This window comes from Dryobates pubescens, chromosome 37 (genome assembly GCF_014839835.1).
Source record: "Dryobates pubescens isolate bDryPub1 chromosome 37, bDryPub1.pri, whole genome shotgun sequence".
NCBI classification, from domain to species: Eukaryota; Metazoa; Chordata; class Aves; order Piciformes; family Picidae; genus Dryobates; species Dryobates pubescens.
The window spans coordinates 496395-615180 of NC_071648.1; the positions used below are offsets into that span (position 1 = coordinate 496395).

General features: G+C 45.8%; 5 protein-coding genes across 5 annotated transcripts; 2 read left to right on the forward strand and 3 right to left on the reverse strand.

Moving 5' to 3' along the window:
• Positions 1–34708: 34708 nt before the first annotated feature.
• PMS1 (PMS1 homolog 1, mismatch repair system component) lies at positions 34709–85054 on the reverse strand. The gene is made up of 12 exons (XM_009911208.2): positions 84873–85054; positions 82083–82265; positions 78637–78739; positions 76634–76797; positions 64020–64136; positions 60203–60325; positions 57515–57658; positions 55915–56810; positions 47764–48219; positions 47054–47184; positions 39639–39799; positions 34709–35013 (listed from the first exon to the last, which is right to left on the reverse strand). Exons 1-12 carry the CDS (start codon positions 85002–85004, stop codon positions 34822–34824), a joined length of 2802 nt encoding a protein of 933 aa, XP_009909510.2. The 5' UTR covers positions 85005–85054; the 3' UTR covers positions 34709–34821.
• A 3305-nt stretch (positions 85055–88359) lies between these two features.
• On the forward strand, positions 88360–95069 carry ORMDL1 (ORMDL sphingolipid biosynthesis regulator 1). The gene is made up of 4 exons (XM_009911207.2): positions 88360–88403; positions 89427–89607; positions 91851–92002; positions 93693–95069. The coding sequence occupies exons 2-4, from the start codon at positions 89434–89436 to the stop codon at positions 93826–93828; spliced, it is 462 nt and encodes a 153-aa protein (XP_009909509.1). The 5' UTR covers positions 88360–88403; positions 89427–89433; the 3' UTR covers positions 93829–95069.
• Positions 95070–96615: 1546 nt separating this feature from the next.
• OSGEPL1 (O-sialoglycoprotein endopeptidase like 1) lies at positions 96616–104215 on the forward strand. The gene is made up of 7 exons (XM_009911206.2): positions 96616–96977; positions 97704–98091; positions 99872–100076; positions 100172–100320; positions 101229–101359; positions 101499–101570; positions 103375–104215. Exons 1-7 carry the CDS (start codon positions 96763–96765, stop codon positions 103466–103468), a joined length of 1254 nt encoding a protein of 417 aa, XP_009909508.2. The 5' UTR covers positions 96616–96762; the 3' UTR covers positions 103469–104215.
• A 444-nt stretch (positions 104216–104659) lies between these two features.
• ASNSD1 (asparagine synthetase domain containing 1) lies at positions 104660–108857 on the reverse strand. The gene is made up of 3 exons (XM_009911205.2): positions 107382–108857; positions 106184–106365; positions 104660–104961 (listed from the first exon to the last, which is right to left on the reverse strand). Exons 1-3 carry the CDS (start codon positions 108855–108857, stop codon positions 104700–104702), a joined length of 1920 nt encoding a protein of 639 aa, XP_009909507.2. The 3' UTR covers positions 104660–104699.
• On the reverse strand, positions 108849–112323 carry ASDURF (ASNSD1 upstream open reading frame). The gene is made up of 4 exons (XM_054177003.1): positions 112198–112323; positions 110872–110925; positions 110290–110365; positions 108849–108950 (listed from the first exon to the last, which is right to left on the reverse strand). The coding sequence occupies exons 1-4, from the start codon at positions 112288–112290 to the stop codon at positions 108880–108882; spliced, it is 294 nt and encodes a 97-aa protein (XP_054032978.1). The 5' UTR covers positions 112291–112323; the 3' UTR covers positions 108849–108879.
• Positions 112324–118786: the final 6463 nt, after the last annotated feature.

Consider the following 118786-nt stretch of genomic DNA (forward strand, 5'->3'; position numbering starts at 1 on the left):
ACAGCATCCAGTGTTCAAAGGTGCATGTGCATGCCTGCAAATGGGGCAGTCCCTCATCAAGACTTTGCTTCAGCTCTTCCTCCTGGTTCTGCCACCCAGCCCCACCCCTCCCACTGTGAACCAGACTGTTGCCAGAGGTATTCCATCCCTACCCCCTACCCAGTTCCAGTTACACTGTGGTTCAATAAGTGCTTCCACACAACATCTGCCACCCCACCCCGGCACATGTTTACCCCCAGCTCACGGCGCACTCCCCACTGCCCCACGGCCCTGCTGCAGCATTGCCCTCCTGCCTGTTAGCCAGATCCAACCCATCCTGCTTCTGCTGAACGCTGCGGTCTGGGGGGAAACCTTCCAATATGCTCCAAACAGAGCCTTGGGGGAATTTAACAGCTGACACAGAAGTCAGCAGCACTAAACATATGTGAACAGCAATTCTTCACAGATGTACTGCTTTGCTATGTATCAGCAGATTTCAGAGGAACAAGTCAAGGTCAACTCCATTCACAGATTTAGGAAGCTTCTGCTCAGTTCTGCAGAGCCTAGATGTGGAGGTTTATGGTTGCTCATTGGTGTTTGGGATTTTTTGGTAGGGGTTTTTTTGGGTGTTTTCTTTTTTAATAAGTGAGATTGTTGAATTGACTCATTCTTGGATGTGAACGAGCGCTTTTGGCTAAATGTGTTAAAAAGAAATCAGCCTGAGACCAGGCTTGAGCAGTTCAGTCCAGGCAGTTGCATGTTGTTAAAGTCACAGCAAAAATAAACAGGATATTAGAATATAAAGTACTGGGTGCACAAACAGTCATCAAATGATCTCACCTGCAGTCCTAAATCAATTAATAATGAAGTCAAGCAATAATAGGGTCTGGAAGGCACTAACTAAAAGCTTGACATAGGCTGATTTCAAAACAGCACTGTGCCAGGGGAGGTTTAGGCTGGATGTTAGGAAGAAGTTCTTTGTAGAAAGAGAGATTGGCCATTGGGATGTGCTGCCCAGGGAGGTGGTGGAGTCACCATCACTGGAGGTGTTTAGGAAGAGACTGGATGGGGCACTTGGTGCCATGGGCTAGTTGATTAGATAGTGTTGGATGATAGGTTGGACTTGATGGTTTCAAAAGTCTCTTCCAACCTGGTTAATTCTGTTCTATTCTATTCTATGTAACAGCAACAATATCATGAAGAGCCTTAGTTACCTGTGTTAGCTGCAATACTATGTCCAGCTTTAGGGTTCACAACACAAGAGAGACATGGACCTGATGGAATGGCTCCAGAGGATGCCCACAAAGATGATCAGAGGGCTGGAGCACCTCTCCTATGAAGACAGGCTGAAAGAATTAGGGCTGCTCAGCCTGGAGAAGAGAAGGCTCTGGGGAGACCTTAGAGCTGCATTTCAGTATCTGAAGGGGACCTACAGGAAGGTTGGGAAGGGACTGCATTAGAAAGGGCTTGTAGCAATAGGATGAGAGGCAATGGTTTGAAGCTGAAGCATGGCAGATTTAGGTGGAACATGAGGAAGAAGTTCTTTAACATGAGGGTGGTGAAATACTGGAACAGGCTGCCCAGGGATGCAGTTGAGACTGCTGTCCAGCAGCAGAGCAAGGGGCAAGAGGCACAAACTAGAACACAGGAAGTTCCACCTAAACATGAAGAAAAACTCCTTTGCTGTGAGAGTGCCAGAACCCTGGAGCAGACTGCCCAGAGAGGCTGTGGAGTCTGCTCCTCTAAGAAGATATTCCAAACCCTCCTGGGCAACCTGCTATTGGTGACCCTGATTTAGCAGGGAGGTTGGACTGGATGACTCTAATCCAACCCCCACCATTCTGTGATTCCCTTTGTGAACTTGAGTTATGTGGAACTATTACTATGGGCATTCTTCTCTCTATTTTTCAGTACTCTCAGAAGTATAGATGACAACAAGCCCTGATCCATGCCATGGTCAGGAATGAGCTTTGCAGCATTTTGAGTGCCTTCACCACTTTCTGAGGCTACAGGAAAGGCTCTTCTTCAGAAGTGGACATCATTCACATTACACATGCTTCCAAAATAATAGTTTCCAGAGAAAATAAAATATTTAGTGTCCACAAGTCAACCTGTGGTGCATTAGTTCTTGACCTAGAGGCTATATGCACTCTAAATCCAATTATGCATCCAACTAACCACTGACCCTAAAAGCTGCTCCTTTTGTCCTTACAGAAATGTCTTTCACTTGCAAGTCACTAACCAAACTTCATTTCAAACCTGTTGCTTTTCCATTACATTTATCATAGTACCTTGAGGCTGTGTAAGTAGAGCAAATCTTTCCTCAAGAGCTGAAAGGATCAAGCTTGAATGAATCCTACAGAGGGACCAGCCCTGGCTCAGCTCTTTTCTGTTACTCCTAGTAAATGCTGTATGACCTTTGGGTGAGACCTGGGAAACAAATTAATGCTTGATTTCACAAGACACCAAGGAATCATAGAATTGTTTCAGTTGGAAAACACCTCCAAGACGATTGAGTCCAACCACCAATCTAACCACCATGGCCATTAAAACACATCCTCAAGTGCCACATCCACGTGTTTCTTGAACATCTCCAGGGATGGTGACTCCACCACCCCCATGAGCAGCCTGTTCCAATGCCTCACACCACTCTTACAGTAAAGATTTTTTTCCTCCCTAATCTCCAACCTAAACCTCCCCTGGCACAATTTCAGGCCATTTCCTCTTGTCCTGTCACCTAATAATACAGAGCCCCCACCTCACTCCAACCTCCTTTCAGGTAGATGCAGAGAGCAAGGAGGCCTCCCTTCAGCCTTTCCTTCTCCAAGCTAAACAGCCCCAGGTCTCTCAGCCTCTCCTCCTCACAGAGATGCCCCAGCCTCCTCAGTACCTTTGTAGCCTCCAGTGAATACTCTCCAGTAGTTCACTGTCTCGAACTGGAGATCCCAGAACTGGACACAGCACTCCAGATGTGGCCTCACTAGGGCAGAGTAAAGAGGGAGAAGAACCTCCTTTGACCTGCTGGTCAGACTCTTCATAACATGCCCCAGAATCCGACTGATAACACTAGGGAGACAGCACTACAGATTCTGTGCCATAAAGTACTCCGATGCCATGCTCTTCCTTAAGCAACATAACAGCAGAGCAAAGACTTCCTTTATGCTTTAGCATCTGCACCTGTGAATTAGACATTTATTCTGATCTTATCCCTCATTAAAATCCTCTGAAGGGATTAATTGATAGTTAAGCCCAGCAACCTTAGGAAGACTTTAAAAGGATTTAACAGAGGTTTTTTCAAGCAGCAATCTGCTCTACTGTTAAGGTTTTTGTCATCATTTTTCACGTTGTTCTTCATCAGGCTTGCTGAGGCTGACATATGAAACAGCAGAGCTGAACACCTGGCTGTCACACATTGTAGCAGGTGGTCAGAGGAGCAGAAGACACGTCAAACACATGCCTTCAGCCTGAGCTCAGCTGCCTACCCTACGCTGCTGTCACGTGGGGAGGTTCAGTCTAGGTGCTAGTTCAGGGCAAAACCCAGCCTGCTGCTCATGGCTGTAGGTGACACCTACCACAGTATGCTGAAGCTTCACCTGACTGGTTGGGCAGAGGTTTCTCTTCAGTTATCCTGCTCTCCCATCACAGTGTGGAGCAGCAAATCCCCCAGGATTTCTCCTGCAATCAGTGTACACCCAGAAGTACCAAAGAGCAAGGGTTACTCCAACTACCAGCATTCAGCATTTCCTCCTAGGTAGCAATTGTTCCAATGGAGGGCTAAGAGGATGCACAGAATGGTCACGGTTGGAAGGGACCTCTAAAGTTCTTCTGGTCCAACCCCCTCTGCAGTGAGCAGGGGCATCCTCCAATAGATCAGGTTGCCCAGAGCCCCGTTGAGCCTCGCCTTGCATATCTGCAGGGATGGGGCCTCAACCACCTCCCTGGGCAACCTGTTCCACTGTTCCAGCACCCTCATGGTAAAGAACTTGTTCCTAGCATCCAGTCTGTACTGGAACATCTGTCTTCAGACAAGAAAGGCTGACAGACCTGGAGAAAATTGGGAGGGACCTTACTAATGTTTATAAATGTCTGAAGGATGGGGGTCAAGAAGAAGGGGCCAGTCTCTTTGCAGGGGTGAAGGGCAGCAGATACAAACTGTAACAGAGGAAATTCCACTTCAACATCAGGAAAAACTTTTCTGTGAGTGTGACAGAGCCCCAGACCAGGCTGCCCAGAGAGGTTGTGGTGTCTCCTTCTGTAAAGGCTTTCAGAACACACCTGGACATACTTCCTGTGTGGCCTGCCCTAGGTGATTCTGCTTTGGCAGGGGGATTGGACTAGATGATCTCCTGAGGTCCCTTCTAACCCCAACCATTCTTTGATTCTCTGAGCACATTAAAATTGGGCTTTTCTCTAATGCAGATGCATGCACTAGAGCACAACATGCAGCCACAGCTCATACAGTGAGAATAGTGAGACACTGGAACCCAGGGAGGTCAAGTTGGATGAGGCCTTGAGCAACCTGTTCTGGCAGAAAGCATCCCTGCCTGTAGCAGGGGTGTTGGCACTAGATGATCTTTAAGGTCCCTTGCAACCTACACCAATCTCTGAATCCTCACAGAATTTTTTTTTCCTTCTTTCTATGAGCATCTTGGTCTTCTTGTTCCCAAGTAACTGTCTCAGCTTCCCTTATCAGCCAGCTCTAGACTCTAGTTGCCACAAAATGATCATCCCAAAGGTGACTATCACCTTAGATTTCTTACCAGAATTTTTATCTATCCCCTCCCCCCTTTTCTTTTTCTTGTAAAGTTCCTTCTTTGTTTTCCAGTGCATTTGTAAGAGATCTTATTTGTCTAGATTCAAGGGCATCATCACATAAAGCTGTCCTTTTCTTCCTGTTTTCCCTTTGAGTGGATCTCAAAACAAAAATATGCCTACAGAACATGCAACACAATCCTTGGTATCTGTTGTTTGGATTAGCTATGACTAAACTTCAGATCTTTAGCTGGAAAAGGACCAAAAATTGGTTCCACAAGGTTCTTTCAACTGTGATGAAGAAGGAGCTCAGTTAGAACAAAATGCAATTACTTGGTTTTGGCCATGCAGCCACCACGAGGCTTTCCCAGCTCCGCTCCCACGGACCCTAAATCTCCCTTGGAAGCCAATTTTTTCTTGGCGCCTTTGCCGTGGATCTCACTCAGAGATTTAGCAACACCTTCTCCACCAGCTTACAGCAAACACTAACATCTCCAATACATGCACAGCTTCCCTGTGTTACAACTTGTAAGTTACCCATATTAGATCCTGCCCTGTAGCAGTGGCAGAAAGGGGTGGGATGCTGTGCCAGAGGAGACTGAGCTCTTCTAACCGTACCTGATGTCGTACGCTCACAATAAATAGCTAAAGCTTCTTGTAAGTTGCATGTGCAGTTACACACTAGACAGACATAGCACAGAATATGTCTGGTTGGAAGAGACCTTGAAGATCATCCAGTCCAACCTTTGACCCAATACTGAAGGGTCAACACTAAACCATGTCCCTAAGCACTAGGTCTGCACACTCCAGGGATGGTGACTCCACCACTGCCTTGGGCAGACCATTCCAATGTTTGAGAACCCTCTCTGTGAAGAAGTAGTTCCTGGCATCCAGTCTGAAGCTCCTGTGGCACAGCTTGAAACCATCTCCTCTAGTCCTTTTGCTTGCCACCAAGGAGAAGAGGCTGCCCTCTCCTCAGGTAGTTCTAAAGAGCAATGAGGTCCCCTCTCAGCCTCCTTTTCTCCAAACTGAACTAGCCCAGCTCCCTCAGAAGCTCCTCATAGGCCACCTGTTCCAGGCCCTTCACCAACCTTGTAGCCCGCTCTAGACATGCTCCAGCACCTCAATGTCCTTCCTGTGTGAGGGGCCCAGAAATAAACACAACACTCAAGGTGTGGCCTCATCAGTGCTGAGTACAGGGGGATGATCACCTCCCTGTTCCTGCTGGCCAGTTTCGAGTACAAGCTAGGATGCCATATCTGAGCTACTTGATACAAGAAGACAGTCAAGATGCAGCACTTGAGTTGGATACATGCCTACAAGTCAGCAGCCCAGGACTGAGCACTTCAGCTTCTCTTGCTAGAGTTGGTGAGGTTGAATCAGCCTGGGCTGATCTAACACCTCTCAGTTTGTTGTTTCTACTCATCCACAGAGAGACAGAATTATCCCTGTTGTAGAAAGCACATATCAAAGGCAAGACAACATGTGTAGTGCTTCAGCAGCAAGGAAGGCAGGTTTCAAAAGCTGGCTTCACACTAGAAGTGCCACCACCCGCAAACAAGGACCCAACTCCTCCATACTTACCTAACCTACCTAGTTTCTGCACGGCTCTAGAAGTGACATAAATTCGTACATTTATTTTTAAAACCAAATACAGAAAGGTTAATTTATACAGCTAAAGGCAATTACATTTGCCTGAGGCTCACATAGGTAGAAAGCAGCTCTCTTCTGACAGGGAGAATTATCAGAAGTGCTGTGAACACCTCCCCTGCCCTTACTGGAGCACAGCACACGGCCACATGACTGGTTGCAGTCAGGGCTTTGATTTCTGTCATGACAGAACTCTCTTGGAGGATGAGCATTGCTGGGGAAAGGTAAGATCTGTCTGATCACAGAATGTTAGGGGTTAGAAGGGATCTCAAAAGATTGTCAAGCCCAGAGAAGGATCACCTAGAGCAAGTCACACAGAAACACGTCCAGGCAGGTTTGGAACGTCTTCAGAGAAGGAGACTCAACAACCTCTCTGGGCAGCTTCTTCCAAGGCACCCTGACAGTGAAGAAGTTTTTGCTTATGCTCACATGAAACCTCCTGTGCTCCAGCTTGAAACCCGTTGCCACTTGTCCCATCATCGAACATCGCTGAGCTGAGCCTGGCTCTGCCCTCCTGACACTGCCCTTCACAGCTTTATAAACAGGAATGAGGTCACCCCTCAGTCTCCTCTTCTCCAAGCTAAAGATATTGCTTGGGGCAAGAAGAGGATGGGAGAGACTTGTTGGTCAGGTAGGAGGAGGACTAATATTTTCATCCTTTGTTCCAGTCAATTGTTAAATCTTCTCCCTTGGCAGGCCATGCCCTCCACTCCACGATCTGCACGGGCTTTAGACAGGAAAGAATGTTGTGTCATTTTGTAATTAAAAAATAATCTGAAACTCTTCCAGTGACATTTTCAAAGCCTAACTACATTCTTTGGTCCTTATTTTTTACAAATCTTTGAATTTTTCCAGTAAAGCTTGGCCAGCATGAGTAACTGAAAGAGGAGTTGGCATTTTTATTTAAGGGGGGGGGGGGGGGGGGGGGAAAAGTCACAGACAAATTTTCTTTTGTCTGGCCAGATGGTCATATTTAAGCAAGCAGTAAAACAATGAATAAAACCCCCTTGGACTGACTAAATGACAAAAATCAGAGAGTGGAATCTGAATTTCATGACCATTATTCCACAAGTGAGATGAAGCTCTTCAGTTCCAGATTTCAGTTGTGCTAAAACACTCAAAGAATCTTTTTTTTCTATTCACGTGGAAAGAATGTAAGAGAATCCTGCCATTGTGGTGGCTTCCCTTAGCACACTGCAGACACCACTATGAATAGATGTGTTTTGGAACACAAGGCCTATGAGGAGAGGCTGAGGGAGCTGGGGTTGCTTAGCCTGGAGAAGAGGAGGCTCAGAGGAGATCTTATTGCTCTCTACAGCTACCTGAAGGGAGGTTGTAGCCAGGTGGGGGCTGGTCTCTTCTCCCAGGCAACCAGCCCCAGAACAAGAGGACACAGTCTCAAGCTGCACCAGGGGAGATTCAGACTGAATGTTAGGAAGAAATTCTACAGAGAGAGAGTGATTGCTCATTGGAATGGGCTGCCTGGGGAGGTGGTGGAGTCACCATCATTGGAGGTGTTCAGGAGGAGTCTTGATAAGGTGCTTGGTTTAGGTGATTTGATTAAGGGGACACCCTGTTGTCTTCTGTGCCACTGTTCAAAACCTGCAGACTACTGCCAGGGACTAAAACTAGACTCTGTTATTTGTACTGCTGATAGTAGATCCATGTGAAGCCCTGTACAAAAAGAGTAAGTGGAAATCATTCACAGAATGTTAGGGGCTGGAAGGGACCTCAAAAGATCATCCAGTGCAACCCCCCTGCCAGAGCAGGATCACCTAGAGCAGATCACACAGGAATGCATCCAGGCAGGTCTTGAATACCTCCAGAGAGGGACACTCCACAACCCCCCTGGGCAGCCTGTTGCAGGGCTCTGTCATGCTCACAGTGAAAAAACCTTTTTCCTCATGTTTCCATGGAACTTCCTGTGCCTCAGCTTCCGCCCATTGCCCCTTGTCCTGTCATTGGGCATCACCCAGCAGAGCCTCACTCCATCCTCTTGGGACTCACCCTTTACATCTTTATAAACATGAATGAGGTCACCTCTCAGTCTCCTCCAAGCTGAAGAGCCCCAGCTCCCTCAGGCTCTCCTTGTAAGGAAGGTGTTCCACTGCCTTCAGCATTTTTGTGGCTCTGCAACAGACTCTTTCAAGCAGTTCTCTGTCATTCACAGGTGACTGAACAGCATTATTCTCTTGACTAACAATTCATCTACTAATTTCTCCATGTTGAGAACTAGATACCTAGATTTTGATTCACATACAGTTGGGGGTGGCCCTGCTTACTCCAGACCAGATGACCTTCAGAGGTCCCTTCCAATGCAGTGCACTCTATGATTGGTAAATTACTCACTTAGAAAGCTCATCCTTTCTAAATGTGTCATGTAGATATGTCATCATCAAGAGATGGCCCTGATGGAAATAACCTTAATGAAAAAGTGTGAAAGGGCTTCTTTCCATCTGGAGATTGTGCAGCGAAATGATCACAATCCCATAGCAACCATACAGTCAGTGAGACAGTCTTTTGGAAGATTTTCCAGTCCTTCTTCAAGAAGATCTCTCACAAGATGCTGAACTCTGGCTGCAGTAGCTGTTTGTCTAACACTGAGAAGTAAAAACCAGAATCCTTTCTGTTACTCTATTTCACACTTGGATTCCTAGATAGCTTTCAAAACAAAACCATGCCCAGAAGTTTACCTTCAAGATTAAATCATATAAACCTGTGAAACTATCACAGCATCAGAGAATCCCAGCATGGTGGGGGTTGGAGGGACCCCTGGGGAATCATCTAGTCCAAAGGCCCTGCTAGAGAGGGTCACCCACAGCAGGTTGCCTAGGATCACAAAGGCTAGGTGGCTTGGGAATCTCTCCAGAAAAAGAGACTTTACAACTTCTTTTGGGCAGCCTGCTCAAGGGCTCTGGCAATACCCACCTCACTACAACCTTCTTTCAGGTAGTTGTAGAGAGTGAGCAGCTCTCCCCTCACCCTCCTTTCCTCCAGACTAAGCAACCGCAGCTCCCTCAGCTGCTCCTCACCAGACCTGTTCTCCAGACCCTTCACCAGCTTTGTTGCCTTTCTCCAGATGTGCTCTGACACCTCAACATCTTTCTTGTAGTAAGGGCCCCCAAACTGCACACACTTCCCTCACCCTGTTGGCCACACTATTGCTGATCCAGGCCAGGATGCTATTGGTCTTTTTGGCCATCTGGGCACACTGCTGTCTCATCTTCAGTCAGCTGTTGATCAATATCCCCAGGTTTTTTTCTACTGGGCAGTTTCAAGTCACTCTTCCCCAGGCCTGGAGCATCTCATGGGGATTGCTGTGACTCAAGTGCAGGACCTGCCACTTGCTCTTGTTGAATCTCAAACACCTGGCTTCAGCCCACCAATCCAGCTTGTCCAGTAGCCTCTAGACCTGGACATCTCTAGAGCAAAAATATCTAATCAGGGGATAAAAAAAATTCACCACATTGTTTCAAGGACACTCTTGCAAGTGAGCTGCTAATAGCAGAGACTTGGTGCTACTCATCAAGAAGACAGACTGCAAATAAATGCTCCTTCAGAACAAAACATGACCAAAGAGTTATTCCAGAGCAGCCTCTGCAGGTGGATACCTGTGTTTAGGTCCAGATGCACTTTAATTCTGGAAGAATTCCTCCTCTCAAATGTAACAGAAAGGGGGAAATAGAAAAAATGGATGTAAACTACAGAACAGGAGGTTCCACCTCAACATGAGGAGGAACTTCACTGTGAGGGGCACAGATCACTGGAGCAGGCTGCCCAGAGAGGTTGTGGAGTCTCCTTCTCTGGAGACTTTCAAAACCCATCTGGATGTGTTCCTGTGCAACCTGTGCTAGATTCTGTGGTCCTGCTCTGGTAGGGAGGTTGGATTTGAAGATCTCTGAGCTTCCTTCCAACCCCTAACATCCTGTTATCTGCATGGGTTTGTCACTACACTTTGCACAGCTTTTGCAAGTACAGGCCTCACATAAACACAATTTTTCCTCATCTTGACAAAAGGTTGTTGAAAAAGGTTGTGAAGTAGCAGGAAGCAGAGACTTTTAGAATCCTGCAGGCATCCATGTGTTACTCTGAATCCTGCTCCTGTAATGCAAAGCCTTGCTAGTGAAAGGAGACACCTGCTTCTCTGCAGCACACAGCTCCTCTCTGGGCCGTGAATAATCTGATACACTTCTGCAAGGGTTTTCATCCTTCTGAATCCAGCAGTAATCCCAGTTAAGATACAGAATGGATTTTCCAAGGTAATAAATTATATCTATTATTAACATGAGATATCTGGACAAATTTGTCTTTACAAAATTAAGCAGAGTTTTCTAAATACCTGGATCATTGGTCAGTACTATTTTGGCATCCTGCCTCCTCAGGATTGACTTTAGACTATTCAAGCTGAAATGCAAAGCAACACATACAGCATGAAAAAGACTGCATTTAGGCTTGCTGTGTTCATATTGTTCTACAGGGAGCCAAACATTTAGAAAGAGCTGGGGAAATAAAACCATTGATAGAAAGCTAAGTCACATTATGTGTCTAGTACTGGCACCTTGATATATTTTCTATATCCAAAAGTGCAAGGCCAGAAGAAATATTTATTATCACAAACCTCTCTCTGGTGAGTTTTAAACCAGTTGGCTGTGTTCAAGTTTGTTTCTGCATGCTATACTGGGTTAAAAATAATCACAAACTAACAGCATGGTGGGGGTTGGAAGGCACCTCTGGGGATCATCTAGTCCAACCCCCCCTGCTAAAGCAGGGGAGCAGGTTGCCCAGGATCACAATGTCCGGGCAGGTTTGGAATCTCTCCAGAGAAGGAGACTCCACAACCTCTCTGGGCAGCCTGCTCCGGGACACAAAGACATGGAGGTTATGAAAAAGGTCTAGGAAATAGTGAGGACAATTCATTTTCCTCTACATTGAACCACAAGAAACTTTTCACACAGCATGAAATTTAACGTGGTTCAGAATGAAACATGGGCTTTCCGAGGCAAAACAGAGGCTAAATCACTTGGGTGCATCAGAAGTCCAAAACCACCTTTGTACGAAACTTGAGAACATACCTAAACCTTCTTGCAACACAGGATGTGAGTGATTTCCACCAGACCTTTTCTGTATCTTCTCTTCCAGCTGAGCAACAGCCATACAGAAGGCTATGTTAGCTTGAAATCCCCAGTACTGGGCAGGTGCTTTCTCAGCACACACGCGAGGCTCCTTACGAGTTCCCAGCCTCTGATGGAGCTGTGGCTTCCCAGAGGGAAGCCGTTGGGAGCACAGGATGGGGTGCTGCTGCCAATGTGTCTGGATGGGATATAGACAGCAGGGATTCTGTCCTACATCTACACTGAAAAACCACAAAATCTGGAGGCTAAATGGAAGAAGATCAACTGCTCAGGGAGTATTTCCTTTAGATAATCTATGGGACAGAGCCAAGAGAGACAGCAGCACTAAAAAGGAATCTGGTATAAGAACAGGCCATGAAGGCAAGAACAAGACCATTAAGGAGATGGTCAGACTTGAGGGCAGCCCATAATATTCTTCCCAATCCATAACAGGAAATACTGCAAAAGGAGGCTCGAGAAGGTGGTGATGTGGTTGAAGGTGTTTATCTTTAGCTCTTCAGATACAGAGGCAAAGAGGGCACCCACATGGCAGCCTTGTCTGAACCTATCAAACCCTGCCTCTCTAGAACTCACACAGGTGGAACGCTATAGACCCTACCAGAACTATTGTCTGTCCAGCATGAAGTCTTCAGTGCTATACATTCAGACAGTTTCTCTGCATCTTTATTGTGTTTCAGGAACCAAACAAGAGAATATTGCAGTAACCAGGTGATGTCCCCCACATCTGCAACCCAAGCTGAGGCAAAACAGGCAATGGAAGCCTCTGAGAGAAGCAAGTAGAGGATACATTGCATTTTACTGATTCCTTTAAAAAGCAGTAATTTAATCAAGGCTAAATTTAGATCATTAGGTCATCAGTTAAAGACAGACAAATACTCCCAAGGAGATAAAGTGCTAGAATAACATTTGAACAAGATGATGAAACAGTATGCAAACTTGATACCACACAATGGTGGAGGCTGGAAGGGACCTCAGGAGATCATCCAATCCAACCCCCCTGCTAAAGCAGGGCCACCCAAAGCAGGTTGCATAGGATCCCAATGTTCAGATGAGTTTGGAATCTCTCCAAGAAGGAGCCTCCAAAAATCCTCTGGGCAGCCTGCTCCAGAGCTCCAGCATCATCATAGGAAAGAATTTTTTCCCTATGGAACTTCCTCTGCTTTGTTTTGTACCCATTGCACCATTTCCTATCACTGGGCACCACTGAAGGGAGTCTGGGCCCATCCTCTTTAGGTGTTGGTCAGCACTGAGAAGATCCCCTCTCAGTTTGCTCTTCTCCAGGCTGAACAGCCTCAGGTTTCTCAGTCACTAAGTTTCCAATAAGTTCTGAAGATCACAGCTTCTCTCCAAGACAATGCAAATGACCAAGTTTCTAAGAGAACCAACAGAAGTCCCTGAAATGTGAGAATAATTTGAGGAAGCTCATCATCTCTATAAATGATTAAAGGAAGCAGAGAGAGGGAAAGCCAAATCTGACAGTGGGAGAGGTTAACATAAGAACAGCAGAAAACCCTCACTGGTAACTTCTCCCCAGTTCAAGAGAGACAGGGATCTGCTGGAGGGAGTCCAAAAAAGAGCTATGAGGATGATTAAGGGACTTGAACATCTGTCCTAGAGAGAGTGAGAGAACTGGGGCTGGTTAGTCAGGAGAAGAGAAGGCTGGGAGGGGATCTGATCAATGTCTATAAATATCTGAGGGGTGGGTGTGAAGATGCAGGTGCCAGGCACTCTTTGGTGGTGCCCAGTGACAGGACAAGGAACAATAGGTTCAAGCTAGGACATAGGAGGTTCCACCTCAACATGAGGAGGAACTTCTTTACTGGGAGGCTCTGGAGCCCTGGAACAGGCTGCCCAAAGGGGTTGTGGAGTCTCCTCTGGAGGTATGCAAGCCCTCTCTGGGTGCATTCCTGTGCACCCCACCCTAGGTGATTCTGCTCTGACTGGGTGGCTGGACTTGATGATCTCTACAGGTCTCTTCCAACCCCCAACATTCTATGATTCTATGACCTCCCTATCAGCAATGCTCTTCAGGTTATTTCCTTGGCCCAGTAACTCTGCCAAGGCAAACAGGGAAGGTGGGACAACATAAACCAGTTACAAGTGTCTAGTTTTGCACCTGGGCACATGCAGGCCACCGGGCTGCAGCTGCCGCCCCTTCACCAATCATATGCTCCATTTGATGTCACAGATCGACCCCAGGCTGGCAAAGGGAGTGAAAAAAACAACTCCCCAAACTCATGCTCTGCCACACATCGATCAGCACAAGAGCCAGAAGGGCCTCGGCGAGGAGAGGCAGGCAGTGGACTTTGCCGCATGAGAAGCCCTGGCCAAGCTGCTGCTCCCATTTCTGCTATGGAGGGCTGGGGCTGTGGCCGCTGCTTGCCCTTGGTGGGAAGTGCAAACGACAGAGTGGGAAGAAGCAGGAAGGGTTTGCATTATGCTGTTATTCGCAGTGCCAGCAGCAGCCAAAACAGATTAGTCGGTGTCCAAATTCACGAGCCCGTGCTCCAGAGCCAGCTTCCCAGTTGTTCACCATTTATCTACCCCTCATCTCCTCCCAAGAGAGCATTTAACTGTTTCAAAACTCAACTAAGTCACCCTCTAATCATTTATCTCCATTTCAGCTGAAGGAAGTATTCCTTGTGGGGCTGGTTTGTCACAGAGCACAACAAAATTTGTGTGTCGTTATCCACCTGTTTCCACAACCAACTTAACAAAATAGCTGCAAAAAACCCCAAACAAAACAAACAAACAAACAGGAGAAAGAAAAGAAGAAGAAAAAAAGAGAGAGAAAAAAAAACAACAGGGAAAATTAAATAATAATAATTGAAAAAAAAAAAAGAAACAAAGAAAGCCCAAAACAAAGAGGGGGGGGAAAAGGGAAGCCCCCCACCAAGAGGGGGGGAAAAGGGAAAGCCCAGAACAAAGAGAAAAAGGAAAAGAAACTTAAGGAAAAAAGGAAAAGTGTCAAAGAGGAAAGTAATTTAGAGCAGTCATTAAAGAGTACATCCCATAATGAGGATGAATTTTGGAGGACACACAGCTGCTGCTGCAGTTTCACTCCAAGTGAATGGCAATAATAATCTGCTCCTCCAAGCAGGCTGCGCAACGCTGAGCAGGTCTGGGCCCCGAGCAGAGGTGCCTTTAATGCTCTATTTTGCAGTTTTGAAGTGGTGTTTCCCACACTGAGCAGCACACCAGCCCTGAAAATGATTTTCCACTCCAAAGCTTGATGCAAATCCACTGAGCTGAATTTCGTACATATTTTAGAGTATTTAATTACCAGAGCGTGTCTTTAATGACGCGCAGCCACAGAGGGGAATTTTGGAGTGTGGAGTGCTCCACAGGCAGGTTGGGAAAGAAGGAAAATGCTATCAGGTGGGGGAGTGGGGAAGAAGGAAAGATATGTAGGAAACTCCTTTGAACAGAATTTAAGGAACTTTTTTCTTTCAACCTTCAGATACGAAAGCTTCTGCTGAGTTCTAGGCAACTGAATCTCTCTTGCCACGAAGAAGGCACTTGTAATTACAATTGTTCATGACAGCAGTGGAAAAAGTGTTAGATGAATCACAGGATGTTAGGGGTCAGAAGGGAGCTCTGGAGATCCAACTCCCCTGCCAGAATAGGACCATAGAATCCAGCACAGGACACACAGGGCTTGGATGTCTCCAGAGAAGGAGACTCCACAGCCTCTCTGGGGAGCCTGTTCTAGTACTCTGTGACCCTAACAGTGAAGAAGTTCTTCCTCATGTTGAGCTGGAACTTCCTGTGCTGTAATTTACATCCATTGCCCCTTGTCCTATCAGAGGGTGCAAGTGAGAAGAGTCTGTCCCTTCCTTCCTGACACCCAGCCCTCAGATATTTATAGACGTTTATTAAATCCCCTCTCAGACATCTCCTCTGCAGACAAAGCAGCCCCAGGTTTCTCAGCCTTTCCTCACAAGGCAGTGCTCCAGTCCCTTCATCATCCCCACAGCCCTCTTTCCCTGGAGGGTTTCAAAAGCCTCACGCAGTTGTAGGTAACATGGAAGAGAAAAAGTGAGAAAGTCAAGCATGAGTAGAAGACAAGGGCACATTCCTCTTTTCCAGAGGGAGAGGGTGCAAGAAGCAGCAAAACAAAACAGAATTTTAAAGGAGAGAATTTGCTGTAGAACAATAGAGCCTGATAGTCAGGGTGGGGGTGAAAGGACAAGCACCAGAAAGTGTTTGGTGAAAAAAGAGGAAAAATCAGAATGAAAGAGTTCAAAATGCAATTTAATACACTGCTCTTTGATATTTATTCCTGGCAAAATTCATTTGGCAATTACATTGAAGGAAAGGAGAGGTGTTAAACACTGCACCAGTGTCAGGTAATTCGAAAGACATGAAAAAGCCACCCTAGAAACATCACAGAGGCACAGAATTCTGGGGCATAATATCTAGCTACAAATCTTCTTCCAGGTAAACAAACCCTTTGCTGCCTTATTCTTTCAGATTACCTTGATCTAAAAATATAATTCCATAAAAGACATATTCATTCATAGAATGATTTGTGTTGAAAGGGACCACAAAGATCATCCAGTTCCAGCCCTGCTGCCATGGGCAGGGACACCTTCCACTAAGGCAGGTGGCTCAAAGGGCCTCATCCAATCTGGACCCAAACACCTCCAGGGAGAGGGTATCCACCACCTCCCTGGGCAACCTGTTCCAGTGTTCCACCAACCACCCTGTAAAGAATTTCCTCCTAATCTCCAGTCTAAATCTCCCCTCCTCAACCTTCAATCCATTCCCTCTCATACTGTCTCTGCAAGCCCTTGGAAAAAGTCCCTTTCCAGCTTTCCTGTAGCCCCCTCCAGGTAGTGGAAGGCTGCTCTAAGGTCTCCCCAGAGCCTTCTCTTCTCCAGGCTGAACAGCCCCAAGTCTCACAGCCTGTCCCTGCTGGGGAGGTGCTCCAGCCCTCTGATCATCTTTGCAGCCAAATACATGATTTTTTTCTGCATCAAAGTTTCCATCTGTGTCTCATGTTGGAGACAGAAATTACCACAGAATGATGCTGATCTGCCCAGACTTAAACAAATAACACCATATAAACACCTTAAGATGCCTTGAATAGACAAGGGGACGTGAGAGTTGATGGTGAGAGAGAGTGCATTGCTCTTGTGCCTCTTAGCAGACCATCAGTATGCATAAAGCTGTTTAGATGCGCTTGTAAACTAATTAAAAAGAACTGAATTACAACCTAAGTGTATCTTAAAACTGTGTTAATGATCACAAGAGAAAAGCTTTGGTACCACTGCCATATTTTAGGCAAATATTTACTGCTATTAAGCAAATCAGCACACTCTTAATGGTTACAGCACCAAACCTATACAAATAGCTCATTTTCATTCCAAATGGCAAACTGTTTTGAAGTAAGAACCGATCTGAACTGCTCCTAGGCAAGGAGAATTAAGTTTCCTATTCCAGGTTAAAAGCCACACAAAGTGGCTTTATCTAGGTAAGAACTCATGTTAACATCTGGCTCTGTAGGTCAGGTAAGCTCTTTCCTAAGCAACAACCACAGATTCAGCTTTCATCATAGACCAAAGAGAAAGGTGTCTTACGTTCCCAGCAGTGGAGTTTTTCACTGAAACACAATTAAAGACCTTGCAAGGACACGTTGAGCTTTGGGCTTTCAAATTCATTTTATCTTGGCAGATAATTTTTGTTGTTGTTGTTCTAACCCCAGGAAGAGTCATGTCAGTTTGTCAGTTGGTTGACTTTGGTTTTTAACCTGTCCTCAGAAGCACCAGAGGGTGAGCGGCTGGTGCAGGGGTGTGTGGAGATCTGCACTGTAACACAAAGAATCCCCTCGGGAGCTCACGGTCACTCGTGCAGGGTCATACATTGAGTTTTGCCATCTGTAACTGGAAACGTGTTTCCTGTGCTATTCACCTGCAAAACCTTCCACTTGAGTGATCTTACTGAAGTAGTGAGGACATTATGGCACAGATGCTTTGTTTCTACCTGCAGCCTGTGTGCTGATGTTGTAGGACAGAAATATCTGACCTAAACTAAATATTTAAGCTTGATGCTGATACCACATGAAATGCAATGGCCTGCTGGGACACAACAGACCAGACTAAGTGAGCTTACAAAATAGAAGTTTAGTTCATTCAGGTTATTGTGTGTACAAAGGTTTCCCATGTAGGACAGATTGTGAGTGAAGAGAGAAACTAAACTCAGCAATGGCCCCCAGCATGGTTTGATCCTATTTGTATTGCAGATGTAGGAGAAGCAAATCCTACAACTACAGAACACTGTATCTGGAAGTCTCTGCATGTTTGGCACATTCAGGTATTCTTTTACTGCCTTGCTAAACATTCAGTACAACCTCTGTCTGCTTACAGGCAGAAGAGAAAGAAGACTCCACAGAGACCTTAGAGCTGCCTTGCAATACCTGAAGAAAAGGCTGGAGAGAAAATGTTCATAAGGGAAGGAAGAATGGTTTTAAGCTGAGGAAGAATAGGTTTAGACTGGATCTTAGGAAGAAATTCTTCAGCACAAGGGTGGAGAGACTCTGGAATTGGTTGCCCAGAGAGGCTGTGGATGTCTCCTCCCTGGAGGTGTTTAAGAGCAGATTAGAGGAGTCCTTGAGCAATGAAGTCTGGTTGAGAGGCATCCCTGCCCATGGCAGTGGGGTTGCAGAAGATGATCTCTGAGGTGTCTTCCAACCTAAGCCATTCTACTATCCTGTGTTTTATATATAGTGTACTTCCAACTAGTAGGCAATCTCTTGAATAAAAGTTCTAGCTTGTTTTTTTGTGTATAATGAAAGGCATTTCTAGTACAGTATGTGGTAGAAAACAAGACATTTTTTAGAAAGTGGGTGCTTAGATGCTGCTTTAAGGTTGCAACAGAATTCCTAAGCAGAGGAAACACTATATAGATGTGTATATATATACACACACACTCTCAATATAGACTTCAGTTGAGGCAAAAATCTCACCAGCCTTTCTGCATAGTTCAAATTCTTCCTATTCTATAACAAACCCTTTAGGGAAGCCTTCCTCTTTCCCCCCCCACTTTGATCTGTTTTTTCTCCTACCTAAAAACCTCCTGGGAAGAAGCTCAACAGGGAAGGAGAACAGTTTCTGAGACTGCCTCGTTCCAGGTCTGTTGCACAAGGTTCACAGGGCTGAGATTAAACCGAGGCCATTCTAACCAGCAGATAATTAAACCGAAATGAAGCATCGTAAATCACATTTCATCCAAGAAGGCTCTATAAATGCTTTGCAGACTTGAGGCACAGATCACTCCATCAGTCACCGAGAGCAAGTACCTCTGGGATGAAATGTAACAACTGTTCCACGGGGCACGGCAGAGGAGAGGAAGTGAGGAATACCAGCACATCGAATTGCAATTGCAGGGGGAATTTAGGTAGGAAGAATGTAATTACCCCTTTTGGAGCCTGGCCAGACCACGGGGGTTAACATCTTATAAAGAGCCCTATGAGAATGTTAACAACCCCTCGTGCTCAGGACCTTTAATTTATGTTAGCCCTGAGGAGCAAGGCCAACAGCTCTGCTCAGCTGGATCCCTATGCTGCTACAGGAGAAAAAATACCAACTTGGAGTTGTTCCCTGTGGTTTCCTCCCACCTACTAAGTTAGTGCTACTTGGCCTTCAGTAGCTGATGAAAATGCAACAGAAGGCAACATGACTGAAAGCTGCATCAAATCAGAGCAATGATTTCAAACTGGAGCAGGTTGGAAATCAGGAAGAAGTTTTTCACAATGAGAGTGGTGAAATACTGGAAGAGGCTGCCCAGGGATGTGGTGGAGGCCCTGTCCCTGGAGACATTCAAGATCAGACTGGATGTGGCCCCGAGCAGCCTGATCTGGTTGGAGGTGTCCCTGCTGACTGCAGGGGTTTTGGACAAGATGACCTTTGAGGGTCCCTACCAACTCAATGCAATCTGTGAATTCCTGTTGATCTGTCAAAACCTACACAGGAAGAAAATATTTCCTACTCCAGTGAGACCTAAGTCCTCATAGAGCAAGTGTTCAAACTCAGCAGGTCTAACAAGAGGAGAATACTCTAAAATTACACAGAGTGATAGCATCAGCAATACCTATTTGCTCTCCAAAAGCTCTCTGAGAAAGAGCAGGAATCTAAAGCACTTGGACACATGGATGTTGGAAAGCACGAGGGTAGTGGAACACTGCAACAGGTTGCTCAGGGAAGTAGTTGAGGCCCCATCCCTGCAGATATTTGAGATGAAGCTCCACAGGGCTCTGGGCAACCTGATCTAGTTGAAGATGCCCCTGCTTACTGCAGAAGGGGTTGGACTAGATGACCCTTGTAGGTCATCCCTTCCAACCCAGACCATTCTATGGTTCTATGATTTTACATCAGGTTCTTTTGTATATGAAGTAAGGAGTTGTCTCCAGGTCCAATCACTAATATGCCTAATGTTAGTAGAGATCCACGTGCATCAGCCTTTTTTTTTCCTTCAGGAAGACTGAACCTTAAATGCAGGAATGAAAATAAGAAAGATGAGCAGATATGAAGAAATACATGCATGCTGCTTGTCTTTTTAATGTATTTTTTTTGCCACTGTCAACTTTAAGTCTAATGGTAAAGCCACTTTGGAACTACTTTAGGTAAAACCAGGTATTTCTTACTTAGTGCAGTAAGTTTCCCACTCCTTTAGTAGTGAACAGCTTAAGTAGGAATGAGAATAATCTCCCCAGCCAGCAGCAAACTGGGAGGAGTGCCTGACACCCCATCAGGCTGGGCTGCCATTCAGTGAGACCTGGACAGGCTTGAGGGCTGGATGAGGAGAAATCTAATTCAACAAGGGCAAGGCTAGAGTCCTGCATGTGGGGGAGAACGACCCCGTGGATCAGTACAGGTTGGGGACTGATCTGTTGGAGAGCAGCTCCAGGGAAAAGGACCTGGGAGTCCTGCTGAACAACAGGCTGTCCATGAGCCAGCAATGTGCCCTTGTGGCCAAGAAGGCCAATGGCATCCTGGGGTGCATCAAGAAGAGTGCAACCAGCAGGTCAAGGGAGGTTCTCCTCTCCCTCTACTCTGCCCTGGCAAGGCCACATCTGGAGTCCTATGTCTAGTTCTCGGCTCCCAGGCTGAAGAAGGAACTTACTGGAGAGGGTAGAGAAAAGAGCTGCAAAGATGATTGGGCACCTAGAATCTCTCTCTTATGAAGAAAGGCTCAGAGAATTGGGCCATCTCATTCTGAAAGAGAGAAAACTGAGAGAGGATCTCGTAAATGCTGATTGATATTTCAAGGGTGGGTGCCAGGAGGACAGGAACAGGCTTTTTGCAGCGGCACCCAGTGACAGGAACAGGGGTAATGGGCACAAACTTGAACGTAAGAAGTTCCACCTAAACATAAGGAGGAACTTCTTTAATTTAAGGGTGCTGGAGCACTGGAGAAGGCTGCCCAGAGAGGTGGTGGAGCTTCCATCTCTGGAGACACTCAAAACACACCTGGACATGTTCCTGTGTGACCTTCTCTAGGTGAACCTGCCTCAATGATTTCCAGAGGTCCCTTCCAACCCCCACCCTTCTGTGATTCTGCAATGCACTGCAGAGATTTTCATTGCCTTGGTTTGAAACTGATGAATGTCCACAGGGATGCATTTTATTTGCCTTTGTCTAATTAATTTTGCTCACATCTGACAGGCATAATAAAAGTACTATGGCATTCTATACGATTTTCTCTTAAAAGACCCTGATTTGATCCATCTCACATCTGATTTGATCCAGAATTCCTCATCAGGATGCAAGGAACTGTGAAAGAAGAAACAGTGAAAGGCTTCTCCAACTCCAAGCGGAGCATTTTGGGTTGTAAATATTCCTTGGCCACAGCAGAGCCGCTGTATATCATAGGGCCAAGGCTACTGCTGCAGGAGCTTTGTGATTTATACTAATGAGAAAAGCCACCTTGACTAACAGAAAACAAAGGACAGAATAGTTGAGTGCTGGTGCAGATTTGGAACATTAGGTTTAAGTTTCACAGGAAATACCGAAGACCAGTGGCTACAGGAATCCCAACGCTGGTACATAGCCCTGGAGAGATGTCAGTCAGGGGCACAAATCGCTGCTGATTTCTACCATTCAGTTTTATCCCAGCTCTTATCAGCTCTTGGGGTGAAGAGTGGACAGTCCCTGCTTTTTGAAGAGGGTTCACACAGCAGTACTTTAACTACAAAACCACCCTTGAAAGCAAACCATTCAGTGTTCCATGCAAGGGCATCATGCAACGCTCCATATCATTGCAGCTAAAAGTGAGAACTTGTCCAGCTACAACCTCATGTCCAAGAAGTTCTCAGCATTAGACTGGTGTGACCCTCTCTCTCCTCCCCAAGCAGTTCTGATACACTTTTCAAGGGCTAAGAAAGCGTTTGGGAGCTCAGTTTTTCACTTTCAAGACTGGGTGACCTTTCCCAAGTCCCCAAGACCTAGATTTCAAAAAGCATTTAAGCACATGTCAAGTTTTCATGTGTGCTCATCCCTCCTTGACTTCTGAGTGTTTAGGCAAACCCCAGTGCTGGCTTAGAAGCTGCTGCATCCTTACTCCACTCAAAGCTAACCAAAACCTCTTTGAAAGGCCCCCAAAAGCACATTTTCATACTTTGTGAACTCAGAACTCATTACAAAAGGTGCAGAAGCTGCTCTGCTTGGTGGACTGAGTTCATCCCATGACAAGTGATCAGAGTAGGAAGGTTACTTCTAGGGATAACGTGTGTCTAAGTCACAGCCTAAGCCACAAACTCATTTCTTGTCTGTATCTACCAGATGGAGACCATATCAACTTTGTGACAAATGGAAGACAACAGCAGTGACTTCAGAGGAGGATTTATTCCCTTCTGACAATCACACTATGCAAATTGTCATGTCTATAAGTCCACCTCATCCTTTTACTTGACTAAATGTCACAGGTCATGGAACAAATTTGATCCTTTTGATCACTAGAAGTGCTCTCCCCCTCCAACACCTGCATGGAGGAAACCTGTGCTCATAGGCATTGCTTTCAAGTTATTTGTGCCTCCTCCTTGAATACAGAGAATTGTAGAATGGCTTAGGTTGGAAGGGACCTCAGAGATCATCTACTCCAACCTCCCTGTCATGTGCAATGACACCTCTCAACTAGATTTGGTTGTTCTAGGCCTTTTCCCCTTCTCCAATATGGCTTTAAACACCTTCAGGGAGGGGGCATCCACAACCTCTCTGGGCAATTTATTATTCCAGAGTGTCACCACCATCTTACTGAAGGACTTCTTCCTAAGATCCAGTCTAAACCTACTCTCCCTCAGCTTAAAACCATTCCCCCTTGTCCTGTCACTAGACACCTTTATGAAGAGTCCCTCTCCAGCCTTCCTGTAGGCTCCCCTCAGGCAGCTCTAAGATCCCCATGGAGTCTTCTCTTCTCCAGGCTGAACAACCCCAGCTCCCTCAGTCTATCCTCACAGCAGAGGTGCCTTGGACCATCTTTGTGGCCCTCCACTGCACCCACTCCAACAGCAGTGTGCTTCTTACGGTGGGGACACCAGAAATGGATGCAGTATTTGAGGTGGGGTCTCACAAGGGGCAGAATTGCCTCTCCTCACCTGCTGGCCATACTCCTCGTGCTGCAGCCCAGGACACAACTGCCTTCTGGGCTGCATGAGCTCACTGCTGGCTCATGGTGAGCTTTTCATCCATCAGCATCCCCAAGTCTTTTTCTTCACAGAAATGCTACTCAGGTAAAGACAAAAACACCTATGCAGACAGTGCTGGGTTGGATTTGGTGAGAGCTTCAGTTAGACTCCCATGCAGAATACAGCAAGAAAGCATTCCAGTGGTCATGAAATGGATCATTAAAATACAGCCAATTACCCAAACTCGCCCTGGCTGAAGAGGCTTAAACGGCAGAAACATCTATGCCATTAAAACACAATTAAAACCTTTTCCAGACAACACCAAGATCATTTGTGTGATTTGTAGGGTCAGCACTGTTAATTTCTAGCAGGACTATGGCAGGCTGAGGACCCTTTCTGTGTTTCTCTGAACACATAGTGTCATACAGATGGCAAAGCCCTGGGTCATGTCCACAGGAGAATTAAACAACACCGGACAACTTGACCTACTTGTTTGCTTTGACATATTAAAAAAACAATAAAACCCAGCAGTTTTAGGTTTAATACAAGGTGGGGAAAAAACCCACAAGGAGTGTATTTTGCCCCATTGGTTAAGGCAAACAAAAGTGGCCATGTATCTTAACACCTGGGAAAAGTCAGGGCATGCACAGCTGGCCGCGAGCTGGTCACACATTCCTGAGGTTACAATTACAAGCAGTGTTCTCAACCCAGGCTCATTGACAAGCAGTTGCAGATGGCCAAAACCCTTATGTATGGAAATAGCTTTACTCAGCAAAATCTTAGAAAAATAAGGTATCAATAGGAGCACTTGTATATGTAGATATAGCCCTCTCTTGGTGATGCCTGCTTCAGCTAGCCCACAGGTCATGTCCTACAAACTGAAAACAGGAAATCTTTTGTGTGGCACATCATATATATCATTTGGTACCAGCAGATCATTTTACCCAACAAGGAGACCTTCCAGTGTAGTTAAAGCGAGGGGAAACACTACAAGCATGTTAGGTTCTGCTTCCCAGCCAGCAAAGTGGCCAGTCCTCAATACAGCAGTTTAATGAGGGGACAAATGGGCACCAGGAGATTCTCCTTTTCATGTACAACTTCACCTTTCTGCTGCTTGGATGGACAGCAACACAAATGGTAAAGTATCATTTTATAGCCGCTGCAAGTATCAGGAGAGAACAAAGCTAAATAATACCTGTCCTCACGTTGTCCCTCTTCAGTACTGATGTGAAAACTTCTCTGATTCTCACTGAAGCAATCAAAATTCAAGCATGGCAACAAGTGTCCCATTCAGAGGTGAGGACAGAGTTTAGTTCTCTGCAAAGGAATCCCTGCGAGATAATTCTTTAATGGCAGGGTGACCACAGAAGTGAGTGACTTTTGGTGTTCAGTGTTACAAGCACGGGTGCTCAATGTGGAAGAAAGGACAACAGTTGTGTTAAAACACAGGAGGAAAAAGAGTGGAGTGCAGTATATAATATGCTTTTAAACTTCTGAGTGTTTGGCAAAATCTCCACCAGAACTGATAGAGAGTAGAAACTACCAGACTTCCTACCAGAGCAGACGCAGCCACAGCCAGCAACCAGGGCAGAAACAGCAACTTCAGTCTGAAGTAGGGCACTGATGGCTAAGTGAACCCCTTTGTCATGAGAAAAGAGCTGCTATCTTTTCCCAAACCACCACGTGCAATAATTGCATCAAGGTGTGCTTGTAAACTTTTTAATTGCATGTTTCATCAGCCAAGGCCAGAGCAAGAGCTTGCCCCTGAGCAAGAGCCTGTTAGTGCCATTAGCACAGACCGACAGATGAACACCTTTGTGCATGATTAGCAAGACCAAAAGGTCACTGTGGTTTTAATTTACTGTTTGCTCTAAAACTCATATCTTAAACTTCTCCTGCTCGTTTCAGCTATTATGCATACCTCCAGGTCAACACATTACACTGAGTGATCTATCACCTAAACTGTAAACTCCTGTTAATATTTTTGACCTGCCAGGGCAAGTGTTAAGAGAACAGGGCTGGGTTCTTTTCAGTGGTGCACAGTGATAAGAGAAGGGGCAATGGGCACAGGCTGGAACATAGCAGGTCCCACCGAAGCAGAAGGCAAAACTTCTTTGCTGTGAGGGTGCCAAACCCAGGAGCAGGCTGCCCAGAGAGGTTGTAGAATCTCCTTCTCTGAAGAGACTCCAAACTTGCCTGGACATTGTGATCCTGTGCAACCTGCTGTGGGTGACCTTGCATTAGCAAGGACGCTGGACTAGATGATCTCTAGGAGTCTCTTCCAACCCCCACCAGGCTAGGATTCTGTGAACCAGACCAAAGCAGACAGGACCTTTCCAGAGCTTCCAGCTGTCCATTCTACTGGGCCTTACACTGCTCTCCTTGAGACAGGGAAACCTTCCCTTATGAAGATGAGGGAACTTTGCTATGGTCGAGTGCAGAAGCAGATCTCTTGCACAGCAGTAGCCATAAACCTCTCTTAAAACTATTCATGTTTGCACACAACCTTCACCTCACCACTAAAAAGGTTTGTAAACCAAACCACAAGCGCGATTCTCCGTGTTGTTGGTCAGGACTGTGAACTTGCCCAAGTCTCTTGAAAGAATTAGTTGCAAGGTGAGTCAGAGCTTGCAGATTCCCTTCTCTATATTGAGCTTTTCAAAGATTATTTGATTCAGCTTCTAACTACCAGCACAAATGCTGATTCTAAATATATCTGCTGAACTCTAAATGACTTCTGTTTATAGAAATAGGACATAACGAGCCATTAAATCTTCCTTACAACAAACTCTGCTGTGTCAAAAGACTTGCTCCAGTTTTTTTTCAGCTACAGTTAAAAGGCTTCAGACTGGCAAATCAGAAAAGTGAGTGTCAAGACAGTGATTAGTGCAACAGATTTTACTATTTAAGCCCTTCCTTAGGTGGACTGGGTTCTAGTTTTATTAATTCTGCACTACACAGGGTTTAAGAAAAACACCCTAAAAACTAAGAGAGAAAACAACAACTACTTGACATGATCAAAGAATTCAGCACAATGCTTGGTTGCTAGAGAGCACCAGAAGAAATTCAGGAGAAAGAGGACACAATAAGAATGAAAAACTGCACAAGTTTTGATGGCTCACAGTAGTGTAGGCTCAGACATTGCACAGCCCTCAGGACTCCACAAGGAGTTCAGAGCTGGGCTAGAAGGTACTGAGCCCATGACTAACCAGCAGGTTCGTGCTCACCGTAGCGAAAGTGCAGCTAAGCTGAACTGCAGAGTTTGAGGTCTCTCCCCTGTAAATTCCACATCCAGCCCAAGGCTGATCAAGCTGCTGCCTCAGCTTCCATCATCTACAGGCAGCTGGTGCCCCATGAAGTGTTTGCAGGTTCCACAGTGAAACCCACTACTGCAATAATATTCTAAAAGGCCAGCAGCAATATTCTGGCAAATTTCCTTATTTGCAGACTTAGCCCAAACCTGGAACTGCAAATCCATGCTTCCTACAGCAGTTGGCAGCACATCCCCAGCTCAAAGGTCATCATAAATAAAGCATGGCAGGTACAGCTCTCCTAAATGGCAATGGGATCTCAGGCAAGCAGGTTTGAGACTGGGGGGCTTGGAGTTGAATGCTGAAGACTGAAGTCCAACAATGCAATTGCATGAATTCCTCTGAAGAAGGAATTTGCTTCCAGAACTACTCCTCTATAATTCTGCATGTCTTAGTAGCTATTCATGGATTCTAAACTGAATACACCTAAGCTGTCAGGGAACATTAGGAATGGCCACGACTGACCAAATAATAACCCAACTGTGCCTGTTTAAGTGAAGAAGAAGAGAAACAGTATCACAGTAACTAAGGTTGGAAGAGACCCCAAGGATCATCAAGTCCAAACCCACCAGAATCATACCTAGGTCAGGTCCTTACAGCTGTAAGGATTTGCCTTTCAACAGCTTTACAGGAGATGAACTCAGGTTATTTCCAAAAGAATTTTCCTTTCCATTCTCTTGGAGTGAGGTGATAGGACTCCTTTAAAGCTGCTTAATGAACAGGAGAGGCTTTCTCCCTCCTCCTTTTTGTAATTCACAGATTCAGTTTGGATTGGAAGGGACTTTAAAGATCATCTAGTTCCAACCCCCAGGGACACACCTTCCACTAGACCAGGTTGCTCAAGGCCTCATGCAACCTGGCATTGAACATCTCCATGGAGGGAGCATCCACAACCTTCCTGAGCAACCTGTTCCAGTGTCTCACCACTCTCACTGTAAAGAATTTCTTCCTCATCTCCAGTCTAAATCTGCCCTCTTCAAGCTTCAATCCATTGCCCCTCATACTATCACTATGAGCCCTCCCAGCTCTCTTGCAGGTCCCCTCCAGGTATTGGAAGGCTGCTCTAAGATCTCCCCAGAGTCTTCTCTTCTCCAGGCTGAGCAGCCCCAACTCTTGCAGCCTGTCCACGCTCTTATCTTTGTCAGGAATATTCACATTTACCGAACAGAAACAGTACCAGCCTACCCAGAGCAAGGAAAATTGTAACCTCTCTGTTATTTTACATCAACTTAGATCATTTTACTTGACTAAGCATCTTTGAAATCCTCCCAAACCAGGCTGTCCTGACATTATAAATGAAGCAGAATCTCACTTCTGCTAGCAGAGCTTCATCACTGCAGTGACCTGTCTCACACATGAGTGCTTCGTACAGCACTCCTGTCAGAACCCTCGCTCCGTGTGAACGCTGCCATTTAAGCAGGCATTGTAAGTGCTGGAGCACAAAACATCAGTGATCTAAAATATCTGAAAAATGTAATGATTCAATTAATGCTGAGTTACTCCATGCATGAATGAACAATTTGACCTGGGCTTGAGTACAGGATTTTAATAATGCAGCTGCCATCTTCACTGGTCTCTGCGTTTCCTGAAAACTAATCTGCCAGGCGAGTTTGACAGCATTAATGCTCTGTGCTTCCGCTCTTGGAGTGCTGAGTTGGTAATGCTCCACAACTGCACCTTGAGGCATCGAAATGCTCCGTTGTTTAGAACACTCTCAGATACTACAACTCTAAACTTTAAAGATGTGGCATTGCATCTGTAGTTTTGAGGTAATTTCCCCCTCCCCCTCCCCCCCAGAGGCTGGCAGAACCATAGCTGCTCTGTATTTCAAAGCTTCAGTAGCACAATACATTTGTCAGAAGACAGCCATACAAAAATACTGAACTGACCTTAAAACTGTTTTCACATAAACCAAAACATTCCAATGCACTGCAGGAGATCCTCTCCTGTAACATCCAGCTGATACTATCCCAGCATGCAGTGCTGGGCCTAACTGTGCAAAGGCTTTACCTAGAATACCAACCAACCTCATATGGCACATATGGTGTTGAGAGCAAAAGCTCTGGCCCAGCTTCACCTAGAATACCAACCAACTTCACAAGGTGCTCAGAGCAAAAGCTCTGGCCCAGCTTCACCTGGAATACCAACCAACTTCACACGGAGCTCAGAGCAAAAGCTCTGGCCCAGCTTCACCAAGAATACCAACCAACTTCACAAGGTGCTCAGAGCAAAAGCTCTGGCCCAGCTTCACCTAGAATACCAACCAACTTCACACGGAGCTCAGAGCAAAAGCTCTGGCCCAGCTTCACCTAGAATACCAACCAACTTCACAAGGTGCTCAGAGCAAAAGCTCTGGCCCAGCTTCACCTAGAATACCAACCAACTTCACAAGGTGCTCAGAGCAAAAGCTCTGGCCCAGCTTCACCTAGAATACCAACCAACTTCACACGGAGCTCAGAGCAAAAGCTCTGGCCCAGCTTCACCTAGAATACCAACCAACTTCATATGGAGTTCTTACAAAACAAAGCCTGGATCCTCAAGAAGAATTCCCTCCCCTCCCCAGTCTTATAACTTGTTTGATTTCAGAGTGAAATTAAAAACACAGAAATAATGCTCAAGCAAAACCAGATCAAGGTCACTTTGGCCGAGTCATTCAGCCTGATGAAATCATCAGTTAAACAAAATCATTAAAGGAAAAGGTGCAAAAAGGACTTATACTGGGAGGACACTTCCCCACTGGGGGAAAGATCTGGGGCCCCACTGGGAGAAGATCTGGAGGTTACTGGGAGCACTGGGAGACTTGGAAAGGCACTGGGAGCACTAGAAAAGGATTTTGGAGTTACTGGGAGGAACAGGGAAAACACAGGGGCCATGCTGGGAAAGCAGAATAGAATACAGATTTAACCAGGCTGGAAAAGACCTTCAAGATCACAGAGTCCAACCTATCACCCACCACCATCTACTCAACCAAACCATGGTAACAAGTGCCTCAGTCACTCTTAGTTTAAATACTTGCAGTGATGGCAACTCCATCACCTCCCTGGGCAGCCCATTCCTCATGAGTGTAACACAAAGCAGACTTACACTTAACACTTAGCAGACTTATCATGGGGTGGACGAAAGACCACGATAACTTTGGGTGGAAATGTACAGCTTCAGCCACAAAACTGATTTTAAAAAAATAAAATAAAGAAAGGGAATCAAAAAAAGCCAACCTCTGTAAGTGCAGATGACAGCAGCACTACAGTTAATGTTTAATCACGACGTTGTGAGAATGTTCAATAGTGGAAGCCAGGATTAACATCTTGCTTTAAAACATTCCACTGCTTTCTGCATCTGTTTACTGATAATAAAAGGCACAGCTGTTCGAGCTGTACCATTAACAGGTGTAAACCATTCATGTGAGATTTAAAAACAATAAATTCTCCTCCGTTTCCTCCTTGGCTGTTTTGAAGCAACATTCTGAACATCCCCCTCCGATTCGCTTGCACAATTATCTCCTAATTGTTTGACCTCTCTGCATGTCCACAAAATGTATACATGTGGGGTTAGCTTCCTTCTGGTGCTGTGCAGGAGGCTCTGTTCTTCTGCAGTGCACATCCTGAACGAATGCACCAGATGTGTCCCATAAAATGGTTGGTCACACTACTCAGCAGCTTTCCTTTAGCAACTGTTCTATATCAAATTTACTGTAAAAAAAGCATTGTAATTATGAAGTGACACTGTATCAAATTCACAGACCTAATACCTCGCTATGTTGGGTTCAGCTATGAATGATAATTGAGCTTGAAATTGTATATTTACTTTAAATAAGTCCTCCAAATCATCTGCAACAATGTGTGCTTAATTCGAAGCCATTAACAAAAGATTTAACATTTCCACATTCATAGTCTCCATAATTTCAGATGTGATACTCCATACTCAGAGAGAGAGACCAGGGTTGGGGAGAGGGGGGGTGGAGGTGGAAAGAAAAGCTGCTTTTGGGTAGCTTTCCATTCCCCAAATTAAATAGATGCACCTTCAGGTTCTTACACTTGCTAAGCCAGCCTCTTAAAATCCGGGTACAAGAGAAAAAACCTTCAGTGTCTCTTCCACAGACAAAAAAAGGTTGAGAATTAAGTTGAACTGAACCAACTCCTCCTACCCAACCAAACTCAGGCCTGCTTCATAGAAAACAAACTTGGATGCCCAAGAATCACCCCTGAGCAAGGCCAAGCCTCACCCCCGAGCAAGGCCAAGCACTACCACTGAAGGCCAAGCATCACCACTGAAGGCAGCCAAGCATCGCCCCCGAGCAAGGCCAAGCATTACCACAGAAGGTGGCCAAGCATTACCACAGAAGGTGGCCAAGCATTACCACAGAAGGTGGCCAAGCATCACCCCCCCAAAGATGGGCCAAGCATTATCACCCTTTCCAACAACTAAAAAGTTGATCTTTGTTGCTGGCTTGAAGTATGTAGGTGGAAAAAACCTTGTAGCCACTAGAAGAAATGAAACCACTGGGGTTGGACCTGTTGATCTCTGGAGGTCCCTTCCAACCCCTGACATTCTGATTCCAAGTGCTCCTGAAATAAGTTAGCAAAACCAAAGGGATATTTATTACTCCCTGAACTGCTGCTGTTCATCCTAAAGCCCCAGAACTACTCAAATCCCTCCACACACGCACTTCACCCAAACACAAACTTTGTTACTGAAATTGCCAACACGGTCACAAATTAAACACACAGAAGGTGCCATGTCCCTCTCAGGTTTCTACCCATATTTATGTAACATGCTGGTGACTAAAAGTGAGGAATGAACGATGCTGGTTCATGGTCAGCCTCAGATCTGCCTACCCATCAATCTAAGGGGTCCAAAATGTACAACAACAAAATGCCAGCAGGGGGCAGAGAAAATATTGGATGTCCCCTGAAAGCAGAGGATCATTAAGGCTGGAAAAGACCATTAAGATCAAGTCCAACCTTAACTCAGCTACCATGACCACTAAGCTATGTCTGTAAGTGCCACACCTACATGTTTTCTGAACACCTCCAGGGATGGTGACTCCACCACCTCCCTGGCAGCCAGTTTCAATCCCTTGCCACTCTTTCAGGAAAGAAATTTTTACTAATACCCAACCTAAACCTCCCCTGGCACCATTCCAGGCTATTTCCTCTTGTTCTATCACCTGATACTAGGCAGAAGAGACCAATCCCCAGCTCACTCCAACCTCCTTTCAGGTGGCTGTAGAGAGCAGTAAGATGTCCCCTTAGCCTTCTCCACACTAAACAACCCCAGCTGCCTCAGACACTCCTCCTGTGCCATGCCCTCCAACCCCCTCACCAGCCTTGCTGCTCTTTGGACATTCCCCATGTCTTCCATGTACCATGGAGCCCAGAACTGAACACAGTTCTCAAGCTGTGGCCTCACCAGAGAAAGTACAGGGACATGACCACTTCCCTACTGGCCACACTGCTCTGATACCGGCCAGGAAGCTGCTGGCCTTCTTGGCCACCTGGCTGCTCATGCTGGGAACAGGTGTGTGTGGGTTCCATGACACCGGGGTATAACGATGGGGCAGCCTTGTCTGCTTGCTGCTGGGACACATGCCTGCCCTGCCACTTCTTCCTCTAAGGGAAGAGGTAAGCACAACAATAACCAATTCTGCTCATCATGACATGGTTTAGGTTTTCTGCCCTCTCTCAGACCACACAGGTGAGGACTGACCAGCCAGACAGGCAGCCTTTGCATGCTCTCCCAAGAGCCTGGTGGGTTTTGTCACTTAATGATATCGAAGCGGCATAAGGTGCTGATGCAATAGCAGCGAGTTAAGGAGCCTTCCTTGTTGAGAAGCACTGCACAGCAAGGGCACCCTTTGACTTTTTCATATTGCCTGTCTAGAAGGGGGGCACTTCCATCCTGTAAATACAGAACATAAAATGGATGCAGCACCAGAGCACCTCTAGAACAAGAAAGTGCACTCTAGAAACAGAAAGCAGGCAGCATTTCCCTGTCCACGCTGGACAAAAGCAAGGAGAGGCTCACCCTACCTAAAGCCATTTCCCAACAGCACAACTCAGTTGCAACTTGCACCCCCTACTACAAGTACCACAGTGGGGAGACCCCCAGACTCACCACTCCGAAGCCACACCACTGCCCTCGCCGCCGGCACCCAGCTGCACCACAATGCCCAAAACTCCACGGAGGCAGAAAGCAAACTGAGCTAAGGGACAGCAGGAAAGGAGGAAATGCCCAGCTCCCAATTGCTTAACTTGATGCACCTGTGCCCACAGCAGTGCCTGATGAGCACAGCAACTACACCCACCTGTGAGCACCAAGTTACCAAGGTTTTACCATCAGCCTAGGGCTTGAACACCAGTTACAGGACTTCTCTTTTCCAACATCACTGCTATCTGAAAGCAGGTGATGTTGCCTCTAGCCTTATTGAAGGCACTGGTATAATTAGGCATGGGTCTAATTAGGGTACAGCTATTTTGCCTCTTGGAGAAAAGGTAGCAATTATTAATCTCATTAAATGCTATGCATTGCAGGCCTACTTGGCTACAACTGGTGCACATACTCATTTTAGTTACAACACACTTTGCTAGGAGATAAATGTCAAGTCTCCAGCTTACCTTTGGCTTTTGTCACTGTAATGGCTACACTCTAAACTCTCACAGTTTGCATCCGAAGGAGAATAAAAATAAACAAACTATAACCTTCTGCATCCACTGCAGGGCTGGGATCCTGTTTCCCCCTCAGAGCCAAGAGTCACGTCCCCTTCCTGTGTCTCCATCCACCTTCTCACTTCCATTCTAAAAATTCACATCTTCTGCACTGAGTGACATTTGCAAGTAACAAGTGTCCAGTTTTGCAGTGACATTCTCACCTTGTGCCTTGCTCACTGCTTGAGCCTGGAAAAATATCCTGCTTGTGCCATCTGATCATCCCTGCTCTTTATGAGCAGGATAAACTTACTTCAATGGCATAAAACATAACCATAGAATGGTTTGAGCTTTACACCTCCAGGTTTGTTTCTTTATTTTCCTCATTACTATAATTTTCTCTAGTATCTGTGCCTGTTAAAGGGATCCCTGCCAGCTAGAGGGAAATGTGAGGTTCTTTATTTGATCATTATCCTAGAATCACAGAATAGTTTGGGTTGAAAGGGACCTCCAAAGGTCATCTAGTCCAAAACCCCAGCAGTGAACAGGGACATCCTCCTCTAGATCAGGTTGCTCAGACTTGTTGAGCCTGACCTTGAATATCTCCAGGGATGGGGCCTCAACTTCCCCCCGGGCAACCTGTTGCAGTATTCCATCAGCCTCATGCTAAAGGACTTCTTTCCAACCTTCAGTCTAAATCTCCTCTGCTCTGATTTCAAACAATTGCCCCTTGCCCTATCACTGCAGGCCTTCTGCTGCCTTCTTGTAAGCCCCCTTCAGGTACTAGAAGGCTGCTATTAGGTCTCCCCAGAGCCTCCTCTTCTCCAAGATGAACAATCCCATCTCCCTCTGTCCTCACAGCAAAGGTGTTCCAGCTCCTCATCATTTTTGTGGCCCTTCTCTGCAACTGGTCCAGCAGGTCCCCATCCTCTGGTAAGGTCTCATCAGAGCAGAGTGGCAGAATCACCTCTCAACCTGTTGGCCGTGCTTCTTTTGATGCAGTCCAGGCTGCATTGGCCTTCTGGGCTGCAGGGGCACATGGCTGGCTCACGTGCAGCTTCTCATCCACCAATACCCCCAAGTCTTTTTCTGCAGGGCTGCTCTCAATCTCATAACTTCCCCACCTGTTTTGATAATGAGGAATGTTCCAGCTCATGTGCCGGACCCTGCACCTGGGTCTCATTGAACCTCATGAGCTTCACCTGGGCCCACCTCCCCAGCTTGTACAGGTTCCTCCAGCTGCTGTCCCACCCCTCTAGTGTATTGACAGCACCCCTGAGCTTGGGCTAATTGTAACAACTGCATAGGACCAAGACCAAATTTTAGTACCTACGTCTATCTGCCCTTCTTTTAGCACCTAACATCTCATGTCCTTAGTAAGAGAAACTCTTCTAGGCTCTGCTGAAAGCACCTTGCAGCTAAAAAATTCTGACATACTAATATTTTGTAAACCTGCAGCTGCAAGAAAAGCATCAAACCAGGTGAAGACATTCCTGTAATGAATTCTTCAGAGAAAGAAGAACACAACCCCACACCAAACACTGAGCTGTTGTTCCTCTCCAGTATTTATTGTCAGTTTTCAAGTGGCACTTGAATTTAAATTAAAGAAGCCTCTAGGTGAACACAGGATAGGGAAAAGTTTTTATACAAAAGCTGTGCACAAAACATACTGAGATTACAGAGCAATAATCCAAATTAAGCAGGAGAAAGGTAATCCCAAAGTGTTCCATTCATTGACTAATTTCCATGGAGTTGTGCTTGTAAACTTCTGGAATATCTGTTAAGTGATGAAAGAAAGGACGGCCATGGACACAGCCTTTGTGTTCCTTCCCAAGCTGCTGCTTCATCCTGTGAATGGTGCTTTGTACATCCTCCTTGGACAAGCGCAAGGGCAGCTGCCGAGCTAACCGCACTGCTTCTCCCTGTGAGAAGAACAACAGAAACAAAACCCCAGCAGTTTGAAAGTACCATTTCTTAGCACATTAACCTGGGGCTGCCAGTAAGCAGCAATTAAACACAGCCTGGATAAAGGTCACCCTTCCATTCTCTGCTGATTGTGAATCCCAGCAACCCCAATGTCTCTGAACATATCTTAGCGGTAACTTCGTGGCACTTCTACCACGGAGGTGCACGCAGAGTCAGTCTCCTGCTCCTGTCTGCACTCTTCTGCAAAATGCTTTGGGTTTTGAATATCTTACTACTGTTGGCACCAGCAAGGGACATTTGACAAGGGTTTGTAATGGTAGAATTCAGAGGAATGGATTGAAGCCTGAGGAGGGCAGATTTAGACTGGAGACTAGGAAGACACTTCCAGTGAGGGTGGTGAGACACTGGAACAGGTTGTCCAGGGAGGTTGTGGATGCCCCTCCATGGAGGTGTTCAAAGCCAGGCTGGGTGAGGCCTTGAGCAACCAGGTCTAGAGGAGGGTGTCCCTGGCTGTGTCAGGGAGGTTGGAACTAGATGGTCTTTAAGGTTCCTTCCAGTCCAACCCATTCTATGAATCTGTGAAGATGTTTACTGGTTTACAAGACACATTCTACGCCACCAACTTTACAACAGAAATGAAGTCAAACATTCAGTTACACATGTCCTCAGAACAGCACAGGGAGACCTTAACTTTGTTCTGTCAGACAAGGTCTGCTGCATCCAGTTGTCTCACAAGGCTAGAAGCAGAACTGACTGCTAAATGGCTTCCTGGCATTGCCTTCTCTTCTCTACTTTAGCAATGCTGCCTAGGCAGAAGCGGATGCAGTACACAACCTCCCTTCACATTGGACAAACCTGAGGCAGCTTTCACAACATTTTAATAGAAATCCTAAAGTAGATTTTTTTTTTCCTTTGGGATTTTCTCCAACTCCTTCAACTGGAAATAAAATAAAAATCAATCCCTGTGAGCTGTTCTCTACCCAGAAAGGCTGCTTCCCTAACCATCACGTTATCGTTTCTTCTAAGCCTGCCAAAAGACAGCAAAAGCTGCTGCTCCAACATGAAACTTGAGCCTGTCTAATGCTGACCCACAAGAATAACCAAAAAAGCCTCAGGGCTTATTTTTACAGTTCTAGATTTTTTCATGACAGCAATCCATCTACTTCACAGATTCAAGGAATGCTTTGGGCTGGAAGGAACCTTAAAGATCAGCTACTTCCAGACGCCCTGCCCTGGGCAGGGACACCTTCCCCTGTTTCCTACTTCCCATGTCATTTCCTGCCAGTGTGACTGATGCACAGCCATCTTTTTAAGTTCCTCACAGGATCAACACTGCTCTTCAGAAGCCTTCCATGATAATCTCTGGATATACAAACCTTTGGGGGGGTGTGTAGCTCTCTCTGTATATAAACCAATTCCTTCCTACTCAGTCTGATCCTATGGCATTTGTAAGTAGAGGAAATAAAGCTTCTGAGAGGACAGATTTAGACTGGAGATTATGAAGAAGTTTTTTACAGTGAGGGTGGTGAGACACTGGAACAGGTTGCCTGGGAAAGCTTTGGATGGTTCCTGCTTGGAGGTGTTCAAGGCCAGGCTGGATGAGGACTTGAGCAACCTGATCTAGTGGAAGGTGTCCCTTGGAGAGGGGTTAGAACCAGATGATCTTTAAGGTCCTTCCAACTCAAGTCATTCTGTGACTCTATGAATATGAACCTATGAAAACTAAGCTGCAAACCACTTGTCCCTCAACAGGGCCCTGCTTTAAGCTTCTTTGGTGAGTGCATGGGAACGGTTCAGTAGCACACAACAGAATCACTCGCTCCAAAGGAGGCAGCTGTAAACTTACTGCCCCCAAAGAGACAGGGAGAGATTAGGGTCATAATTGTTTAAAAGCTAACAGACATCTGTGCAAGTGCCTAGGGTCTCATTCTGAGGTAGCTCTGTTCAGGGAAGCATGCTAACAAATAACTGAAGAAAGAAGAGTTTTGACACACATTTTAGTCATGTTTTTGAACAGAGATCCTTAGAGTTAGGATTAAACATAGAATCAGTGAAACACCTAGACAGGTAAAACTATTATTGGTAGTCACTCCAGCTTTAATTAGTACCACATCTATTAGTTGGGTTTGAAATTTCAGTGACATTGTTCTTTCTGGGTGATTTTTACCTATTTACATATCAAATATTAACAAGAGCCATCCCACTTCCAACTGTTGCATAATAACTTCTGTACGAAAGCAGCTGAAAGATTCTTTTGCTCAAGCACTGTGTTTCTGGCAAATAATAATCACAATAATGCTGGCTGCCTGTGAACAACACATGGGTTTCTTCTTTGCCACTGCACTGCAGAGCTTAGTCACTACTGCACTGACTTAGGGGATTTACAAGACACTGTTGGCTGCCAGTAAGTGCCTCCTTTAGCTGCAGAAGTTCTTGCTGGTAACTAATGCAAGCAATTGCAGGGGCATGTGGGGGTCGCTCTGTGTGGTACTTCATTTTTATACTTTAATGTCTCAATTCCAATGTTTTTCTGGCAACAACAACAACAAAATCCATGTATCTAACTCTGCTCTTTCTTTGAATGAATGACAGGATTTTTTCTGCCTTAAGTGGAACTGGTGCAGCGATGTCCATGATTTAGAACTCCTTGAGCTACTTTTCATAAACTGTTACCTTAAGTCATTTTATGTCTTCTTCACAGATTTATTCAGAATGGCTCAGCTTGGAAGGGACCTCAGAGAAATCTACTCCAAGCCCCCTGCTATGGGCAGGAACACCTCTTAACTAGACTTGGTTGCTCAAAGCCCCATCCAATCTGGCCTCAATCATCTCCAAGAAGGGGGCATCCACAAGCACTCCAGCCAACCTATTCCGGTGTCTCACCACCCTTGTACTGACTAACTTCCTACTAAGATCCAGTCTAAAACTTACAGCTACACACCATTCCCTGCTGTCCTGAGGTGAGACAACCTTATGAAAAGTTCCTCTCCAGACTTCCTGGCAGCTGTAAGGTCCTCCTAAGTCTTCAGTTCTCCAACACCCAACCTAAATCTGCTCTTCTCTAATTTCAGATCATTGCCCCTTGTTCCTGTCACCACAGACCCGTGTAAACAGTCCCTCTGCAGCCCTCGCACAGGCCCCCTTCAGGCACTGGAAGGCTGCTATTAGATCTCCCTGCAGCCTTCTCTTCTCCAGGCTGAACAACCCCAGCTCCCTCCACCTGCTCTCGTTGCAGAGGTACTCCAGCCCTTGAATCATCTTTGTGGCTCCTCTGGACAAGCCCAAACAACTGTCCTTCTTACAACAGGGACACCAGAACTGGAAGCAGTATTAGAGAGGGCATCTTGCCAGATCAGAGTAAAGGTGCAGAATCCCTTCTCTTGCCCTGCTGGCCACACTCCTCTTGATGAAGCCCAGGACATGGCTGCCTTCTGTGCTGCAGAGTGCAGTGCTGGCTCCTGTCGATCCTCTCATCAATCAACACCCTCAAGTATTTATTTATAAAGGAATGAAATTTTGATTGTTCTGCACTCAACTGCCTTCCAGACTTGGTAAAGTAACTTCCTGGCAGTTCTGTATTGTAACAGAGAAATGCCTTTCTAGTCTGAGAACTGCCTCCACAGAAACCCTCTGTGAACATCAGCTCTCACCAGGTGTTGTATCACACTGAGGACTGGTTTTTGAGATGTCTGATGCATGTGTTCTGGCAAGCAAGGCAGAGCTCATGCACCTCACACAGAACATGCCATTCTCCTTTTCAAATGTGACTTCTCCTGGAATAGAACTATTTTAATAGAGATGTCAGTACAGAATGATGAAATGGAGAGCAACCCTGCAGAAAAGGACTTGGGGGTGCTGATGGATGAGAAGCTGGACATGAGGCAGTAATGTGTACTAGCAGGCCAGAAGGCCAAACACATCCTGGACTGCATCAAAAGAAGTGTGACCAGCAGGGTGTGAGAGGTGATTCTGCCACTTTGCTCTGGTGAGACCTCACCTGGAATACTGTGTCCAGCTCTGGAACCCTCAACACAGGAAGGACATGGACATGATGGAGCTGGTCCAGAGGAGGCCCATGGAAATGATCAGAGGGCTGGAGCACCTCTGCTGTGATGACAGGCTGAGGGAGTTGGAGTTGTTCAGCCTGGAGAAGAGAAGGCTGCAGGGAGATCTAATAGCAGCCTTCCAGTGCCTGAAGAGGGCCTGTGTGAGGGCTGCAGAGGGACTGTTGACAACAGTTCCTGTGGTAACAGGAACAAGGGGCAATGACTTGAAATTAGAGAAGAGCAGATTTAGGTTGGGTGTTAGGAACAAATTCTTTACCATGAGGGAGGTGGAACACTGCAATAGGTTCCTCAGGGAGGTAGTTGAGACCCCATCCCTGGAGATATTCAAGATGAGGCTTGATGGGGCTCTGAGAAACCTGATCTAGCAGAAAATGTCCCTACTCACAGCAGGGGGGTTGGACTAGAGGACCTTTGGAGGTCCCTTCCAACCAAAACCATTCTAGTATTCTGTTATTCTATAATTAAAACAGAAAGATAAAGAAAAATTTCCAAGCTACTTAAGGCATTATTACAAGCTTACATAGGCCAAACCTAAAAGCAAACTTCTGTCTTACCTCCAAGTAATTTACCACTTTGAGGGGTCTACATTCATAAACCTCCTTTGCATTTCCATTAACTACTGCATTCAGAATTTCTTTCAAATCAGAAACACCATAATATGGCAGACAGTTTGCCAGCCCTTCTATTTCCAGATGACTTTCTGCAGCTGAAGCACCTGAAAACACAAAACCCACAGAGTAACTTAACACATTGCTGTCATTCCTATTCCAGAGTAAATGAGAGAAAATTAAACCTATGTAAAAGTCACTCAGTAAATGAGTCCCTTAGTAAATGCAATACACTTAGGAAACTTTGTGTTGCTCTTCACTTGGAGTGTGCAGTGTTCATTTGTCCATTGTTTCACAACGGTGCTGTGTGCCTGTTCACATCACAAATGTCTCAGCTGATTTGAATTCAAATCCTAGCTGGCACTGTTCAAATGCTTGAAACGTTCTGCAGCACTCCTAGTCCTCAGCATCACTGTAACTAAAGCTTCCAGGACTTAAACTAAGCATATATAGAAGGTAGCAATAAAATACAATTTAACTTGGGACCTCCCCCCCCCAAAACCAAACCCACTGTTGGCCTTTTTTCCTATGTAATTGGTTTAAACATCCACAGAGCTCAAACTCAGCCTCTATTGAAACAAAAATCAGTTTTTTCCCCTTCTACCACAGCAGAGGAAGAACTAAACCCCATGGAAATAAAGGCTCTGTGACACACTTCATGGTGCCACTCACATGGCATCACTGCTGCAGCGGGGACCACTCTGAATAGCAATGATGAATAAAACCTTCAAAGGGCCGTCCCAACAAAACCTCCCTCTAATCTTTGAGCAGTAAGAGATTTTGCTTCTTATTCACATTACTTGCAAAAAATCTGAACAAAGCTGCTGCTGTACAGCTAAATTTCCTCCCACTCCCAGTCAGAAGCAGGGGTCAGACTCAGATCTTCTCACACAATCTTTCAGAGCTCCTCCTCTCATTCATTTCAAGCGTACAGAAATCTCAATCCAACCTGCCTGGCTACCTTCCCTTTCCCTCTGCTACAGGTGTAAGAAGTAAAGAGCTTCACAAGGAGAGGCTGGAAGAATACAACTCATAATGACAACAAATTCACTCTTGTGAAGTGGCCCCAAGTAGGATAAATAAGTAGTCTGCTGAGTCACCAGTGGCTTTTGCCAAGTCAGGAAAGCTGGAGAGAAAAAGGTTGCTTGAAGTGGATTAAACTGACAAACTGTGCTAAAGGATCATTCATGTTCCCAACCCCATGTGAAAGGTTTCAGAAGTGAGAGGAAATCCAGGTCTGCCATGGAAGTCACTGCAATGTACTTTGATCAGCTAGTAGAAAGAGGTTGCTATCCATGACCAGGCACTGTCTGTTTAACAGCCACTAAGACATAGATGACTGAAAAGACTGAAGGACAGGATGGCATCCAAAGGCACCTAAACAGGTTGGACAGGTAGGCTGAGGAGAATCCATAAGGTTCAATAAAGGAAACTGCATCCTGGGCTGCATCAAAAGAAGTGCAGCCAGCAGGTTGAGAGAAGTGATTCTGACACTCCGCTCTGCTGAGACCTCACCTGGAGTACTGTGTCCACCTCCAGAGCTCTCAACACAGGAAGGACATGGACCTGATGGACTGGATCTAAAGGAGGGCCATGAACATTATCAGAGGTCTGGAACACTTCTCCTATGTGGACAAGCTGAGGCAGTTGGGTTGTTCAGCCTGGAGAAGAGAAGGCTCCAGGGAGACCTAATAGCAGCCTTGCAGTACCTGAAGGAGACCTGCAAGAGGCATTCACGACCTCCCTGGGCCACCTGTTCCAGTGTCTCACCACCCTCGCTGTAAAGAATTTCTTCCCAATCTCCAGTCTAAATCTGCCCTCCTCAAGCTTCAATCCATTCCCTCCCATCCTATCACTCCAAGCCCCTGTAAAAAGCCCCTTCCCAGCTTTCTTGTAGGCCCCCTTCAGGTACTGGAAGGATGCCAGAACACTTTCCTTGTCACATCCAGCAAAGCAGCGATGTGTTTGGTAGGCAGACCAGACGACCAACGCTCAATATTCATCAGTTTTACCAACAGCAATTGTCCAGCTGGCAAACTTTGACAGATTTGACAGAACAAGAGGTGATGGTTTGAAAGGAGACTTAGACTAGATAGAAGGAAGACATTTTTTATGCTGAGGGTGGTGAGATACTGGCCCAGGTTGCCCAGAGAGGTGGTAGAAGCACCACCCCAGGTCAGGTTGTTTGGGGCTCTGAGCAACCTGCTCCAGTTGAAGATGCCTCTGCTGACTTCAAGGCACTTGGACTGGATGACCTTTAATGGCCCACTCCAACCTGAAGCACTTCATGATTCTGTGACTTCACCATACTGCTCAGTAATAGGAAAGCCAAAGGGGGCTTCAAAGACTGTATCATAAAAGAAATCATACAAGTCCTGGCCAAGAGAGTATTTCCTCTTTGGTATTTATTTGTGTGTCATTCCCCCTTTCTGCTTACCTTCTTCCCACCTCAAAGCAGCCAACTGCCTGCTGATTAACATCTACTGTGCAGGAATTCCACTCTTGGCAGCTTTTGATGACAGAAGCAGACATCCAAGCCTCAGTGCACTTGCAAATTTTGGACAAAACACACGTGAAGATTTTTGAGTGTTCAAGCAGCAGGCTTCAGGCACTTTCCATGGTGGTTTCTATGAACTGCTTTGCAACTTCCAAGGAAAATATTCTCATGAACAGATAAACTAGCTTTCAATTGGCTCAAAATGTGGATTTCTCATTGCTACAAATTTCCCCTTTCTCCTTCCAATCATCTTTGGATAATTCCCTCTTGATGGCCAAGAAAAACTGTTCTCTTCCAGCTGTCACCTAGATCAGGTAACATTCTAAGACTATGGATCTTTCAGTCTATGGTCAAAATCAGACTGAAATGAAGCAGCAGCCTAAGTTTCCATAGTAAAACATGTATAAGAATTGAGGCAGCTGACATTACCAAGGAGGAAGGGTTATTTACCTACTATTGCTCCTGGAGGCCCTGTAAGCAATCTGTCCATGTTTGGTACACACATTCTATCAGACAGATGATTCTACCCTAAAAGCCTGCCTTGAAGCACAGCCCAGCATCCACCATTGTTACAAACCCAGGTAAGATGTGATGCTTGCTCTCAGTTCCCTTCCAGCCAAGAATTCACATCACTTTAGGTCTTTCCCAAAGGCATGTGGGCAGATGTGCAGTGAAGATACACGTAACAAAGACATCTCAAGAAGAACCAGGAGGAAAGCAATCAATCTTACTTCTTTAAATGCTCTTCTGCATGTAGGGGTCACTGCAAGCTATACCCAGCAAGCAACTGCTTGGCAGATCCCAGAAAACTGAGTTAAGTAAAAGCAAACAGACTGCATCACTTGAAGCCTCAGCAAGGCCAGAACATGAGGGGGCGGGAGGGCAGTGGAAGACAGACCGGAGCTCAGCGTCACAGCTTTGCAGATCACAATAACTGGCACGTTCCACAAAGAAACCATTGACTTTCTCTGACATACTTAGAGCAAGAAGCTTTTTCTGAGCTATTTCACAACATGTTTTTCGCTGTCAGCTATCCAGAGAAAGATCTAGCTGAAAGCTCCTTAGGCTGCTGTGCAATCAATACAAAGACAAACAAGATGTTACATGAGATCCTAGCCTGCAGAGGATCCCAAAATCACAGAATGGTCTGGGTAGGAAGGGACCTCCAAAGATCATCTAGTCCACCCCCCTCTGCAGTAAGCAGGGACATCCTCAACTAGATCAGGTTTCCCAGAGCCCTGTGGATCTGAATATTTCCAGGGATCAGGCCTCAACTACCTCCCTGGGCAACCTGCTGCAGTGTTCCACTACTTTCATGGTGCAAAACTTGTTCCTAACATCCAATCTAAATCACCCCTTCTCTGGACTGAAGTCATTGCCCCTTGAATAGAAGATAGAGCATATCAAAGACCTAGGATCTTGGAACAGTTTTGACTGCAGTCATACAGAGTCTTTAAACACTGTTGAGACATTGCTGTCTCACAACAAGAGAGCATTCAAAGGACAGGATTGTCCTCCAGTGAAACAACAGGCAAGCAAGGCCTGGACTCCTGCACTCTTGTAAAAACAACAATCCAAGGGCTGCATCAGTGAAAAAGGAAATGGCAGACCAAGAACAAACCTTCCTGTGGAACACAGTCCTCATTAGGAAGAAATGGCCTAATTCCAGGGTGACATCTAATGTGACATGGTGCCCTGGGGTTCAGAGTGAGGTATGTGTGCTATGCCTGTGAGAAAAGCTACTGCTAGGTTGTTAGAGTAACTAAAGCTCAGAATCATCCCATGACCTAAAAAGTCTTGGCCATCAGAGAAACCATTCTGCTCCAGGCTTTGCTCAGTGATGTTCAGTGACAGGACAAGGGGCGGTGGGTCCAAACTGGAGCACAGGAGCTTCCACATGAACATAAGGAAAACTTTTTCACTGTGAGGCTGCACAGAGATGTTGTGGAGTCTCTTTGGGAGACATTCAAAACCCTTCTGGATGCATTGCTGTGCGGCCTGCCCTGGGTGATCCTGCTCTGGCAGGGGGGTTGGACTCAATGATTTTTCGAGGTCCTTTCCAACCCCTAGCATTCTGTGATTCTACAAATCCCAAGCACTGTGAGGGAGTAAGATTCAATTTCTTATCATTAATTCCAAGACCTTCTAAAGTTAGTGCAAGACTAATGAATTATTATTGTTGGGTTTTTTTATCCTAGGAGAGAAGTTGTCCCTTACAGACAAGGCATCCAAATAAGGAAACCCCACAACTAAGCAGTGGGCTTTTTTAGGCAGGAAACTATCAGAATCAGAGAATTAAAAGTTCCTCTGTGCTGTAGGTCGACAAAAGGTAGACATTGAAATTGTGAGGAAGCATCTTTGACAAAAACCAGTGGGGATGCAAGCCTAAAGCAACAAAGGAATTAATCACTCAAGTTACCCTCCAAACAAAGGCAACTGTTCAGATTTCCTTGGTATTTAAATAAAGCAAGTCCTGTAAAACACAGCCCACCCCAAGGGGAAAGAAAGAGTGAATCTCTGGTCCTACTGAGGTGCACATCGTGTAGGAAACAGCCCTGGTGGGATGGTCAAAACCAAGGCAAGAGGTTTGGAGTTCCAAATTACTACCTGAGAATTATGAGTTAGTTATATTAATGGGCAGCAACACTTAGGATCCTTCTCATCACCTCTGGTAGAAAGTGTGTGGAGATTTAAACAACTAATCAATGCAACCTACTAGACTGGCAGTCCTCTTCAGAGTGCATCCCAGGTCAAGGAATCACAGACACATTCAGGTTGGAAAAGACCCTCAGGATCACCAAGTCCAGTCAATAACCCTACTCTACAAGGTTCACCCCTAAACCATATCCTCAAGCACCACATCCAAATGACCTTTAAACACATCCAGACACATCCATGAAAGCCTCATCTGCTGCTGCCAAAACTGACAATCATCCAGTGGTGCCAGCTACGTTCCCTTTGTCTTTGTTATGTAAAGTATCTTAGAGAGGGACATGGAGACTGCTGGAGCAGGTCCAGAGGAGGCCACAAAGATGATAAAAGGGCTGGAGAACCTCCCCTGTGGGGATAGGCTGAGACAGTAGGGGCTGTTCAGCCTGGAAAAGTGAGTGCTCCAGGGAGACGTTAAAGCAGCCTTCCAGTACTTGAAGGGGACCTTCAAGAAAGCTGGGAAGGAACTTTTTACAAAGGCTTAGAGTGATAGGATTAGAGGGAATGGAGTGAAACTTACAGAGGGCAGACTTAGACTGGAGATTAGGAAGAAATTCTTTACAATGATGGTGTTGAGACACTGAAACAGGTTGCCCAGGGAGGTGGAGATGTTCAAGGCCAGGCTGAATGAGGCCTTGAGCAAGCTGGTCTAGGGGAAGGTGTCCCTGCCCACGGCAGGAGGGTTGGAACTAGATGATCTTCAAGGTCCTTTCCAACCCAAACCCTTCCATGAATCTATGAACATAGGATTGGCAGATGGCTACTACTTCCCAGTAACTGTTCTATTGTACAACCCTGCTCTTAAGCTAACCAAGCCATCTTAAAACCAGCTTCTCATCGCCAGTACCACAAGACTGGTCAACAACTCTCTTCTGTTGCTACTTAGAAACTGTCTTCAAATTTTCACATTCAATTTCTTCATTAATTAGTTTTTAAGCAAGCTTGCAGTATCAGGTGAAACACACAAAAATGTTATGTGAGCATAAAGGCTGGAGACCTATCAGAGACCTCCTCAGCTTTTAATATGCTAATCTGATTTGCTGCCTCTTACAATATGCTCTTCATACCCCTAATCATACAGTCTAAGATTATGATCATCAACACCTCTTCTACAAAGCTTTCACTCTTTATAGAGGGATTTAGCAAGTCAGAAAGAAGTCTCCTTGGTTTTGCAATGCATGATTCAGTAAAGCAAACAGCTTAGGCTCCATTCTTCCCAAAAAGCAGACTCTGAGTGAGGGAGTTGCTCTACATCCCTTTTTTCGTACCCACCCTTAAAAGATCCCATATGTTCCAGTAGATCTGTCATCACTGTACATATGTGGGGATCTGTAACACATGAAGCTATAGCATTTCTAACAGCTCTTATAGTGAATCTTGTCTCTAAGCTGTCAACTGGGTACTACCCCCAAAGATGTTTGCTTGCCTTGGAATTCTGCTAGGGAAATTCTGATCTGCAGAACCAGCCCTGGGTGGGTTGCCTCTGGGTTTCAACAGCATCCCTATGAATTGCTCGTCAGAAAAACACACAAACATTTGACCTCTCTTGCTAGGGGAAAAGGATCTTATAGGAAACAGATGTATTTTGTGATCAGTGTAAAGCCACTGAAAAGAATTCTACCAAAAGGTGCAATGGCAATTCTGTCACCTTCTGTTACTGGCCCCTTAGGGCTCTGTGTTGCAACTCTGATATGAGTCAGTCAAGAATCAGTTCCAGCTCCTTACTGGACCTCCTCAGCTATTCAAAAGCAGAGAAGTCATCAGCTAAAGCACATACTTGCAGAAGCATCTGCAAACATCACCCTTGGAAGAAGCTGTCAAGTCTAAGGAACTTACATCAGTTTAATCTAAATTCTGTCAAGATGGCAATTAAGGACATGGAGATCCAGCATTTTGAGGAAAGAAAGAGAACAAGCCCCAGGAAAACAGAGATTTCAGGGCACTCTTTGAAATACTAACAAAGTTTTCCATTCAGTCACCAGTTTCCAGTGCTCAACGTTTTATGTCAAAGGTGACATTCTCTGCCAAGCAATAAAATCTCAGCATTAAGAAAAGAAGGATGTTAGAACAACATGACCCACACAAATAATCTATTCAAGCAGAAGAAACAAGCCTCAGCATGAGAAAGAGACCGAAGATTTAAAAGCCGTCCTACCTTCTATCATTATTATCTGGAATCCATTTGCTACAAGCCTTGGATCTGACAAATGACTTGATCCATTGAAATTCTGGTAATCCTTCTGCATTTTATAAAGAGCAGCCATATACTGAGCTCCACCAATAAGACTGGAGGGGAAAAAAAAACAAAACAAAAAACCCAACAAAACTAAACCACATATCACCAAAGTGTTAAAGCCCCAAATCCTTAATGTGAAAATTCAAACTGTGAGGAAAAGACTGGGGAAATAAATAAAACAAGTGATGAGGAGCAATCAGCATTTTAGAATGTATTCTGGAAAAGCATTTGAAGAAAAAAACCCCACAACTATCTACCTAGATTATATTAGAGAGTGACCAAGTTACAGCTTATAATAATAATCATTACATCAGCCATTGCCTAACCCACGGGGGAAAAAATCAGCTGAAGTGATGAAAATGTGGAGCACTGAATTTTCCTCTAGTGGAAGAAATTTGTCTCTGTTCTATGAGCAGTGAAACTGGTCAAAATTCATTCTTAGTGCAAGCAGAGGATGAACAGGCCTGCTCACTACTATAAGGTAGCAGTCTACAAAACAAAGAAGTCCCCCTGTTCTTACAGATAAATGAATATACAAATAATCCTGGAATCAGCAAACAAAGTCTTAGGAGAGTGTACTGTAAAACCCTACTGAATAAGACCCACATTCTTGCTCAGTTGTACTATACCTGTCTGTTAACACAATTGGCTTGTCCAGTTTTTCTACTGGAAGCTTATGATTCATCAGTAATCTTTTACATAAGAGGGCTTCTTCCAATCTGTATGGGTTCAGCAACATCAGCTTTTTGTCAGTAGCAAATATCCAGACATCAGGAAAGCTCTGACGACGGATCAGGAAAAGCTCCTCTTCATCTGAATCATTCCTCCCGCATCTCTGCAGATAATGTCTACAGGAGCTCAGAGAAAAAGGCACTGTGACAATTTTTGTAGGCTCTTCAGGTTTCCTCTTCTTTTCAATTTGAGCATGAAGTATCTTGTCCAGCTTCTGCTGGTCAGATGGGGAAGCCTTCAGCCTGGGTTTCTGTTTTTCTGTCTCCTTCGCTGGTCGGTGCCCTCTCTGTCCCATAGCTTTCTTGACCTCTCTGTTGTACCTTTCCATGTCTTTAGCAGCTTTCATTTCGTAACTTAAAAGAGAAAAGAGACCAGTGGTGCAATCAGATAAAAGCCCTCCAACCTCAGCTCCCAACATACTGAAACAAAATGCCCTGTAACCATTTCAACAGCTCCTATGATTCTTTCAGGCAGCCACATCAGTTTGCTTTCCACTAGGATGGAGGTGGAAGGACATTGGGCACTGTATCCGTATTACGTTACCCTTTGAAGATGATGAGTTGGACATTTTCCTTCATCATGACAGGCAGCAGAACCTGAATCACTGAAGGGGGAGGAGTAGGCTGCACCATACAAAGAGCTGCAGCAAGCTGCTTTTGACTTAGTCCCAAAGACTGCATTTAACCCTACAATCAGTTTGGGAAGTTTTGTTGCAGGCACTTCCAGCTCAATTCACAAAGTCATTTAAGCTTCTAGAGCTCTACAGACTTCCAGGGGAGTCCATGTGGTTAGGTAAGAGTTTGGAGCTCAAATAACTTCATAAGCCTCGGGCTTTACTTAATAAAAAGAAGTAAATTTGATTTCAAATGGCCTAAAATTAGCAGCATAAAAGCACAAGAACACAGAATAGATACAATTACCCCAGATTTCTGTAACTAATAAACTTCCAGACCTTTCAAAAAGTGCTCAGTAATGAACACTACTCCACAGTGGCTCAAACATCCCTGCACACTAAATCTCTACACCCTGAATGATCCTTAATGAGTTTACAAATGTCAGGAAGACAGCTAAACTTTGATAGATGCCAGGTTTATGCCTGCCTACTGCACACGAACCTGATTTTTTTGGAGGTCAAAGGAATGATTTGCTGAACTCCCTCTTTTTCTGTGCCCTTATTGGATACCCCAGATTCTAGCAGGTAATGCAAACCAGTCCAATCTTCAACAAAATTAACGTTCAAAAGTAGCACTATCATATGTAAGTATTGGCAATCAGTATTCTAGCTGGTCATATTTATTTCTTGCCACTTGCTGGAACAGTTTGATTCAATTATGTGCATGCACGCTGGAAAATTAAGGTCAAGCAAAGGGTCACCATTTGCAATTAATTATGATGTGCTGGCGTTCACATATGGAACCAATATTTGGTTAACTAAAAAAGTCAGCTTAAATAGTTTCTTGCAATAAATCATGTCCTAGAAAATATGGAGCAAACGTTAAGATAAAAAACATCTGCTCCTTTTAAAATGAATGGATGAAATTGCTTGAACAGAATCTTTTTCTTTTTTTTTTCCATCCCAAATACATTCATGGCTTTGACCAGATCAACAAACACTTTGTTCTGAACAGGCACAACTGGAGTCGAGGAGAGTGTTTCATTGAGCCGAGCTTTCAGTCCAAAACCAAAGCGCTTCCAAGGACAGCCCAACCTGCCTGTCATTTGAGGCTAGCATCAGAAAGATTCTAGCCTCACAAGCTTGGATTGTGAGGGGTTTGCAAATTGATGCACATCACTGCCAGTGCTTTGCTCACAATCAGAGAGAGCAGGCTCGCAAACTAGGAGGGAACAGCTTTGCCTCCTCCACAATTCCTCCAGAGACAAGTGCCGTCAACAACTGCTACAAGAGCAGTTTCTTCCCTGTGAGTTAGCATCCTTTCCTGAAGCCACAAAACCTAAAGGCAAGAATATTTGCAAGACTGGGTGAAAGGAGAAAGTGGAAAACGAAAATGAAATCTAGTTTCAAAGGCAGCTTGGGTTTAACTAGAAACATGGATTTAGCATTTTCTCCTTGCAACCTATACCCAGATGAAAGTTCTTCACCCAGAGTCATTGGAATGTGCTGCCCAGGGAGGTGGTGGAGTCACCATCCCTGGAGGTGTTCAGGAGGGGATTGGATGTGGCACTTGGTGCCATGGTCTAGTCATGAGGTTTGTGGAGACAGGTTGGACTTGGTGATCTTTGAGGTCTCTTCCAACCTTGGTGATACTGCATTACATAACAACAAACAAATAGGTCATCTCTCAGATCTGAATTTGAGTATCCGAAGTAAACTCTGACTGGAAATGGCCACTTGGGTACATTCACATGTGTCCAGAATAGAGAGGCATCCATTCCTGAACTCTACACATCACAGCATAAGCCTCTTCCCATAATGAAACCAAATCAGCTCAAGCTATCATCATGAGTATTATGTCCTGCTTCTCTCTTTCCTTGCTTTGTGATGAAGTTTTACCTGCCCATATCAGCTTTGGAGTTTGCTTCTGAAAATGCACAGGTTTCAGCACTGCTTTCTAGGACATGGACCTACTACAATGCCCAAACAGATGCTGAGGACAGGCAACAGTAGGGAAGGACTCACAGCAATTATTAATATCCACGGTTAGTATCTGGCCAGTACACAAATAGAGCTGGCTAGGGATATGATGGCTGGCCAATGAGCAGATGGTGCCACTAAGTGCTCTCCATTCACAGAACATTTGTGTCAACTAAATGGTTAAAATACATTAAAAAAAAAAGGGAAAAAAAAAGGTTTTTTCTGGACTTGCTAAGTGGGGATACTTGCCCCAGCACAAAAGAGGTGTGAACAATGTATAGAAACACAATCACGTGCCATGAGATGCAGAGGAAGTTTATCAGGCCATAAAAAGCTAACACACATTAGCTAGTTATTACTAGCCACTCATGACTACGTGCATCCTCTTACCTGTCAACAGACAGCAAAGGCCATGCTACCTGAAATGGGTGTGTCACCCAAGGTACAAATACACTCCTGAAGAATGGCTGTAGAGTGCTGCCAAAGTGAGTCCCATGGCAGTGTGTGGGTGGCTCTGAACCTCTCCCACACCCTCAGGATAACTACAACTGCCACTGTCACACAGAATCACAGAATGTCATGGGTTGAAGGGAGCTCAAAAGATTATCCTGTCATGCTGCCAGGGCGGGATCACCTAGAGTAGGTCACACAGGAAGGCATCCAGGCACATTCTGAAGTTCTCCAGAGAAGGAGACTCCACAACCTCCCTGGGCAGCCTACTCCAGGGCTCTGCCACTCTCATGGTGAAAAAGTTTTTCCCTGTGTTCACCTGGAACCTTCTCTGCTCCAGCTTGCAGCCATTGCCCCTTGTGCTATCATTGGACATCACTGAGCAGAGCCTGGCTCCATCCTCAGCCTTCAAATCTTTATAAATATGAAGGAGGTCACCTCTCAGACTCATCTTCCCCAATCTAAAGAGCCACAGTTCCCTCAGCCTTTCCTCAGTAGGGAAATGTTCCACTCCCTTCAGGATCTTTGTGACGCTGTGGTGGACTTGTCTAAGCAGTTCCCTGAGCTCCTGCTTGAACTGAGGGGCCCAGAACTGGACGCAGTATTTCAGATGCACTTGGAGAGATTTCTTCCACTCCTAACTGTGCCTGATACATAAGAAATCCTGAGGCTAGAAACATGCACAAGCTGTATGAGGTAAGAACAGAGTGAGTGCAAGAAATGAAATCCTGGCTTTGCAAAGCAGGGAGATCCACAATGCTCCCAATATGGACATGCATGGAAGCTTTCCTCTGCTATTATAACCTAAAGACCATAACATTTCACATTCCGGTTGAGTAATAAATGCTGGCTTGTTTTGAAAGGGCTATCCTGTGTCACTGCAAGACATCTGTTGGTTGTACTGCTCCCCAAAGGCATTTAAACTCATTTAGACCTGGCTGGAGGAGCCACAGAGAGAAACAGAGATGCCAAAGCTCTCTATTGTAACATACAGGTGTGACTTGGTCACAGAAGGTTGGAGGAGCAGAGGCCAGGAAAGGTGGTGTCTTGTCAGCAAGATGGCATGAAGTTGGAGGTACAGGGTGCTCAGTAGAGCTGTGGCACTTCGACTCTCCTGTTGTATATACATTTGTTGTTACCTCTAGGTGGCCCAATTTATCCAGAGTATGTGGTAGGCACGACTTAAGTTCTCTGCCAGCCGTACATCAGCTCCTCTGGATGGTTGCCTTGGAGGAGGAGATGTCCAAGTATCTCTTCCTATTGTTATGTTCTGAAGCAAATTTAAACTATTAAGAGCAGGAAAGAGGCACAATCAAAGCTGAAATGTACAGGTACAACTAATGGGAAACTCTCCCTTCACTTCAGCATCCTACCTACATATAAGGAAAACTTCATTACCAGCGAGGTCTCCTTCCTGAACTAACACAAAGTTAATCTGCAGGCACACTCTTAAACATAACAGTTGTACCAGGAAAGCAACCATGAAATCTCCAAAGCTAAAGCACAGCAAATTAAAATTTTCTGAAGCAGCTGGCAGAACCTTTTGTTTATTTTCATTAAAAGCATTAATATAATTGAGGGAGATTTCTACTATGACATCAGTATTTCTGCTAATGCAGAGCCAGCAAAATGCTTTCTTCTGCCTGGGGTTTTGTGATCATGGCATAGAGTCATAGAATTGCCAGGGTCAGAAGGGACCTCAAGGATCATCCAGTTCCAACCCCCCTGCCATGGGCAGGGACACCTCACACTAGAGCAGGGTGCCCAGAGCCACATCCAGCCTGGCCTTAAAAACATCCAGGGATAGAGCTTCTACCAACCTCCCTGGGCAACCTGTTCCAGGGTCTCACCACCCGCAGGATGAAGAACCTCTTCCTAACATCTAACCTAAATCTCCCCTCCTCTAGCTTGGATCCATTCCCCCTAGTTCTGTCACTACATGACACCCTAAAAAGTCCCTCACCAGCTTTCTTGTAAGCCCCCTTCAGAAACTGGAAGGCCACAATTAGGTGTCCCTGGAGCCTTCTCTTCTCCAAACTGAACATCCCCAACTCTCTCAGTCTGTCTCCATAGGAGAGGTGCTCCAGCCCTCTTACCATCTCCCTAACCAAATCTCTTAGTGTTACAATGCTCTGACCCAAATAACCTTCCTTCCAATGGGCTTTCTGAATTCCCTCTCCTGGCTTCTATAACATGAAACAAACATTTTCACAACTCTTCAATGACTTGGATCTTCAGAACCAAAATTCCATGTCCCAACCTTTCTGCTAGAAATCACACACAGACTGCACTGGGTTGGAAGGGACCCTCGAAGGTCATCTTGTGCAATCCCCTTGCAGTCAGCAGGGACACCTCCAACTACAGCAGGCTGCCCAGGGACACATTGAGTCTGATATTGAATGTCTCCAGGGATGAGGCCTCACCAATCTCCCTGGACAACCTGTTCCAGTATTTCACCACTCTCACTGTGAAGAAATTTCTCCTGATGTCCAATCTAAATCTGCCCTGCTCCAGTTTCAAAGCGTTACTCTTCATCCTATCACTGCAGGCCCTCCTAAACTGTCCCTCTCCAGCGTTCCTGTGGATCACCTTCAGATACTGACATGCAGCTCTAAGGTCTCCCTGGAGCCTTCTCTTATCCAGGCCAAACAGCTCCAGTTCTTTCAGCCTGTCTTTGTAGGATTGTTGCTCCAGCTCTCTGATCATCTTAGTGGCCCTCCTCCAGAGCTACTCCATCAGGTCCATGTCTCTCTTGAGTTGGGGGCTCCAGAGCTGGACACAGTACTCCAGGTGAGGTCTCACCAGAGCAGAGTGGCAGGATCACCTCTCTCAGCCTGCTGGCCATGCTTCTTTTGACACAGCCCAAGATGGGCTTTGCCTTCTGGGCTGCAAGTGGCAAGTGTGCATTGTTGGTTCATGTCCAGCTTCTCAAGCACCAGCAGCCCCGAGTGCTTTTCTGCAGGGCTGCTCTCAATCTCCTCATCCCCCAGCCTGTATTTATATTGTATATACCCAACCTAGGTACAGGACCTTGCACTTTGCTTTATTGAACCTCATGAGATTCTCAGCCCACCTGAGGACACACTCCATGTTCCCCAGTGCCACAGGTTTCTTGAATGCTTCCAGGGATGGTGACTCCACCACCTCCCTGGGCAGCCTGTTTCAATGCCTGACCATTCTTGCAGGAAAGAAATTTTTCCTAGTATACAATCTAAACCTCCTCTGGCACTATTTCAGGCCATTTCCTCTCATGCTATCACCTAATAATGGAGAGAACAGACTTACCCCCACTTCAATCCAACCTCCTTGCAGGTAGATACAGAGAGCAATGAGGTCTCTCCTTAACCTCCTCTTTGCCAGGTGCCCCAGCTGTTCCTCACCAGACCCTTCACCAGCTTTGGAGCCCTTCTCCAGGCCCTCAATGTCCTTCCTGGAGCGAGGCACCCAAAATTTGACCCAGCACTCAAGGCATGGCCTCACCAGCACTGACTCAAAGGGCCATGAGATGGACTTTAAGGTCCCTTCCAAATGAAACAACTGATCCTATGATCTTTTACAAGGAGTAACCCTGGAACTCAAGAATCATTAGTTGGAACTAATCCCACCCCTGCTTCAAATTAGACTAAAATATTTCTCTCCATTCAAAAACTCATTTTAGTAAATTATGGAAATTAGCTGTCCAGACTGCAAGCTACAAAGAGGTTTGATTGAGACTGAAACAGATACCAATCCCAACTACATTATACTCTCTGAATCAGCACTGGAATAGCTGTTTGGAGGGAAATAAATTCCTTGTGTCATTTGATTAGGTTTTATAAATACCATTCTGAGGCAGCCTGGGCTGGGATACCTACTAAATGTGGGGGAAAGGAGTTTACCAAATGTCTGAGTCCTAAAGATCTTGAAAAGGAATTCTCACTTCGTAGCAATAAAGAAGAACTGCTCGTTGGAAAAGGTCTGGAGGAACTACATGGGGCCTCACCCATCACCATGCTGGGCTTTCTTGACAGTGCATCAGGAGTGGTAAGATAGAGACAGACCCCAGAAAACAGAAGTCTGCAGGATTCAAACAATACTTATTCTTGCACTTTATCTCTAAATAACTCAGCAAAACTGTCCCTACCTAACTGCTGCCACGGCACAACAGCAAAAAGAGGGAGTCAAATCAGCACTGCATGTCTGCATGCAGCAAAGGATGACAAAGCACAATACTGTTTGTGAGGTAAAGGTTGGACCAGGTGATCCAGAAGTGTCACCAGCAGGACAAGAGAGCTCATTCTCCTGCTCTGCTCTCGTGAGACCCCACCTGGAGTACTGTGTCGAGTTTTGGTGCCCCCATTGTAAGAGGGACATGGAACTGCAGGAGCAGGCCCAGAGGAGGCCACAAAGATGATCAGAGGGCTGGAGAACCTCCCATACGGCGACAGGTTGAGAGAGTTGGGGCTGTTCATCATGGAAAAAAGAGGGCTCCAGGGAGACCTGAGACAGCCTTCCAGTACCTGAAGGGGCCTACAAGGAAGCTGGCAAGGGATCTTTTCCAAGGGCTTGTACTGATAAGACAAGGGAGAGTGGATTGACGCTTGAGGAGGGTAGATTTACACTAGAGATTAGGAAGACATTTGAGGGTGGTGAGACACTGGAACAGATTGCCCAGGGACGTAGGGGATGTCCCCTCCCTGGAGGTGTTCAAGGCCAGACTGGATGAGGCCTTGAATGATCTGGTCTGGTCTAGTGGAAGGTGTCCCTGCATGGAAGGGGGGTTGTAACTAGATGATCTTCAGGGTCCCTTCCAGCCCAAATCATTCTATGATTCTATGAATCCTTGAGGTCCCTTCCAACCTGGAATTCTATGATTCTATGAATCCTTGAGGTCCTTTCCAACCTGGTATTCTATGATTCAAAATTCCAAAGTAATTTCCTGTTTTATTTTTCCCTAACAAACTGGGAAGCTGCCACTCTTCTAATTCACTGCCCATGGCCGGTAACCACCCGACCGAAAACTTACTTATTTTTCTCCTCTTCACTCAAATTCTTCCACTTCTCTTCAATGAGGAGCAGGATGTCATCCATGCTGGTCTTTGGGTTATCAGCCACCAGTGCTGGGCGATGTTCTTGAGTGAAAAATCCCATTGCAGACTTGGGTTTCTTTATTATTCTACTGCTAATCAAATCATAGCCTGTGACGCGGCCGAATTTATCACTTATCGCGTTTCTGTTCTTTGGGGCCTGATGGGAGCCTCGTGGGCGAGTGCTCTGCTCAGCACTCTGCTCATGCTGCTCATTCACTGCTCCTTCAGCCTCAGGAATCAAAATTTTAACAGGTTCCAGGTTGTCTCCTACAGGATTTTTAAATGCACTTCCCCGACTCCAATGATCAGCAGAGATTTCAGGGGGCGTTTGCGGGACTAAGGCTTCCTCATTTATCACTCTTTTATCACTACTGTCCCAACTCAACAGATGCTCATGGACTCTGCTAGCCTTGGGGTCCACAGGAACAGCGTTACTTGCAGTATCAGGCAGATTCCGCCCATTCTGCTCCTCCTCACACAAGAAAGTGAAGGAAGTGTCTGGAAAGGCATCACTCTTCGAAACCTCTCTTTTGTCCAGGCCACTGTGCACATTATCACCACGAAATGCCTGATGATTTAAGCAGATCTCTGTGTTTTTTCCTGCTTGACAGTTTTGCACATCGCTGCTGAGTGAAAGGAATGAAGTATGAGCACGGGGATCATCGTTTCCAGATGGTCCCATTTCATTAACCACCACATCTGTTTGCTCTGTTCCAGGAGCAAACATGTCTTCGGAGGTAACATCTGTTTTGTTACTTGCACCAGGGACTGCAGCAGGTAGTGGCCTGTACAGCGACTTCAACACATTTTCAACAGCAAGCAAGACAGATTCCTGGAGAAAGAAACCCAACAGCATAAAAGCCACAGGCACAAAGCACACCTGACAATGCAATTGGCTGAGAATACAGAACAACAAGCAAACTTATCATAGCTAGAATGTTTATCAGGGCAGATTATTGCATTCCAGCTGTTCACACATGCTCAAAAAGCCCCTCTGCACTGGACACTTTTAGCCTCAAATGGTTTGTGATAGATACTCTGCTTCAGTGGTTGTCACAAAACCAGTTAACTGCTTGCTTGATAACAGGGTACTGATTGCTTGAGCACCTCCCCTATGAAGAGAGACTGAGAGACCTGGGGCTGTTTAGTCTTGAGAAGCCTGAAAGGGGATCTCATCAACCTGTGTAAGTATCTGAGGGGTGGATGTCAAGTGAAGGGGGCCAAGCTCTTTTGAGACACTGGAACAGGTTGCCCAGGGAGGTGGTGGATGCCCCATCCCTGGAGGTGCTCAAGTCCAGGCTGGATGGGGTCTTGAGCAACCTGGTTTAGTGGAAGGTGTCCCTGCCCATGGCAGAGGAGTTGGAACTAGATGATCTTTAAAGTGCCTTCCAACCTAAACCATTCTATGAGTCTGTGAAATAAAACCCATCAGTGTCACTGTTGACCTTCAAACATTTCAGCAGCCCCAGAAGCCCCTGTCATGCTTACATATGTAAAAAGGCTGACAGCTGAAAACCAGATTAAAAACTGAGTTACCTTATAATGCAGCAAGACTTGAGTTTTATCAGGTGTTACATTCACATCCACAGCAGAGGCAGGCACAGTAATATTCAGAAAGAAAACAGGATACAAACGAGTACAATCCTTCTGCGTTGCCAGGCTGTAGTACTGTCGAATGAGCTGCAGATTGATTTCAGGAGGAGAAGTCAATAAAGGCAATACAAGAAGCACTAAAAGTGCAGAGATAAAACCCTGACATTGGAAAAACATAACTGGTTTGCTGAGGTGGTTTATTTGGGATGATGAAAAGCTCCTCACTGGCACACATGTGTGGTGGAACAATGACTAAAAGGGTAGCTAGTGGTGGTTTCTCTGTCTTCACAGCTACACTAAAAGGAACCAATCCCAGGACACTAATGGTGGCTACTCTGATCTTCTGAATGCATGAATTGATCACACCTGGAAGAAAAGATGTGATACCCAAACTGGACTGCAACTCCAAAACTTACTGCCTCAACCAACACAAATACTATTATTTGGGTGCTTTTTATAAGAAGTCACTTATGTTGCTTACCACTACACTGCTGCCTCTGTCAGCCAAACCACCTTCTGTGTGAGAAAGCAGCACCTGCACAGCCACAGACCTGCCCTTTTTCCAGAACAGGAATCATTTCTTCCTTTTATGAACACACTTATAAATTGCTTGCCCTTACTAATTTCTGTAGCATCTTCCAAAAACACCTCCTCCAGTAGACTACAAAATTTTGTTTCAGAATTTTGGTCTCATTAACTAGAGGGACTTGGGAGTTTTGGTGGATGAGAAGCTGGACATGAGCCAACAATGTGCACTTGCAGCCCAAAAGCCTAATCTAAACTGCATCAAAAGAAGCGTGGCCAGGAGATTGAGAGAGGTGATTCTGCCACTTTGCTCTGCTGAGACCTCACCAGGAGTACTGTGTCCAGCTCTGGTACCCTCTACACAGGGAGGACATGGACCTGATGGAGTGGGTCCAGAGGAGGGCCACGAAAATAATCAGGGGGTTGGAGCACCTCTGCTACAAGGACAGGCTGAGGGAGCTGGGGTTGTTCAGCCTGGAGAAGAGAAGGCTCCAGGGAGACATAACAGAGGGGCAATGGTTTGAAATTAGAGAAGGGCAGATTTAGACTGGATGTTAGGAACAAGTTCTCTGCCATGAGGGTGGTGGAACACTGCAACAGGCTGCCCAAGGAGGGAGTTGAGGCCTCATCTCTGGAGATAGTCAAGGTCAGGCTCAATGAGGCTCTGAGCAACCTGATCCAGTGGAGGATGTCCCTGCTGACTGCTGGAGGGCTGGACTAGATGACCTTTGGAGGTTCCTTCCAACCCAAACCATTCTATGATAAAGATCAAATAAAGTACCTTCCACTTCCCTGGAGTTGCCAGGGGTCCTTTAACAGACAGAGATACTAGAAAAAAACTGTATTAATGAAACAAAAAAAAACCATCCCTGGAAGTGTGAAAAATCAAGAGCTGCTGTAGTGTTTTTAAAAAATACTAATTTCTAATTCTAAAATGTTTAATTTCTGATTCTATTTATTTAAATCACATTAAACTCATTTAAGCATTTTGCAGTTATTTAAACCTTCATATTCCCACAGACTATCCTTAGCTGGTACCCAACTGTGGTAATAAGATGTCCAGCAGCACTTCTTCTACATAGCAAGGAGATTTAAGTGACCTATAACTTGTTTTCCTAAATGTGGTCTTACAGATCCAATGTTACCCTCACTTGGTCAAAAATGTGCAACTTAAAACCAGATTAAGGAAAAGGAAAAAAATAAATGCAGATTATGACTGCAGAACAGCAGTCCTAAATACAGGGCAACGTGTTGAATCCACCCTGAATCCAGGCCTCTGTGTCCTGATTAAAAAGCTATCTCTATCATGGGATGCAAGCTAAGCTTTGAAGTCCCAGGAGAACCAGGCACATCAAATACTGTGTGGAGAAAGATTAGCCTTATTTGGCACTCAACACACCAAGACAAGTTCAGGGTTCACATCTACAAAGCCTGGCTTGCCAACTGAAAGCCACTTTGTTGTCTCCGCTTTAAACCCCACACGTATACTTGGGCACGAACTCAATTTTCTTTTCTGGGGAGGGCAAAGATCAGGACAGCAAGGCTGCTCCAACTGAGGTGTTGCAAACTTCAGTAGTGTGAGAAACCCAGGAGTATCAAATTCTGCCTACACAATGCCTAGCTGTAGCCAATGCTGCTGCACTATCACTTTCATTTTTATCCAGTGCACACACAAACTTAAAGGGAAAGTCCATTTGCTTGAGAAGCCCACAGCAAGTGGACAAAAAACAAACTCCACTTCCAGAAGACTTCTCTTACAAGAAACTACTTCAAGTTCCTTCATGGAAAACTGCAGACATGTACTCCTGCAAGCTAATATAAAGAAAGAATCAACTATTCTGGTCCTTTGCAGAGAATAATTGAACTGACATGATTTTAAACAGATACAAACATAACCTCCAGCTCTGTGCTCAGAAGCGACTGCAGCAAATGGAACAGAGCTGAGGCACCAGGAGCAGGAGACTTGTGGAAGAGGCTCCTACTGTGAATTCACCTGTAATACTACAGTTATTTCATGTGGGGAAAAGGCTGTAGATTGCAGAGGAAACTGTCCTCAAAGAAGTCATGGGTATTTTATTTCTTGACTAGAAAGTCAGAGGCTGTTACCTTCAGTATTTCCTTCTGCTGAACGGGACGATTATTCACAAAAATGAAACTCCTTTCTGAACTCGAAAGGCTTGTCAAGGAACTGTCTGACTCAGCTTTTGGGAGAAATCCAGAAAGGTTTATCTGCAATGATAAAACAAACACGCTGCAGAAGTCTTTTTAAAAAAAGAGAACCCCAACAAGGTGTCAGGTGAGAGACTAAAATGAAGTTGTTCAGGACTCTGTGTCACTCAAGGGCACGGCCTCTAGAAAGCGAGGAGAGAAAAATACAAGAGCACAAAGCACTTATAAAACAAAAGCAGAAGTTAAGGAGCCTGAATTTGTACCTATTTTCCTTCATTAATTTATTGAGAACTTTCCCATCTGGCTTGCCAGTGGCACCAGGTTGCTGTCTGCAGCTGAGCACTGTAGAGGAGAACACCAGCCAGATTCAGGTTTGCTGACTGCACAGTTGCCAACTTAAACCCCTGCACAAGCTGGAGTCATGCCTGCCCAGCCTGCTGAAGGCAGCAATGCATCACCCCTGAGGGGAAAGCCCAAAACACGCTACCCCTCCCCCTTCCCACACACAGGGCACCTAAATTTACCTGTGCCATCTGTATCCAGATCGTGTGACTCTCAAGTGTGCTGAGCATACATAGCCCTGACTGCAGCAGACCCTGTGAGTGCAGAGCGCTGCCAAGGAGCTTCAGAAAAATCAAGCACCTAAGATTAACTTCCAGTTTAAAGACTTTTCTTATATTTCATTAGTTTAGGGGTGGGTTGTAGGTTTTTGGGAGTTTTTTTAGGTAAAAGTGAGGCCAAGGACTAGTGTTGCTTGTCCCATTATCTCTCCCTCTCCCCCACCAAGCAACTGTGAAACTGCTGGATCGATTTCAGTTCAATCTGGTGAAGAAGCAGAAATGCCAAAGATAATGTATTCCCACAATTTCTGTGATGGTAACTGACAGCTGTTTGGAGAGGAGAGCCTCAATAACCTGACCTTAGTGAGGAAAAGGCAATTGTCACTTTTCAAAAGCCAGGAGCCATCAGCATGAGATGCCAGCTAGCCCCCACACTGCCCCGCTGCCACCTGCCCAAATACGAGATGAAGGAACACAGAGGCATCGTGAGGGTAGAGGTTCTGGAGACAGGGGAAAGCCTGGAGAATGTTCTGGTAGCAGGGTGGATGGCTGGATGTAGAAACGGGCCCTCAGTAGCTTTGCTTTTGGCAGAACCACTTGTATTCACTAAAATCCAAATTATCCTGCATCTGAAAGGGAATTTGAAATCCCTGGGATTTGGCCTGTCCTTACCATTCATCTACGTCATGCCAGCTATCTGCTCATGCGCTCCCCTATTCCCTCTTGACCTTGCAATAAGCATTCTGTGCTAAAGCTGGAGCGTTCTGGTCAGCAACGTTGCACATAACCAAACACCAGTGGTCAAGTTAAAGAGGTGTCAAATATCTGTTGGATGATTATCAGAAAACAACATGCAGCACTTTGAGATTTCATTCTGCAGCTTTAGCACATCCTCCCTGAACCTTCCTTCCCCTGTGCTCCAAGCTCCTTTTGCAGTTCCCAAATATCTGGACGAGTCTCTCACTTCAAACAGTATTTTTATATGCAGACAACGGTAAAGCAAAACTGAAAGTCTCTAAATAACTCATTTAAGAAGGTGCCAGATTTAGACATGGCTGACTGCTGTTACTATTTAAAGCTACAGAGAATATCACAGGAGGCTCATTACAAGTTGACAACAAATTTCCAGCATTAGCCTTAATTATTAGGATTTTCATCTAGGAAAGCAATTGAAGTATAAAGGCAAAAGCAGAGAGACTGGAAAATATGACAGAATGTTTGCTTTTAAATTAGATCAGCTGCTTTCAAAATTCATACTCTAATAAAAAGCCAACTTAGATACCTATTAAAATATATCTAGGTTAAGTGGACAAAAGGTCTTTCTTAACTCCTAATCTCTTTCCCAGTGGCTGCTAAACTTAACCTCCACAGAAAAAGAAGAGACTATGACTATGTCCTGTGTGAAAGCTTTCGGCCCAGACAGATCCATCCTTTTACAAGACTGAAGATGTGAAAAGCAGAGATGCTGCTTTTGTGTCAATTCTTAGTTTTATTACCAGCAGCTTCTGCTTTCGCATGCCTTGGAGTCAGCTTGAAGTGTGTTCTTGTTTCATTTGGTGCTCGTAATGGAGATGTTTTGAAAAAGCCCCATCTTTAAAACCCCTGGATCACCTGTTAGAGAGGTTTGAACTCTGCAGTTACTAAGGTAAAGTTGTTTATAGTTTTGTCTTCAGAGCAGACTTTGCAGCAAAGGAGTACGAAGCTATGCAATGCAAGGTAGGAAAGGGAAAAAAATCAAGAGCTGCCCTCTGGTCTGTGTATTGAAGGAGGCAGGGACCTAACAGGAAGGAAAACAGCAGCATATGCCTTGTCATTGAGTACCTATCCCAACACCTGCTTATGAGGAAGAAGGAAAGGGGTACTCAGGCAACCTTAAATTCTACCATTTTGTAGTGCTTTGCTGCTTCTTTTAGAAGTGACTGTGCTTTCTGAACCCAGCTTTGTGGGTGAGCACCCTGCAGGGATACACCTATCAACGATGCACGTGGTATTTTACACACTATTTAGAGATAGAGAGAGAGAGATAGAATGTTCCTCATCTTCTATTCAAGGAATATGGATGCCTCAAGATATAGCAAAGAGGTAATGTGAGAACCTGAGTGCCTCCTCTTCAAGCCAGTCCCTTCTAAATACCCCTATGTCTTCCCTTTGGAGCCCCTTGCTCTCTCCCTGTGGGGCACATCCAACCTGCCTTCAGGTAAGACTGACTCTGAATGTTCTCTTTGGGCCTAAGCAACTGCAACTTTGCAACCACAAGAAGCTGCTTCACTTTCCCCTGCATAATTATACTACAAGCATTCTGACAAACTCAAGATCTAAGTCTGAATAATGCTATTAAACTTTAATATGTATATACACACATACATATATTCAGATAGCAAAGTCTGACTAATGCTATCAAACACAACTTACCAAGCTGAGTGCAGCATGGTTAAGTTGTGTTTAACAGCCACTGTGACTGCAGGTAGTGATTCATCTCATCTATGTGACTTGTCAAGATTTATTACTGGAAGGCACAGGAAAATGCAGCTTGTGAAGAGTCAGCAGTAGGAAGTCTCCCCTTTATAAGAATGTCTCCAACATAAATGGAAGCTGAGGAAAAAATGTATTGCAAGTATCAGACAAAGGAGAATATAATGGGGAGTTCTCCCAGCTTCAACAGTGGCAAAGAGGGCCAAGTGCACTGAATTTTTTGAAAAGCAACTGGTGTGTCTTTACAGTAGATATTTACTGGAAATTTTGCACAATTTGCCTTCTAATTATCTGTCTCTTTTGCTGCTCAGGTGCTGAAATGGAGGGAATATTCTTTAGAGTATAAGGCAAAGAGGCCACGAAGATGAGAACGTTATAAATGCTGAGATATTAATCAGGGCACAACCTGCCTGTGGGCCAGGAATCCCAACTTAGACAGCTCTGAGCAATCAGCAATTCTGCATTTGTCATCACAACTGTTTTTACTGCCATCTGATCAGTGCCACATGAGTCCTGACTAGATGATTCTTGGAGTGGATTTTCAATCACCAAACCAATTAATTTTACAGAGAGGACAGTAATAGAATCAAATGCATTAATCAGCCGTCGGTATGAAGATGAATGTTCTCTTTTATCCAAGCCTCCTTCTTTTTGACTGCTGATTCAGCTTCTCTTCACGGAGTGACTTTAAGTGAATTTGGGGGAAGGAAGTTTAAACTCACCTCAGGATCTTCACAGCAGTGTTGAAAAGGTACCATACTGCCCATAACGGCTGTTCCCAGAACTGACATACAGGCCATTTTGTGATCTGACACCCTGGTCTTCTGCCAAATAACTGCCTGAAACAAATGGCACCCAGTCAAATTTTTGACATTATATTTGCTGAACTCAAGTCATGTCTATGAACATGCAATATGCAACTGCACACATACTGTATATGTAACATTCTGTACTTTGACCCCCTTACATCCACAACTTTCTGTGGTAACACACACGATGTGGTCCTTTGAGGCATGTCTTCTCATGCTGTATCACTCAGGCTCCCAGCAAAGGGAAAATTAGCAGGATTTGTGTTTGTGGCTGTTAGGTGGCTGATCTGGACTTCTGCACTCGAAGCAATTGCCACAAACAGATCAATACAAACACCACTTCTCCTCTTGCCTGCCTAGCAGGAGGTGCTGTGCTTTTAGCAGGTGTATAAACTGAGGGTTTACGACACCTTTCTGGCAAAGTGGTCAACATCTGAGAGTGGGCACTGCAATGCCTGTGGTACTTGAGAGAGGCCATTTTCACACAATCACAGAATTGTCAGGGTTGGAAGGGACCTCAAGGATCATCCAGTTCCATTTTTCACTAGATGAGGTTGCCGAGAGCCACATCCAGCCTGGCCTTAAGAACATCCAGGGATGGGGCTTCTACCATCTTCCTGGGCAACCTGTTCCAGGGTCTCACCACCCTCATGGTGAAGAACTTCCTGACATCTAATCTAAATTTACCCTCCTCTAGCTTGGATCCATTCCCCCTAGTTATATCACTACCTGAGATCCTAAAAAGTCCCTCCCCAGCTTTCACATAGGCCCCCTTCAGATACTGGAAGGCCACAATAAGGTCTCCTCGGAGCCTTCTCTTCTCCAGACTGAACAACCCCAACTCTATCAGTCTGTCCTCCTAGGTAGGAATCAGGCTATTAGATGTCCATTCACAGTTCTCATCTGGATACTCTAGGTCCAAGACAAGCCTGCAGAAAGGAAAGCAGCTCCTAAGGAAAAGCAGCTGTCTAATGAAAGCTTTGTAGAAATCAGAAGGCTAAAGGGGTAGCTGCCCTGTTAGCCAGGCGTCTTGCAATATTACTGCAAGGATTTAATACAGACAGCGAAGCAGAATGAACTGCAACCTGCCTCAGAAGTTACCTGTCAAGTCCACTTACATATACAGAAAGAATTACCTACTTTGGGAGGTGAAAATTAGTCTCTCGCTAATGAGAAGTCTAAACAGCAACAAACTTAACTCTGAATCTGCTTTTATTGCTATGTAACAACAACAAACAAATTCTGCTTAGCTGTCTTTCTGCTTCCAGGCAACTCAGACTGATAGATTCAGATCCACTTCGTATCTATTTCTGTCACTGCTAGCTGACCAGTGTATTTCAACACACAACATTCAAACACAAAAGGGGAAACAAAAAGATGCAGCAAGCTGCAGTTAAATCTGCTGTTACAGTGCTGTTTGAAATAGGTGCTAGGTGTCCAGTCAATTCAAAATGAGCTCATAGTATTCTGCTACAGGATGTTCTGTGAAAGCCTGACAAGCGAGCAAAAAAAATATACAGGCACCCACCTCAAGAAATGCAATAGATAGCCTCAAAATTCCACCTGTCCAGTGGGATATTTGCTGGCCCTGAGGGGCGAATTCCATGGAAGAACACAGTGCTCCTGTAAAGCGATATTCCCTTCCTACAGGACAGGTGGAATTGTAAAGCTTTGTGACGGCTGAGGCCGAAACTATTCCCCGAACCCGTGCATTTCGGTTTCCACACACCCCCTGCGGCGTTTGGGCACTGAGGCTTTTGGTCCTGCCTGCCTAACTCCCCCCGCCAGGCACCAGCCCCCTGCACATGCCAGACCGCAGCTCAGCCACCCCACAGCGAGCACAAACCCCTCGAATGTAATTTATGCCAGGGAGGGCAGGGAATACAAAAAGGGGAGAAGGAGAAACGAGCAGGCAGAGCCAGGGGCCGGGTGTCTGCAGCCCTGGCAGGGAGAGTCCCCATCGTGCTTCGTCAGCAGGCAGCGGCAAAGGACAGCCCGGGGCTGCCCGAAGCATGCTGCCTCTCAGCCTCTCTCCTCTCCACCTGCTGTAAATCTCCTCAAAGACATTTCGAAGTGATGAAAGAATTTGTCCTCTTCGTTAGAGCTCCTCTTATAAAACATATCCTGTACTGCTGCTATTTTAAAACCGATTACTTAAAATGGAAACACAAAGTGCCAAGGCTTTTTTTTCCTTCCCCTCTTCCCCATTTTTTTTCCCCCTTCTTTACTGGATATATTTTAAAATTAAATGCATGTGACCAAACTGAGAAAGAGATTGGTTACATGACTAAAACAAACATCATGCTGTTTATTTAGGTTAGCCTAGTGTGATGCCACAGGTACAGATATAAATCTTAGCTGCTGATTAATGCAAGGTTATTGCACTGCTTGACCTGCTGATACATAGTACTGGGGAAAAGATCACTTCACTAAAGGGGTTTTTAAGAGAGCTGTGGAGAACAGCAGCTTATTAAATGCAAATGTGCCAGAAGTAAATACTGTTAGTAAGTTCAGGGGGTATATTTTAACTAGTCATACATTTTGCAGATATTAATATTCAGAAGTGCAGACAGTTTCAGAAACCATTGTCAGTTAAATGAAAGCCTACCTACTAAAGGAGCCAGGGAATGCCTCAGTTTGTGTAGTATATCAACAATAGAGTTGATATAATTGGGGCAATCCCCCTCAATAGGCTGGGGGAGGAGTGGCTCAAGAGCAGTCTAGAGGAGAAGGACTTGGGGGTATCAGTTGATAAAAAACTCAACAGGAGCTGGAAATGGTCACTGACAGCCCAGAAGGCAGCTATGTGCCAGGCTGCATCGAAAGCACTGAGAGCAGCAGCATGAGGGAGGTGATTCGGCCACTCTGCTCAGACCTCACCTGCAGTACTGCGCCCAGTTCTGGTGCCTCCAGCGTAAGAGGGACATGGAGCTGCTAGAGTGGGTCCAGTGGAGACCACAGAGATGATTGGAGGGCTGGAAAACCTCCCCTATGGGGACAGGCTGAGAGAGTTGGGGTTGTTCAGTCTGGAGAAAAGATGACTCCAGGAAGACCTTATAGCAGCCCTCCAGTATTTGAAGGGGACCTACAAGAAAGCTGATAAGGGACCTTTTACAAGGGCTTGTGCTGATAGGACAAGAGGGAATGGACTGAAGCTTGAGGAGGGCAGATTTAGGCTGGAGATTAGGGAGGAAAAAATTTGCAGTACGGGTGGTGAGACACTGAACAGGTTGCCCAGGGAGGTGGTGGATGCCCCTCCCTGGAGGTGTTTAAGGCCAGGTTGGATGAGGCCTAGAGTGACCAGGGCTAGGGGAAGGTGTCCCTGCCCATGGCAGGGAGGTTAGAACTAGATGGTCTTTAAGGTCCCTTCCAAACTAAGCCATTTTATGAATCTATGAACACAGAACAGATTGAGTATTCATTCCTAACCCAGACTACAGCTATGAAGCAACAACATAGGGTGAACTGGTAATCTGAAAAAGTATTATTTTCCTGGGCTCTCCAGATACATTAACAGGTATTAAGAAGCCCAACAAAAAACAATGCCTACTCCATTTATTTTAGAAAGTGCTTGTTTCCAGGAGGTTTCTGTAACACCCTATTTTTTTAACCTTGCTTATACCCTTTAGTTTAGCTAAAAATACATCCCCCCACACACACCCCCCACATTTTTTTTCTGGGTCATATAAAGCGGGTGTCCAGGATGAGCCAAGGAAGAACCTGACTCTAGTCAGTATGATGACACTGCAGAAACAGCCTACTCAAGGATATATTGTTACATATGGCCAATCTCAGCTTTTGCTAAAGCTACTCAAATATATTCCACCTCCCTCTGTGTTTCATTGAAGGGGACTGCAGGATCTGGACCTTACAAAATGCAGAATGTATATAAAAATCTATTGGATAGATACATACTTTTGTGGACAGTGACACCACCCCTGGAGTGGTACCAAAAAACCATGTAGACATGGCACTTTGGGACATGGTTTAGTGGCCATGGTGGTGTTGAGTGGATGGTTGGACACAATGACCTTAGAGGTCTTTTCCAGCCTATGATTCTACATACACACATGGAGCAGGCAGCACTGTTACTTCAGGATGCGTACACTTAGCCCAAAAGGATTCCCTCAAAAACATGGGAAGAGTGAAGAAAGAGGAAAGCAGCCTCTTCCCATGGGGGTCCCTGGTTTGTGGCACTAAGGATAAGAGCTGCTCATTATTTGTCTTCTCAAAGACACCAAGGAAGGACAGCGAAAAACTGAAGCCATTTCTCTTCTCCAGCTCTTCTTCATATTGCAGAACTTCTATTGGCAGCCAGAGATTTGCAATCACAGACAAATGAGAAATCCTTCATTAGAGCTGGGGCCTGGATGCTGTTGCTGACTGTGGCTACCTCACTGCAGCTATGATGCCACAAATTAGAGATTCCCTTTTTTTACCTTATTACTACATGAGGACAGCAACCTGCCAAAGCCAACTTTTACTACCTGGAAACCATCTGTTTTCTTTCTGATCATCGTTGTGGGGTTTATCCTGCAATAAAACTTGGAGGGTAGTAGGGCAAGCACTGTAGCTGATCTGTATGTTTTTAATGTACCATGAGCTAGCTCTGTGAAAGGAAACTGTATTTCAGTCTCTCAGTTGGTTCCTTTTTACATACCTCAAAAAATCCTGGCAGCTGAGATCTCACTGCAGATAGTTAAATCTTTGGGCCAGTATGTTCCTTAGCTTTTCTGACTTAAAATCTTGGATCTCATCAGGCTCCAACACAACTGAAAACATGGCTGCCTACCTGTTAAGCAAATATAAAAACTGGATACTGCTGCCTGGCTTTGTTCCTCAGTTTGAGCCCAAGGGAATCAAAACCCATCACCTCTTACAATGTGCATAAAGTCTTCTGCTTACAATGCACAGACACCTGCACGTTCTCTGCAGTAGAAGAAAGCCCATCAGCTGAGATCATGAAGAGATCAAGAGGATGTCTTAACCACTTTAAAATTCCAGCCTTGAAACATGCTGATGCTGTTCACCAGCTCCACTCTTGCCTTGGTCTAAAACCCATGGTAAGTTATTTTACTAAAAGAGAGCTCTCACAGAACCTTCCCTTGAAAACAGAAATCACAGGAGGTTTTCCAGTCAGCTTAAAGGCAAATATAAATAACTCTGTAAAACCATCATGTTCCTCACATATTTTATACGTGTCCCTGAGGAATCAGTTGTCCCATCCATTTTGTAAGTGGTGGTGGGACAGCTACCAGTGGAGCTATGCAACAGAGAAACTCAAGGCGCTGTTCTTCCCCCTCTTCAGATGCAGTTGACATACCTGTCCATCCCATGGGTATCACACATTACAGCCAGCAAGGGGATTTGTTGAAAGACAGTAATGTTCCACTGTTCATCCTACAAATTCCAACATATTTCCTGCTCAGATTTCCCTCCTGTCAGACAAGAGCACCCTCTCCATGAAAAGGCTTCCTTGAGCAGCAGAGAAATGCTTGGATTTGGGAGCTGGAAGGTAAACTAGGACAGGAGCTAACAGACATTACAGAGAGCCAAGGACCTTCATCCAGTAATATTATCACTTCAGAGCTTTTCAAGAATTACAAAGACTACAGAGAGTTGTAAGATTTTGGCTGCTTTAACCACGCATGTTCAGCTGACCTAGCTGAGAGAAATTCCACTTCCACAGCAGAAGGGAAAACAAATTAAAATCAGATCTCCCAAACAATTAAGTGAGTCTCAAGCCTGGCACAGGCTGGAAACCACCGCAGTGAACTCCGTTTAAATAAAGGGAGGCTTAAGTGCTTTTTGTAAAAGGCTTTTGTTGGGGTTAGTTTTTTGTTGTGGTCAAGAAAAATAACACACCTAACAAAGCCCAGCAGTAAAGGAAGAGGGAAAACTCCCAGGTGGCTTTGGAAACATCTTTTTTCTGCTTAACCATTTTTAAAGTGCAGAGAGTTGAGTGTGAAAGCCTTGCAAGGTACCTCTCGGTCTCTGCACCACACGCTGCGTATGAAACAGTAATTGTTTTGAGATTTCAGGCATATACTCTGCTGTCATTTGAAATAAGTGATGGATGAGAAACTGGAAACCTCAAGGAATTAGTAATAGGATATAAAGCATTTCACCTCTAGGTCACCAGTTCAAATTCGACCAGGTTGGGAGTGACCAAAAGTAGTTACCATCTGGCAGCTGTTCTCTGGCTGATGTAAATTGAGTTGAGGGTCTCAGCGCATTTCCTAGTGGACAGGTGTCCTCAGCACAAAAAACACCATAATTAACTCTCTGTTTGGCTTTCTCAGCAAAGCCACTGAACAACTCGTGGAAGTAAAGACTGAGCTGTATTCCAGGTCAACGGGAAAGCATGTTGGCTGCAGAGCACTGCAGATTCTTAATCAGAATTCCTCTTTGTATTTTAAGACACTCAGATTAGGGAGGGACTTCATTTATCATCATTATATTAAGCGGAGTGGCCTTTCCAACTTGAGAAAGAGCTTATGTGCTGCTGGTTCTGCTCAGGGCACATTGCTTTTCAACATGTGGTTACAGCAGAGTTTGGAAGCACAATAAGTGAATGCAAAATACAATCCTAGTATTAAAAGTTGTAAATTCACCCTAGTGTACTTACTCCATCTCAAAACCCCCCACCCACCACACAGGACTCAGACACAGGACACAAACTGGTTTGAGACTACGGGATGCAGACTGTAGGTCAAGATTATTCTGCTTTGACTTAAAGAAAAACAAATAAATGAATTAAAATGGCATCCTTTAGGTCAACACCAGCCACAAATGTGGTTTGGGAAAGAACACCATCCACAGTTATAAGAATGGCTTGAAAATGCACCTCTTGCTTCCAGAAGTTATGACCCAGGACTCTCTGGAGAAACAAATAAGACAATTCTAGGCTGAACTGTGTGACTAAGACCTCAAAAAACCAACTGGGGGTGGGGTGTGGAGTGGGGAATACTCCCATATGCAGATTTTTCCTCAGCTGGAACTGCAAAAATGTATTGGTCCACTTAGGGGCGACCAAGGCATAGGACCAGCTGTGTATGGTATGACTTGCTGGTAGGGACCACCTAAACCACTCACCATAATCTGTTCAGACCTATGGGTGTTGTTATTTGGTGTCCTCCTTCACTTTAGCAGTTGTGGCAGACAGACAAGCAGAACTCAATTCAAATACTCTTATTCACCAGCCTTTCCACACACAATGGCATTTCTAGAACATCAGTGGCTTGCAAGGCTGAGTTGAGGGCTCTTGGTGTTAAACAGCGCACAGTGTGAAAGCTGTTGCTCCAGAGAGCAGCCTTGCCCCAACTTGGCTAAAATACAGCCAGAGCTTGTAGGCGGCTAGAATATAGCATTTTGGGCTGAAGAGTTTGACACGGTTTAAGCAGTAACTGACTTTGGAATGTTCTTAGCACGCCCTCAGATAATGTTAACTTGAAATAAGCTTGCTGAATACTCATGTAAATTATTTCCATTTGGCTGTCTCATTATTCAATATGCTTTCAAGGAACACGGTGATGAAAGAAGAAAAATACCTCTTTCTAACATAACCATACTGGCAAGAGGATCAACATTATCAGTATTCAAAGTATGCCTTGGCAGGATAAACCTTCATAAAAAGAAGGAGCACTAGCTAATCCAAGTTGTCAAAATAGCCATAGTACTTCAAGGCTTGATCTGCAAAGTGATTCGTTATTTATTGCTCGTGCAAACAAAACATTCTGAGCAGAACAAGCAGTCAGGCGTTGCCCGCCTCGGGAATCCACGGACGCAGAGCGCACAACAAACAAACCCTACAACGATGGAGAAAAGGAGAGCTATTTTCCTCATCAGTAACACGCAGCCCAAAGGCAGGAAGAGCCTTGTGGCTCTTCACAGAGATCAGGCACACACACAGAGGGAATATTTTCTGAGCTACCACAGACACAATGTGGCACGAGAAGAAAAACCCGTGGAAAGGTCATTCGGAAGTGCAAGATCCACAGCCTTTTAAAATAACCATGGTGGAAATAAAACACTTCATGTATTGTGCATCCCAAGAGCACAGACACACTCAACAGCTCAAAGGAAGCTTCTGCTAGAATCAGTCAGTCAACAGGAAGGATCTGGATGTGCTGGAGTGTGTCCAGAGAAGGGCCACAAGGATGATCAGAGTGCTGGAGCTCCTACCCTATGAGGACAGACTGAGGGAGTTGGGGCTGTTGGGTCTGGAGAAGAGAAGGCTTATTGTGGCCTTCTAGTATCTGAAGGAGGCCTGCAAGAAAGCTGGTGAGGGACTTTTTAGGGTGTCAGGTAATGATAGGACTAGGGGGAATGGAGCAAAACTACAAGTGGAGAGATTCAGACCGGATGTTAGGAATAGGTTCTTCCCCATGAGGGTGGTGGAACAGGTTGCCCAGGGAGGTGGTAGAAGCCTCATCCCTGGATGTTTTTAAGGCCAGGCTGGATGTGGCTCTGAGCAACCTGATCTAGTGTGAGGGGTCCCTGCCCAAGGCAGAGGGGTTGAAACTGGATGATCCTTGAGGTCCCTTCCAGCCATAACAATTCTGTGATTCAGATGCCCAACCTCAGACACTTCTGTCAAAGCTCCAAGCTCATCATGCTCTGCTTGGTAAAGTGAGGGCTGTGCTTCCTTCTGTTCTCCTTTAATTTCTCACAAAACAGAGGACTTAAGAGCTTGGGGTTTGGTTTTTTTCCTTTTCTTAAACATACTTTATGATTTATTTTGAAACACATGGTCCTTTACACTATACAATTCTTAGCTTCTCTATTCTTTCAACCCATCTTTCCTCACCTCCTTCTGCAATACCTCATCTCTGCTACTTTCTTGCTCTTTTAAGCCTCGGAACCTGATCTTGCTCCCTGACGTGGATCTTCCATTGCAGCAGAAAGTATTGGCTCAGCCTCAAGAATCTGGGATTCTAGGAACTCCTCTGAATAACTGCACATATAAAATTTTTATTTGAACAAATAGATAATCTATGAGCTACGTGAAAAATAAAGCCAAACTAAGAAAGTCAGTTGTTTCTCCTAGACCACTTCAAACAGAATACAAACAGGCACCATAAAACCAACCCCCACATCCCAGCAGAGTATTATTCTACCACAGCTATACTAATAACTCCTCTAAACACCTTCTTGTCTGAATTCATAATTTTAATGACATGAATATTACAGAATCACAGAAACATTCAGGTTGGAAAAGACCCTCAGGATCACCAAGTCCAACCCAGAACCCTAGACTACAAAGATTCACCCCTAAACCACATCCCCAAGCACCACATCCAAATGACCTTTAAACACATCCAGGGATGGTGACTCAACTACCTCCCCAGGCAGCACATTCCAGTGCCTGACCACTCTTGCTAAGGAAAAAAAACTTTCTTAGTGTCCAGTCTAAACCTGCCCAGTCACGGCTTGAGGCCATTCCCTCTTCTATCACTAATTACCTGTGAGAAGAGACCAGCAGCAGCCTCTCCACAATGTCCTTTCAGGTAGTTGTAGAGAGCAATGAGGTCTCCCTTCAGCCTCCTCTTTTTCACACTAACCATCCCCAGCTCCTTCAGTCGCTCTACATAAGATTTCTTCTCCAGGCCCTTCCCCAGCTTCTTTGCCCTCCTCTGCCCTCACTCCAGCACCTCCACATCTCTCTTGTACTGAGGTGCCCAAACCTGGACACAATACTCGAGGTGTGGCCTCACCAGAGCAGAGTACAAGGGGACAATCACCTCCCTACTCCTGCTGGACACAGCATTTCTGATACAGGCAAGGATGCCACTGTCTTTCTTGGCCACCTGGGCACACTTCTGACTCATATTCAGCTGCCTGTTGATTAGAACCCCCAGGTCCCTTTTTGCCAGACAGCTTTCCAGCCACACGGCCCCAAGCCTGTAGCATTGCTTGGGGTTGTTCTGACCCAAGTGCAGGACCTGAAAGAAAAAAACAACAACTAAAAACCCCATGTTCTTTGATATTATGGTAAAAGGCATGTACCTAGACCTGCTTCAAAGGTAAGATGCAATAGGTCACTTTTTCTGTTTCCCAAGGAATAACAACAGAGGAAGAAGCAGAGGAATCTATATTCCTAGCTTAGCATTTTCAGACTATTTTAAAGAATTCACAGGCACAGAGAGAGGCTCCACTTTCTGTATGATTTCTTAAACCTTTAATTCTCTTTGCTCAGCAACAGCTACTGAGCGACCTCTTCTGTTGAAATGTTTGAGCAGCCTCTTACTTGCCTTTTTTCCCCTCTTAATCCTCAAAAAAAAAAAACCCCAAACAAAACAAAAAGCCAGCAGTGCAAAATAAAGATGCAAAAACAACCCAACACCCAGCACCCTCTCTGCCACTACAATGAAAAATTCTGCCAGCAGACAGCACGTGCAGCAATTTGTTTTACCTACTCCAATGGTGTGCCATTTGCCTCTGAAGTTAAGAGCGTAGGTAGTCAAAACCAACATGCAATGGCTATCTGCTATCACAGAATCCTAGAAGACAGTCATGGAATCATTTAGGAGAGAAATGGCCTTTAAGGTCATAAAGTCTAACCATTAAGCCAGCATTAACATGTCCACTGTCCCTCAGCACCACATCTCTGCGTCACTGAGATTCCTCCAGGGATGATGATTCAACCACTTTCCTGGGCAGCCTACTTCAGGGCTTGACAACCCTTTCTGCAAAGAAAATTTTCCTAATGTCCAACCTACCCCTCCCCTGACACAACCAGAGACTGTTTCCTGCTTGGAACAGACCAACATCCACCTGGTTACAAGCTCCTTTCAGTCCCAATCAAGTCAGTCTGAAGGTAGCTATGCTTCCTTAGCTTTGGAATACTAATTCTGCAGCCACAAGGCTGACTTTTGTTTTGCACACATCTACACTTTGGTAGCTAGAAACACAAACACAAATATAGTCATAGCATGGGATAGAGCTCCAGAAAAGGATGTGCAAGCTGTTGCCATTTCAAGAAAGCCAAGTATCATCCATTACTCCTGCTGAAAAGGAACACAAGCATGAATGTTTGGTTCATAGAATCCATGATGAGAACAGCTCAATGAACAGGCTAAACAGCAAAACTTATTGAGAACAGATGAAGAATTGCTGAGGGATGTGGCCACGAGATGTCACTCTCTGCTTTGTGGCAAGCTGGAAATTCCTTCCCACAGCCTTCCTCTCAGAGGTGTCACGAGCAGGAGTACAGCCAACACAAGGAGTGATATTAAATTTGGGTCAGGTAAAGGAGAACTGCTCAAGATGTCATTTTTGTGGCTCTGTAATTTCTGCAGTTTGTGCTGCACAATTACTGCTCAGTTAGCTGTGAAGTCAAAGGAGCCTCCAAGTAGTCTCTGAATGTTAGTTCAAGTCCAACCAAAACAGCTCAACTAAAGCCTGTTATAATGTACAGTACTCTCCCCTACCCCAATACAGCTGATTTGTTTTGAGTATTTGTGAACCTTTTTAAAGAAAGCCATCAGTATGTGCAACAGAAATTGGGGATGAGTGGTGTCCCTCAGGGGTCTGTACTGGGACCAGTACTGTTCAGTATTTTTATCAATGATAGATAGTGGGATCAAGTGCACCATCAGCAAGTTTGCAGAGGACACCAAGCTGAGTGGTGCTGTCAATATGCCACAAGGATGAGATGTCACCCATAGTGACCTGGACAATCCAGAGATGTGAAGCAAAGTGAACTTCATGCTGTTCAACAAGACCAAGTGCAGGGTCCTGCACCCAGGTCCAAACAATCCTCATTATCAATACAGGCTGGGGGTATGAGGCAATAGAAAGCAGTGCTGGGGAAAAGGACTTGGGAGTTCTGGTGGATGAGAAGCTGGACATGAGCCAGCAAGGTGCAATTGCAGTCCAGAAAGCAAATCACAGCATGGGCTGCATCAAAGGAAGTGTGGCCAGCAGGTTGAAACAGGTGCTTCTGTCACTCTGCTCTGTTGAGACCTCACCAGGAGTACCACATGCACCTCTGAAGCCCTCCTAGGGCCATGGACCTGATGGAGTGGGTCCAGAGGAGGACCACAAAGATGATTTGGGGCTGGAGCACCTCTGCAGCAAGGACAGGCTGAGGGAGCTGGGGCTGTTCAGCCTGCAGAAGGAAAGGCTCCAGGGAGACCTAATAGAAGCCTTCCAGTACCTGAAGGAGGCCTGCAAGAAGGCAGCAGAGGCACCATTTACAAAGAGCTGCACCGATAGGATGAGGGGCAGTGGTTTGAAATTAGAGAAGGGCAGATTTAGACTGGATGTTAGGAACAAGTTCTCTGCCATGAGGGCGGTGGAACACTGGAACAGGCTGCCTAAGTACGAGTTTTAGAAGTTTAGGATGGAAGCCTCTAACTGTTGTAAATACACACCTTGAAAGGGACAAAAACAAGTGAAGGCCAGCACAAATCTATGAGGAAAGAAAATTCTTAGGAAAGAAAGATTTTATGGATTAGGTGAATTGCACAAGTTCATCAGAAGCTGATCCTTAAGATAGCTGAGAGTGAAAAACTCATTGTTACCTTATTATGTGTTAAGGTTATCCTCAGCTCTGGTTTGATGATACCATATGCCATCAGGAGCTCTTGGATTTTTTTCAGCTCTTCCTTGCATTTTCTAGTTGTTGAGTAAAACTGCTTTCTCACAGGAAGATTCTTGAACAACTTTAGGACTGTTACTGTAGTACCTGCAGACAGATGACAAAAGTGAGTGGAAGTGGCACTGAAAGCATACTGGGTATTTTTACTTGAAGAGATCTGTCTGTATGCTGCTGCTTACAAAATAAACCTTAGTAACAATAAATTAGCTATTAACATGAGAAGAAATACACTAAATCCACAGCCATCCTCCCCCCAAAAGTACCTGCAGACATCAAGAGCTCTGATTCCCCTCCTTTATTTGATTATGACTGCATTTCATTTAGGGTAGTACCCAAAGAGCCAGATACCTCCATCCAAAGCAAAGCACATAGTGAGAGGAGGAACATTCATCTACCAACACCACCACAGAAATTTCCAGCTCTCAAGGATAGTGCAGACTATTAAATGTATCACAGCATTCTGTCAATCATTCAATGATCTTGACAAAAGACAACGAAATGAGGAAACAACATGTCACTGTGAGGGTGATGAGCCTGTAACACACTGTCCAGAGAGGCTGTGGAGTCTCCTTCTCTGGAGACATTCAAAGTCTGCCTGGATGTATTCCTGCTTGATCCATTCTGGGTGATCCTGCTCTGGCAGAGGGGTTGGACTGGATGATCTTTTGAGCTCACTTCCAACCCCTAACATTCTGTGCTTCTGTGAAATGCAGCTCACAGGTTTTCCAGCTGTGGAAAATATTGCAGTTTAAAGCTTGAAGGGATCCTTGTTTAAAATTAGCTATCATGAAGGGGGTTCAGCTGCAGATTCTTCCTCAGTATTTGCTCACTGACTAGCCCTTGGCAGCTTCTTCTGGTTTTATGCCTCCCTGTGGCCAGTTAGTGCTGAGGAGGAAGGAGCTGGGTGGGCAGTCAGCTGCCCATGGGATGGCTTAGATTGGAAGGGAACTCAGAGATCATTTACCTCAATCCCCCTGCCATGGGCAGGGACACCTTTCAACTAGACTCAGTTGCTCAAGGCCTCATCCAATCTGGCCTTGAACACCTCCAGGGAGTGGGCATCCACAACCTCTCTGGGCAACCTATTCCAGAGTCTCACCACCCTCATGCTGAAGAGCTTCTTCCTAAGATGCAGTCTAAAACTACTCTCCCTCAGTTTCAAACCACTTTCCCTCGTCCTGGCTCCAAACACCCTGAGGAGAAGTCCCTCCCCAGTGGGGATAAGCACTGCAGCCACCTCAGAGGTAGCTTGTGGGCAAAGTATATTGACAATGGGGGGCCCAGAATGGACAAGCAGCTGCTGCAGCTCTGCTGGGAAAAGCAGCTCCTTACAGAGCAGCTCTACTCTGTGCTCTGCTCAGGAAGTTCAGACCACAAACCACTCCGAACCTGTGCCAAGTCTGAACCAGCAAGGCCACATCTGAGGTAAGAGCAACCTTTCACCTGTCACACAAACACACTGAAGGATTTCTAGTGACACACCCTTCCTGCAGGTTAAAAAGAACTGTGACTGTTCCTGCTCCTGCAGCCATGCTGCTTCCAGCAACTCCTTCATTTAGCAGCAGGGCAACTCCTCCTTATTTAAAGAGGGATTTTTCTATGCACAGAAATGCTACTTTGATCCTGGACAAATCTTTCATATACTTATATAAGCCAGCCTGCACCTGGGGCACTGCATTTTCAGAGCTTTCAATTCTGCTGTCAGCTTGAAGTGAGTCAGAAGGAGAAACTAATTTATAATTGCTATCTACAGCAGCTTCCAAGACAGTTCATTTCTTACTCTAACAATACATTCTCAGCTGACAGACATGAAGGCTGTAAACATTTCTTGCTTTAAGTGCAGAGCATGTATTTCAACATCAAGCAGAGCCTCAGGAACACAAAGTGCTCATGCCACAGCACACCACCAGAATGAGGGTATCCTACCTTGCCCAAGATGGGAAGGCTTTTTCAAAGTTATGTGCCCAGTGCTATCCAAAGCATACTGAGTGCTGAACTCATCAGCAGCTGTCTTGGTTGTGATCAAAACCTGCAAAGAATGATTTAAAAACCAATGAAGTTACACAAGGATTCACAAAGTTCAGAATGAGCTGAGATAAGCTTTGCTATCACTCTGACCACTGCAGTATTTTAATCATCCCAATTACATTTAATAAGTTTATAGAATTTTTCCTTTACAGGTGTTTTTTAGTCATGGAAACATTCTGCATTATTTCATCTGCACCAGGACAGGTTAGGGATTGACCTGCTGGGGAGCAGCTCCATGGAGAAGGACCTAGCAGTGCTGGGCGACACACTCACTATGAGCAAGCAATGTGCTCTTGTGGCCGAGACCAGCAGGATGCTGTGGTGCATGAACAAGAGTGTGACCAGCAGGTTGAGGAAGGTTCTCTTCCCTCTTTGCTCTGCCCTAGTGAGGCCACATCTGGAATACTGGGTCCAGTTCTGAGCTCCCTACTTCAGACAGGAAACTACTGGAGGAAGTCCAGTGGAGGCTGAGGGGACTGAAGTACCTCTCTGACAAGGAGCTGCTAAGAGACCTGGGGGATTTTTAGCCTGCAAAAAAGACTGAGAGGAGATCTCCTCAATGTTTATCAATAAAAGGCCATGGGGGAAGAGGAAGTGGTCAGACTCTTTTCAGTGCTGCCCTGTGATAAGACAAGGGAAACAAACTAGAACTCTGAAGATTCCACCTAAACATGAGGAAAAACTTTGCTGTGAGGGTGCCAGAGCCCTGGAGCAGGCTGCCCAGAGAGGTTGTGGAGTCTCCTTCTCTGGAGACTTTCCAACCCTGCCTTGACATTGCAATCCTGGGCAACCTGCTCTGAGTGACCCTGCTTCAGCAGGTGGGGTTAGACTAGATGATCCCCAGAGGTCCCCTCCAGCCCCTGTACTCTTTTCACCCACCCATGTCGATCACACTACTACACAGCAATCCCCGCTACCTACAACACCCTGATGTCCTCTACCCTCATGCAGGCTAAATAAACTATGAAATCAGTTGATAATTTTGTGTTTCCACCTTTTGTGACAGAAGGCACACTATGACAGCTTCTGAACTGCAGGCAGGGCTCCACAACATAATGACTGCTATCAAACAAACAATGTATTATCTTCCCACACCCAACCCTATCTGGCAATCAATACCAGCATGTTTTGTAAGCTCTTAAAGGTAACGCACAGAGTGGCTTCAGCAAGTCACGAACCAGACACTCAGTAAAGCTACAGGTCCCTGAGCTCAGGCATCAACATTCTGAGCAACAGAACCACTGCACTTTAACCACCTAAGAGACAAAGGTTATCACACAGATGGAGCTCCAGGATATTTGGGGTTCTTTTAGGGCCTCACATGAATCATTCAGAGTTCACCAATGCCTCCAGAGGGGAAATGACAATATTACAGACCTACTTAAGGGGCAATAGTAAAGTACCTCTGAACTGAAACTTCAGGGAGCAGTTTGGGTAGACTGAACGCAATTTATGCCAAGAGTGTTTAATTAACCTAATTACTGATCCAAGGACTAAAATAACACCTATTAAAGTACTTAATACACTCAGGCCACCTCCCATCTCTTATGAAACCCACCACAGAGCTGATTAGAAGCTCTGACTAGATGGCATCCTGCTCTGCCAACTCATTAGAAGTAACCAATGACAGAGGTCTGTTATTACCTGTCAAAACAGAAACACTTTGGACATCTCCATCCAAACACACAACCTACTATTGCTTAGTGCAATGCACACGTAGCCCAAGGTAGCAAGGAGTCCACCTCTGACATCTCTCCTGACCTCACCATTTGATGGTTCCAATCAGACACAGATAGCAGTATCTTCTTTCAGAATCTAGTCCTTCACAGGCCTACAAAGGAGTAGCCAAACATTGGCCTTAGGACAGCTGAAAGGCAGAGCACAAGGAGCAGGCAGATACTGTGCCAACAGTCTGAACAATTTCCAGATGGGTTTTCAACTTACTTTTAGTCAGCAAGTTAAATCCTAAATTACTGTCAGACACAACACATGGCCAGACTCAGGCCAGGGAGGGGGTGGTTGTTTACTCATAAGGACAACAGAGTTTGTGCAATTGCAGTCATATACCTGTCAAGGAGCAATGTGGAGCTCAGCAGGATCCCATGACTGCTAATCAGCTGGATAACACCAAGGCAGAAGTCACTGATGTAATGGTAGGTATGTAAGCCATCAGTTCCCTGAAAGTATTTCTCCTGGCTACCACCTGCTGTTCCTCATTTTGCACATCACTATGATTTGCAAGGAGAAACCAAACTCAAGTAAGCCTAATTCAAGTAGCAAGCTTAGCCATAACATCAAAGAGCATCTGCTCATAACACTGAAGAGGATAAACCAATGTTCTAAGGACCCATGTATGCATCTCTATGTATCTACAGGTAAGTATCTTTATCAATCATCTGGACAAGGGGATTGAGGACACCCTAAGTTTGCAGTTGAGACAGAGTTAGGTGTGACTGCTGACCTGTTTGAGTGTAGGAGGCTCTACAGAGGGATCTGGACAGGCTGGATTGATGGGCTGAGGCCAATTGCATGAGGTTTAACAAATCCAAGTGCTGGGTTCTGCACTTGGGCCACCACAACCCCATGAACACTACAGGCTTGGGGCAGAGTGGCTGGAAAGCTGCCCAGTAGAAAAGGACTGGGAACTGGGGTTCTTTAGCCTGAAGGAGGGCAAGGGGAGACCTTCTCTCTCTTTATAATTCCCTGAAAGGAGGTTGGAGCAAGGAACAGGCTGACAAGAAATGACCTGAACTTGCACCAGGAGAGGTTTAGGCTGGACATTATGACAAACTTCTTCACTGAAAGGGTTGTCAAGTCCTAGAAGAGGCTTCCCAGGGAAATGGTTGAATAGTCATCCCTTGAAGGATTTAAAAGATGCAGAGGTGTGGTGCTGAGGGACACGGTTTAGCAGTGGACTTGGTAGTAAATGGTTGGAATCAATGATCTTAAAGGTGTTTTCTGGCCTAAGGGATGTTATGATTCTATGTACAAGGCACCATGTATCTATGCCCTGATAAAAAAGAAAAGGAATTAGTAAGCAATCTGCCCCTGGCCTACCCTGACTGAGGAAAATAAAGAGAGCACTGCTGAGACCAGTAGGACAGAGAGGCAGGAGTGACACTAATAAGAAATCCACACTGCTTCCTAACCACATGACATAACTTCTGGGGAGGGGGGAAAGGCAGCATGCACCAGCCCAACTTCAGCAAACATATCCCTGGCAGGCTGCAGGAGCAATGTAAAGTCTCTGCACTGGTATCTTAACAAAACTTTCCCAAATACACACACAAAAAAGTCACAGCAAACAAACCCCAACCAACCAGACATTTATAGCAACTGCTTACCTCTGATATGGAGCAAACTGATCCCAAAGCTTCCCCACGGAAACCATATGTTGTCAACCTGTCAAGGTCCTCAGAAGAGCTGATTTTGGAGGTGTAATGTTTAACTGCCATAACTGGGACATCAGCAGCCTTGATTCCATTGCCATTGTCTCTTACTTCTATTCTGTTAAACCCGTAATTCTCCTACAGGAGAACAAAAGAGCGCTGAAACAACCCAAAGAATAAAGACAGAAGTTTGAAGCAGCCAAGGTTGCAGCTTCTAGTCATGCAGACAGAAGCGGGGGGTTTGCTTACTTGGAGAAACTGAGCAGCTGGAAAATGTTAAAACAATGAAAATGCTTCCAGTCTCAGGCACAACCCAGCAAGCTGTAAAATGAAATGGCCAAGTTTCCATGCTCTAATGTGCTTTTCAAGTAACTCAGAGTTCATCATAAAATCATAGAATGGTTTAGGTTGGAAGGACCTCAGAGATCATCTGCTCCAACACCCCTGCCATGTGCAGGGACATTCTCAACCAGACCGGCTTGCCCAAGGCCCCATTCAATCTGGCCTTGAACACATCCAGGGAGGGGACATCCACAACCACTCTGGGCAACCTATTCCAGAGTCTCACCACCCTGATGCTAAAGAACTTCTTCCTAAGATCCAGTCTGAAAATGGAAAATGCTCTTTTTAATTGATTTGGGACCTCAGACTATGGAAACACGTGATTATTGCCTGGTGAAACCCACTCTGATTACAGAATCGCAGCATTCCGGCATGGTGGGGGTTGGAAGGCACCTCTGGAGATCACCTGGTTCAACTCCCCTGCTGAAGCAGGTCACCCTGAGCAGGTGGCCCAGGACTCTAATGCTCAATTTGGTTTGGAATCTCTCAAGAGAAGATGACTCCACAACCTCTCTGGGCAGCCTGCTCCAGTGCTCTGGCACCCTCAAAGGGAAGAAGTTTTACCTTAGGTTCAAGTGAAACCTCCTCTGTTCCAGTTTGTGCCCATTACCCCTTCTCCTATCAGTGGCCACTACTGAAAAGAGCTCAACCCCATCCTTGTGACCTCCACCCTCTAGATATTGATCTGCATTGATAAGATCCCCTCTCAGTTTGCTCCTCTCCAGGCTAAACAGCCCCAGGCCCCTTGGCCTTTCCTCATCACTGCAGTGCTCCAGTCTCATTGCCTTTGTAGCCTCTCTCTCCAGTAGTTCCCTCTCTCCCTTGAGCTGGGGAACCTAGAACTGGACACAATACCCCAGATATGGCCTCACCAGGGCAGAGTAAACGTGAGGACAACCTCCCTTGAGCTGCTGGCCACACTCTTAATGAGCCTCAGGATCTCACAGATCTTGGGCACAAGAGCACACCAGAGGGCTTCCTTCTCTGGCTATCTGCATGGCTCTACATTGGCTCTCCAGTAAGAGACAAGATCTGTGTAATCATTTTTGAATGCTCTAACACTTTCTGTTGCTTCTTGCAGTTACTGATTGGCTCACAGGATCCACTTCTGGTACCCTTACCCACAAAACACACGTACACTACTCACTTTGGAGTGAGGAGCAGAAGCAAGCTACTATGCAGTCTAAATATTGAGAGGACAGAGGTCATCACAACCCATCGTGATGACAGCTACCCTCGGCTCACTTGAGACAAGTAAATATGCTCCTTGGCATCTACAAGAAATCATACTCCAATGGAAAACACTTGAGGCTCATTCAGGAAAGACAGCTGAGGCATGGACAAGGAACCAAGCTGGAATTCAGCTGCCTTCCTAAGCGTGAGCATCTAACACTTGATTCCAGAGCAGGTTATGCATTCACTGTTATCTGCAGAAAGGACATTGGATGTGTCTTATCAAATCAGTAGCTAGAGCTCACCATGTGGTAATTTATACTACACAAACATCTAGCATGGCCATCAAACTTTTCCACTCTTTTCATTTTCACCTTCCTGACAGTATTTTGTGCTGAGCATTAAATCTGCCAGTAAGCCCAACCCTGAATCAGAATGAATCACAGAATGCTTTAGGTTGAAAGGGACTTTTAAAGGTCCTCTAGGCCAGCTCTCCCATAGTAAGCAGGGAAATCTTCAACTGCAACAGGGTGCTCGGAGCTACAAACAACCTGACCTGATATGGTTCCAGGGATGGGGCTTCTACCACCTCTCTGGGCAACCTGGGACAGTGTCTCACCACCCTCACTATAAAATATTCTTCCTTGTACCTAGTCTAAATCTCCCTTTTAGTTTCAAACCATTACCCCTTGCCCTGTCACAACAGGCCCTGCCATAAAGTCTGTTCCCAGCTTTCTGATATGTCCCCTACAGCACTGAAAGGCCATAAGAAAGTCCCCTTGGAGCTTTCTCTTCTCCAGGCTGACCAACCCTAACTCTCTCTGCTTGCCCTCACAGCAGAGATGCTCCAGACCTCAGATAACTTTTGTGGCCTCCCGTGGACCTGCTCTAAGAGGCTCATGTCCTCTTTGTGCTGAAGGTCATATTTTAAAACAAGCAGTTAGAAAAACTAATTTGAAAGTAGGAAAAGTATTAAAGAAGGTGAGATTATTTTTCCCCCCAGGATATACTCAGGAGCACAAATATGCCTCACTGTTGCAGTGGGGCCTCAGAAATTTTAATGGACACTGATTTGGGACCATTTTTATTTGAGATTAAAATATAAACACTGTCAATATCCACCCATTCCCCAAACCACAACAGCCTAAAAACCAGGTTTGCAGCAGAACAACTTTCTGTGCATCTTCTTTTCCATCCAACTCTTTGTAAAGAGAAGGAAAGAGGACTTACCAGTTTAATATCAATGTTTGTGGCATCTGCATCCAAGGAATTTTCTATCAGCTCCTTCACCACACTGACAACTGATGTGATCACCTGAGAACTTGAAAGCAGACGAATAGTCTCTGCTGGCAGCTGTTTCATAGTGGAGTAAGACTCAGAGAAGCTGCACAGAAAGATAACAGAGGAAGAATGTCAAACTGTGCATTACAGACACTTTTCTAAGTGGGTGTTTCACACTAAGTTTTAAGTGTAGGCAGAAGAGTCAATTGTGGCTGAAGAGCCAAATCTTCAAGACACTGTAGGACTCAGCTTCCACCATGCTGTATGTAAGATTTCCACTACCTAAATTTCACTGAAGAAATGCGACCTGAAGGCAACTGCTTTGCAAGTGGGAAGGAAGTGAGGAGAAGGCGCAGTGGTGCAAAAGTCATATTCAACAGCAGTATGATCTATTGGCAACCATGAAAACCAAACCAAACCCAGAAAACCTGTGTGCCCTGTCCTGGTTTGAGCTAGAACAGGACTAATCCTGCGCAGTGATTCAACTTCTCTGCTCGCTGATGGCACTTTTTGCAGTTCAGGGCATGTTTGCACAGACAGTGGCTGCTGCTGCTGGCAGTGAGAATGCTGATGGGGAGAGGTACTGCCAAGGGGTTGGAGTCCATAAAGGCTCTTGCTCAGACTTGCTCCTGTGCAGACCAAGGTCACCACTAAATCTTGTGTGGCATGTTGAGGATGCAGAGTAAAAGGCTGCACCTGCAAGGAGGAGGGGACAGGAAACCCTACACTGATCAGTAAGGGATTCTATCCCATGGACATCGTATTCACAAGGGATGACCAGAGTCAGGCCTCTTCTTAAACCATCAGCATTGCAGGAGAACTTTGTCTATTCTGCCTTCAATCCCAATCCACAAGTTCCTGAATCCAGTTCTTGTTTGCCACTGAGTCCAGTCTGGGATTTCCCGAGTGCCTGCCCACAGCATCAGTGGTGACAGGGGTTGGGTTCAATATTGGGTTTGTATCTATTTCATTGTATTGTGACTATTTTCACTAAAGCAGTTTTTCTTTCCCAATCCATTAGTCTCCCTTCCTTATTCCTTTTCTCTTCCTTTTGGGAGGGGATAGTGTTTAAGAGAGCATCTGTCACTCATTTAGTGGCCAGCCCAGCCCTAACCCTTGACATGCCCTCAGCTGAGTCAGTTTATTTCTCTTTGTCTCTATCTTCCACTTGAAAATGGAGATGCCTCACATAATAAAGCCACTGAAAACACTTTAAAATGGCTGCAGAACTCCTGCTGCACTACAGAGACACTCTACCATGAATATATTGTAAGTGAATCTGCACATTTTTGCAGGCATTTCTGTTTAAGTGCCCAAGTAGAGACCGTTAACCAAGCTCCAAGAAAAAACAACCCCAACATAAAAAGTCCTTTTAATCCTTGCTGCCTGACACACTCAGCCCCAGTTTTTCATGCATATGAGAAAGGGAGGAGAAAGAAGACTGCCAGGCAGCTCTTCCCATCTCAAGAATGGTTCAGACTTGGGTCTCTTTTCTCCACAGCAGCACTTTTTACTGGGTTACACTACATGGTTTTATTCACATCCAAAGGTAAACAATCCTGCCAACTCAGTCCAAGCCCTGTGCTGGACAACACAGACTGCACACTCAGCACCTGTCCCAAGGATATGAGCACGTGTGGAGGAATGGAGCAAACCCACACCTCCTCCTGATACAGCCAGGACACGGTGAAGGGCTGTGGCCAACACCCCAGAGCACCACTACCCCACAGGGCATACACAGCTGATAAACCATTACAGTGCACTCCTCCTTCTAAAGGCTGCAAATGTAAACACAAAAGACAAAGCAAAAATCAGATTACTTGGGGGGAACAAAAGCACAAGGTTTTGAAGAAGCAGCAGCAGCAGAACTTTTACAGAGGTTTTGCTTTATACTCATTATTCAGACTCCAAAGGTGGTAAAAAGACCCAACAACTCATCTCTCCACCAAGCAAACTGGGAAAGGCACACAGGATGACGGACCAACTACTGATGACAAGTGCCAGATCACAGCTGAGTGTTTCCATCACGACTCGCTGACTAAACCAAGGGAGGGTCGTAGAAGAGAAACGCTGCAGATCCCAAAGATAAGTTTTCTATGAGGTGTAACCGCTACAGGCTTCTGTGGAGAAGAACCAGCTTCCGGAGTGCCCTTCTTCCCTGCACCCAAACGGCCCTGTGGCGAGTTTGAGCTTCATCACTGATGCAATCCTTTAACCCCTCTGACACCCCAGCAACAGGGTAATATTGCAGGCCCCCAGGATCTCCCTCGGCTTTACAGCTCCAGCCTCACGGAAGCCCGGCGCAGCACCCACACCCTCCTCCAACCAGCACCTCTCGCAGGAGCCCGCCACAACACCTACAAGGAAAATTCCTCAGTTTATGAGCGAAAAAACGAAAGAAAATCTGCAGATGAAACCTGTAGACGGTCACTCTGGAGTTTATCTACACCACCACCGCGAGCCCTCAGTTCCCGCTTGTTTTTCGCTCTGAAAGCACGGGGGCGAGGGGAAGGCGGGGACGGCCGTGAGGAACGCCCGGCTCCCGCCCCGGCCAGCGGGCCTCGCTCCCCCGCAGGGCCCGGCCCCGCCTCAGACACGACCGCCGCACCGCAGCCACCCCAGCCAAGGCCTAGGCCCAGGCCCAGGCCCGTCCTGTTCTGCCCGGGGCGGCAGCCGGTCCCGCCGCGGTGCCGCCAGCGGGGAAGCGGCCTGGCCTCCCCTCCCCAGCTAGGGCCTCGCGGAGCGCGGCGGCTTCTCGACGGCAGGTAAGCAGCAAGCTGCCCTGCCCCGCACCGCCCCTCCCGCTGTTCACAGGCGCCCGCGTCCCGCACGGTCCCGGCTCTGCGCTACCTGCCCTTCGCGGCTCCCCCGCCGCCGCTGTTGCCGTTGCCGCCGTGGGCGGTGCGGGCGGCCCGGCCTCTCCCCGCCCCTGGCTGACAGCCCTGCCCACAGGGCAGCCGGCAGGCTCAACCTGCGGCTGGCGGCCCGCGCTCCGCTCCCGCCGCTGCTCCTCGGCGGCCGGTGGGTCTCGGGAAAGGGGGTGCCGTGGTGGGAGGGCGGGCCGGCGGGCTCGGCTGGGACTGCCGTGTACGTCGCGGTGCTTGCGAGCAGGCCCCGGGGCGGGCGGCGGCGGCGGCTGGTGCCGCGAGGCCCAGCCCCGAGGCGAGCGGCAGAGGCTGGTGCGGCGGGAGGGGATCTGCCGGGGAGCCCGCTAGGTGCGTGGCTGGGAAGGGAAGTGGCTGTCGGCGGGGAGCCCGGCTGCTGCGGGCACAGCGTCCCGCCTCTTCGGTGCGGCCGGGGGCCTCGCCGTGAGAGAGGGGTACGACGCGCTGGGAGAAGGCGCCTGTCTGGGGAGAGAAGAACCGCGAGGGAAAGCCAGGAAGAGATGGTAGATGATGTCCAGCTCTCTGTCTAGGTACTCGCTCAGCGGCGGTGCTGCATCCCAGTGAGAGAGGAACAATCTCGCTTCCTCCATCTCAGGTAATGTGTTCCCGTTTTGAAATACTTTGCAACAAGTGTTGATTAAAATCAGCTGTGCCCGGGTCAATGTCGGGTTCATCTATTCTTATTCTACAGCCCATTGTTAATACTGCAAAATACTCAAGTGTTACAGGGCTTTGGAGCACTAAGAGAGCAGAATGAAAATACTACCTTTGGTGGTTAAACTGTGCATTTATAGGCTGATGAGGAAGGCAGGTAAAAACATCTTCATCCTAGTCCCATAGGTGAACAGAAGTAGTCTGACAGCTGACATGAATACAAAGTATGCCATGATTTTTTTTGTTGTTTAGTTTTCATTACAAACGTTAGTGCAGAAGGACAAGAGTGTCACCTCCAGTAAGTTCTGTCTCCTGAAAAAGTCAGCATTGTGAAGTCATTCTGTGTATCTCTACCTGTCTGTCACTCAGAAAACTTCTGAACCTGTTGGCTAATTTCAGCCAGATTTGAAGGATGGAAATGTCTGTCTGAAAATTAACAGGTGGGGAGAGAGGGAAGAATCTGCTATCTGCACTCTGCTGCAAGAAAAGCAGGCAGAAATTGGTCCTTGTTGGTTCTTCTTAGCAGTAGGTGGCTGGGCAATTGGTATATGCAGAATTATTCACTACCCATCACATGCACAAGAAACAGGAGGAAAATTGCCTGGTACAGGAACAGGAAAAGGACTGCAGATGTTGTGGTTGAAGAAAAGAGTTGAAAGGACAGAAGTTACAAAACCTGATTTCGTACAGGTTTGCAACTTCAGCTTACTGGGTTTTTTTAACGTCCCTGCTGTAGATGGCTTGTGGATTGTATTTGTTTGGCTGTTTCTAAACAAACAGTTCCCTGTTTGTGCTGACTTCTCATCAACCACCCTTTGAAGATTCCAAGATGCATCTTGCTTTAGGCTCTGTCCTCCTTCCAGACCTGCTTATTTATGCTGGGCTTTCCCCAGAATCTAAACCTGAGTGTGCTGAGTACTCTCTGTAATAGTCGTCTCCATCCTCAAGCAGATGTGTTTTATAGGGTGAAAATGAACGTAGGAGTCGCCCACAGCGAGGTAAATCCAAACACGCGGGTGATGAACAGTCGTGGAATGTGGCTGACCTACGCGCTGGGAGTCGGCATGCTGCACATTGTCTTGCTCAGCATTCCTTTCTTCAGTGTCCCTGTTGCCTGGACCTTAACAAACGTGATTCACAACCTGGTAAGTACCCCCTCCTGTATCAAAATTGGAAAAGCCATTTGCATGTATTTGTTTTTTTATAGCAGGAGAAGAGAAAAATGGTCAGGCTGTGTGGAGAATGAACTCCAGCTAGCCAAAACACCACCTCTTCTTGGCTTATCCATTGTTAAATGTGTTGCTGAAATGCTGTGTGATCACTTTGGGCTTAAGCACAAAAGACCTGAGATACTCCTTACATAGCTTAGGTATTCTTTTAAAGGGCATTTAATTAAGGTAGAACCTTGCAGGCATAAAACCATCATGCCAGCTGACTCCCACAGGGTTTGTATATTCTTATGCTATTAACAAATGTTTATTATTCAGAAACATTGTGTGCTCTGTTATTATTTATAATAGTGTATTATTTATGATCATAGTCAGTAATGATTGCTGGCTGTTACATTGCTTGTGTGTTACGTTATTCAGCTGTGCTGTATCCATAAAGTGCATTGCATTTTTAGCTCTTGGCTTTTATCTACCAATGTTTCAACATAAATGTGATATTATCCTGAAATGTTTCATGTCAGCACTTCACCTGTTTCCTTGGACAGAAACATTTGTGTTCTTTTTCACCTTGTTTGGATTTCTGGTCAACCTAACTAGATTTTAGCTCAGAATGACTTGAGCATACAGCTTTGTCACTCTACCTAAAATCATAGAAGGCTGTAAATTGTAAGGGACCTTTAAAGGTCATCTAGTCCAACCCTCCTGCAGTCAGCAGGGACATCTTCAACTAGAGCAGGTTGCTCAGAGCCCCAAACCACCTGGCTTGATACAGTTCCAGGGAGGGTACATCTACCAACTCTCTGAGCAACCTAGGCTAGTGTCTCACCACCATCAGTGTAAAAAAACTAAACCTTCCTTGTGTCTAGTCTAAATCTCCCTCTTTTAGTTTCAAACCATCACCCCTTGTCCTGTCACAATTGGCCCTGCCAAAAAGTCTGTTCTCAGCTTTGTGATAAGTCCCCTACAGCACTGGAAAGCTACAAGAAGGTCTCCCTGGAGCCTTCTCTACCAGGCTGACCAACCCAAACACTCTCAGCTTGTCCTCACTGCTGAGGGCTTCCAGCCCTTGGATCATTTTTGAGGCATCCTCTGAACGTTTTACCAGGTCCACATCTTTTCTGTGCTGAGCGTTCCAGAGCTGGACACAGTACTCCAGGTGGGGTGAAAACTGGAGGAGGGCAGACTGCCAGGTGTGAAATCAGTGGGTTCAGAGTGATCTTTAACAGAGCAGTCATGCCACGCTCGCATCAAGCAGTCACAAAGTCCAGTGTGGTGAAGATGATCAGGGAGCTGGAGCACCTCCCCTATGGGGACAGGCTGGGAAAGTTGGGGCTGTTAAGCCTGGAGAAGGCTCCAGGGAGACCTTAGAGCAGACTTCCAGTACCTGAAGGGGGCCTACAAGAAAGCTGGGAAGGGACCTTTTACAAGGGCTTGTGCTAGGGCAAGAGGGAATGGATTGAAGCTTGAGGAGGGCAGAGTTAGACTGGAGAGTAGGAATACATTCTTTGCAGTGAGGGTGGGGAGACACTGGAACAGGTTGCCCAGGGAAGTCATGGATGCCTCCTCCCTGGAGGTATTTAAGGCCAGGCTGGATGAGGCCTTGAGTAACCTAGTGGGAGATATCCCTGGCCGTGGCAAAGGGATTGAAACTAGAAGATCTTCAAGGTCCTTCCAACCTAAACTGTCCTGTGAATCTATGAAGGAAAAGCAGCCAAGAATGGACAGACAGTATTGCACTGGTAGCTGGTGTTCCAGCTTCTGAGGGTTTGAACCTGGTGGGGGCCTGAGCAAGCTTTCAGAAGTTTTCTTGCAGTATTACCAGTATTTGTAGATAGAATTTTGCTTTGTACAGCCTCCACCTCATGACTCTGTTAACACTGTTAGGAAAGTGTTATGTGGAAATACACATCATCAGCCCTAAAATTGCTAAAATTCTGTTGATTTCACACCATTTTTACCATCTGATGTAGAAGACACAGCAATGGATTGGTTGTCACATAGACCTAGGCTTTAACTCTGACTGTAGCACTGTCTGTACAATCTCAAATCACTTCTTGTCTCTTCCTTCCTCTTCAGTGGTTTGTCTTCACAAGCTCACAGCTCTTCTGGGTGGGAATTCATTTTCTCTCTCTCTCTCTGGTTTTTTTTTAACAACACCTTGACCAATGCAACAGGTACAAAAATCTACAGCTCAAAGTGCTCTTTTTTCTCTTCCCCAGGGAATGTATGTGTTTTTACATGCAGTAAAGGGGACTCCTTTTGAAACACCCGATCAGGGGAAAGCTAGGCTGCTGACACACTGGGAACAGCTGGATTATGGTGTACAGTTTACATCTTCAAGGAAGTTCTTCACAATCTCTCCTATCATTCTGTGAGTTCCAGTCTGTTATTATGGAGTTCAAAAACTGCAGCAAAATGGGTTGGGAGTCACATTCTGAAAGCATTTTCTCTCTTTCTGTGGCTTGCTTGTCTGTTTCTACGTCACAGGAGTAGGTATTTACAGGCCATATCATCAACAGTCTTTTCCTGCACCACTTGACACTCCACATACTGAGGTCAAAGTTTGTAAACACTGTTAATGGGGCAGGTTTTAAAGATCATAAATGCTGTGAGGAAAACTTACAGTTAACTCTTGAAGTTCTTTGAAGATTGTGAAGCCGCAGAGATTGAAAGTCTAAGCTCCTGCAGCACTTCAGCACACGGCAGCATTTACTAACCATTTTGCAACTCCTGAGTTAGGAAAAGCCTTCATTTTATGGAGTCCAGGCCTTTGCATGTTGCTTTTGCCTTGTAAAGGTTGTCTTCTGTGTACATGAGTTACATAAGAAATGTATCACTGCCCGTCTCTGTTGACACAAGTCTGGTTGTGTAACTGAAGGAAATCAGATACCTATTTCGCATCTGAAAAGTCTTTCTGTTTTCCACTGAAGGAGGTTGTCCACTTGTATAGTGGAGGGGAGAAGATGCTGCATTGTGTCTAGAAAGTTGGGTCACAAGTGATAGAAACTGAAAAAAAATCTACATAGACTCCTCCAAAAAAACCTCTTTCTTCAAAGGTAGCTTCCTACTTCCTAGCAGTGAGATGAAATTGTTGGCTGAAAGCCTGAAGGAGTTGGTAGTCAGTTGGGTTTTCATGCAGCTGAACAGGTTGTGACCTAGCTTTAAAACATGCTGGAAGCATCTGTTGGATGTGAAGCATTTTAAAATCATGGCAGTCACAGATGTGCTCAGCAAAAATGATTCTTGCACTGAAAAATGCTGAATGCTTTGCTGCTGAGCTTGCCAGGGTAGCAGAACTGCGAGTATTTTGGTAACAGATTTGACACACTTGAAATCCTGGTTATAAAACAGCCTAGTGGCTGCAGAAGTCAGAGACTCCAGCTCGAGGGGTGGGTAGAGCTGCTGGAGGAAAATGCAAACAGCTGCTTTTTAGCACCTAGAGAAGTATGGGGAGGAAGAGATCTAGTCCATAGTTTTGCTCTAGATACCTTGGGGATCATCTAGTCCAAATCCCCTCCTAAAGCAGGGTTCAGCCAGAGCAGGTTGCCCAGGATCACAATATCCAGGTGGGGTTAGAATATCTCCAGAGGAGGAGACTCCACAACTTATCTGGGCAGTCTGCTCCAGGGCTCTGGCTCCCTTGCAGGAAAGACGTTCTTCCTCATGTTTAGGTGGAACTTGCTGTGGTCCATTGCCCTGTGTCCTGTCCCTGGACACCACTGACCCCATCCTCTTGCCTCCCTGCCCTTTAGCTGTTGATCAGCCTTGAGAAGATCCCTCCCAGTCTGTTCTTCTACAGGCAAAACAGCCCCAGGTCTCTCAGCCTCTCCTCATCAGAGAGATGCCCCAGTCCTTTCATCATCTCTATACCCTCCAGTAGTTCCCTGTCCTTCTTGAACTGGGGAGCCCAAAACTGGACCCAGTACTGCAGATGTGGAGCAGTCAGCTGTTAACCAGTAAGATCACTCTGATTGCTAAAGCCCTTTCATCAGCTGTGCTTTGTTTGTTTATTTTTCAGCCAAGGCTGTCACCAGCTAAACTTGCTCCCTCTTTTCTCACAGGTATTTCCTGGCCAGTTTCTACACCAAGTATGATCCAACACACTTTATCCTCAACACAACCTCCCTTCTGACCGTGCTTATCCCCAAGCTGCCACAGCTGCACGGTGTTCGAATCTTTGGCATCAATAAGTATTGAGCAGCGGAAGGTTTGACACTGACTGCCGCTGACGTGGCTCCTGCTGTTCCTCAGGTGAAGGAAACAAGTTGCCTGCTGTACTGTGGATCCAGTCTTACTCGGTGAGAGATGCTTTTACATCTGAGACACAAATCCTACTTCCCGTGCGTTATCTGGATGAAAATTGAGTTTATAAGAACTAAAATGCATTGGAAACCTCCAGAAGAAAGATTTCTGTGAAGAAGTGGGCAGGTCCAGCTCTAAAGTGTGATCCCCACTAAGACTTTTTTATGTCTGGCTGATGCAAGTGACTTGTAAGGAAAATGAGCAACAGCTGCGATGGGGAGCAGCATTTCACCTGAAAGGGAGAGCAGTGTTTCTCAAGTAGCCAGTCAACCATAACGCAGCTGGTCAGGTTAGATGTAAATCCAGGATCCCTGATACCAAGGTCTGGGGAGGCTGCACTCTGGGAGTGAAAATAGCTTCTCTCTGCTGTATGGACTGTAGGTGGTTGTGCTTGTTATTGTGTTGTAAAGGTCTGTCTCAGCAACAGCTACCATAAACCAATGGTGTAAGTCATGCCTTATCTGCTCTTGTGATTATTTTGTCACAAAGAAGAAAGTCCTTCGGTGCCAGCTCAGGGGATTGCTACATCCACTTGATGGCTCGGTCCATGTACACTTGACACACCACTGCTGTTGGGTCGGTTTCGTTTTGCTCACCAGGAGACTGACTTTTCTATCTGTAAATGGGACAGCCTGGAAATCTGAAATTTTTCTTCAAGTGTGGATTTTTGGCTGTTTTTTCTAGTACTTGACTGCTGGCTTACTCTTCATTGATTGAGAGGCCTGCAATGGTGGGGGAAATGGTTGCTGCTGTGTAGAAGCCGCACTGTCAGAAGACACAGAGAAGCTCTCTGTAGGCTGTATCTTAGGGTAGGAGCCAAGGTGAGCAGGCAGATCACAGGGTCTAACTTTGTTTTTACAGATAAAGGCAAAGATCATTTGCATGTCTTGGAAAGGTGAAGGAATGCTGTAGTTTCACGGCACTGTGTAGTGCAGAGTAACCTTGCAGGTAATCAGTTCTGGAACTAGGCTGATGCAGGTACGTTTAGAGCTCTGAGCACTTCATTCTCTGTCTTGAAAAAAGGATTCATTTTGAAGTCTGCCATATGTCTGCTATCCAAAACCAGCTCGGATTTAACAGAAGACTTCCATGTAAGACTTAACCTACGTTTTGGATGCAGTGGCAGCCAGTGTACCGGAAAGACAAAAGAAAAAAAGGAAAGCCCCCAGTGGCCTACTTCTTACATTGCTGAGAGAATTTTCTGTCTGTTTACCTTCTTGATAAAGATACTGTTAAAAAAAAAAAGTTGTGGGTTATGATTTTTTTTCTGTGTAATTGGAAGCATTTCTTTGTGTTGTTTGTACTGAAAGTTACAGCAGGGTCATTTAAGTGGTGACCATCACAAGGCTCTGCTTTCTGAAAATCAGGGTTATGAGAGCAAGTGACAAAGATCTTGGAGAGGTGGGGGTGGGTCTCTTCTCCCTAGCAACAAGTGAAAGGACAAGAGGCAACAGGCTCGAGTTGAACCAGGGAAGGTTTAGGTTGGATATCAGAGGGAACTTCTTCAGTGAAAGGGTTCTCTAACACTGGAATAGGCTCTCCAGGGGGGTGGTTGAATCCCCTTCCCTGAAAGTGTTAAAAGAGGCAGAGATGTGGGGCTGAGGGACATGCTTTAGCACCCAAGTTAGAGAATGAATGGACTTGATGACCTCAAAGGTTTTTTCTGACTGAAACAATCCTGTAATTCTACTCTATGATTTTAAGGACCCAGGATGGATTTAGCGACAGAGACTGCGGTGACATACGTTGGGCAATACCGGGACACCCAGTACCGGGGCAGGGAACGCCTTGGGGAGGGCTGTGTGAAGCTCTTAACTTGCGGCACTGGCATTAGTTGCTCTCCTGCTGATACAGGCATTAGATTAGGTATTGTAATATGTATTAGAGTAGGTGTTAGTGGGTAAATGTATGTATAGCAAAATAGAGCTAAATTCTTTTAGAATCCGACTATGAAGCTGTCTGGTAAACTGTTTTACGTATTTTACAATGAGAACCAGTAGGCTTGACAAAGTAGCTCATTCTCAACTACCCTCTACGCCTGCCGGCTCGCAAGGAGGCAGGAGCGGCGCGTCCCCTCCAGGCGGGTCACTCCGCGCCTGCGCCGGGCGCGGGGGCGGCCCCGGAGGAGCCGGTGGGCGGGAGCGCGCCCCGGTACGCGGCGGCCGTGCCCCCAGCCTGCGCCCGTGGGTCGCGGGCTAGGCCCAGCAGCGGGGGCCCGAGGTGTCCGGCCCTGGCGGGCGCTGCCCCGCTGCGGCAGCGTGGCGCTGGGAAAAGGGAGGGCGAGCGGCGGGCGATGGCGGTGAATCGCGATACGGAGGTACGCTGCGGGTGCGCGGAGAAGCGGGCGGCGCTGGCCTGGCGCGGGGCCGGGACGCACCTTGCCGCCTTCGCCTGCGGCGGCTCCGGAGGCCTGCGGAGGATGGAAGCGAGCCTCGGCCGCTGAAACAGCGAGGAGGGCGCTTAGAGACGGCGCTGCTGACAGCGGGGAGTTGCACTGTGTGCGGGGGGCACGCGGGGCGAGCTCGCCCTGAGGTGCTGCGGGTCAGGGGCTCACGGTGCGGTTTGTGACCCTCCCCTAGGGCCGCAGAAAGTGCAGCAAGGGTGGGTGAAGAACTCTCTTGAAGCATGTTAAGGTAAAGCAAAGGCGTTAGCTCCCAACTCTAAAATTGTTTGGGTTTAAGGTCTTAAGTATCGATCGTGTGCATTGGTAACTTTGGAATGAGTCTCCCCTCCCAGAGAATCACACCAGAGCACTTGGGTGAAAACCCTCCCGCAATGATCAACTGCACAGCTCTGTTGTAGACGCAGCTACGAGATAGATTGTGAACAATGAGCAACATTGCCAAAAGCCTTCTGAAATCAGTCACATGCGGGCGGGCCGTGTGGCTGAGGAGCAGAAGCACTGCTTGCTGTGGAGAACAGCGCTTTCGGCAGCTGGTACTGGGAATCGAGACGAGCTGCGATGACACCGGCGCTGCCGTGGTGGACGATGCTGGCAACGTGCTGGGAGAGGCCCTGCACTGTCAGAAGGAAGTCCATTTACAGTAAGAATATGCTCTGCAGTCAAAGTACACTTTTCTCGGTCGCTTTCACCTTACCAATGACGTTATTCTTGTAGTATTGTCCACCCAGAGGTCCTGTCTCAGCCACAAAACTCAGGGAGAAGTGGACAGGTGTAAAGACCTATTCCTAAGGCCACAACACATTCTACTTGAGATATTACTGATGAGTGAGGAGAGAAATGCTCTGCATTTAGGAAGTTTGCTCCCATATTTTCTTTCCAAAAGAGCCAGATCACTTACCTGGCTTGAATTAAAGATGGAAGCATTTTTACTGTTAAATGCACCAAATGCCTCATTTCTTTTGAAGGAAAGTTCCTAGAATGATGGAGTCATAGAATGGCCCAGGCTGGAAGGGACCTCAGAGATCATCTACTCCAATTCCCCTGCCATGAGCAAGGGATGCCTCTCAAAAGTTACTCAGATATAGGTGTTGGTGGCTAAGTACATGAACTTACAAGTGAGGGCTTGTGAATATTTAGGTGCAGGCACTGTTTTGGAGTAGTGTTGAGGTACATTTAAAGAGGTATCTTTAAAAAGGGCAACTCTCATCCTCTTCTGACCTCAGCATAGTAATTTTGCTCTCAGTGCGGAGATGCCTTTTACACAGCATCTGAGAATGCATTAAGGAAACAGGCAGGTTATGACAAGGTTAAGAGGAGTCTGAAATCCATTACAAAGTGTACAAATATAATTCTTTGTTTCCACTAGAACAGGTGGAATAATTCCCGTGGTGGCACAGCAGCTTCACAGAGAAAACATTGAGCGAGTGGTACGAGAGGCTCTTCGTGCCAGTGGAGTTTCTGTTCCTGAGCTGGCAGCTGTTGCAACTACAGTCAAACCAGGCCTGGCCCTCAGCCTGGAAGTAGGGCTGCGGTACAGCCTGGACCTGGTGAGCAGGTACCAGAAGCCCTTCATACCCATCCATCACATGGAGGCTCATGCTCTGACTGTCAGACTGACACATCATGTGGAGTTTCCTTTCTTGGTTCTTCTGCTCTCCGGAGGCCACTGCATTTTGGCAGTAGCACAAGGGGTGTCAGATTTCCTTCTGCTTGGACAGTCCATCGATATAGCACCGGGAGACATGCTGGATAAGGTAATGATGGTCTTACAAGTGGGAATCTAGTTGTGTCTTCTTTTTGTTGCAGTTATATGACATCATCATACTACCAGCAGCAGCCTGAGGACACTCATACAGTCTTCTTCTGTCTCTGTTTGAAATGCCATAGTTTTAAGACATAAGAGGCTGTTAAAAATCTGCATGAAATCAGTTGTGTGTGAATGAATGATACTGTTAGCAAACAGACATTGTCAAGGGTTAGGGCTGGGCTGGCCACTTAATGAGTGACAGAGGCTCTCTGTTAACCTCTCTCCTTTCCCAAATGGAAGAGACAGGGAATAAGGAAGAGAGAGACTGCTGGGTTGGGAAGGAAAACCAGCGTTAGTGAAAATAACCACCACAAAATGAAATAGATGCAAATTGACATGAGCCAATACTGAACCCAGCCTCATCAGTGAGGCTGTGAGTAGCAACTGGGGAAGTCCCAAACTGGGCTTGGCAGCAGATGGGAACCAAATCCAGGAGCTGGATTCTGGAACTAGATTCAGGAACCCCATGGACTGGGATTGAAAGCAGAATGGACAGAGTCCTCCTGTGACAGCGGCCATTGAAGAGGAGGCTTGACCCTGATGATCCCTGGTGTATATGACACCCATGGGATGGAATCCCTTGTTGGCCAGTTCAGGTTCACCTGTTCTGTCCCTTCCTCCTTACAGGTGCTACCTCTGACATACTGTATTCCAACATGGGGCACAAGATTCGTCAGTGCCCTTGGTCTGCATCCCAGCCCTTGGCAGTACCTCTCCCCATCAGCGTTCTCACTGCTAGCAGCAGCCTCTGGCTGTGCAGACATGCCCTGAACTGCAGAAAGTGCCAGCAGTGAGCAGAGACTAAGCTGAGAAGTCAAATCCCTGGACAGAGTTGGTTCTGTTCTAGCTCAAACCAGGACAAAACTGGTGTGGCAAGTTTCATTGACATTCATGATTCAAAGAGGTTGTATGAACTAGAGAGGGTGGACAGTGATGTTTTAAAGGATACTGTCAGGTCAGAACAACACATACCCAATCAGTTCTTAACTGTGTTTTGGAGACTTTGAAAGGCTTGCTTTGGCTTTCAGAATTGAGATTCTGGACTGCTGGGTACAACCTGTAAAGCTGGCCACCCACAATTCTGTTCTCAAAGACACACACAGAGTTTATAACCAGCATTTGTGTCTGTTAGTGAAAAAAGTGGGAGAGTGAGTGGGGTTGGAAGTTGAAACAAACTTCATTTCTCTGGCCACAGGTTATGGCAGTCAGTGCGTTTCCTGTACCATAAGAACTGGGTAATTAGTGTTTTGCCCCAAAATATCTTTGTCCAAACTGTTCTAGAATTGCATTTCTAATTACTCCTGAAGAACATCCAGCTATTGTATGTCTTGACCTTACTGTGGCCTGCTGAGAATTTCATCTTGGGTTGGATTTTATGGCATCTTAATTTTATTCCATGGACTACAAAGCAGTGATGCAGCCTCAGGAGGAATTAGTTGAGCTCTCTGTTGTGAGTGTGTTGTGGGTTTGAAATCAGAGTAGATTTAGATTGGATGTTAGGAAAAAGTTCTTTGCAATGAGGGTGGCTGAGCACTAGAACAGGTTGCTCAGAGAGGTACTTGAGTTCCCATCCCTGGAGACATTCCAGGTGAGGCTCCACATGGCTCTGGGTGACTTGATTTAGTTGAGGATGTCCCTGCTCGCTGCAGGGAGGTCGGACTAGATGACTTTAGAGGTCCCTTCCAATGCAGGTGATTCTATGACTCTATGATTCATTGCTTGCCTAGGTTGCAAGAAGACTGTCTTTAAGAAAGCACCCAGAGTGCCACAGCATGGCTGGGGGGAAGGCGATAGAGCACTTGGCTCAGAGTGGCAACAGGCATCAGCACACGTTCAGGCTTCCCATGCTACAATACCGCAACTGCGACTTCTCTTTCTCCGGACTTCAGAGCCTGGTCAATAAAGCCATCACAGAAAAAGAACAAGAAGAAGGTATTTTTAAACAAAGGTGGGTACAAACTGTGGGTTTGATGCCCTTCATGCTGAGCTGTGCTCAGGGAAAACCCTTTGCTGGTGTATTTTTGCAGGTATTCAAGAGGGTGAGATCCTCTCCTGTGTGCAGGATATTGCTGCCGCCGTGCAGCACACAGTGGCTGTTCACATTTTCCAGCGGACGTATCGAGCCATGCTGTTCTGCATGAAAAATAGCATACTGTCAGCAAGAAATGCAGCTTTGGTGGGTAAATGTTGGGTTGTTTTCTCCATTTTCTAGTCAACTGAAGAAGAGATGCCTTATGGGCCAGGCAAGGAAGATGTCAGTATATATGACACTACTGAAATAGCAGGATTGAGGTGATAGCTGTATAAATATTTACAATACAGCCTGTCATAGTTTGCTTTTAAACTGGAAAGGTATTTTCTTCCCATCTAATCTTCCATAACATTTCAGGCCACATAATTTGGCCTAGTACTCCCCAGTACTTGACAGCTGCTCTAGTTATGACTCTGATCCAGTGAGTCCAATGGTTGGACTCGATTTTTGAGGTGTTTTCCAACCAAAAGGATTCTAGGATGCTATGCTAGATTTAGAAGTGTTTCCTAGCATAGTAAGGTCACATAGCATACTCTCATGTTTTCATCTTCAAAGGTGTGTTTTAATCTCTTAAGAAATGCATTATTTAGTGCTGTCATCTGATGATCTTTCCTTAAAGAGAAAGCTCCATGGAGACCTTAGAGCAGCCTTCCAGTACCTGAAGGGGGCTACAAGAGAGATGGGAAGAGGACTTTTTCAAGGGCTTGTAGTGATAGGATGAGGGGCTGTGAGCTGGAAGTGAGGAGATTTAGACTGGATATTAGGAAAAAATTATTCACAGTGAGGGTGGTGAGACACTGGAACAAGTTGCCCAGATAGGTTGTGGAGTCCTCCTCCTCCTCGGTGCTCAAGGCCAGACTGGATGAGGCCTTGAGCAACCTGGTCAAGTGGAAGGTGTCCCTGCCCATGGCATGGGGGTTGGAACTAGGTGATCTTTAAGGTCCCTTCCAGCCCAAACCATTCTATGATTCTATGAAACAGGATGTAAGTTGAGTGTGACCCTTCAGTACTTCTGAGTGAATGCCTTTTTTCCTTCTGAAAACTGCTTTCAGGTTGTGTCAGGAGGAGTTGCAAGCAATCAGTACATCCGAAAGGGTCTGCAGGCTTTGGCCGATGCAAATGATTTTGCCTTTCTGTGCCCTCCTCCACGACTGTGCACGGATAACGGCGTTATGATCGCATGGTGAGGGCTGCTTCTCTTTGCATGTGTTTCTCTAATGTTCTGTGAAAGCTGACAGCAGAGTGAGGAGCTTCTGTTTGTGGTGGCTGAGCTATCTACATTAAGGTAGTCAGGATTTTTACACCATTGCTTTCTTGCTTAGGAATGGCGTCGAAAGGTTACGTGCAGGCCTCGGTGTTCTACACAGTACTGACGGCATCCGCTATGAACCAAGGTAAGTGACTCAGTTCATCCGTGGGCCATTGCTTCACTTATTCACCATGGTCAATGAAAGGGGAGGGAAGTGTAGACTAAAACCCATAGCTGAAGCTGACGAGGCATATCTTTGCAGTACACAGAATCACAGAATGCTAGGGGGTGGAAGGGACCTCAAAAGATCATCTAGTCCAACTGCCCTGCCAGAGCAGGATCACCTAGACTGAGTTGCAAAGAAACATATCCAGAAAGGTTTTGAATGTCTCCAGAGAAGCAGACTCCACAATCTCCCCAGGCAGCCTGTTCCAGGGCTCTGTCATCCTCAGTAAGTTTTTCCTTATGTTCTCTGCTCCAGCTTGCACCCATTGCCCCTTGTCCTATCATTAGCCATCACTGAGCAGAGCCTGGCTCCATCCTCCTCACACTCACCCTTCACATTTTCATAAACATAAATGAGGTCACCCCTCAGTCTCCTCCAAGCTAAAGAGCCCCAGCTCCCTCAGGCTTTCCTCAGAAGGGAGGTGTTCCACTCCCTTCAGCATCTTTGTGGCTCTGTGCTGGACTCTTCCAAGCAGTTCCTTGAGGTCCTTTTTGAACTGTGGGGCCCAGAACTGGACACAATATTCCAGATGTGGCCTCACCAGGGCAGAGCTTTTAAAAGGTTTTTAAAAGTGGCTTTTTTTTTCAGTTTTACACTTTTCAGGGTAGTTGGGAACTAGAAATTATGTGCCTGGCATTTGTGTGCTTTGCCTCAGGAACTTCAATCACCGTGCATCAGAAAGTCCTGTGCATTTGCCTGTTAACCATCATGGTATGGCAACATTGGAGCACATTCTATTGCAGTCCACTCCCCTTGGCTTCTCCTCAACATCAAAGTGCTCCAGGTCTCAAACTGTGCACTGCTAACGAGCAATCAGTTTGGAGAAAGAATCTGACACATACCATCCGATGATCGTGCTTCATATTGATGCTACTGGTTTTGCTAAGGACTTGTTAGGTTAGATTTGATCTATGGGTTTAAGCATCAGTTGTCCCTGCCCATGGCAGGGGGTTGGAGCTAGATGATCCTTGCAGTCCCTTCCAAGCCCCTGACAACTCTGTGATTCTAAGTAGGTCCTTGGCTTAAGGCAAAACAAACTTCCAGTATCTCAAAAGCACCAGCTGGGCTTAATCCGGGAATTCTGTTCAGGTTTTCCCCATTCCCAGGTTAAGAGACTTGGAAGGGCTCAGGACAACAGCAAAAATAATAACAAGAAAAGGTTGGAGAATGGTCACTTGAAAACCAATAAATTACTCCTCTTCAAAACTCACTTTATTGATCCAGTGGAGGATGTCCCTGCTTCCTGCAGGATGTTGGACTAGATGACCTTTGGAGGTCCTTCCAGCCCAAACCATTCTATGATTCTGTGTATCTATCTCGGTGGATAAAACACTAAGTTTTGTGTGCTGTAAGCTATTGAGACTATCACAGAAGGAGGTCTCTTTGGATCTCTGTAGTGTGTCTTGCATTCATCAGGGAGATGTCAAATTATCAATTAAAGCCAGAATCTAAATTAAACAACATTCTCAAAAGATGGCTTTGAAACCCCAGCTAGGTTGCCTGAGTTTGGAATGGCTACAAATGCAAACATTTCCTCAGTGTAAAGCATTTTTAGGTAGGCTTCAGATGGACCATTGTAATGGTCACAGAGTCCTGGCAGTGCAGGGAACTTGCAGAGCTGCAGGTTCACTGCAAACCAGTTCTGTGCACCTGTACATTTGTGTGATATGCAATAATGTGATTTGTTTCTAACAAATACATCATTTTGGTTCTTTTGTTTCAGAGCTCCCCTTGGAATTGATATTTCAAAGAGAGTTGAAGAAGATTCCATCAAGGTGCCAAAACTCAAAAAGCAGATACGGTGGTTGGCATCATAAATAGTAACTCAGGCAAATAAAAGCAGCTCTAAGTTGTTAATAAGAAAACATTTCTGTGCTGTTACATTTCCTGACAGTATTTGCTTTGCAAGTGATGAAGATCAGTTGCCAGAGAACTAAATGCTGCCTGGAGTCACCACAATGATTCCAGTTACTGTTGCTCGAATGTCCAAGATTTCTAGGTGTTAGAACAGTTAAAAGTGCTCTTGCTAATAAAATCAAGACAAATGAAAGTGCCTCCCCTGTTTACACTTTACCATGTAGTAAGTTTTGTGTGTATATTAAATGTTAAAAATCTACTACTCCCTTCCATGACTGAGAAGTTACAGAGCATGCAGATGAGAAAGCACAGCTCTCAAGATCTCCATGTGTTTGCTGTGCCACCACAAGGGAACTTCAGCAGTACTCAATTTGCTGCAATCAGAACCTGTTCTTAATTCTAGACTAGTGAAATGTTGGTGTCTAGGTCTAGTGCCTTTTCTTGTACAAATGGCTCAGGAAAGTTCACAGTGGCAGTGAGCTGCTGGGATGCAAGTTCTGAATTGTGATGCAAATGGCTTATGTAACTTTGCCTTTTGATAACCAGTATGATATACTTCATATGTCAAGGCCTCACCTGGAGTTCTGTGTGCAGCTCTGCAGCGCTTAACGCAGCAAGGACATGGAGCTGATGGTCCAGAGGAGCACCATGAAACTTACAGCAGCATTTCAGTATCTGAAAGGGACCTACAGAAGGGCTGGGAAAGGACAGTTTAGAAGGCCCTGCAGTGACAGGACAAGGGGCAATGGTTTGGAACTGGAGCAAGACAGATGTAGATTGGACATCACCAGGAAATTCTTTACAATGAGAGTGGGGAATACTGGAACAAGTTGTCCAGAGATGTGGTAGAGGCCCCATTACTGGAGGCATTCAATGTCAAATTTGATGGGGCCCTGAGCAACCTGATCTAGGTAGAGGTGTCCCTGCTGACTGCAAGGGAGTTGGACAAGATGATCTTTGAGAGTCCCTTCCAACCTGATGTATTCTGTGACTTAATCCTCTCTTCCCCTGAGATTCCTTCCTCCCTCCCAGAAGATGCATATCTGGCAAGTCTCTAGCCCAAGCACACATCTACATGTATTACTTTGATAATTAATAATGTCCAAGTTTGTAAAAACCAGACCAAAGACTCTAAGAACAGATGTACTGAATTTGCATATAAAGTAAGTGCAGCATCTCAAGATGTGGCCTTTATAATTCACCTACCGACAACAACTTCAGTCTGCTGCAGGTGTCAGCAGCTTTTTCTCTGCTGTTCTCTAGTTTTGCAATCCGAGATCCAAACTGCACAGCCCTCTTGGGCAGAACGGTGGAGGCTGTAAGGCCAAGCTCCTTGGCTGCCAGGCGCAGAATCAGCTTCTCGCCGACTCCTCGAGGTAAAGTCAAGTCAGCTTTTTCTGAGACGGGCAGGGAACTGAGGAATGAGACCACATCTTCATCAAGAAAAGGAAACCTGAAAGGGAAAGAAAAATAGACATGGGGAAAGTCCCTTTAAAAACCACATACAAATAGTCTTGGTTTTCCCCTTCACCACACAGAAACACTTCAAAGTCTAAGTCAATTCCTAACTGCAGATGTACCTTACATGCTAGTGCCACAGTACAGAGGGGCAAGTCTCCAAAGCAGTTACACTCTCTTGGAGAAAGAAAACATAAAGACATAAAACCACCACAGCTGGAAGCAGCTTGCTTTAAATTAGACATTAGGAAGAAATTCTTCTCGATGATGGTGGTGAGGTGCTGGAACACCATCTAATCAACTAAACCATGGCACCAAGTGCCTCACCCAGTCTCTTAAAACACTTCCACCACTTACTTGGGCAGCGCATTGCAATGGCCAATCACTCTTTCTGAGAAGAACTTCTTCCTAACATCCAGCCTAAGCCTCCCCTGGCACAGCTTGAGACTGTGTCCTCTTGTTCTGGTGCTGGTTGACTGGGAGAAGATACCAACCCCTACCTGGCTACAACCTCTCTTCAGGTAGCTGTAGACAGCAATAAGGTCTCCCCTGAGCCTCCTCTTCTCCAGACTAAGCAACCCCAGCTCCCTCAGCCTCTCCTCACAGGGCTGTGCTCCAAACCCCTCCCCAGCTTTGTTGCCCTTCTCTGGACACATTCCAGCAAGTCAACATCTTTCCTAAACTGAGGGGCCCAGAACTGGACACAGGACTCAAGGTGTGGCCTAACCAGTGCTGAGTACAGGGCACAATGACTTCCCTGCTCCTGCTGGCCACACTATTCCTGATACAGGCCAGGATGCTGTTGGCCTTCTTGGCCACCTGGGCACATTGCTGGCTCATGTTTAGCCTACTATTAACCAGTGCTCCCAAGTCCCTTTCTGCCTGGCTGCTCTCCAGCCACTCTGCCCCCAGCCTGTAGTACTGCATGGAGTTGTTGTGGCCAATGTGTAGAACTCAGCACTTACATGTGTTACATCTCATGTCATTGGACTCTGCTATCTGTCCAGCCTGTCAAAGTCCCTCTGCAGAGCTCTCCTACCCTCTAACAGATCAACTCCTGCCCCCAGCTTGGTGTCATCTGCAAACTTACTGATGATGGACTCAATCAGAGCTTACAGACAATAAAAAGCATAAAAGTTTCAATTAAGTTTGAGTAGAATGTTAAAAGCAAAATCTATGTGGCAGAAGCAGTTTGTTTCATGTTAAACGAAGAATACCTGGCTTCTTTTCCATGATCACCAATAATCCTGTCATCTCTGCCAAGATTCCTGGAAGAAATGCGATCCAACTCCATTTCAAGCTCTTTATTCAGACCCTCCAAGCCATATTTCTTGAAGCAAACACGGTGCCGAGAATAACCAGCAAGCTGCTCATCTGCTCCAATTCCTGAAAGCACAACCTAGGAAACAGTAAAAGAAAACTTTCTTAGCACCAATGCAACCTAATCATATGTAACACACCCTGCAGCCAACAAGGCTGATGGAATCCTGGGGGACATTAAGAGGGTGACCAGCAAGTCAGGGGAGGTTTTCCCCTCTACTCTGCCCTAGTGAGGCCACATATGGAGTACTGAGTCCAGTTCTGGGCTCCCCAGTTCAACTACTAGAGTGTGTCCAGTGAAAGTTACAAAGATGCTGAGAGGCCTGGAGCATCTTTGAGGAGGAGAGGCTGAGAGACCTGGGGCTGTTTAGCCCGCAGAAGAGCAGACTGAGAGGGGATCTCATCAATTCTGATCAAAAGCATGGAGATCAAGAGCATGGGGCCAGACTCTTTTCAGTGGTGCCCGGTGGCAGGACAAGGGGTAATGGGCACCAAATGGAACTTCAAAAGTTCCCCCTAAACATGAGGAAAAAAGTCCTTCCTGTGAGGGTGCTGGAACCCTGGGGCAGGCTGCCCAGAATGGTTGTGTGTTCTCTGGAGAGAATCCAAACCTGCCTGGACATTGTGACCCTGGGCAACTTGCTCTGGGTGACCCTGCTTTAGCAGGAGTTGGACTAGATAATCCCCAGAGGTCCCTTTCAGCCATAACCATCAGGAATTCTGTGACCGTAAATGTTTAACTACATCTGAAGAAAAAGAGCTCCAATACACATTCAAACACATTACCTATCATGGTGGGATGTCCTTGAGCATTTACAGAGCCTGAAACAGTTCCCAGTTAAGTTACTGGACATTTTTTTTCCCTCATCACACTGTTACTTACTCAAGTAAAATACACATCACAGGACAGAGCTGAAGGCAGCTTTTAACCTCAGAGCTACACAAGGATTATAATTTATGGAATGATTCCACATTCTGCCACTGCATTTCAGAAGGTGCATGAGTATTGGAAGACCTCTGCTGATTTCAGAAACAACAGAACTGGTTTTACAGTCACAGCTCAAGCATAAGGCAGAAAGCAACAAAACTCATTACCTTTGCAGGACTTTTATATGGCTTCAGCTCTCCTTGGTTACTAACAAAGCCCTCTCCCCTGGAAGCAAACCATATTGCACAGCCAATGCTGTCATCTAAGACTGTATCCAGTGGATAAATCAAGTCATGAATGCGTTCTTGTCTCATTTTTTTCAGTTCCTCCAGGGTAACATTGATTTCCACAAAGTTCCAGGTTCTTGAAGGGTTAATGGCTTTCAATTCTTTCAGTCCAGCCCTACCAGTGATTCTGTCAGGAACATCAAAGCAAGACAGGTGAGCACCAGAGTCAAGATCTTGACAACCTTCTTGAGGACAAACCAAACTGAGCTGTACTTCCTGGCTGGCATGGTTTTTAGTGGGACCTTTTTGCTTAGTTTGTTGTTTGGCCGTGAAAGCCACATTGAGAAGATCAATTGGCTCCCCTGCAGGCACATGTTTATCAGCAAGGGCTGCAACCACCATGGAATCAATCCCACCAGAAAAGAGCACCGCAACATGTGCCTTCCTGCCAGATATGCTTGGAAGCTCTCTGGTGTTTCCATCTCTCTCTCTAACAAGAGACAAAACCCGCCTCTTCACTGCTTCACTCAGCACAGCAGTAAACTGATGGACTAACTTTCTCTTTTGTTCCTCTGCAAGAAATCCTTGAAGGGTTTCTACAGAAACCACATGGGGAATGTTGCTGCCATCAGTGTCTGGACATTCACCTGAAGCTCCACAAGCTGTTTTATTCAAGGGGATAACAGGTGCTGTGAGAAACAGTTTTGATTCCTTCATCACAAGATGTATGTGGTCTGGTAAGTCTTTTGAAACTTGGTCCAAAACATTAATGACTCCTTCTGGTGCTGCTTTCTCTGTACAGCTGTATTTCCAGGGAAACAGTGTTAAACACAAACATTTAGTTGTTGCATAAGCTTTGAGATCAATTTTGAAAATTCCAGATGCTGGGACTTCCTGCCACTGGTTACCTGACTCAGCCTGAACAGCGACAGAAGCGAGACAGAGAGTACTGTCAGCCTCACCGCTGAACTGCCACAGCAAGCTACGACGACCAAAATAGTCTCTACCAAACCACAAAGCATGTCTAGATGCTTGGTAATAAATGAAAGACCAGGGACCCCGAAGCAATGAGAAGAGTGATAAAATGTCTGCTTCACTACTGCATAATGCAAGATGATGAAACATCACCTCAGTGTCATTCTCTACATCTCCTACATGCACTCCATTGAAAATTTCTCCATTCCAAAGAAGAACATTATTACTGGCATCTTCCAGAGGCTGAGCTGTCACTGGTCCCCTCAAGTGAAGCACATGGCCAGAAAAAAGACACTCATAAAAGGGTTCAGACACAGTTTTTATCAGTTGTTGGCTGCTGTCTGGTCCTCTTCTTCTAAGGCAGCAGAGCGTGTCTTCATTAAGGAAGTCATGAACGGCATGTTGGCTACATAAAGTGACAACACAACAAATACCACACATTGTGACTTTGAAGGCAGTTGGACTATTTCTTGATTTTAGTCTTTTCTGGATTTTCCATCTCCTGATGTGTCTTCTTTAATTCATCTAACGTGTCTGTGTAAGAGAAAAACCACACAACAATCAGTTCCATTTAAGAATGTATCTAAGAAATTAGTAACTCCAGCCACCTAAGGATCAGAGAATCATAGAATCGTTTCAGTTGGAAAAGACTTTTAAGATCACTGAGCCCAGCCACTATCTAACTACCAAGTCTGCTGCTAAACCACGTCTTTCAGCAACACGTCTCTGTCTTTTAAACACTCCTAGGGATGGGGATTCAGATACCTCCCTGGGTAGGCTCTTCTAGCAGTTGGTAACTTGCTCAGTTAAATTACAAAAGTGCTATAGTATTGATGTGACACAAACATAGCTCACAGTGGCTAACTCCTCTTGAACTGTACAAAGATTATGCTTTGTCTTTTGTTTTTCACCTCCCAAAGAAAGGCACACTACAAATATAAGGCCCCACTACAAAAGGACAGGGACAGGCTCTTTTCAGTGGTGCCCCATGATGGGACAAAGGGCAATAGACAAAAACTGGAACACAGGAAGTTCCACCTTTGCTGTGAGGGTGCTATAACAAGCTGCCCAGAGAAGTTGTAGAGTCTCCTTCTCTGGAGAGATCCCAAACCCGCCTGGATACTGCAATCATAGGCAATCTACTCTGGGTAACCCTGCTTTAGCAGGGAGGTTGGACTAGATGATCCCCAGAGGGCTCATCTTCCAACCTTTGCCATGCTGGGATTCTGTGATTCTAGAAGAATTGGAGGAATGGCCAATTACTGCTTATATAACCAGTATGGCTTACACATTGGTAATAAGTGAACTGTCAATTAAAATGTCCACATCATCAACTCAAATGAAAGCAGCAACTGTTCATTCCAGAGATAAATTTATACTTCTAATTTTATACATCCAACATTTCTTCACTCATCAACTTTATCATCAATTCTCATAACTTTATAATCCCACAGATCCATTCTTTCAACTACCTAGAGAGAGCCTCCAGTTTAACTTGTCACTGTTTTCTTCTTACTCATCCCATGCAACTTTGAGGTTTTGTTGGGGTTTGTTCTGGTTTTGTTGTTGTTGCTGTCATTTTTTAATGGCCAAAGTGCTTTACAGCTTCCCAAAGGGCGCTGAGACTAGCAGCTCCTCTGTGGGGCAGACATTCCTGCTCTTCCTACATCCTCAGCACTCACTCTCTTACGACATCCCTGTAGCATGTGGAAACACTCTTGCACTTATCCAGTCCTGAAAAACAAGCGTGTGTCTGAAGCTCTACTTTACATTCAATGTACTGACAGCAGTTTTTCCTTTTGATACTCCTTTGAAATCATGAGGAGCTTGGAAATATTTAACTGTTTGCTCAAATTTTCCACTGCAAACTTACTTTTGCACTGAGACAGCGTTTCTGTTCGGTCTACAAGGAAGAATATGTTGCTATTGGGCTGCTGCTTATACACTTTCTGTAAAACAAAACCAAGGCTGCATTAAGTCAAAGCAAAGAACTCTGGCAAACCCCCCTGCAGAAAGCTGATGTAGGACCACTATGACACCCCTTCACTTTTATATCAGCAGGGTACCCTGACAACACCAACAGTCTAATAACATCGAAAACATTTCATGGACACGCCATAGCTAGTCTGCATTTCTCTTTTCTTCACATGTGAGGGATCACATTCTAGTTTAAAACACAAGAACAGTGTAAAACACTTCTCAAACCCTTCTGATCAACTCAAACATTTTAATGAAGTAACTCAGACAAAAAACAAAGAGGCCAAAAAAGCCCAACAATACACTGTGTTACACTGCACCCAGTGTACATAATCAAATCATTTGGAGGGTGAATTATTCTAACAGCAGACCCCAACTGTATTAAAACCAATTAAAGGCAGTGTTTCCCCTCTTGTATCTGTGCTCATTTCTGTGATGCTAACATGAAAGAGCCAAAAGCAAGTTGGTAAATATTTACCCGGTTCTTCTTCAAATTAGAAAGCTCATCAACTACAACCTTCTGCTCTTTAATCTGAAAGGCAAAAGAGGCACTTCCATGTAACTATTGAAAATAAACCTGAATTATAATCCTGGTGGTGACCATGCTTGCTGCTATTTTAAGAGACCTATGTGCTGCTGCTCTGGGAATGGACCATTGAACACAAAGCCGAAGTAGGCATAAAAATGAAATGCTTAACAAGTTATCTCGCATGGAATGCCACTCTCCTACCCTCAAAAGCAATCACCACCAGGAAGCCAGAGTACATCCCACTACTTGCAATCAGAGAAAAAGAAGACATGCACAGAGCGAGTAAAACATCAAATACCTTTAGAAAACAAAATTAAACATAGTATCTCCATTTTTGTTGCTCTGGTGTTTCTCACAGACTTCCTTAAGAGGGACTTACCACTCTCTTCCACTGCACTGGCAGAGGTGGCAAGTATTCTCACTTTATTTACCATGACAACTATGAATGCTGAAGAACAATCAGAAGGACAGCAATAAAATCCAAAAAATGGAACAAAATATGGTCAGCAGGCTCCTACTGCTCTCTCTCAAAACCACGATGGTTTTCTTAGTTCTTCCTTTGTGTCTGCTGGAATTGTTGTAACAGTAGAAAGCTGACACAGCCAAACTGAAGGTGGCACACAGAAAAGACAACTTTTCCAGCAGCTGTAGCTGTGGTTTGTATCTGCAGCTCAAACAGGTGAAAGAGCAGCAGCATCCATTTCTGCGTAGCAGGAATTACAACCTGCTATACTATTATGTGCCAGCTTCACAGGTAATCAAAACCATCACTGCCTTTATGCAGTAGGGTCACCTGGAAAGGAGGCCACTTTTTGAGGGAAAGCAAGTTCAACAGGACTCCACAGATGTCATACTTGGCACCATGGAAAGCAGAACAGAGTTATGAGGAGTGCCAACTTCTGTTACTTAAATTCCGGGGCCTTTTTGAGCAGATAGAGCCGGAATGGATGCTCAGGGGAAAACTTCAGCGCGGCTCACATGATATTTCAGGCTCAGCTTGGAGCATGTGAGAACCAGTCTGAGAGGCAAGAGAGCTGAGAACCCACTACCCGATCCCTCGCCCTACAACGGTAGCCCCCCGTCGCCTACAGACCATTTCTTCACACTGGTCCCACCCGAGGCGTCACAGGGCCGCCTCCCCACGCCACCACAGCCCTGGGCGCGACTCGGCCTGCCCCAAAAATCCGAGAGCCCCGCGGTGAGGGGACACACACACACACACAGACAGGGCCGCGGCCGGTCCCCGCCGCCCGGCTGCAGGCCGCCTCGCCTCACCTTCCGGCTCAGCTCCTCCTTCTGGCGCAGCCTCACGCTCCCGCTCTCCCCTTCCTTCTCCTCTTCGTCTTCCTGAGCCGAGCGGCCCGACATCCCCGCGCGGAGCGCGTCCCGCCGAGCACCGCGGCCCCGGGCGCAGCGGCGGCAGCGCCGCCCAAACCGCCGACAGCCTCCGCGCGCGAGGCGCATGCGCGCAGCGGAGCCGCGCGGAGGGCCAATCGGCGCGCCCCCGGGCACGCGCGGAGCGGTTAGGCGGGAGCGGGCGGCGCGGGCTGCGGGCGCGGCGGGCGCTGTGCGGCTCCGTCAGAGGCTTCCCCGGCTGCGAACGCTCCCTCGAGCTGTCGCCCTGTCCGTGAGGCCGGGCGTGATGAGCCGGAGACAGTGGCATGAGGTTCAACAAGGCCAAGTGTGGAGTGCTGCGCTTGGGTCACGAGAGCCCCACGCATGCCCCACGCTTGGCGATGAGTGACTGGAAACTGCCTGGTGGAAAAGGACCTGGGGGTGCTGGTCGATAGGTGCCCGATGATGATCCTGTAGGTGCCCAGGTGGCCGAGAAGGCCAACAGCGTCCTGGCCTCGATCAGCAATAGTGTGGCCAGGAAGACTAGGACAGGGATCATCAAAATGACTCTGCTGTGCTCGGCGCTGGTGAGGATGCACCTTGAATACTGTGCTCAGGCTGGGGCTCCTTACTGCTAGAACACTGAGGTGCTGGAGCAGCGTCAGAGAAGGGCAGCAAAGCTGGCGAAGGGTCTGGAGAGCAGATCTGGTGAGCAGCTGAGGGAACTGGGGTTGTTTAGAGAAAAGGAGGCTGAGGGGAGAACTCCCAAGTAACAAGTGAAAGGGCAAGAAGAAACGGCTTCAAGTAATACTAGGAGAGGTTTAGGTTGGCTATTAGGGGAAACCACTGAAAGGGTTCTCAAAGACTGGAACAGGCTGCCCAGTGAGGTGGTTGAATTGCTATCCCTGGAGGTGCTTAAATGACATAGAAATGTGGTGCAGGGGGACGTGGTTTAGCACCAGACTTGGAAGAGTTAGGTAATGGTTGGACTTGATGGTCTTGGAGGTCTTTTGTAACCAAAATGATTCTACGAATCTGTGTGAAGGCATTGGCAAGGTGGCCAAGGTGAAGGGCTGGGAATGAGTCTCGGGGAGTGTGCACTGTTTAAAAATAAACTAAATAAAAGAGGAAACCCCAAAACACAACAAAAAAGGAAGTGTTTTGAACTGTTTGGTGTGGTGATGACCCTGGACCAGCCTCGGGCAGCTTGCTCTAAAGCAGATTGCTTAAAGGTTCTCTAGAGAAGCTCTAAGTGTTACAGCTTATTTTGGTGGTATCCCTGGCCTTGGTGGGAATGTCTGTGCTGTTGATTGGACTTTTTTGCAGTGTCATAGGGAGAGTAAGTTTTGGCTCCTAGAAGGTAAATATTCTTATAACCAGTGTAGCAACTTGCAAATGTTTTGCTTGTTTGCTTTTAACAGAAAGGAAAACTGAGGTTACAGGTTCATAGAAGGTCAGGCTCGCTCTTCCCTCCACTTTCAACTGCACATTTCAGTCTCCACCCTAGCATCAACATTGCTGTTGGTGGGACTCTGTGGTGACACTTTGCAGTGTCCTTGTGCTGTGTGATGCTGGCAGTCCCAAAGCAGGTTAACCAAAACTGTCTGGGGGCTGGAGAGGTTCTGGGGCTTGTCCTTCAAACTGTAGAAGAAACAAACATACCTGGGACTCATACAGCAGCTTTGTTGGTGTTGCTCGGTCTGCTTTGTACGTTGTCACTCTTGTTCTGTGGAGTAATTTGTTTACCCCCCAACCCTCTGCTGCCTGAGTATTTTGCTGTTGATATGTTACAAAGGTTAATAATCAAGTAAGACAGTAGTCAAAGTATAATTTCTGTACTGATTATCTTTCATGTTCAGTAATAAACATAGTTAATGTTTATTAATCAAAAATCCAGCACTCCATTTCTGAAGTTGCTTTGTTCATAGGAGTGATGGTAATAATCTTGAGGCATAACAGTGAATGTGGAATGTTTCCAGCTTCTGGTCTTACACACATTGCTGATTCTTGTGCTGATAGGGAATGTGTTTTTGATAAGTCCTCTTTTAAATGAATGGATGGATTCCCTTGCAACATGCTTGCTCCTGAAATTACTCACATTCAAAACCCACAATAAAAGCAGCTGTGTTTAAAACTCAGCAAAGGATGAGGTTGGTGCTGTTTATCTCTCTGCACAGAGCTATAAGAGCTTAATTCAACCTTACTTCAGGGCTGCTCTACTTGTAGTGGTGTACTTGCACTGCTCTGCATGAGAGGTGGTGAGGAACCTCAGGAGCTGATCAGGCTGACAACTGAGCAGGCATTGCAGTTCAGTGATACATCTCTGGTCAAGCTACTCGTGTCTTTGCACTTCTTTTGTGCCAGCTCTGCTGTTCTGAGCTATTTATAGTGTGAAACTATTTTTGAGAGGGTAGTAATGTCTGTTAAAGTATCGAGGAATATTTTAGAGCCCTCTCCTGTTCAGCATCTGGGATCTTTAAACCTATTTATGACAAGAGAAATTAGCTGACAGGCAATGTAAAAGGTTACAGAACAAGCAGCAGTTACTGATGCCTGGAAATGTTTGACAGTACCATCGCTTATTAGCAAGCACATGACCAAACAGCTCAGGCTCTGACAGATAGTTGCCAGAAGCACACTGAAAATGTTGGGCTGCCCTTCTGAAAACCTCTGTCAGTCCTGACCTCTTTTCAAGATGCTGGCAGTAAGTTTGTGTCACATGAGTTTACAGATGTGGGAGATACAAGGCAGCATTGATAGTGCTTTGAGGCTTAGCAGTGCTAAGCTGCCATGGTTTGCTGCCGGCTAAAATCTGCATGTACTCGGTTCTCTGTCTAAACTGAGGGTTGGTAATGTGACAAACCATGATAACTGGAGTGTGGGCTCAAAGATGAGTCATTTACTAGGTTCAGCTGTAAGTGACTGTAATCTGAGGAAACTTGGAATGCTTTAGAAGAACCACTCTTGAAGGTCCTTGGAACTGAACAGCACCAGGACAATTGTAGCTCTAATGTTGGCCACAAGAGAGCAAGCTGAAACTGTGTTGGCTGTCCTGTGACTGCAGAGCCAGTCAAAGCAAGAATGGATGCTGGGGTATGAGACAGGCAGATGAGGTCTCTGGAAAGGGGAGAGCATGGTGAGAGGGTTTTTGCATTTGTGTCTTTGGAACATTTTCAGTTCTTATCCTGGATTATTTTATGTTCAGATGTTGTAATGTCAGAATCCATGTGAGTAAACTGTGAGATGTAACCAACATCCTATAACCTGTATATGTGAACCTATATCTTAATAACCTACTAACACACACCAGCCTGAGGAAACTCATTGTTGAAATTGGTTGGGTTTGCTTTATGGTAATCTTTCTGCTAATTCAATTGTAGCAGTAGGATTTGGAGGGGATTGGGTTAGTTTGCACAGCCAGGTACCTGGATCTATGTACTGGAATCAATGTAAAGTTGTGGTTTGTTTTCTTAGGGTAAGTTTCTGGATTATCAGTTGCATGAGGAGCTCTGTAAACCCTGCAGTCATTCTGCTTTAAAAGTCCCATTACTGCAGACAAAACAAGTGTGCACTTTTAAGGGCTTGGAGTAGTCAGTTTTATCAGTTTTATCCTTTGTGCAAAACACATGCATACATAAGATGCATACAATTGTTAATTTTTCTGTTTAAAACCAGAATTTCATCATTCTCACAGGGAGGATTTTAAGGATGTTGTGAAAATAGCTGAGAACTTGTGTAACATCAGTCTATCACTGACTGCATTCCTTAAAGCTTCTGAAAGTGCTGGACCAAACAGCTTGTTTGTAAAATACACCCAGCAGGGCCATTTGTTAATTAAAAGGGAGTTTGAAAAGAGATTTTTCCAAGTCCAGTCAGTGTAAATGACTCCAGTGGGGTTCCACTTCTTATGTTGCTGTAGCTAAGAACAGCGTTTGACCTCTAGTTCTTGTAACCTTTCCTTCTGTAGTGCAAAACACCTTGTTGTGCACTGTGCCTGGAGTTTAGACGACTTGAGAAGCTGATGTGGTGGTGGTTTGACTTGGAAAGGTAGAAGTAAAAGATTTGGCTTTGTCTCTTGTTTGTGAACTCTTTTATTAGGGCACAGCAGTCCCCTGCATGCTTTGAGTAACTAACACAGGTTTACTATAGTAACAGCCTAGTTTGAATAGGAGATCAGATCTCCAGATACACATTTTAAGCAGTGATTTTTCAGGGATCTTTAATAAATAAATAAATAAAGTGCTCTATTTTTACAACAATAACTGTTTTCTTTGTAGTTTGAAGCTGGAAGCCTGGTGACTGGAAACTGGAAGGCCTTCTGTTGATGCTAAGGAGCAGGGGTCCAAGTGGCTCATGAGCACCTGGTGGACCTGCACCTTGTTTGTATTACCTTGGATTGGGGCATCTTGATGCAAAATCAAATCACTGCTACCATTTATGCCTGATGAGAAGCAAAAGAGAACTACACCAAATACAGTCTGGGGAAGGAGTCAGCCTGCCTGCAAGTCTGCTTTTTGCAAGTTTTCTTCCTGAGTGAGGAAGCCTAGAGAAGACTAGAGGGATAATTATGTGCCTGCTTCTACTTCCTGTTGGGAGTGCCACCCTGATAGTAAGTACTGTGTTTAATACTGTATACAACTGATATTTTCTTGAAGATAAAGCACGTGCTTTGAAAGAGCAGACAGGCCTGAGCAGGATGGGCTGAAGGAACAGAGGCAGCAGCTTGCTTGGCTTACTCTTATAGGAGTCTCTCATAATCATGGACTTGGTTGCTTCAGCTGAGCTAGGTTACTATCCCATAAAGCACATTCTCTTGGACACAAAATGGACCTGCTTAAGCTCATGCTTGGGCAGACCACAGCGTGGATGAGTAGGCTGGAGAAGAGCGAAAATGCCTAATAACTTTGCAAGGCTCTCTGAAGCACAAGTGAAGGTAAGGCTGTTTGTTCCAAGATGCCCAGTTGGATTAGGATCTTACCCAGACTGACTTACTGTGTTGCTTTCAAGTGCCTTTTGTACCTTTGTTCTCCCTGCCACAGATTTGGCCTTAGTGCTTGCTAGTGAGCAAATAGACCTGCTTGGTCACCGAGGAGAGGAAATGTAGTTTTTCCAGGTTTGCAGAGGGCAGCTATTTGAAAGAGAACTCTGTTTTCAAATACTAATGTACAATAGGCCATGTTATCAGTTTGTTTGGCTTCACATGTTTTTGTACTTCATTCTTTGTGTCAGAGGCTAGGTTTTCTATTTACCCACTGTCTTCATTCCTCTCTAGCTTTTTTTTTTGTCTGCCTGAAGCTCTAGTGCAAACTAGACTGCACACATGGCAAAACAACCTGGGGTCCAAATAAGTGAAATCTTATTAGAGCTTTCAGTCTTGAGGGTTATACTCATTCACCATCATTTTGTGATGAACATGGTATTTAATGCTCTGAATGTGTTAAGGGCCCACAGGATTCAAAATGCCTGACTGAGACAGATAATTGCAAAGAGGAAATCTAAGCTGAAGTTCTGTGAGTTGGCAGACTGAGGAACATTGCCAACCTATTCCCCCTATTTCCATGTTTAAATTGCTATTTCCATATCTAAAATTAGGGTATTTCACTGGATGAAGCTAGAAAACAACATGGAATGAAAAATTCTGCTACACTGATTAATTTTTATCTCTTTTAATTTTATCACAATTTTTATATTGACTGTTTTCATCATGCCTATTTGGCAGCCTGATACTTCATCTCAGTAGCTGGAAGGAGAGTAATCTAAATTCTTATGGGGCAGCAGACAAGTAGTGAGCTCTGACAGGAAACCTCACAGAAGATGTATCATGAGACATTTATTTTAGACTATCACAGAAAAGCATCTTCCATTTGTCATAAAACCTGAAGGTGATCCTGTGTTGGGGGGGGGCAGGTTTGGACTCATCTCTGGAAGTCTCTTCCAACCCCTAACACTCTGTGATTCACAAAATCACAGAATATATCTGGTTGGGAGAGGCCTCAAAGATCATCCAGTCCAACCCTTGACCCAGCACTGAAGGGTCATCACTAAACCATGTTCCTAAGCACCAGCTACAGATGGTGCTTGAACACCCCTAGGGATGGTGACTCCACCACTATCCTGGGCAGACCATTCAAATGTTTGAGAACCTTTCTGGTGAATAAATATTTCCTAATATCCAGCCTAAACCTCCCCTGGTGCAGCTTGGAACCATTTCCTCTAGTCCTCTTGCTTGCCACCAAGGAGAAGCTGGCCCCACCTAACTGCAGCCTCTCTTCAGGTAGTTGTGGAGAGAGATCAGGTTTCCCCTCAGTCTCCTCCAGGCTGAACAGCCCCAGCTCCCTCAGATGCTCCTCATAGGCCATATGCTCCAGGCCCTTCATGAGCCAGTCACAGTTTGCTGTGAGATTTAACTGTTCTCCCCACATGTCCTCCTATGAAACACCATCACTGGCCCTTATACTCTTTCCCAATTACACAATTTTGGTGGCAGTTAGAGCTGTATACAACTAAGAAGGATGTACAGTAGTACAAA

Coding starts and splice junctions, on each gene's coding strand:
- OSGEPL1 (XM_009911206.2), top strand. CDS start 96,763: ATGAGCAACATTGCCAAAAGCCTTCTGAAATCAGTCACATGCGGGCGG. Junction 98,092..99,871: donor CGGGAGACATGCTGGATAAG/GTAATGATGGTC, acceptor TTGCTTGCCTAG/GTTGCAAGAAGACTGTCTTT. Junction 100,321..101,228: donor CAGCAAGAAATGCAGCTTTG/GTGGGTAAATGT, acceptor AACTGCTTTCAG/GTTGTGTCAGGAGGAGTTGC.
- ASNSD1 (XM_009911205.2), bottom strand. CDS start 108,857: ATGTGTGGTATTTGTTGTGTTGTCACTTTATGTAGCCAACATGCCGTT. Junction 106,366..107,381: donor CATATAAAAGTCCTGCAAAG/GTAATGAGTTTT, acceptor ACTGTTTCCTAG/GTTGTGCTTTCAGGAATTGG. Junction 104,962..106,183: donor GATCATGGAAAAGAAGCCAG/GTATTCTTCGTT, acceptor TTTCCCTTTCAG/GTTTCCTTTTCTTGATGAAG.
- PMS1 (XM_009911208.2), bottom strand. CDS start 85,004: ATGAAACAGCTGCCAGCAGAGACTATTCGTCTGCTTTCAAGTTCTCAG. Junction 82,266..84,872: donor CAAACATTGATATTAAACTG/GTAAGTCCTCTT, acceptor GTTCTCCTGTAG/GAGAATTACGGGTTTAACAG. Junction 78,740..82,082: donor CAGTTTGCTCCATATCAGAG/GTAAGCAGTTGC, acceptor CATTCTTTGCAG/GTTTTGATCACAACCAAGAC.
- ASDURF (XM_054177003.1), bottom strand. CDS start 112,290: ATGTCGGGCCGCTCGGCTCAGGAAGACGAAGAGGAGAAGGAAGGGGAG. Junction 110,366..110,871: donor CTAATTTGAAGAAGAACCGG/GTAAATATTTAC, acceptor TTTGTTTTACAG/AAAGTGTATAAGCAGCAGCC. Junction 108,951..110,289: donor AACGCTGTCTCAGTGCAAAA/GTAAGTTTGCAG, acceptor TCTCTTACACAG/ACACGTTAGATGAATTAAAG.
- ORMDL1 (XM_009911207.2), top strand. CDS start 89,434: ATGAACGTAGGAGTCGCCCACAGCGAGGTAAATCCAAACACGCGGGTG. Junction 89,608..91,850: donor CAAACGTGATTCACAACCTG/GTAAGTACCCCC, acceptor TCTCTTCCCCAG/GGAATGTATGTGTTTTTACA. Junction 92,003..93,692: donor ACAATCTCTCCTATCATTCT/GTGAGTTCCAGT, acceptor CTTTTCTCACAG/GTATTTCCTGGCCAGTTTCT.